This window comes from Amblyomma americanum, chromosome 5 (genome assembly GCF_052857255.1).
Source record: "Amblyomma americanum isolate KBUSLIRL-KWMA chromosome 5, ASM5285725v1, whole genome shotgun sequence".
Taxonomy (NCBI): Eukaryota; Metazoa; Arthropoda; class Arachnida; order Ixodida; family Ixodidae; genus Amblyomma; species Amblyomma americanum.
This window is the reverse complement of record NC_135501.1, coordinates 209,836,685-209,960,201: the sequence shown is the minus strand read 5'-3', so window position 1 is coordinate 209,960,201 and position 123,517 is coordinate 209,836,685. Positions and strand designations below refer to the sequence as shown.

Sequence of the window (123,517 nt, the reverse complement as noted above, 5' to 3'; positions counted from 1 at the left end):
CGCGTCCCGCAATTGCGCGCGAGAAGCGGGTCACTTGTGCCGTCTTATGCGCTTCGATTAGCTCAGCGAGCGTGTTTAAAGGGTTCAGCCTTATCCATCGATCGATCGATCGATCGATCCATCCACCCATCCATCCATCCATCCATCCATCCATCCATCCATCCATCCATCCATCCATCCATCCATCCATCCATCCATCCATCCATCCATCCATCCATCCATCCATCCATCCATCTATCCATAAATTCTTAAAAATATTAGGTTCAATATAGCAAAAAAATAAGTGTAGGATCACCATCTCTGCCTTGGCAGACACAATGTGCCGCAAAACCCCTTTAATTATCAAGGAAATTAATAAAAACCCAATATTTAAATTTTAAATTATCGTAGCTGAGCGGTTAGTCCCAAATGGTAGGTTGACGCCGTGAACAATACAATGTCATATCAGTTTTTGAAACGAAGAAATACTCAATTTCTAAAGCCTTGCAGCACGAACAAATCCGACGCTGTTAAGAGCGTCAGCTCTTACTCATCACGTTTTGAGATTTCGTGGGCTCTGCTACGATGGATGGATGGATGGATGGATACGGCTGAACCCTTTACATCGGGCGGTGGCTCAAGCCACCTAGCCATGTCTTGTGAAATTTTACTCCTGTCTTGCTTTTAGCCATCAATCAGATAACCTTCGCTTGGTTACTTCTAACCTCTTAAAATCCACTTTCCCTTCACTATCCCTAAACCCCAATGCCTTGGGTAAGTCAGCCCCGCTGCCTTCCACTGTAGGGTGAAGCCCTTTACAGAAAAGTATCAAGTGTTCAGCCGTTTCCTCCTCCTCTCCGCACGCAATGCACAAAGTGTCTATCTCCTGGTACCTGACTCTATACTTCTTAGTCCGCAAAACTCCAGTCCTGGCCTCAAACAACAAAGAACTTCCCCTACAATTATCATAGATATTTTCTTTGACAATTTCCTGTTTAAAGGTCCGGTATGTTTCTAGTGCCGATTTCGTCAGCATCCCTGTTTTCCACAAAGCTCTCTCTGTTCCTTTAACCTTTTTCTTAACCGATAATTGCTGATTTGCCCCCTTACTGCTGTCCAGATATTTGCTTGTCAATTTTATAGTTCGCTTTCTCCATTTCGTGTCAACATTCTTTATATACAGGTATCTGAAAACTTTCCTAGCCCACCGCTTTTCCTCCATCCTTCTCAATCGTTCCTCAAATGCTATCTTACTGCTAGCCTCTCTGCTCTCGAAAGACGCCCATCCCATATCACCCTGTACCCCCTGATTTGGTGTATTGCCATGTGCTCCCAAAGCTAACCTCCCTACTCCCCGTTGCCTAATTTCCAGCCTTGCTTGAACATCTGGCCTCATACACAGGACCGCATTCCCGAAGGTCAGGCTAGGGACCATCACCCCTTTCCAGATCCCTCTTACCACCTCATACCTATTGTAATTCCACAGTGCCCTATTTTTCATGACAGCTGCATTCCTACTACCACCCTTGCTCACAGCGCCATCTGTGGCAGCAACTACTCATCACGTTTCGAGATTTCGTGGTCTCCACCACCCTGTGATCACAGCGCCGTCTGTGGCTGCAACTAGAAAACAGCGCATCTGGCATTAAAACTTGTAGCGTGATCTACAATAGCATTGTAGAAACAACCACCTGCCACGTGCCAATGATGACGTCACGGACTAATATGATGGATAGGTGGAACCATGTGAGTGTGGCATCAGGGGACGAAATGGCGGCATAGCTTCAGTTTCTCTAATCCAAGATAGCGGCCATTAAATTTAGTTGTGCCCTCTCAGCCCTTTCTCCACCCTCTCACCCAATAATGTCCTGAAACAGGTAAGAAAAGTGTCCCGTTACGGGACCGCTATGCATGTATACATTCTTTCAGCTATATATACTCCGACAACAACGGGCACCCATTAGGAGACAGTTGTATACCGAGTTTGGTAGGCATATAAAACCCTATGGGTTGTGGTATAGAAACAAAACCACAATTAAATAATAGGTAAACGTTCTATAGATGTAATTACTAATTGAAGCGTTACCATATCGTACCGCAAGCCGAATTCTAAGCCCACCTTGACCCCCCAAACGAAGCAAATTCAGTTTGGGACGGATATTGGGGGGTGCAGCTAGTGATGCAAAACTATCGGAGAATTTACTATCTATAGTATCGATAGTTTTTTGAACCTATCGATAGTGTAGAAAACTATCGATAGTATTATCGATATTACATCGATAGAGTAAAAAAATATCGATAGTGCTACTATCGATAGACTACTCATAGTACCATCGATAGTACTATGGATAGTGAGGCTATTAATAGCGCGACCGTCGACAGTAAGATTATCAGGGAACTTGCGCTGAAGTTTGCGGTGTCGATTGCAGCGCCATAACACACTGCCTAGCGAAAAGAGCAAGCAGTTTTGGATAGTACTCCTAGTACTTTTCCGCGCCACCTTCAGGCGCTTATTGTCGTGAGCCTCCGCGCTCTGTCGAAGGCGCACGTGCCGTGCGTCAGCTATCTGGGCTACGCCGAGAGAAGCTAGGCAATGAATGCTGTCAGCCAAACGCGGGTATCTAATCGCGCAGAATGTGTTCTCGCGTTTGCAGCGGCCCAAGCGGCTGACAAAAGTAGTTTTGAGTCACCGAATGGAACAATTGCCGTGCCACGTGGGCAGCCCAGGTTCCCTTATACACTATGGATAGTAACACTATCGATATTCTGCATTCGTTGCCCAGCGATATTGCCGAAACATTTGCGATACCTTGTTGGTTTCACGGTTTTATGAGGCTTAATGCCCGAGACTCAGGCTATGAGGGCTGCGTTCTGCAGTTCTCCGAATGATTTCGACCAGCTGCGGTTCTTTAATGTGCAACGAAGAATGCAACAAGACGACGCAAGAAGAACGAACGTAAATTGCTGTGGCCTCAGGATAGCATGACACATGCACTGTGCAAGCCTAGTGCATTCTTCTTCTACACGCTGAGCTATATACAAGCTAACCAATCTCAAAGACAACTGCCCGGGTTGTGAAAGCTTGCTAGAGTTAAAATAAAATGACTACCACTTGAAATTGAGACGCAAAAGCGGTACAATTCAGCTTAAAAGGTTGCTGGGACCGTTCGAAAGTATTATCGATAGTGCTATCGATATTACTATCGATAGTAGTATCGTACTATCGATACTATACTATGGCTACCACTATCGACAGTTTTTTTTTCCATCGATATTTCGATAGTGACACAATTATCGATAGTATCGGTAGTCTTGCATCACTAGGTGCAACTCGACAATGGGTAGACGTGCATCGTAATTTCTCTGATAGATGGCGCTAGTATGCGATCGCTCCGCTAGGCGGCGTGCGTGCTCGCGTAGCCTTTGTTGTTCAAGTTGTACCTGCAAGGATTGGAGACCAAGCTAGAGGGGAGCGGACTAGGCTTCAACCTATCTTTTTTCAAGCAAGGGGAATTGATTAAACAGACATTGCCGGGACTAATATACGCGGACGATATAGTGATAATGGCTGACAACAAGGAAGACCTGCAGAAGTTGTTAGACATATGCAGTACAGAGGGAGATAAATTAGGCTTCGAGTATAGTAAGGAAAAATCTGCAGTCATGATATTTAATGAAGAGGGCGGCGAGCATAGAATACAGGAGTTCGTGCTAAAAGTAGTGAATGAGTACAAGTATCTTGGGGTGTGGATAAATAAGTGTTGAGTATCTGACAGAGCATGAAAAATATGTAATGAATAAAGCTAGTAGGAATGCAGCTGTCATGAAAAATAGGGCACTGTGGAATTACAATAGGTATGAGGTGGTAAGAGGGATCTCGAAAGGGGGGATGGTCCCTAGCCTGACCTTCGGTAATGCGGTCCTGTGTATGAGGCCAGATGTTCAAGCAAGGCTGGAAATTAGGCAACGGGGAGGAGGGAGGTTAGCTTTGGGAGCACATGGCAATATACCAAATCAGGGGGTACAGGGTGATATGGGATGGGCATCGTTCGAGAGTAGAGAGACTAGCAGTGAGATAGCATTTGAGGAGCGATTGAGAAAGATGGAGGAAAAGCGGTGGGCTAGGAAAGTTTTCAGATACCTGTATATAAAGAGTGTTGACACGAAATGGAGAAAGCGAACTAGAAAACTGACAAGCAAATAGCTGGACAGCAGTAAGGGGGCAAATCAGCAATTATCGGTTAAGAAAAAGGTTAAAGAAACAGAGAGAGCTTTGCGGAAAACAAGGATGCTGACGAAATCTGCACTGGGAACATACCGGACCTTTAAACAGGAAATTGTCAAAGAAAATATCTATGATAATTGTAGGGGAAGCTCTTTGTTGTTTGAGGCCAGGACTGGAGTTTTGCGGACTAAGACGTATAGAGTCAGGTACCAGGAGATAGACACTTTGTGCATTGCGTGCGGAGAGGAGGAGGAAACGGCTGAACACTTGATACTTTCCTGTAAAGGGCTTCACCCTACAGTGGAAAGCAGCGGGGCTGACTTGCCCAGGGCATTGGGGTTTAGGGATAGTGAGGGGAAAGTGGACTTTAAGAGGTTAGAGGTAACCAGGCGAAGGTTATCTGATTGGTGGCTGAAAGCAAGACAGGAGTAAAATTTCACAAGACATGGCTAGGTGGCTTGAGCCACCGCCCGATGTAAAGGGTTCAGCCGTATCCATCCATCCATCCATCCATCCGAGCACGAGATAGACACGTTGTGCGTTGTGTGCGGAGAGGAGGAGGAAACGGCTGAACACTTGATTCTTTTCTGTAAAGGGCTTCACCCTACAGTGGAAAGCAGCGGGGCTGATTTTTCAAAGGCTTTGGGGTTTAAGGACAGTGAGGGGAAAGTAGATTTTAAGCGGGTAGAAGTAACCAAGCGAAGGTTGTCTGATTGGTGGCTAAAATCAAGAGAAGAGTAAAACTTCATAAGTCATGGCTAGGTGGCTTGGGCCACCGCCCGATTTAAAGGATTCAGCCGTATCCATCCATCCATCCATCCATCCGTCCGTCCATCCGAGAATGGTGGCAATCCACCCCGTTTCAAAGGGTGTTACATTCCGTTTATCGAGACGAGCGGTGCGTTGCTCGCTTTCTTCGTCTAGTAAACCAAACAGCTAACGCTCGTTACTTCAACGTCTTCCAGACGACGGCGGCCTTTTCCCCGCACGCTACCAAAACTGAGCGCACGAGGAGCGCCGGAAGTTTGACGTAAGCGAATCGTCCGCTGGTGACGTGTCGTAATGAACGCGGCGCCCGATTCGATACGCGTGCGCTAACATTCCTCGCTAGAGAACCTCGGCGCTCAGCTTAAACCGCGGCCGGCGTCATCGACTGCTTCGTCGCTCGGATTAAGGAAAATTATAGTCATCGTCTGCTAGGGGAGCGTCGATTCTGAGAGCCCTGATGGGCGCATCTGCAGGCCTTTTTTTTGTGTGTGTCTGTGCGCGCCACTTCTTGTATGGCTGCCCCGACGGGCTCCTTTTTCTTGCGTCATCAAGAATTCATTTACTCACTGGGCTGATCTTGTTTTCTGATAACCGGTGCGCATCAGTAACCACAAAAAGAAAAGCTTTGTCAGCGTGGCGAGGAGAGCTTGCGCGGCAGTGGCTGTGTGCTATCGGGCAGTTGCTCTTGCGGCTGTGTTAGCGTGTGCTAGCTTCAGTTTCCCAACAGAGCGCAGTCGTCTGCATTTCAGGTGCTTGTCTTGGAGGTGCGCGTGTGACAAGGCTATTGCAGTGCCAATGTTTCAAATCAATTGAATGTGTGGAAGGGCCGCCTAGGATTAAAACGTCAGGCCGCATTGCGGGAATGGCCGCGCCAACGCAACTCCAATACTCCACTGAAGAGGAGGTGGACATTGTGATTGCTTGTGTCAGCGCGCAAATTTACGCGTAGCTGGCATCCAGACTGTATGCTGCACAACATCCTGGTCGTCGTGCGCCGACTCGTCCCACGTTCGTATCGATATTCAATCGCATTAAGTCTACTGGATTAGTTCATGTTCACAAGAGGAAGAGACCGGGAAGTGCAATGGACGATTCTGGCATTGATGTCCTCCAGCAAGTTTCTGTCAGGATAGAAGCAAGTGTCAGGGAAATCGCCAACGCGTGCGGAGCCAGCCCGGCATCAGTTTGGAGGTCACCATCGAGACACAGCTACCACCCATATCATGTGTGTCTTCACCAGTAACTGACACCGAATTACATTCAGAAACGGCTCGGTTTTTGCAACTGGTGCCCAATTAAATGTGATGAAGACCCGGAATTCCTGCACAAAGTTGTTTGGACAGACGAGGCCTAATTTTGCAGGGACTCCAATGTCAACTTGCACAATGCGCATTAATGGTGCGACAAGAGCCCACACTGTTGGCTACGCCAGCACAAGCACCAAGTAAGATGGGCAGCAAATGTTTGGTGTGGCATTTATGACGGCCGTATTGTCGGCCCTTACTTCATCGACGGAAGCCTAACTGGGGAAAAATGCCAGACTGCGTCTTTAAAGGCGCCGTCTCTGATTTTGTCTCAGCGCTACCACTGGACGGGTTGAAAAAAAAAAGTGGTTTCAGGATGACAGAGCCCCACCACATTTTTTTCATTCCGCGGTGCAATTCCTGGACAGCACCTTTCCCAACCAATGGATTGGGCGGGCGGGAACAAGAGTGTGGCCTCCAAGATCGTCTGATTTGTCACCGCTGGATACATTACTCTGTGGATACGTTAAGAACGAAGTTTTTAATACGTATAGCCAGCGAAGCTCGAAGACCTGAAGGAGCGTTTCGAGATATCGATTGAAAAGATTCTCAGAGAGATGCTCATTTCTGCCGTGAATTTCATCAAATACCGCATTATACTGTGCATCGTAATGGACAGCAAGCATTTTGAATACGTGACGTGAAAACGGCTTCTTTTCATCCCATATACTAGTTCTTTCCTGGAGTGTCCAAGTCGGGCCGCAACCGACTACATCCATGAAAGGTACAAATTTCATTCATTCCTGTTTGTTATACAGCTATAAAGTGCTAGACGTCTGCGGACAAGGTTTCCTAATTAAGTACTAGCACTTCTTACAGCACGGGACGTGTTTGATCCAGCACACGGCAACCGTATTGAGCCAGCCGGTACGGAACACCTTAGTGCTAAAATTGCAATGTTTTCAGGTAGAATCTTTTCATCTACGAAGTCATTCTCATTTATTGCAGCAGTCAAGCCGATACCGCATAAAAGAAATAGACGCTTCGCAGAAATAATACAATGCATGTCGATATACCGCCACTGTTTAACGCTAAACAGAAATTTGCACAATGCCAGAGAAGAGTACCTTTATCCCTTTCACGAGGCTAGTGACGAAAATAAAAAAGATTAAGGAAAACAACTCTTTCCGGAGTTAACCAGACAGGCAGTGCGCCAGGTGTGCTTATGAGTGAGTGTTCCCGAAAGCGACGGCCGCGTAACAGACGATGACTATAATTTTCCTTACTCCGAGCGACGAAGCAGTCGATGACGCCGGCCGCGGTCTAAGCTGGGGCGCCGAAGTTCTCTAGCGAGGAATGTTAGAACCCGCGTATCGAATCGGGCGCTGCATTCACTACGACACGTCACCAGCGGACGTTTCGCTTTTGCCCTACTTCCGGCGCTCCTCCTGCGCTCAGTTTCGGTCGCGTGCGGGAAAAAGCGTCGAATTTCTTCGCGCTGCAGGGCTCTAGAAATTGAGTTTTTGTTCGTTTCAAAAACTTACATGACATTGTCTTGTTCACGGCATCACACTCCCAATTGGAAGTAGCCACCCAGCTACGATAATTAAAAAGTTATCTAGTGGGTGTTTGTTAATTACCTGGACAATTAAAGGGGGTTTGCAGTATTTTATGTGCGCCGGGACAGAGAGTGTCATCCTAGACCTATTTTTTTGCTAGATTGAGCCCAATATTTTCAGGAATTTTGAAAGTGTTCGCTGAAACACCCGGTACAGGAGGCTATGGCTGAACTAAACGTGGGATTGTGACTGCGTTTAGCGTACGTAAGCGTGCATACGGTTATGGTACGCAGACAGCATCGATTTGTGCTCTTTTCTAACCTTGTCTGTGTACGCCGGAAGCGGTGACGTGGTGGCCGGGAAGTGTGTGGAAAGCGAAGTACAGCAGCAGCAGCAGCAGCCCGGCGACCGAATCCGCTTCGCTGGCCGGATATTTGGACAAGCTTGAACGCCCCCGGCGCCGTAAAAGCATTGTCCGCGTAACCAGTTGTCCAAGTAGCAGAGCGAATTACACGGCATACCTGGAAGTTGGCTGCCGCTGGAGGATCCCAGAGGGCGGCTAGCGCGCCTACTACTGCGCCTGCACACACACGCTCAAACGCAAGGTGGCGTCTAAAGCTGCGCCAACTTCGCATTACCGTCTGTCAGTTTTGAAGGCGGAAGCCTTTATATGCGCATGACTCGCCCGCGGGGATGTTCGCAAAGCGTCACGCTACAGCTGTCAGTCAAACTGATGACGTCATCAGTGGTGTAGTACGTCGTAGATTATATATATATCCGAAATGAAGACGTTGGTTTCCGGGGTATGTAGCTTATAAGAAGAGGGCACAGCGAAAAGCACTTTATTACTACCGTTTCGGCCGGGGTCCGGCCTTCGCCAGAGTGATATAATATATATATATATATATATATATATATATATATATATATATATATATATATATATATATATATATATATATATATATATATATATATATATATATATATATACGCAGACAAGGCAAATGAAGTGAGGGGCTCGTTTGACAAACATATTAAGGAAGCCAAGAGTCACCGAAATCAAGGTGCCTAGGGGAATGGTTCTTTTTTTTAATATCTAGTGCCAATCAATTAGTTTTTTAAAAGAAAATTACTTATAAAGCAGCAGAAAAAACAACCATGCCGCCTGTGGGATCCGAACCCACGACCTCCGAATATCGCGTCCTTACCAACTGAGCTACGGCGACGGCTGTCCAGTCTGCCGCTTTCGTGGGTATTTATGTTTTGCGTGTAAGCGAACCTTGAAAGTGTTCACCAGCGCCACCCTCGTCCATAGCGGCGGACGTAGCACGTCCTGTATTACCGCGAGTGTGACGTGGAACGTCATCTAACGGCGAGGGCGGAAACTGTGCGAGAGCCCTCTTATGCTACCTATGGCATCAAGACTGCCAGAACCGAGACCCTCGTTAAGCAATTAGCAGATAAGGTAAAAGTAATGAGGGACTCGTTTTTGACAAACTTATGAATTGAGCCAACAGTCACCGAAACCAAGGTGCATAGGAGAATGTTTGTTTTTTATTGCGTAGTGCTAGTCAGTGGGATATTAATATCCCACTAATCCATATATATATATATATATATATATATATATATATATATATATATATATATATATATATATATATATATATATATATATATATATATATATATATATATATATATATATATATTGTAAGGCTGGACACGGGCTTTAGAATCTTCAGAGGCTGGCGCTCAACGAAGAAGACGACGAGAAGCGCCGAACATTGCGAAGCTCGAGCGCCGAACACTCCGAAGCTCGAGCGCCGAACGCTCGGTCGCTCGTGCGTGCTCTGGACTGAATGCGGTCTCTGTTCTGTGCCTGGACGGTTCGGCTGGTTGTTCGTGACGCTGTGCTTATTACTGTGCTGTGTATGCTGTATTAGTAGTGTGCTGTGTTCTTATTACAATATATACATATATATATATATATATATATATATATATATATATATATATATATATATATATATACAAAGCACATAAGCCTGGGCAGGCAGCCAACCACCCGATGGGCAGGTGAGCAGCCTACCACAAAACTGGCTTCAGACAAACACACCACGGCCAAATGCGGGGTATGTCCACTATATGTTAGCCCACTAAAACAAAAATGTGTAGCAGGGTTACGGGTGTGGACAGATTACGCACGGAAGCAGCAGAAATTTTCAAGAATATCTATCGCAAGTGCGGCACATCTTCGGTGAAATTTGACACTTTAATAAGTTTCTATTTTCCCCCCGAAGCCTTACCTGCTGCAGTTCCCACGAGTTGGCGCTGAAGTCTTTGGTGTGCCGACGAGTCCTGGCGCTCTCACTGCGGTTCTCGTGATTGGAACAGACCTTGAGGAACATAAACCAGGAACACACAACATACCAGCCGAAAGCAGAGGCAGCGACACATCACTGACGAAAGAGCAATAACGCAACCTCCTTGATGGACTCGTGTTGCAGCTGCCGCCTATACACGTATATCAGCAGCAGTTGGCTTCTTGGGCGGTCATTTCGGGTGGTGCCCTGACTGTGGAGACACGTTGACAGCGCACAGAAAAGAGGTCCGCTGCACACCTCTGACGGCCATGATTTGCCTCAGTTCCGGAGGCCAGCCTCGCACAAGGCTAATTCTTCAACAGCGGGATTGCTATATATCCCACGAGTGTGGTTCGAGCTCATGCTGTTTAGGTTCCCATTATAACTAGTTCTGTTAATGTTGGGTGCGGTTAGGCGTCTCGTGACGTCATGGAGCACCGATGTACAAAGAGGCAGCACTCCTAAACAGCAGCAGCCTCGCCACATGTATACGCTGAATCGGAGAGACGATGAGCGTTCCGCTGCAGCCGCAGGGAACAGCCAATAACCGCGCTGCGCGGCAACACGTGACACGTACAGTAAACCTCGTTGCCTGATCTGCGTCTCATATAGTACATGCGCCACACAGACCTCGGATGGTATACCAAAACGTATACGTTACGTTGATCGGCTCTGTGGCGCGGTGCCCCCGGCAAAGACACCCCGGCGTCCTCTGCAAAGCGACAGGTCATCATGAATTCGTGTGAATGGTGCAAAATGAGTGCTTAACTGTCACACAATTTACCTCGCATTTTGCGCTTAACTCCACGCGAGCGGATTGCCGTGCCTCCGATGCGCACCAAGCACGAATCGATCCCTTTATGTGGCAGAATTGCCGTTAATAAATTCCTGAATGAGATATTCCTTTCTCGCAAGAAATCAAATAAATATTCTTCGATTTACACATGCATGCTGCAGAAGATCATGCTGATCAAGTGCTCACTGAATTGTGTATTCTGCTGTTCCTTGCACACTATCACCGATGCTCTTAGCTGCCGGGAACGCCGCAGCGGTGGCTAAGTGTTATAGTATGGTGCTCGGCTGCTGACGCGAAAGACGCGGGTTCGATCCCGGCCGCGCCAGTTGCATTTCGCTCCAAGTAAAATGCTAGAGACCGGTGTGCTGTGCGATTTTACTGCGGTCAAAATAATCCGGAACCCTCAACTGTGGCGTCTCTCTTAGCCTGAGTCGCTTTGGGACCTTGAACCCCATGAACATGCATCAACTGCCGGGAGCTGCCGCTCGACTGCTTTGGAAAGCCTGTAAAGGGTACTTTTTGAGTTACGGAGATACGATCATATGGAGTCACAGCCGCAGTGCGCCAATCATGCATGTGCTCAGAGTATACGCTCAGGTAGGTTGGGGCATTGCATGGCCTGGACCGTGCGTGGGCTGTACACGTTGTTTCGCACTTTGAGGGAACACAGGAGGAGGTCGTTCTTCGGAATACCAGTGCGTCCAACGTCGCAGACGGCGCGGAGCACCACTTCCACGCCCCTCTGTGCCTGCGCCATTTTGTTTCGGACATCCTTCCATGTTCCCTCTAAGCATGTACCTGTACGCAGACATGGGCACCCTCACGCGGGCAAGCCCAATTGTGAGGGTGAGGAAGGATTGGCGCCGAAAAATACATGTGGGCGGTAAATAAAAAAAAAGGCGCTGGCATGTCTCAGAGTCAGTGCCTGGGCATAGCCCGAACACGAATGGACGACGACGGCGGGAAACAGCCAAACAAGCACCAAAGTCTAAAGGCGGCCCATTCACCCCGCGAGACGAGACGATCCAACGAAACTAAGAGAAGCAGAGAGAAATCTTCAACAAGCGACGTTAGGCGACACTGTAACAACAAAGTTGAAACCTATGTACTGATCCCCGTATATATACCGGGGGAAAGCCTCCCAACCGAAGACACAAAATGTAGGACAGCGCTTCCACGAAGCAGTGGTCGCTGCAGACGAACTGAATTGTTTTGCGATACAAGTGCGGCCAGCTATGTTCTTTCGTCGGATACCAGGAGCGACGAGGCAACCAAAAATGAATGACTCAATTTGGAAGCGGTCCGCAACCCTCAAGCAAGCTGCGCTGACCCTCCCCCATCTCCCCTTCGACGAGCAGCGTTGTGAACCGACCACAATTAAGGCATGACGCCGTACTGCGTGTCCGAACCTCCTCCTCACATGGGGTGCTGTGGTAGTTGTCCAGACTCATCGAATGGCCCGATTAATTGTGGCAGTGCCTACTTTTCCGGCAGGCAGGAATGCCTCAAGTTCCGCTCCTTTGTTTGAGGGCGCGTGAGAGTTTTTCGGTGCTTTCACGGTTCCGATTCTACCGGCACGATAGTTCACTTTAGCGCCGGAAGTGTCAGCTCTTACCAGTGGTCGGCCACGGAATGAACGTACATGTAGTCCTTGTGCTATTTCTTGCGGCCGTTCTTGGCTGCTGAGAGCTTCGGAGTGTTAAGCTGAGAAAAATTCACACGGCTTGGCACGTCCTCAAGCGGACACAATGAACAATAGTTTGCGCCTGGTGCGACTCAGTAACATCTGAGCATATCTGCCATAAAGAAAACTAACCCGAATGTTAAAAGTGCTGATTGTGAGTGCGAGTGGGAGGGAGGATCGACGATGTGAGGGTGAGGGCGAGGGAGGGCCAGGAAAATTTACAAAATGAGGATGAGGGAGGGCCAATGTTGAAGGTGAGGCAGAAAAAGCAAAAGTGAGGGTATTTGCCCACCGCTACCTGACATCATCGTCATCAGCCTCACTACGCCCACCGCAGGACAGAGGCCTCTCCCATGGCTCTCCAATTAACCGTGTCCTTCGCTAGCTGTGGCCATCGTATCATAGCAAACTTCTTAATCTCACCCGACCGCCTAACTTTCTGCCGTCCCCTGCTATGCTTGCCTTGTCTTGGAATCCACTCCGTTACCCTCAAGCACCAGCGGTTATCTTGCCTTCGCATTACATGCCCTGCCCAAGCCCACTTCTTCCTCTTGAATTCGACTAGATGAGATAATCCCGCGTTTGTTCCCTCAGCCATTCTGCCCGCTTCCGGTCTGTCGACGTTACAGCTACCACTTTTCTTTCCATAGCTCGCTGTGCTGTCCTTAAGCTGAACCCTTTTCGTTAGCCTCCGCGTTTACGCCTCTACCTGCACGTCTCTTTTCTCTCCTTTTTCACTTCTTCTATCACTCCCGCTCAAGACGCAGCTCAGGTGTACCCAGAGTGAGACACCGCGCCTTTCGTTACCACACAACCTCCCCTACCTATACTATACGCCATCATGACAGGGTGTTTATCAGACGGAAAAATCGATATAGCAAGCCTGTTCAAGTCGATTTTCGTGCTGCCTAAGGCAGGAAAGGGCAGTCACAAGATAAATTATTAGGGTAACAATTTCAATGCCTTGACTTGATTAGCACAGTGGAATATTGAGAAGTTGGTTTTCTTTACTGTGTCGTGATTGGCTAGCGGAGCAGCACACTAGGTCTGGCAGTTGCTGCATCTATTGTAGTAGTCTTAATTCACTGCTCGAACTTGACGCTTGTTTTTCTCTGACGCTTACCGGAGACGAGTATGTAGATAATGGCAGCCATGACGGCCACGATGGAGACGACCAGGGCAACTACGCAGATGGCGATGGCACGCCGGCTGCCTTCGGGGTAGACACCTTGCTGGGGTGCCCTGCATGGTCACGGTAGCTTGTACAACCTCACGTCGCCGGCACTATGATGACAGACTACGCACACACCATAAGGGCCGCTGTGACGTTAGTGAAAGCCATCCGCTGGCTTCATTGCGCTGACAGTCCGGCCGAACCAGCATCATTCATAGCATTATATCCTGTTGCAGTATGATGTGCATGCAGTCTTTGCAGCCGCACTGAAAGGTTTCAAGGCAGGTATGCGATTTTCGTCACTTTACTGCTCAGCCACGGAGTTGACTGCGGGCTTTCGGCACCAGAACCAACTGGCCACACAGTTGACACGAGGTGAGCCGAGCACCCCACGAATCAGGGTTTGTAATGCGGTGACTGTATGGATAATGGTCGTTCAGAGAGACAGGGGAAGGTTGGCATAATGTTCTGGGCAGTTGGGACATGGGGTCGTGGCGCGCTGCCACAGGTATGCCCTATCCGGTATGCAATAGAGGATTTTAAGCTGAACTTTGCTGAGGAGACGTTGGGATGAGGCGGAAAGTTGGGCCTTTGAAAATCTTTTATTTCTCTCACTGCATGAGAGGGCACACAACGGAGCTTGGAGGCCCATTCTGCCCGCACTTTCGGTAGAAAGCACAGTGATGGAATAATTTTATCGAAGATTGTCTTAAGTGGATGTGCTTATTTGTTCGTGATCAGAGGATCACCTGTGTAAACTTTCGCGGGCGCGCTCCTCTGTCATGTCGAGGTTGGTCACAACGCGGAAAGGACGGCCCGAACGCGAGAACCGGACTCGCGCAGCGCTATCAACTCGATGTGACCGTCAACTAATCCCCAATCCGAGCACGATCTAATCCCGGACAGTGTTTGGGAAAGTCCGCTATTCGTGAAGGTAAGGTGAAAAACTAGCTGAGCCTGTGGCTTGGATAACTGCTCAGGAACCGGAGTACACGGTGTATTCGCAGCATCTCGCTGATATGGCTAGAATTTCTGGAGCGTAATGGCGACCGGTGCCATATCCGGTTTCAGAATGGATAAAATTCTGCGCACCAATTTTTCTCCGCAGCGGGTATACTCAAGGGGTGGGGTTCAGGGGACTCTTCGGAATGGTCATTACATTTGCGCTATATGCACTATGCCGTAGAAAGGTGCCGGAGCGAAGGGGAAAAAATGAAAATGAAAATTGGTTTTTGAGGAAAAGAAATGACGTAGTAGCTGTCTCCCATCTCGGTGGTGGTGGTGGTGGTGGTAGTGGTTTTAATAAAAATAATAGTAAAAAGGAAGGAAAAGATTTTTGCTAGCCCCGGCATCTGCCATCGATACTGAAGCACCTGAGCTGGGGCAGCGGAAATAAAGGATAGCAGGCAGAATGGAGAAATGAAATGAAAGAGGTGTCCCGCAGATCAGCGATCTCGGCCTGCATTCGCCGAATGGTGCTGGACGACCTCGCTCTGGATGGCGTTCGTCTCCGTGATCGTGAGCGTGAGCGGCCTGCCCTGCGTTGCTCATTGTCACTGCCGAACACAGGCCTTCGCTCGTTCACGGTGTCTGTAGCCTCCATGGGGAGACCCCGCAACGCCGCGAAGCCTTAGGCCCAGCGCCCGAAAGAGCAGAGAGCTAAAAAACACGTCCGCTCGCTTCGAGCGCCCGCCGAAGACTCGGTGGACGCCCGAACCACATCGTGAGGAAAGGGAGAAGGTGGGAGTGAAAGAGGAGAGAAAGAGAGAGAGGTAGGTGCCGTAGTGGAGGGCTCCGGAATGATTTCGACCACCTGGAGATCTCTAATGTGCACTGACATCGCATAACGCATGGGCGCCTTTTGGCGTTTCGCCTTCATCGGAACGCGGCAGCGATATGTAGCGGGTCTTCTGACTCCCAGTCTCTCTTTTTGAGCATTGAAAGGTTTTTCACCACTACAACCCCCGCGGCCGAATTCGAAGCCGGGAACTCCGGCTCATTAGCCGAGCGCCCTTGCCACTGCGGAGTACCTGGTGGTGGTGGTGTAGAACATTTATTTGTACTATTTACTAAAAAGGTATTGCTTGGAACGGGCGTCAAGGACCCGGCCCTCACAATCACTAGGAGTGATCCCTAGTCCGGGACCCCCGTGGTTTCCGCGGCGGCCTGGGCTCTTGTCAGTCCAGGGCTCGTTGGTCCTGGAGAGTTGAGCAGCCAAGCAGGGCAGCCTTCCAGTCCTCTCGGGTTGGGGTGGGAAAGCAGGATTGGCACGGCATGCCCACACCACGTGTCCGCAAACACACTGTGGACACTCGCTAAGCACTGCCGGGCACAGTACCGTGTTGGTGTAGAGGCGAAGAAGCTAGCGCTTCTTGAGGCCTTTACAGGGGAGGGGGCATCGGCCGTGAGAAGTTTGGTACAAGAGAGAGATCTCCCGAAAAGTAGTCGCCGGATTGAAATCAGGAGCCGGATCAGGCAGCGAGAGAGACGACGCCCGGCGGTTAAGCGCGCGGACGGTAGCACCTTGTTCACCTCTGTCCCCGCATGAGCTGGGGCCCAGATGATGGTGCGCCGGGTTGGGAAACCCGAGCACTGACGTCTACGTGGTTGGCAACAAAGAATCAATAAAGTTTTTTCTCTCTCTTCGCTCGCAGCCGGCCGGTGTCCACCGAGCAGTGGGGCACTCTCCTCAGAAAGTATTTCACAGCCCATTTAATCAACGTGAGCAGTACGAGCGGCGGCACAACATGGAAACACATGGCATAAATAAAGTGCACAGAGAATGAGAATTCTGCCTAGCGCAAAAGAACTAGGCTTCCAACGGGAGAAGGCAAAACGCAGCCGGTTCCGTCCCGAACCACTTAGGAAGAATGGCTCAAGGAAAAAATGGCTGGGGTTCAACGTGGCTTCAACCTAGTTACACGAGCGAAAGCTCTGTTAAGCATGGCCTCCACAGTCTCAAAGCAAATGTCAGGGTTCATAGTCATATGATCACATGGTCACACTGCCATAGCTTGGGACATATCATCACGCAGTTGTGCTCGGTTTGACCTAGTGAGGCATTGAAGGTCAATGTCTCATCTGCAACGAAATCGGAAGTGGTACCCCGAGTAGTAGAGCTCTCGCTCTAGAACTGGTGTCCTTGGGGAAAGAGAGCCAATTGCTGTGGGGTCACGTGACGACTTTACAGCGACGAACAAGAGGTTGTTTCGATTAATGAAAACTAATGCGGCTGAAAAAAATGGCATATTTATTTATTTATTTATTTATTTATTTATTTATTTATTTATTTATTTATTTATTTATTTATTTATTTATTTATTTATTTATTTATAGACACTGCAATCAGTACACGGTGATTTTAGTAGGGTGGTACAAGCGGGATTTAAAACATGGAATGTACAGAAAAAAAATGCACTGATCAGCGCTGGTTATATACAACAGAATGCACAATAAATACACAAGGCAGAGGTTGGCTCAACGACAACAATAAATAAGTTCAGTTATCACGAACAAGGTTACAGCAAAGAAGCAAACTAGCAAATAATACAAGAAATTGCATAATTCTAAAGTTGATAAAAACGCAGTCAATGTTGGTGCAGAGACGACATTGTTTCTAAGCTGGTTCCAGTCAACTGTTGTACGGGGGGAAGAATGAATACTTGAAAGAGTTGTTACGCGAGGAGGGTTCAAGTTACATTATGCCTTTGGCGAGTAGCCTATCCGGAAGAGAAAGATATGATCTTAGTTATGTCAGTCTTATAATGGCCACTAATTAATTGGTATAAAAATTTCAGTCGTGAGTAACGATTTCTTTGCGCCAAGGGAGAAACATTCGCCTTCTTTAAAAGATCTGTAACAGAAGTTCCGGTAAATACGTTAAAAATGAAATGCGCAGCTCTTCTCTCTACCTTTTCTAGTTCCAGAATATTTTTTTTTTTTGTAGAAGGGTTCCAAATGACAACGTAGTCTAAAATAGGTAATGCAACTGATTTATAAGCCAGGAGACGTACAGAAGGAGTCATGAGGAAAAGTTTACCTTTAGCGTTTGCAATTTAATATGAGTACTCCAGTTAAGATCCTTTCAGATCCACAGCCCTAAGTACTCACAGCTGCTTACTTCAGAAAGCAAGGTATTATTAATACTCTAGGAAAAAAGCAAATTTTTATGCATTCTTATTCTTATGCATTATTCTCATGAAAACAGTTTTTTCAACATTGATGACCATCTGCCAGTCACGACACCAAGAAACAACATTTTGAAGCGCAGTGTTCAATAACAATTGGTCCGATATGTTGTTAATTTCAGAGTACAGAACACAGTCGTCGGCAAAAAGTCAACTGGAATATCTTGCACAATATCATTAATATATAACAAGAACAAAAGCGGCCCTAGCACGGATCCCTCCCGAATCCATCGTTAGTGATTCGAGCAAAGTGTCATGAAAAGAAAGAAATTGTTTTCTGCGGGTTAGATACGCTGCGATCCATTCTGTTAACTGATTATTTCGGAAAACTTTATGTAATTTATGAAGTAGCTTTTTATGAGAAACTTTGTCAAAAGCCTTCGAGAAATCCATGAATATTGCGTCAATCTGTGCACCTTTATTGAATCATGTTGCAAAATCATGGATTGTTTCAACCAGCTGAGTGCAGGTCGAAAATCCTTTTCTAAAACCGTGGTGATATTTGGTTTGAAAATTTCTTTCATCAAGAAATTACACCATTTGATTATGTATAACGTGCTCGAGTAATTTGCTGGTCGTTGATGTGTGCGGTATTGAGCGATAGTTGTTAACGGAGTCTCTCTTTCCACTTTAGTGTAGAGGTTTGATCCAGGCCCTAACACAACTGATTATTGGGTTCACCGTCGCGTAATGATTTTCTAACTAAAACATGCCAACACTTGAAAACCCACTCTGGCTATCTTTGGATGTATTTTGGATGTTGTCGGGCCCCTGGGATTTCTCTATAGCGTGTTGAAAACATCTTGTTCTGAAATTGTGAGGTCCTCCATACATCAAAAGAAGGTAGGGCACCATCATCTTTAGTAAAAACAGGTTTAAAGTGGTCATTAAAAGCATTGAATATTACTTCCGAATCAGTTGCCTGGTCCCCGTCTATTTCTAAGGTATCGCAGTCTAAGCGTTTAGGTGAAATAGTACTCTAGAATTTTTCTGGTGATGCCATAATAAAATTGGGTAGGAATTCCCCGTAGTAGCGTTTTTTGTCTATGGCTGCTTGATTCTTGATTTTAGAGGACAAATCTGAAATTATAGATGCGATGTAACTTTCCTTTCTCTTTTCAAGTGTTTTAGTCGCCTCTGTAATTTCATTGTCTCTCTGGGAATCTACTGGTTCTTACTTTTTGGTTTCTTGAGAATGCTGGGCACAAAACGCACACAACTGTTCACGGTTTATTTAAAATGGTGCCAGAGAATATGTACGTTATCAGTATCTATTGGCGAAGTCATCAAAATGAAAGGAAAGGATATCTATGATTGACACGTCATCTGCTTTAGCAAAATTAAGAAACTTATAAGTCTTGCGGATTTCTTTTGTAGGGCCACAACACATATTAAGCAGCACAGCACGGTGGTCAGAATTTCCGGGAACTACTTCACAGTGTACTTTAGCAGCAATACTGCCGCTAACAAAGAAAAGATCTAGGACCGATTTGGAGGTACCCTGAGTCCTTTTCTGCTCTTCAACTACTTGCGAAAGATCAAAATCGAAGACGATGTTCAGGAGAATATCGGCTGAGGCATCACTATAGATTCACTGTGCGACATAGTGGACCAGTTCACATTGCGCAAATTACAAAGTTCCCGTGAATACTCTAGAACGTTTGTGGCAGACGTATACGAAGTCTGTACATCGCTCCCAACACTATCGAAAATTATCATAATAAGTTTCACAAAAATATATTCTAAGTGAGGTAAATCTGACATTTTTAGCAAATTTAGGCATGTCTTGAAAACATTACACAAACCATCGCTTTTTGTCCCGCCATCTTTTCCAAACAAACTGAATCCAGGTGGGACAAATCCGCTGTCATAAACTGCTTCAGTCGACCGCGTTACGGTGAGAATAGCGATATGCACTAAATAAAGTCCGTGCTGTGGGTAGCTATGTTCACAGAAAGGCATGCTTCTCAGTTTTTCGCATTAATGCTAGAAGCCTTGGGAACAAGTTTGACGGTGTTGATATGCTTCTTGACTCTGTGCGCTTTAGTTCCAGTGCGTTGCCGTTTACTGCAAAAGGTTCAACTCTAATGATTTTATTCCTGAACGTGAACAGCCACCGAAGAGGTTGTTGTTTTGCATTCTATTTTGTTGATGACTTGTTCTACAGCGAGTAGAAAGAGTGCAGCACGGTGAACGTTTATTGTGAATCATTTGTGGCTGAATGCAACGGTCTGCTTCTTGCTCTGCTGTACCGCCCTCCTGCTCGTAGCGGGAATAATTTTTTGCATATTGTGGAAAACATCCTAGATCACAGCCTGTTGAAAGAGACGGTGTTACTCAATGGTGACTTGAGTACTGATATTCAGCGGTGACTTTAATATTGATATTTCTCTTGGAAATGGTGACAAACAAATTTACTCGATGTCATTCGATGTTATACAGTAGTAAATGTATGGTAGCTGGGATGTCGTCATCAGTTGAATGCCTAGCTAACAAATTTCAATCGCAGTTCGAAGGTCCACCTGCGCGTTGTGGCGATAGTCCCGTAGGCCGAGGTGAGGCATACAGTAGACGATTTGATTTGTGCCCACTATATTCTTGTGCCGAACAAGCCCAGCCGAGATGATAGGCGTCATATCCGCACTAAGAGTAACTGCGCATGTGGAGCGGAGGACATCCGTACAAAGCCTGTAAAATGTGCAGCTAAAGTAATATATTTCACCCCTTCCGGATATCTGCAACCTGGTCTTATTGGCTGGCGAATTTCCTGTATTCATGAAAACTGCAAGTGTGGCTGCTATAGGCATAAGGGTAATGCGTTAGATCGCCTCAATAATTTCACACCAATCTCAGTCCTTCCCCCCCCCCCCCCCCCCCTTTTTTTTTCTTCAACTTCCCGGACGTATTGCAAATGAAAGACTAATTGTACACCTGACAAAAAACAAAGCAATAGTGTCACAACGATTCGGCTTTCAGAAACAAAAGTCTATATACTGAACCGGCGCTTTTGTATGCGAAAGACGATATAATTCAGAACATTGAAAAGCAGATTTATGCACTTGAGAGGATTTTTTGGACTTCATGAATGCTTTTGACTCAGTCAGTGACAATATTTTGCTCAGAAAGTTATCCTGGTATGGCATAAGAGGCGTGGCGTGTGCATTAATTAAAAACTGTCTCATCCTACGAAAACTTTGTTTCAGTGCGAAAATCCAGTTCCCAGCTTCTTTATATAAACTGCGATGTTTCTCATGGGTTAGTTCTAGGTCCAGTTTTATTTCTTAGGTATAATAACGACATAATTAACATTCTAAACTTGTCGCGAATAGTGTTATATGCTCATGACACGAATGTTTTCTTTCCTGGTCATGACATCGAAGATGCATTTAACGCTGCCAATAGATGGACAGAGCACTTCAACTGCAGGTTAAATTCAAATCGACTGCAATTGAACTGTGACGAAAATAAATATGTCATAATCAGGCTCACCGGAAAGCAGGTGATGTGCAACTAGGAGTGAAAGTTCGGGGGCAGCATTGCAGAAAATGCGTCCTGCGTAAATGTTTTATTTTCACGATAGTCTTCACTGCGCAGTTCACGTAGAGTATCATCGAGCTGATTGATATTCGTGGAGCGACGGCAATGACTGGCATCTTAAAACACTATATTCCAACGAATCTAAAAAGAAATACAGATATATTACTCACTGATACCCTCTTGTCTGCACTGTTCTCTTTTCTTTCGGGGTATCACCACCAAAACTAACCTCATGTCGCGTCTTATAGACAGCAGAAAAGAGCGGTAACGTCAATGTCCAACCTTCATTTCCCTGTACACGCTAAGCCGTTCTTTGATAAGCTGGGAATACTTCACATGAACCACCTCTTGTTGCATAAATTGTCATCGAAGGCATTCCGTCCAAGACACACTGTTGACGCGCAGTCAATCAGATTGCCACAAAAAACCTCCATATAACCCTGGGCGTGACATAATTTCAATCCCAATGATTCGCACAAACTACGGAAACTGAGCTCGCACATCCAAATGTCGACACTACTGAACAAAATCTTAGTATCCTGGAAAATTTTAAAATCTCTAAATTGGCTGTGGCGTTTAGAAATTTGCTAAAAGATAATTTCTTCATTGTGTTAATGAATAACTTCCTTCTGTAGCTCAATCTCATTATATTTATTTTTAAGTTGTGATAACTTGTTGTGATGTCTTGTTGTTCTTGTGTGTTATTTAATATGTTTTCAAATAACGTATTACTTGATGTGTTGTTTGCTGCAGAGTGAACACATGCTTGGGGTGCTGCGGCCTTTGTCAGGCAGCTGTATATCTCAAAAGATAAAACATAAATAACAGAGATGAAAGGCATGGAAGCTTATACTAGTCTTGCAATTAAATAATCTGGTAAAAACGTTTAATAATACAACTTTGGTCACGGGAAAGATCAAAATCTTCTCGGTTTAGCAGTGAAGGTAGCGTGCAAGACTGATTGTTCGTCATAGGAAGCCGTAGTTGGCCGGTACGAACCGCATTTCTTTGTGTCTGGTGTGATGTGACGAACGCTTGATTTAATTGTAACTTTTTCAGGTGAACTTCATCATAAATACCAAATTTAACGAAAGCTTTAAACAGAGCATCCACCTATAATTGTGCAAGGAAAATACAGGAATAATATCATGCATAGAAAATAAGGTTAGGCAGGCTTTAACCACGATTACACCCAAAGGTCAAGCGATAGCATTTTGGCAATGGCCCAGTTTGCAGGCCGCGATCGTGCCGGGCCACTCAGTTACGGTTGGACCCCGCTTTTGGTACAAATCGGCCAAAGTAAAATTTCTTGGGCAGCCCGGGCCAAATTTGGAGGTCGCCATCGTGTCGGACACAGTCAGTAATGGTTGGGCACCGATTTTGGTCAAAATCGGCCCAGATCAATTCGTCAGTCTGTTGCTATGTTGTGCTTTTCAGGGTTAAACTAAGGTCAAAACAGGCACGGAATGATCAAGAGCGAAGAAAACTGTGGAAAAAGACGCAGGACCGGGAGCAGACACGCACAGACCGTCGCCGGACTTTCAACTGATTTATTATTGGTTCGACCACGTATTTAAAGCCACTACTTGCGCAAGCGTGCACGTACATGTCGCATTCATCGAAGTCCGGTCGTTCGTGCCTAGACTTCTCGCGGCCGATAATGGTAGTGCTGTTAAGCAAAGCTGAACGGTTTTGACGCTCCTTCACATGTTTGGCACTCCTTCACAGCGCGAACTGTTAGAAGCGTTTCTAATCCACAGAAACGAACGCGTTTGCACCAGCGACCCGTCTGTTATTCTCACTGACAAAGAGTGGCATTTGGTTTGTAATGACGTCCGGGCTTTGATGAATGGGACATGTATGCGCGCTTGCGCAAGTAGTGGCTCCAAATACGTAGTGGAACCAATAATAAATCAGTTCAAGGTCCGGCGGCAGTCTGTGTGTGTGTCTTCTCCTGGTCCTGCGTCTTTTTTTCACTGGTTTTTTTTCTTTCGAACATGTACCAACTCGCCCAGCAATTCACGCTTCTGCACGGAATGATGAGCTACTTTTGCGTTGAGCACAGCTACCGCTCAAAAAGAGGTTTTGCGGATTAAGTGTAATGCAGCACGTCAGCTGTGTAACGGAAGGCTCTCCTATGCAGCAAATGTAGCTAGTGCAAATGTGTCACACCACTTGTGCCCCAAACCATGCTGCAGTACTTCATGAGAGATAGCACCATTTCACTGAGTAGCATAGCTTTCACCTTGGTAGGGAGGATGCGTCGCCTACGTGCAATGACACCAATGGCAGATAACTTGGTTCGGACATAGTCAACATGCTCATTCCAAGTAGTGTACTTCGAGAAATGTACTCCAAGGATAATAACAGAATCCACTATCTCTAGCTGCTGAGAGCTCAAAAATAGACTCACCTGATTTGTGAACACTTTCGCTCTAGGCGCGTACAAAGTCGTTTTTGTTTCCTTAGACTTTAATTTTAAACAAATCACCGTTATCCATACTTCTAAATGAGACAGTCATTACTATACCTGATTCTAAGTTGCCTACCTGTCGTGTCACCAGCACACGAAACAAATGTAACGTAATCTGTGCAGTGTACAATTTCATTTATGTACAGTACTCACGGATTGAAATAGGACATTCGAAGCCAAGCCTTGCAGTGCCACGCAGGCATGTGGTAAACCACAGGCCGGCTCGTTGGCGGCTGGAAGGAACAATTCTGCTTTGTAGATGTTCTCCCCCTCGCGCCATACCACAATGCACCACCTTGGTTCCATGAGCATCTACGGGCGGCGCTCCATGAAGCGACGGCCACGCGCTCCGAATGTCCTATTTCAATCCGTGAGTACTGTACATCAAAAATAAGAGTGGCCCTAAAATTTTTCCTTGCGCTGCACCAGCGACAGCTGACTTCCTTTCAGATATCGCATTGTCGGTATCTACAAATGGCGTCCTGTCAGAAAGAAAAGGTTTGAAGAGGCGTCCGGTCATAATTGTGACAAGCGTTTAAGCACTGTTGGGAAAGGGCTGATGGCCACGTGTAACCGTGGCCGCATTAATGTGACCAGCGGGTCGCGAGGCCTGTGACGAGGGCAGTTATGACGTCGTTTTGTGCGAACGACGCGACATCCGCAGCAGCAGCTTACGCTGCGAATGAATGCGAAAACTGCACGGCATTGTGTCTGTTAGGCTTACGAATAAAAACAGCGCCGCCATTCGACGCATGGAGCCGGACGCCTCTGAGTGTGCGTCGAAGGCGCGTAGACACCGGAAGCACGTGGGGACAGAGGAAGAGACACTATAGAATCACTGGATAAGTTTTCAGAGCACCGCGTTCCACATCCCCGCGCTGCCGGGCTTGGACTAAATATGGCTCCCACAACAGCAAACACTATGATTTGCAAGGGCTTGGCATAGAAAGCCTCTGGGCTTCCCTCTAGGGGACATGTGCAAGATGGTGCTTACAACAACAATTGCTCCTCCGGAGTTAGCTGCGCCAACTACGCGGAAGTTGTCACTTGGCGTTGACAAGGCACCGAGAACACGGATGCAGCGCTGGGAACGCCAGTCAGCCTCCAAATCGATGAGAATCGCGGTACTCTGATCTGCTGGCGCTGGCTATGCAGCTGACACATGCCAGGCTCAAGGGTGTAAGAGAAAGCCCCACGTCTTATGAGCAACACTTCCACCCGGATGAGGCGGTTCGTGCTCGAAGAAACTGTTTGCACCGTTCCTCTGTCTGTTACACTTCAAGAAATGCGGCGCTACAAACCACACGAGACAAGAGAGGACGACGATACAGGCGCCAGGTGTCCTGTCTTGAAGTGCAACATGCGTATCCCAGCAACAAACGCTACTGTCTGCGTTCGTTGGTCGCTCGTGTTTGCGGTGCCAAACCTGAGCACGCTTCACGAAAAAACCAGCAAAGGAAAAGTTTTTAAACATGCACCCACTAGACCAGGAAAAAGTTTTAAACGTGACATTTTTCGCTATTCGACGAGCGTGGCACGAAACACAGGTTTAGAAATGAGAATTCAGGAGAAAGGAGTGCAGACAAGCCTCTCAAAAGTTTGTCGATGAAGTTTCAAGCATCTACGGCAGACTAACCCGGAGAAAAATTTAAGGATGGTCCAACTGGTCCGGGAGAAAGGGTTTCTCGCCGTGCTCACCTGACCGCCCTCAGTGGTGGTTGCACAGAGACGTCCTCTTTGTCTGCGACACTTGAGAAAGGACATCGCCAGAATCAGTGCACAGCAGCCAAAACTGTTTTTCAACAATGCGGGCTACAGATATTGTCCGCGGTCACTGCACTGGACAGCGCGAAGGGCACAGAGACATCCGGGGAGAAAAGCGCACGCTCCTTTCTGCCCCTTTGCGTTGAGCCTTAGAGCACGGAATAAATTAAACCGGGATGCACGGGCCGGAGTTAGCGGGAACAGTTTATGGATAGGAACACCCTTGCCTTTCGTTGCGCTTCCACCTGACGCAATTTATGCCGCAGCGTGAAGGGTCCTGAGGCTTGTGCACCCCAAGCAACTGGCTATGCACCGTTGCCAAGTATTGCGTTGCAGTAGCGCAAAAGCCGTGTATATTTATTTAGTTCAATATAGTTAGCTCGATAAGAGAAGCTGAGCGAGAAACTCGGAGATTTTTAACCTTTTTTTCTGGCACTGAGAAGTGACTTCAATGATGGCTGCACCTTCCCTCACTTCTTTCCACGCCCATCAAAGGGACACTGAGGGCAATTCCGCTTAATTAATGTTTTCAGTAAAAAATATTTAGTAAACGTCGGTCCGGAAGAAAAATGCGCATTTATGGCTGTCAAAAGGGAAATTAAACATTTTCCCGCTACTCGATTCAAACTGATTAAGAAACGCCTAAGCATCAAAACATCAAACCCCAGAGACCGAATAGAACTGGCAGAGCTATCAAGGTTCGTCCTAAATAATGGAGGTGGCCTAAAAGCGGCGAAGAGGAAACTACGCATAGGCAAAAATCAGGTGTATGCATTAAGAAACAAAGAGGGCAACGTCATTAACAACATGGATAAGATAGTTAATGTAGCCGAAGAGTTCTACACAAATCTAAAGATGAAAGCAGAAATTCATTATACGTCTACAATCTGTACAGTAGCGAATGTATCAGGACGTAAATGAAATAGGCAGTATCAAACAGGAATGGGACATTCCTCCAGTAGCGAAAGAGGAAGTAAAGGAAGCCTTTAATGATGATTATGGATTTTTATGGCGCAAGGGCACCTATGGCCAAAGAGCGCCATGGCACAAGGTATTTTCGATTTCTCAAGGCGGGGGTAAATAAAGCCTTGGGATCAAGCAAATGGGGAAAGCAGTTGCTGCAGATCATGCAACAGCTGATCTGCTGAAGTATGGAGGGGTGATTGTGCTAGAAAAACTAGCCACTCTGTATACGCAATGCCTTATGAACTCGAGCATACCAGAAGTTTGGAAGAACGCTACAAAATCTTAATCTATAAGAACTGAGATGTCAAAGACTTAAAAAATTACAGACCGATCAGCTTACTGTCTGTTGCCTATAAGCTATTCATGAAGGTAATCGCCAATACAGTCAGGACAATTGACCTCAGATTTCAATCAACCAAATAATCAGGCTGGCGTTCGTAAAGGATATTCGACAATAGACCATATTCACACTATCAATCAAGTGATAGAGAAATGTGCAGAATATAACCAACCCCTATATGTAGCCTTCATAGATAAAGAGAAAGCATTTGACTAAGTCGGTACCTCAGCAGTCATGCAGGCATTGCGAAGCCAGGGTGTAGAAGAGATGTAAAAGCTCTGGAAGATATCTATAACAGCTGCACAGCCACCAGAGTTCTCCACAAAGTCAGAAATAAAATTTGAATAAGAAAAGGTGTCAGGCAGGGAGCTAAGATCTCGCCAATGCTATTCACCGCCTGTTCAGAGGCATGGATTGCGAACAATTGGGGATAAGAGTTAGTGGAGAATACCTTAGTAATCTGCAATTCGCTCATGACGTTGCCTTGCAGGAGATGAACTACAAAGCATGGTCATTGAGTTAGACAGGAAGAGCAGAACGGTGGGTCTAAAAATTAATATGCAGAAAATCAGCCATGTTCGCCAGCCTCGCAAGGAACAGCAGTTCACAATTTGTAGCGAGGTGCTGGAAGTGGTGAGGGAATACCTCTACTTAGAGCAGCTAGTGACCCCAGATCCGAACCAGGAGAGCGATATAACTAGAATATAGCGAGAGCATTCTTCTATCGATATAACTAGAATAATGAGAATGGGATGGAGCGCATTTGGCAGGTTCTCTCAGATCATGAATGGCAGTTTGCCAATATCCTTCACGGGAAAAGTATATAACCACTGCATCTTACCAGTAGTCACCTATGGGGCCGAAACATAGAGGCTAACGAAAAGGGGGCAGCGCAACGAGCTGTGGAAAGAAAAGTGATAAGTATTTATGGTATATGGGGTTTAACGTCTCAAAGCGACTCGGCGTATGAGAGACGCCGTAGGGAAGGGCTCCGGAAATTTCGACCACCTGGGGTTCTTTAACATACACTGATACCCGACAGTACACAGGCCTCATAGAATTTCGCCTCTATCGAAATTCGGCCGCCGCTGCCGGGACCGAACCCGCGTTTTTCGGGTCTGCAGCCGAGCGCCATAACGACTGAGCCACCGCTGCTGCACCAAAAGTGATAAATGTAACGTTAAGAGACCGGAAGCGGGCAGAGTGGTTGAGGGAACAAACGCGGGTTAATGGCATCCTAGTCGAAATCCAGAATAAGAAATGGGGTTGGACAGGGCATATGATGCGAAGTCAAGATGACCGCTGGTCCTGAAGGTTAACAAACTGGATTCCAAGCGAAGGGAAGCGTAGCAGGGGGCGGCATATAGTTAGGTGGGCGGATGAGGTTAAGAAGTTTGCAGGGACAGGGTGGACGCAGCTGGCACAGGACAGGGTTAATTGGAGGCACATGCATGGGAGAGGCCTTTGCCCTGCAGTGGGCGTAGTCAGGCTGGTGATGATGACGATTGAGACTTGTGGCGTCTACAACCGAGACGCATCGGCGGCGAATCTTGAGGTGGGGGTTCTTTTCTGCCTTACAAAGGCTCCCTTTTCGGTGGAAGGGGTCTCTTCGTCGTTGTAATGCCGTACTCTGTCAGTGCAGGCTAACTTCAAACTGCAAACACGTACAAGCGCACAAAAACACAGACACGAAGAAGGAGTCTGGGACACCACGCTTTCTAAGCGCTCGTGGCGTCCCCCTGCTACGCTTCCCTTCGCTTGGAATCCAGTTTGTTAACCAGTCTCCTTCTTCGTGTCTTTGTGTTTTTGTGCGCTTGTGCGTGTTTGCAATGCACCAACTCGCCCAAGAGTTCGTGCTCCGTAACTTCAACTTGTCTTCAGTGTCCCTTTGAGGCTCTACCTGGATCACGTGACTGCCACAGGACAGTTCCGGCTAAGGGCATATTGCGCCAACCCTGATTCAATATCTATTTATTTATTCAGAACACCTGCAGCACCCGAAGGCGAAGGATAAGAATGCATGATGTTTTCATGAAGCCTATGTAAGCATTTGTCGCTGTGAAATGGCTGCGAGCCCAGTCTTGAGCGTAAGAATTGCATTTGTTGCCAACTAAAGATGGTGCGGCTGTTTGTTTATCGTAAACGACAAAAGTATGTACAGAATGGTCAGTTTGGAGCGAAATTCAGGCAGTGTAGGATATTTGCTTTCTTTCACCCAACGAAACGTGATACTAGCTGACGCTGTTTGCAAATTTTCCTAGATGCTGCTGCATGTACGCCTCATCACAGGTCAAAGCCCACGATACCCTGAGTGGCGTGGCGCAGAAGTTATGCGCTCACCATGAAGAAACAGAGAGCGCACTTCACTTACTCGTGACCCGGCTTCTCCACAAAGACCCTGGCCAGAGGAGTGTGGATGGTTAATGGAACAAACGAAAGTGGCGCTCAATACCCTGTACCAACCTTGAGCTGCTTCTGCTGGTGCTCCCTGAAAAATGGAAATAAAAATAAATTTAAGGGGGGGAGGGTTAATGTACCACGAGCGTGCATGTCTAAGGAATATGTAGAAGACAGGATGTGCCAAGGAAATACTTTCGGGGCTGCCATTGGGAGTATAACTGCAACGAGGACAGTTAAATGGGCCACATGGCGTCGTATGACTCGCGATTCACATGGCTATTCACGTAAATCCGGTGGGTCACCTATAGGCCATGGGATCTACGCGACCCACTTGACGGGCTCAGGACAGGTTTAGGAGAGCGAGTTGACGGGCTAGTTGGTATTGCATGGTGTAGCAACAGCGTGTTTGATAGCGTAAACTGTGAACAAGTTCTAAATTTCTAGATTGTTGATGAACGCGTAACCAACTGTCAAAAAAATAAATGAAACAGATGCAGCATCAATGTGAGGCAAAACAAGCAAAAGATAATAGCGACAAATAACGGCATTCTACGTTGCAGAAGGATATTGAGACATGAATATGATTACGCGTCATGACCACGCATACTTTGTACACACTGTATACACCTTCCAGACGTTACCTGTAGTCATTGACCTGCAGACTTGTGCCCTTCTGTAATGCAGAGTTGTAATGCCGGCTGGGCGTACACAGCACTACAGGCAAGCAGAATAGATTATTTGCAAAGCACTCACGGACAGTATCCATCTCGGAGTTTTCTTCTTCGTTAGGCTACGATTTCAATTTTTGCACTTCCGGTGTTAATAGAAAAAACTGTTCCTTTCTAAATATATCGTTTTAAGAACATAAAACCACACTAATTAGCCAGTTAATTAGGCAAAATATATTACCTGGAATATCCCTCTCCTCTTTTGCAATTCCGTCCTATTTATACACATTGAGCGAAAATCGGAACAGTACTAGAATGTTAGTATGCTACGTAATTTGGTATAGCTTGTAGCGCCAGATTGTAGCGGCCGTAGCGGCACGTATAGACCTCCTGCATGTTTGTAAACAAAGGCAAAAGGTCGGGGAGTTTTCAAGGCTTGTAGGCGCGTTTCCAGTTTCTGCGAATCATAGCAATGGTCGACGCTTCCAACTTAGTAATTTGTTGAAGTACACGAGCTCGCGTTGGCCACGTGCGGCCTATAAAGAGAAATAGTTTGCCACTGTATTGTATATATCGTTAGTAGTAAACATGTAGAAAGCGTTACTGCCGTTATTTATGTGTCACTGCACTAGTTTTGCACTCTGGACTAGGACAATAGTGAGGGGAAGCGCTGGCCTTGTTTTGTCGGAGCAGACAAGCGAGCAGACGAGCGCACCAGCCAGGCCGACTTGGTGAAAGCTGGTCGATTTGGTGAAAATTTTTGATTTCTAGAATTATTTTCTTTCCTAGCCCTGAAGTCTAATTTCGTGACGAAAAATTATAGCAAAATATTGAGTACAAATTTATAAATTACGCTTTTTAGAAGTGTGGTCGTCAAAAATTGTGAGGTAATTTCTTTGATTTCAGTGCCGCATTTCTTTGACCAAAGCGAAAGTGAAGATCACTCTCCGTAATTCGTAACGTGCAGTAAATACTGTTAGTTATTTCTTGTAAGAAACATGTAACTATGTATAAGTACTGATCATATAGAAAAAGAACTAATCGCGTCATCGTACAGAACAGGGCTTTATGTACATGCTGGCATAAAAAAACTGCGCACTATCTACTCAATTATTTGAGACCATGGGGGACTTGACGACGGTGTTAATTATCTAATTACCCAGAACTGCACCAGGTATAGCTATAAATAAAAGGAATTACTGAAACTTTTCATTGCCGCGTCCCCTCTCAATCTCGCCACGTGTCTGTTAGTAGCACGCCTGCTTCTTTCCAAACAAGCTTCGCGATCATGTACTACCACTCCGGCTCAAGGTGATAAGTACGTGTGCAGCTGAGCAAATTATCAGCATACTATCCTTAAGTTCAGGTGAATGAACGCCAGTAACTTGCATGCTATTAAGTGCATTGAGTGGCTTTACTACAGCGGCCCATGCCTGTTAGCCGGTTTCCGAATGCGGCATTTATGCGCGAGAAACCTATCCAGGCTAATTTAATATTTTTTATGCTACTACGCGGATCCAGCCTGGTCAATACATGCTGCTTCTGCAATGCACGGGCAAGCGGAACCTGTTTTGCCTACCATCAGCGCCACCGCATCTTCGTGGCGTCGCGGGGTGAAGGAGGTCCATAGAGAAAGGAGACCTTAAGCGCGAGCCGACCGGAACGCTGAAGGCGCCTTGCTGGCACGGCAGCCTATGGGGCCGCGCCACATCAGGATCCTCTGAGCGCCACAAGGTAATGTGTGGAGATACCATGCGCACGCTTTGAAAGCACACAGGACACGCTTTGAAAGCACACAAATCAAGCAAGTTTAATCACTATGTATATATGTATGGATCCTGTACAATGTGGTCAACGAAGACCGTCTATTGGGCGTTGTTTCCCCCAGCAGCAGCAGCGGCCTCCTGGCCGAGCCTGGCGAGAGCGATGTCGACGAGTGCCTCGGTCGACTGGGTGCAGGTCGGGTATCGCTGTCACCTGCGGCTGGAGTAGGCCTGGCCCATCATGACGGCGTCGCCGTACGGCATCCAGGAGGCGTTGTGGAGTCCTCCCCGGGCAGGGACCTGCACGGACGGACATTAGGAAGGAGTCGCTTGCAACGAAACTGGTGGCTCTAACTGGATTTAAAGGGGGGGGGGGGGGCGTTGAGGAGGGTTGCACTCAAGTTTAATGACTATGTATATATGTATATATATATGGGTCCTGTACAGTGGTCGACGAAGACCGTCTATTGGGCGTTGTTTCCCCCAGCGGCAGCAGCGGCCTCCTGGCCGAGCCTGGCGAGAGCGATGTCGACGAGTGCCTCAGTCGACTGGGTGCAGGTCGGGTACCGCTGGTGACAGCGGCTGCGGCTGGAGTAGGCCTGTCCCATCATGACGGCGTCGCGGTATGGCATCCAGGAGGCGTTGGAGTCCTCCCCGGGCAGGGACCTGCACGGACGGACATTAGGAAGGTGTCGCTTGCAAAGAAACTGGTGGCTCTAAGTGTACTTCCGTAACTACTGGGGGCGTTGAGGAGGGTTGGACTCACGTCATGTACTTGGCAAACGACGATCCCTTGTCGCCGGCGATGCTGGGCTGGGCGGCCACCTCACACATGACGCGGAGCACACATCGCTCTGCGTCGTAGCTGGACACGTATTCGAAGATGTTCCCCACCACGACCGGGGGAACCTCAGGGGCCGGAGTCTCCCTGCGCCTGGAAAGGGAACATGCAGCTTGATTACGGCACATGACTACCATTGTTTGTGCGAATGTATGCGCATGCTTCATACGGGCGGGGCGGTCCTTCCAACCGGAGTATAAAAAGAAAGCTGCCAAAATAGCGTTGGTCGCTCACTGTTAACTAGTTGAGCGTTCATCGTGATAATCATTAAGGAGTATATCATTCTCTACCACGCTATTTCGGTGCTCTCAGACGACCAGCTGAGTCCGGCTGCTTGAATTACGATATAAACCGTTGTAATGCGCGTTCGCAAAACGCGTGCAAGATCCGACGTTTGCTTAGTCGCTTCCTCGTGCCACCGATATTGTGGCAGGCTGCCTGCAAACAGGCCTCATCTGGGCATTTCACAATAGATGTCTGCGCCTGCTCTGCGTTGGTTGCTTCGATGCAAGCCGCAAACGAACGGACACTGCCGCAGAGGAAGAGTGAAAAAGCGCCGCCACCGACCTGCGCATCTTGACGGCGCTCCTTGTGAAGCTGTAGCCGTAGACCGGGTGCAGGAAGGACACGGAGTGGTCCCATCCCGCTGGCAGGCCGGTTTTGGCCCACGGATCCGCGGGAAGAGGTCCGGCAGCCGTGATTGGGATGACATCGGGGGACTTGAATACCACCTTCACTTTGTTCAGCACTGCAAACAGTCAGAGCCGAACAATTCATCATTCGTTAAAGCATCGTGCTAATGCGCCCAGATTACCGCTTGGATCCCGATGCTGGAAAGCCAGCTTGGGGACAGAAATGGTGGGCAGACTGATCGTTCGTCCCTCCTGACCATCTTCTGGCGCATTTATGATTACTGAGCGATAAAAGCCATTTTTTCAGACACCGTGCAATGAAATTACCTGCGGGAACTGCTGGTGGGGCAACTGGAACTGGGGCAACTGGAACTGGGGCAACTGGAACTGGGGCAACTGGGGCAACAACTGGGGCAACAACTGGGGCTACAACCGGTGCTGCTTTAAGAATCGGGGCAGCGACGACAGGAACAGCCACCTTCGACTTGGCTGCGGCTACGGCCTTGGTTCCGACTGCGGCTACGGCCTTGGTTCCGGCTGCGGCTACGGCCTTTGCTCCGGCTGAAGCCGCTGACGCCGCCACGGTGGCCTTAGCTGCGGCAGTCCCCAGGGTGCCGAGCTTGATCGCGGCAGTGTTAAGCAGGGCAGCCTTGAGGCCGATTGCGCCCAGACCAGCGAGACTGGCCCCGGTGAAGCCTCCAAAGCCGAGGCCGAGGCCGATCAGGGTGGCTCCCTTGAAGCCCACCACGATGGGCAGGGCCAGGGACAGCGGCCCGACAAGGGCTATCGGGAGGGCCAGGGGGAACGGGAGGAGGCTGCCCAGAGAGAACAGGCCGGGCAGCAGGCCCAGGAGGGTCGGGGTGGTGGCCACCGTGCTGTAGACGCTGAAGGCCAGCAGCAGGAAAACTATCCGGATATTCATGGTGGAGCTTGAGATCTGGAGGACAAAGGAGCACGTCAAGCGGCAGGCATAATAGTTTAGAGAGTACTAGCACTGGGGCATGCATCGACATCGAAATTCACTGCTATGTGAAGATGGAGACCTTCAGTTCAAAGGGTGCGCTGCAAAGCCATGGGAGATTATAAAGCAAACGAGGAAATTCTTGTTATTGCAACTGAAATTAAGGCACCGCAGGTAACCGAAACAGGGAAGATCATAGTGGCTATGCGGGGTAATGCACACGGTTTGAATATTCGAGCGTCTGTGCGTGGAATCACAAATCTGTTTTCCCGAAAATTGCGGAGCAAGCTAATTCTCGCGAAACACTTGCCGTTTAGATTAGCTCCTTATTGCAATCGGAAAATATATTGATATATTCAACGAACGCGAAGTTCTCCATGGCCAGTGATATAAAAATAAGAAATGGCGACTATGACAGAACTTTCTGCACGAGAAGCCACACACTCATCACTATAAAGCACCACTCACCGGTCTGGGCGATCCGTGCGGTTCCTGCGCTGATCGCCCTTATTTTATATGTTTATCGCCCAAGCTTCCACAGTTCAAGCCCACGAAGCCCCGCCCACACGGGTTGAGGGTGGGCGGGGCTTAATCCCCCCTGCGGTCCTGACGTTGTCCCAGCGGAATCTCCTCGGCCGAGGAGGGAAGTACATCTCTTGTCAGGAGTTCCCCGAATGCCGAAACCAGCGAACATTCCAGTGGGGGAATATTTGCTCCGCCTGCGGCTTTCGTGTGGGTGGTACTCCTCTCCTCAGCCGGAGGGCTTCCCCTGTGCTGCGCCTTACACTTGCCACTCGCTTTTTTTTTCTCTGCTATGCCACGCCGCAAACCCCTCCTGCCTGGAGAGTTATTGACAGGGCTCTAGGAGAGAACCGTGACCAGACGACACAGGCAAGTATAGCAGTGTCCCCTCATGATTTCAGCGGGAGCGACTTGCTCAGTACATACGAAAAAAAAAGCAGAAAAAATGCAAAGCCTGTGCCTGGTCTCTCTCTGGTGCCAGTGGCGCATTTTTTGTAGATTTTTTTTTATTTTGCGAATAGGGCCTATTACTTTCGCCTATCGCTTCCCATTGTCCTCGCTAATCTCTTCTTGTTCCTTTCGTTTTCTCTTGCTTCTTTTTTTTTCTGTCTCAATAAATCTGTCTCTTTCAGTTACCCCCCTCTCCTCCGCCCCCTACATCCCCTTCCCCCCCCCTCCCCTGGTCCCCAAGAGTGATGCCCAAAGGGCCAACATACGTCGGGACCAGTATCCCTCTCCCCCCCCCCCCCCTTCATAGCAACAACCACCACCACCAGTTAGGCTGGCCCCAGCTCAAGTGCTTACGATATTAGATGGCGGCATCCTTTCCTTCCTTTTTTATTGTGGGGGGGTGGCATTTCTCTTTTAATTAAAAAATATGCTATCAGAACCAAATCAACGGAGGAATGCTGAGTTAGTTTCAAACATCTGCAGAACTTCGCAATGAGGCGAACAGTCCAGTGCTGCGTGCTGGCAGCGGTTGTCCTTGCGTGGCCTTTGTGCTTCCATTTGATGCAGCGCAGAAAAAGCATCAAAGCAAGCGAAGGCGTCAATTGCCATTGCCACAGTCAATTGCCATTGCCACGAGCGGGTGGCGAAGCTCAGAAACCAAAACTACGTGGCCAGGTTATTTTTTTTTTTTTACCTATGACAGGGGCCCTCCAAACGTTGTCACACCTGCCGTTACGCCCACTTAAGAGGTGCGTGGGTTACAGCGCACCATGCAATAGGCGGGATTTTTACAGGATCGCTTGCCCTGTTGTGACACCTCGGCTCGCCCCTTTGGCAGCCTCGCGCGAAATTCCGCAAGTAGGCTTTCCCGCATAGCGAGTCGACCAAAACAAGATGGTGGTGGTCACGCTCAGAGGGTTATTAAGGTGACAGAACGAATGCCATGGGTGTGGGCATTAATTAGTTAACATGTTAAGGAAGGATAAAAAAATAAACGCTGTTCCGCGCTGCAGTTGTTAGAAGCGGGTCGTCCCCCATCTTGTTCGCAGCACGTGTGGTATGTGGGAAAGCCCACTTGCGGAAGTGCGCACGAGGTCAAGCCTAGCATGCGGTCGGTCCACGCGATAAACAACGAAGAAGAAAGAGAACAGGGCCTTTGCTGTTGTTTTCCTGGAACTTTAAACTCTATACTGTGATAATTTGCCCAAATATTGCGGTTTTGCCACAATCGAATTTACGAAAGTCAGCGCGGTATACGATCGCTGCCGAGTGTTCGGGAATTTTCGAATATTCGGAAATTCTCGAATACGAATATGAACCGAATATGAAACATATTCGATTCGTATTCAAAGTTTCGAATATTCGCACACCCCTACCTTCAGTATTTTCGTAAAAGTATCTCACAATTTTTCAATCTGCATACTCTTTGTCCGAAATTGTTGTACATGATCGGCGACGATTTCTTCCGGAGCCGTGCCGGCAACTAACTTATCCACCGGATGCGGACATTTTTGCTATTGGAATTTTTGTGAGTAACGGTCCAGCCAGTGCGTCGGTGCTGTTGCCTATCACTCTGCTCTGAACGCGGCCGCCGTAGTCGAATTGAACCCGGCAGCAATTTTCTCTTCAAGACCCGCAGCACAACTTTGTTCACTTTTGAATGAAATACACAAGAAACACAGGCCACGCCTGCGCACAGCTCTCCTTTACTTTAAGTGCATATTTTAAGTGCATAAGTGCATTTGGGGTTCCCAAAGCAACTCAAGTCTATGAAGGACGACGTATTTGAGGTGCCCCGCTTATTTTCGACCACCTAGGATTCTTTGACGTGCACTGGCATGGCACATTACGCGGGGCGCTAGCATTTCGCTTTCATCGAAATGCGGTCACCGCTGCCAGAACCGGCCTTTTTGGGGTCAGCAGCCGAGGAGCCACTGCGGCGGATGAGGCACCTGATCGTTTTTCGCGCGTCCCTAACGTTAGCAAGAACGGCAGATGCATCAGGCACGGGCACCTTGCCTCGAGATTAATTTTTTGTGTAGATTGTAAGCAGTGCATAAACTTCTCTTCCCCTCTCTATTCTCGCTGTCGCCACCCTCCTCTCCCTCATCTCCGCCCGCCACAGCTGGGGTTGCACCACTGCGTCAGGAGGAATGGAATGAATTACCAACATTGCATGCATGGACATGTTAACCCATCCGTGAGCACTGGATATGAACACCGGAAGGGAGAACTGAACTTATAGCGCACCTAATTGCCGTCTGGCCTAAACATGCCCAACAGTTCTGGACGAAAGCATCTTTAGTCGGGGAATAGTTTATGAACGCACTTTTTTCGTATATTTCAAGATTTCACTACAACGGTCAATATATCCGCAGATCTCCGTTGACGGGCTTGCATTTTTTTTTGTATTAACGTTTTTGCGATTGGTTCTCTATGGCAGATATAACTGCTCCATGCGAGCGATTGAGAATCTTGGAAAGGAATATTTTGCTACAAGAATGGAACATCAGCTTCAATGTTTACATAGCAGTACCTTACAATTTCCCAGTATTCATTATCCAAAAGAGTACGGGGGTCCTGTCAGGCTGTAATTAGTAAAATAATAGCTAAACGGTACAGTTTAAAATGTGGATTGAAGTTAAGTTCAGCAACAAAAATGAACAAAGGAAACATGTTCAAATGGGTTAGAGGGGCTGCCAGCTTCCTTTCATGGTGGATACGTAGTTCAGCTGTTCACACAGGCAGAATACATTTAGACGCAGCAGTTTTCGAGTATAAATTTAATTTAACCGGAGCCTAATAAAATTCACTCGATGTGCAAGAACTGAGGATTTGGTTTCACCCGGTAATAATGAGACTTAATTTTACAAGAAAATAAAATATGTCAGCAAGATTTTCGCTTCGCTCAGCGCCATTCCGCGCCAACTGATCCAGACTTTGCGCTCGCCCATCTTCGATTCCACGGCCGCCATCTTAAGTCTGTCAAAACCGTGTCCTGGAAAAAGTCTGTACCAAATAAACCTCTTTACGTAAGACTATGAATTTTATGTCGTATAAATAAGGCATTGCGCTTTCATGTGCAGTAAATTAACTGAATTTTTAAAAATATAACACATGGAAGAAGGTGTATGAAAATAAGCAACTTTGAAATTTTTTTAATAAAAATTTACGTTGTCCCAGTAGCCCTCACAACTATCTTTCCAAGTTTTCCGCAAGACAAAGAAGCAGCTAAAAATGTTTCAGAGATAAAAAAAAAACCTACGTCATGTCAGCAAAAAACATTCTAAATATCATAAAATTTGCTCTTTGAAGCATATTCAGCCGCCAAGTGCATTGTGACATGGTCCTAGCAAAAATCTGAATGATAGTAAGTTGCGCAGTACCGTTCAGAGGCATTAATTTTTAAAAGATTGATGGGAGCACTTTCTGCTTTAAGCGAGAAAACAGTCTTGCAAGTTGATGGTTTGGTTTATGGGGGCTTAACGTCCCAAAGCGACTCAGGCTATGAGGGACGCCGTAATGAAGGGCCTAGCTCCGGCCGCGGCCGGGATCGAACCCGCGTCTTTCGGGCCAGCAGCCGAGCGCCATAACCAGTGAGCCACCGCGGCGGCTAGTCTTGCAAGTAGAGCCAAGCCCGGCGTTGCTCACACCGAGGTCGCATAAAGCAGCGCTGCTTCGAGTGCTGTTCATTGGCCCCTTTTGAACGGACGGCCGCAGTGCGTCCTCGCCCGTCCGGTCCACAGCACCGAGAGGTGGTATGGCGAGAGCAGCCTCCTCCTTTTCTGCCTCGAGTAGCTTATCGGGCAGGGCTACGCTCGATGGTCGCACAGGCATTTCACCTCTGGCGTTCCTTTACGGTGAAGAATTGCAATCGTTTCTCTGGTCTGCACCGTCAATGGCCGGACCGAGAGCGGCGTCTGATGGCGCAGCTGTGCAACGAGGCTGCAGCAGTTCATTCAGTCTCTGTGTATGCGTGCATTTCAAGCCGGTGGCAAAGTGTGCTGCAGTGAAGAGCAAGCACGGAGCAACGCCGACGTTGAAGCAAAATTATTTTCTCGCTTAAAACGAGAACTGCTGCGATCAAAGTTCCGGAAATAAACGCCGCTGAACGGTGCTGCGCGGCTAAACCACCTTTCAGGTTTTTACTCGGACCACCTCGCTGTGCAATTAAGGGATGAATATAGTTTATTTCTTTCCTGCAAATGACTGTGCACAGTGGCCGTTCGCGCACGTGGACATCTGTGGACATTGCCTGGACATATGCGCGCCAGCGGCGCGAACTTGATTACATTTTGTATTTTGCAAGTAGTGTACAAAGCTCTCTCCCCTGTCCTTTCTCGCCATCCTCTCCCTTTCTCTTTCTCCTCCGCGGGCTGCAGCTCGAAGGCTTAAGGTATTCGACAGCAATTTCTGCGGCCGGCAACATTCTTCTCCTACACATTTTTCCTCTCTTCTTTAAATACATCACTACCAGCAGCACTATCTTGAACGATTAACAACTGGACGCCCCACTCCAGTTGTAGCCAACACAGTGCTGTGCGCGTGTGTTTTAATTCCTCCAGCATGAACTAATCACGCGCACAAAACTGGACACATCTCTTATTGTGTAAATAGTTTGTATATATTACTTCTCCCCCTGTCCTCTCTTCATGTCCCCTCACCTATATTTCATTTCATTTCTCCATTCTGCCTGCTATCCTTTATTTCCGCTGCCCCAGCTCAGGTGCTTCAGTATTGATGGCAGATGCCGGGGCTAGCAAAAATATTTTCCTTCCTTTTTATTATTATTTAATAAAACCACTACTACTACTACATTTAGATTTTTTCTTTTTTGCTGACACGCCTTACTTGTCTTGATCCCTGAAACATTTTTTTTTCGGCTTCTTTGGCTTCTGGTAAATTAAGAATAGTTGGAATGACTACTGCGAGAATATAAAATTCTCTTAAAATTTTCAAAATCTCATATTTGCGTACCTTTTCCATTGTTTTTTGTTGAAAAACAAAGAATGCAAACTCATTTCAATTCGTTGCATACAAAAGCGCAATGTGATTTATTTGCATGAAGAAGTTTCATAGCTGACGCGTAATTTTTCAATTTTTGTTACATTTTTTCCTATGCTATGTTTTGCAGCCGCTTGAAAATTTAAGGTGGTGGCCACGGCACGCAAGAAAAATATTTTTCATTAAAAACAACCTGGGATAATGCTTTTCATAGAAATGGAATGGGCATGATTTTTTTTTTTTCCAAGAAATGGAAGGTGGTCGAGTGCTAGGTATGGATAGCGATTGCGATGTTCACGAAGATACCCGCGCTAAATCGAATGGCAGACTGTTTGTTGAAGCGTTCGGATTCATTTTGATATATACACACGCCCCCGAACGGGACAAGAATTTGTCCTCCAGTAGAGGCAAACGGGCTGATAACGAAGATGATGGCCCATATGCTGGCATGCACGCCATTAATAAATGACAAGCGCATGCGGGATTTGCTTAATCATAACGGCAGACATCTGCATTCAAGCATGATTCCAATATTGGCACTGCATGATCCTTGTAACCCTCATGAAACGCTCAGTATCGCAGTCCAAAGGTTAAACAAAGAGACGAAGACCACTAAATTCATTAAGCATAAAGCAAGTGCCGATGTTTCGCTCCCTTCATTTGCTGTGGATTGGCTGACGGGATTATCTTCTCCGTATTTTGTTTATTTCCTCGCTGTTTATCATTCAGCGTTATCTTTGAAGGCTTTCCTTATATTTTGTTCAGTATGGCAGTCCGCGCGCGTTCTGTCGGGGCAGAGCATTTAATTGTCGCCCACTGTCAAGTTTTGCCAGCGTCAAGATGCTGATCAGCGTCCGTCTGACATGAGCGTCTTTCCGGGGACCTCCGAATGGCTCTTTCACCTCCCACGTCAATTTCATTCGCACCTAACATCGATGCACCCCAGACAGAACATAAGACGAGTATTCTGGTCTCCCCATGGAAGAAAAAAAAATCAATTCGTCTTTTTGTGTTCTTTACGTCCGCATCGCTTTCGGTCCGTGAAATTACGCCAGCCTTGCTAATCCCAACGACTCGGTCTGAATTTCGGAATAGCCACTCTTTCCGAAATTCAGGCCGAAGTCGAAGGGATCAGCAAGGCTGGCGTAATTTTACAGACCGAAAGCGAATAGCTACTCTTTCCGACCCGCCACGGTGACTCAATGGTTAGGGCGCTCGGCTACTGATCCGGAGTTCCTGTGTTCGAACCCGACCGCGGCGGCCGCGTTTCGATGGAGGTGAAACGCTAAAGGCGCCCGTGTGCTGTGCGATGTCAGTGCACGTTAAAGATCCCCAGGTGGTCGAAATTATTCTGGAGCCCTCCACTACGGCACCTCTTCCTTTCTTCTCTCAGTCCCTCCTTTATCCCTACCGTTACGGAGCGGTTCAGGTGTCCGCCGAGATTTGAGACAGATACTGCGCCATTTCCTTTCCCCAACAACCAATTGCCAATTTTCACTCTTTCCGCTTAGGATGAGCCAAGAGCCGTTATCGGAGACGAGTGTTATCCCCAAAAGATTAACGTTTTTAATAATAGCCAGGATGGTGATGATGTTTCCCGCTCAAAGTGCAGATAGGTTATACGCACACGACAAGCCACAAAGCCACAGGCAGAAAAGTAGCTAGCAGCAGGAGTGCTTTATTATCCCCAAAATACAAAAAATGGAGGAAAGGATGCTGACAGCCGCGGCAGTTGCCGTCCAGCACCCGAGCTGCAGCTGGCGGAACGAAAGGGACAGGGAGAGAATTGAAGGGAGGGAGGGGGGGGGGGGGGGGGGGAGCTATAGCCGGAAATCTTTACACACTATGTTTAATGTAAAAAAACATAAAGATAAGCACATAATTTAACGAGGAATCTGGCTTGGCATGGATGGTTCAATAAATTCGCAATTTTCTTACACAAGAAGGAATTTCTCCAGGTTTCTACAGTTCCAACAAGCCGCTGGGAAGCTACGACTGCAGACCCAGCAAGCCTGCAGTGACTGTGTATACCACGACATGCCCCAAGGCAACAAAGTCTGCGTGTCTTGACTGGCGCGAAGGCAACGCAGGGCCTTGACCTCCCTCACCCGGAGGGCTCCGAAGGGGGGCCGTATTCGTCGAACCATCCGAGTGGCGACGTTACTGACCCCAGGGGTTCCCTCGAGCGAGGGCGACGAACTATGCAGCCTCACAAAGCGGGCAAACCGACTTGACAGCTGCCTCCAAGAACTCGGGGTGGAAGCCTTTTTTGAGACAAGACTGGGCGTGTAAGGTGGGGAATGTGTCGAGTGGGTGAACGACCGGACAGTTTTGAATGCCCCATTAGCCACCTCCGCGCCACGTGAAATTGTCTTGCCGGTGTGTGGGGGGCCGGACAAACGCAGCGAGGTGGTCCGAGTAAAAACCTGAAAGGTGGTTTAGCCGCGCAGCACCGTTCAGCGGCGTTTATTTCCGGAACTTTGATCGCAGCAGTTCTCGTTTTAAGCGAGAAAATAATTTTGCTTCAACGTCGGCGTTGCTCCGTGCTTGCTCTTCACTGCAGCACACTTTGCCACCGGCTTGAAATGCACGCATACACAGAGACTGAATGAACTGCTGCAGCCTCGTTGCACAGCTGCGCCATCAGACGCCGCTCTCGGTCCGGCCATTGACGGTGCAGACCAGAGAAACGATTGCAATTCTTCACCGTAAAGGAACGCCAGAGGTGAAATGCCTGTGCGACCATCGAGCGTAGCCCTGCCCGATAAGCTACTCGAGGCAGAAAAGGAGGAGGCTGCTCTCGCCATACCACCTCTCGGTGCTGTGGACCGGACGGGCGAGGACGCACTGCGGCCGTCCGTTCAAAAGGGGCCAATGAACAGCACTCGAAGCAGCGCTGCTTTATGCGACCTCGGTGTGAGCAACGCCGGGCTTGGCTCTACTTGCAAGACTAGCCGCCGCGGTGGCTCACTGGTTATGGCGCTCGGCTGCTGGCCCGAAAGACGCGGGTTCGATCCCGGCCGCGGCCGGAGCTAGGCCCTTCATTACGGCGTCCCTCATAGCCTGAGTCGCTTTGGGACGTTAAGCCCCCATAAACCAAACCATCAACTTGCAAGACTGTTTTCTCGCTTAAAGCAGAAAGTGCTCCCATCAATCTTTTAAAAATTAATGCCTCTGAACGGTACTGCGCAACTTACTATCATTCAGATTTTTGCTAGGACCATGTCACAATGCACTTGGCGGCTGAATATGCTTCAAAGAGCAAATTTTCTGATATTTAGAATGTTTTTTTTTTTTTTTGCTGACACGACGTAGTTTTTTTTTTATCTCTGAAACATTTTTAGCTGTTTCTTTGCCTTGCGGACAACTTGTAAAGATAGTTGGGACGGCGACTGGGGCAACGTAAATTTTGATTTAAAAAATTTCAAAGTTGCTTATTTTTATACACCTTCTTCCTTGTGTTATATTTTTAAAAATTCAGTTAATTTACTGCACATGAAAGTGGAATGCCTCATTTATACGACAAAAATTCCATAGTCTTACGTAAAGAGGTTTATTTGGTACAGACTTTTTCCAGGACACGGTTTTGACACACTTTAGATAGGGGCCGTGGAATCGAAGATGGGCGAGCGCAAAGTCTGGATCAGTTGGAGCGGAATGGCGAAGCGGACGCTTTCGTAAACGCGCTCTTCTCTCCTCTTGTATGGGGCAACCGGTGAGTGTATTGCACTGATGTAACAAAAGGGGCGAAGTGGCACGAAAGACAAGATTTTGCCGCGCTTCATGGGCCCCTAATTCAAATGCAGGGCTTAAGCTAACCTGAACCATGTCGATCGGCCTTTAATTTCATAAAACGGGGAGGGAAGCGGCATCGCAGCGAGCGAGGAAAAATTAGAGCACAAAATTGTCACCTCTAATGTACCGTTCCATAATTGGTGCACAGGTATTGTATTTGGGACATGTCTCTATAAATGCGCCTTGCATTTCCCATAAGAGAGAGACCACGTGTTTCTTGCCGTGTATTCCGTGAACCAGCCCCGGTCGATGCATGTGCACCTCGCAGCAGCTGGTGCGAAACGCACGTACGCAACACAACAGAGGTGCGCGGCAGTGAAGAGCAGCGCGTCCGCCGCGGTTGTGGCGGGCACTGTGTTCGCGCGCCTGTCCACGAGTAATAGTTTGCAGCACGCGGGCACAGGAGTGTTGACACACACAGTGTGCGCCACCGCGCGCGTGGGATATGGTTGGACACGCGCCCGGTTAACACTGCGCGCACACACTGCACGGAAATCGCCGCAAGTACACATTAAACAATTTCTTACCCTTTAGGGTGTAAATCAGCTGTCCCCAGACGAACACCCTTTTCCGATTGTTGGGTGCTAAAAAAGGGTGCAGAGATCAGCACCCTTGAGGAAGGGTGCACTTAATGATACTTTAGGGGATGTAATGGTTGCACCCTCATTAAAGGGTACTATTTTTCCATAACACCTCTACGAATGCATGTTAGAAGGGTGCTCCACATTGATCCACCCATGAAGCAAAAGCCTTGGACTGATGCGCGCCCTCTAACTTTCATGCTGTGCACCCTTCCTGAAGGGTGCTGATCTCTGCACCCTTTTTAGCCCCCAAAAGGGTGTTCGTCTGGGGACAGCCGATTTGCACCCTTAAGGGTGAGAATTTGCTTAGTGTGCATTTACGGGCCTGATAACAACAGGCCCCCAGTGAGGCTCCGTACGAGTCGGACCCTAGTGGGGCACCGTTCTCGTCGGGGAGCGGATAGACCCTTCGCCGCGTTTATCGCAACGCACGGGCCAACAACAAACAAGACGACGACACGAGCGCTCGTGCTGTGTGCTCTGTCTTCGTCCGTCGTCTTGTTTTTTGCGCTCCTTTAACAGGGTGTTAAGTGAACAGGCTCCTTTTTTCACTATATAGTGAGAAAAGAATGAATGAATGAAGTTATACCAGCTAACTTAAAATAAAACGCAATTCTAAAATGAGCACAGAAAGTTGCTAACCTGTGCCAATTCTGGCTAAAATTTATGCGCAAATAATGAATAATGCCGCGTGCAAGTAAGCCGGTTTTAACGGCCGCGTCCCGATGCGCTGATTCGTGCGAAGCATATGTCGACCGCATGCGCTGACCTCCTGCAAGGAATGTACTACCTTGAACGCGTGTATAAATAAGCACATGTGCAGAGAAAGAGAGCAAGGAGAGGAATGGAAGGTTTATGACTGGCTTTCGAGGACACAACCTAGAAAAACAGCCACTAGAACTCATGCTTAGGGCCCGCGGGCAGCAGCCAGGGACTGTGTCGCATACTTTGATCCTCTTCTTGTCCGGCAAATTAAATTGGTCAATTGGTTTTTCACCTCCGCGGGCTGCAGCTCGGGTGCTTAAGATATTAGATTGCAATTGCCGTGGCCGGCAACATTCTTTTGCTTCGTTTTTTTATTTATTTCTAAATAAACCACTGCTACTACGGGGAGGCTTAAGTCACCTTTCATTAGCTTTCAGATTTGTCGCAGCCTCTGTTGCAACTTGTGTCTGCGTCAGTTTATTTGCAACCGTCGCCGCCATACAGGGGCTGCCAACTGCAGGAAAGGGTATCCACTATGCTGTGACGGTGCCTGAAATTTAATACGTCACTTTTTTCTGATTTTTGATTTTGATTGTTCACTAGGGTGCTGTCTAGAGATTAGGTTGCTATCAGCCCCGTGGACAGGTTGCGATGACGACACAAGACCACGTACGTGACCTCTCTTGACTAGCCATTAATTACCATCTGGCAAGGAGGGCAGGTTGCTCACAATTGGGTGGCCAGATTGTGGTGACGTCACAAGGTCATTTGACCGCTCGACCAAACAGCGAATTTCATTCCGGACATCGTTGGGGTTTTGGTGTGACAACTCTACTGCTATCGTATTAAAAACAAGGAAACTTGGCGTCCGATTTGTTTTTCTCTTTTGTAAGCATCTCTCGGAGGGCTGTTGTCTTAGACGCGATGGCTGCGACAGGCGGACGCCTGCAGGTCACGCGCAAAAGAAGAAGAAAATAAATCTGGGAGACTGCCACTGAACCTTGGCCAATCCCCCTACGTGGGTATGTGCCATGCTTACTAAGGAGAAGAAGAAGAAGACGAAGAGGAGGAAGTGGGGAAGAGGAGAAGACGAAGAAGAGGAAGAAGACTGCCGATGGACCGTCCACTCGAGGATCGCGACGCCGCGACCGGAAGGAGCGCACGTCCCCCGATTGCCGCACGTGAGCTGAATTCGACGCTCTTCCACCACCTCAACAAACGCTGCGTGCACAGAATTAGAGCAATTAAGATCGTGAGCGCAGGAGCGGCGTGACGCAAAGAAGAAAACAAGGGAGGGGGGGAGGAAATGCGAAGGAAATATTATTGATGAATATAATCATTCGTCTCAAACGTAGTTCTGTAGCTCACGGTGTCGTGTGTTGGTGGAGAGTTTTAGGAAGACTCGGTACATTTGGAACACAGCTCGGGTGGAGAAGTTACATGAGGAAAGCTAAACTTAATTTCGTGCAGTCATTATTTTCCTCGTGTTCTACTTCTCGTCGTTATTGGGGTCCGTATCCACGGTTATGTACTGACTGTGCCATGTACAGTAAACAAAAATATGTGATAATTTCAATTTTTCGTATAAATTGAAGATATCACGGATATAAAAGGGCTATTTCTGTATATATTGCTCTCTGTCCGTCAGGAGTTGCTGGGTTAGCAACAGTTTGTATAATTTTGGGCCTTGCATGGGCGCTTCTCACTGCGTTCATTTTTCGTCTGTTCTAAGTTATTGTTGATAACTTGCTGTTACTTTAATAAGGTGACATGTTCTGCAGTTACCTGTATTGCTGCGCATTTTCGTGAGCTGTGGGCGGAGTGTGAGGTCAACATAATGCCATCGGGAGTGCTCACATGACTACCATCCGCGGCCACAACTTTGGGATGAAACCCCCTCCGCTTTCGCTGGAATTCACAGTAGCGCTATCCACGTTTTTGCAAGTTTTGAAGAGACATATAGGTTCACAGGATCCTCGCAGGAGACACGCCCGAACGACCAAGCCAGTTGTCGAGAATGGCTTCGATCCTAGATAACTGACTGTTATTGGCATTTCAGAAGGTTTGACCCTGTCATCAGGCTCTAGAGTAACTCCATGTACTTGTAGACCTCATGTGCAATGTGCTGAATTAAACGACAGGAGCCCAGCTCAAACCCCGCACATCTGTTTCCAGGATGATGTGGGTGAAGAAAGGAGCACAGGTCACGAGGGGGAAAGAGTGATTTAATTAGATGAATTGACGTTCTTGCCGTGCGGCGTGATTGGATTCCGTTGTATACGTCGTCCGAAACGCAATTTATATGGACCTCGTTGTCAGCCTACCACGCTACACCACAGAGGCGGGAACGTATACATACATATGGTGCAAGGCTAATTCTCGCCTCGTGGAGTTCGTCTTCCTGAGTGCATTCAAGGTAGCATGAGCGAAGAGGCTGCATTCTTGAAAAGGTTATGCTTCCGTAGGCACGCAAGAACCTGGGATTTCGATACGTGTCTCAAAAATATTAGGACCCGAAGAACTTTTCTACGCCTGTGAGAAACGGGATGAAGGAGAGGACCATGTATGGAGTGGCCAAGCCGAGATTATTTACATTGAATACATTTGGGCAAGCATCGTCCGATGGAGAAAAAAAGCCAAGAGCGCCGAGCGCGAAGTTCTGCAGAAGTGGACAGAAACGTGCGCTCTCCTTGAGTGCACGCTTCGGCGGAGTCGAGCAGCGAACGCCGGAGAAGGCTTGCGTGTGAAGTCGTTCGGTTACTCTGAACAGGCAATCTCGAAATTGTCTCCTCATTTTGTGAGCAGTGGCTTAGCTCAGCTCGGCCAGGATATACCCAGCGAAAGGTATACATCTGGCTTGTCCTAACTTGGTTTACCTGAGAGAGCCTGTCTAGGTGTGGCTGTGATCGTTAAACTTGGTTTATCTGAGAGAGCTCGTGTATGTTTAGCTGTGCCGGTTAAGCAATTAGACACTTGCGAATAGGTATATATGTCAAGCACATGTTTATTCATTGGTTGGCTCGATAGAGACGAGGACTGATCGGTGGTCGGTTTTTACAGTCTGTCTTTGCAGGTTTCAATCTTGGACATGCAGAATGTAGACTTGAAGGTTTCTCGTTGATAGACCAGGTCAGTCGCGGTTCCCCACTGAGTAGTCTGAACGTGAGCTCCTTCGACGCCTGGGACGCGCGCTCAGCTTTTCGTGTTTCATTTGCACGCTGTCGGGTGTCCTCACGCCAAGAAATTATTTCTGGGTCGCCCGAGACAGCTTTTGGCAGCCCCCGAAGCTCCTTGTAGTCTCACCGCCCACTGCTTCGTCCATGGCGCATCTGACTAGCAAGCGCACACGTCTTCAGCTGCGCAGTCAGACGCGATGAAGGAGACTCGGCGGCCGCAGCGTTCATTGGGCGTCCAACGTCTCGCGATCAACCATGAATTGCCGCAACCTGCCAGGGTGGGCGCGCTGCCTATCCAGTGTGCGGAACGCAATCAAAGCAGCTTTCTGCAGTCGGACACCAACGCCACGTACATGAAAGTGAGATTGAGGTGTGCACTGATGCGGGGAGCCAGTTGTGTGCCTGTCCTTTCTTGAAAATGAACGGCCTCTGCAACGTTGTCAATACCAATGAACCCAATGAGCGCCGGCGGAGTAAATTGAAAACTGAAAATTGGTTTTTGAGGCAAGGCGCGGAGTGGCGGCGGAACACCTGTGGAGCGGAGTAGCTGGTTGCCATGGTTACGGCCCATGCACAGCTGTGGACTCGGACAGGCGCGGCAAAACTCGCTTCTACTAGCCTAGTGTAGCTTTCGCTACAAAATATAATTGCCGATACCTTAACGCAGCGCACAAACCAGTTCTTCAATAATTTAGCTTTGAGAACAAATTGTCCTTTGTTAATGATGGTAAACATTGGTTGCTAGTGTGTAAAAAGTGTTACGTTGTCGTCCCATCAACCGCGTGGGCAAATTTTTTGTGCGGCAGAAAAAAGTGCAATTCTAAAAACGTAAATATATCTTTTTGTTCACTATTCTACTTGTGCGTAACGGTAATGTAAATTTGTTGAAAAATCAGTGTACGAAAGTTCCTGCGCAATCATAGATTTAGGACTTCTCTTCCGGATGTCATCCTGCGTGTTATGATTTCGTTCTAAATCATCATAAAATGAAAATTACGTCATCTCTCTGCCGCGTTCCTCTGCATCTTTTTTTTTTGTAAAAAAATTTAATCCCCTTTTTCTGATCTCCCTTCAGAAATACATCCATATAATTTGGATTTTTACTGCGTTCAGTTTTGATGATTGCAGCAACGCATTCCAATTCTCAGGAACAGGTTTTGTCAATTTCGGAGAAATCAGAGGGGTACGTTCCCCCCAATGTGCTCTGCTTTTTGCAATTTTTGCGTGCCTCGCGGTGACGGCATCAGACTGCACAGTTTGTTTAGCTGATGTCATTCGGAGACGGTGAAAATAAGTGCATAGTAGAAAGACACAGGTAAGAAGATTTGTCTAAAATCACCATCGTCATCACCCGCCGCGGTGGTTCAGTGGTTAGGGCGCTCGACTACTGATCCGGAGTTCCCGGGTTCGAACCTGACCGCGGCGGCTGCGTTTTTATGGAGGAAAAACGCTAAGGCACCCGTGTGCTGTGCGATGTCAGTGCACGTTAAAGATCCCCAGGTGGTCGAAATTATTCCGGAGCCCTCCACTACGCCACCTATTCTTCCTTTCTTCTTTCACTCCCTCCTTTATCCCTTCCCTTACGGTGCGGTTCAGGTGTCCAACGATATATGAGACAGACACTGCGCCATTTCCTTCCCCAAAAACCAATTATTATTATTATTATTATTATTATTATTATTATTATTATTATTATTATTATTATTATTATTATTATTATTATCATCGTCATCAGTCTGCCTACGCCCACTGCAGGGCAAAGGCCTCTCCCATGTCTCTCCAATTATCCCTGTCCTTTGTCAGCTGTGCCCACCCTATGCCTGCAAACTTCCTAATCTAATCCGCCCACCTGACTTTCTGCCGCCCCCTGCTAACGCTTGCCTTCTATTGGAATCCACTCCGTTACTCTTAAAGGCCAGCGGTTATATCTTGCCTTCGCATTACACGCCCTGCCCAACAAGCACATATTTCTCCCTCTTGAATTCGACTGGGATGTCATCAACCACCGTTTGCTCCCCCTTCCTCTCTCCTCCCATTGCACGTGCCCATCATTTTTCTTTCCGCATATAGCTCGCTGCGCTGGCCTTGAACCCATTTCGTTAGTCCCTGCCCCGTAGGCGAGTACCGGCACAAGGGTTCAAAAGCAAACGCGCCGACGAGAGAAACAGTGCTCGAGCCGGGAATTGGGTCGTGAGCGGGGTGACCACTGAGGCGCGGTCGTGCAGGGAGGCCTCTTGTGGTAAATGAAATCTGTAGAAATTATTAGACAATTTAAAGATTATCAAATCAATGACAGTGTCCATGTATGCGAAGCGGTACGCAAAGAGGATCCCTGTTCTCGCCATATACGCTTGCGGAAAGAAGTCCTCCTCTCCCCCTCCGAAACTTGCTCATTAATTCCTCTTTCTATCACATGCGCGCACATACACATTGTTGGTTTATACGCATGCACACCCATCCCACTAACGTGTGGCCAACTTTGCGATACGGGCGGATGAGCACCTTCCTTTCTCCTCCCGGAGACGACGAGTGCAAGCACAGCTGCGCATTGCTGCTCTGTCGACTTAATTAGGACCTGTTCGCGTATCTTGTTTGCGACTGAGCTTTTCCAGGTCACGTTGGGCACACAATCCAACGTCGGAGTGACTTGAAAAGCTCGACGTAGAGAAGCAGTCTCGCTGAAAGGAAGCAAGATGGCCAAGCGCAATCGAACCATGTTGTCCTCTGCTGGGTCGGCAGCTCTCGGCGCCTCTGAGGAACGTTCGTTCAGTGGGGGCCTTGTACGAGCACCTCACAGTAGACGAGTTGCATCGCAGGAACTCTCTCTTACTAACCGAGGCCCCTACTTAGCGTCAGCAATTAATGTGGACGCTGATGTGTGATGAAGCAGTGTGTGATGCAACATGCGCGTCTGCTAAAGGGTGCGCCAGGGGACCTCCACGGGACCTCCTCTCGAACGCTACCGTTTCATACTCTTGAGGTTAATAAGTGTCCCCCTTGTTTTTTGTCGCCCCGAGTTCATGAATTCTCTGTTGCGTGCATAATTCAATCAGTAATTCCGCGTGTAGAAACGTAAAATTGTTCCCAAATTGTTGAAACGCTGAAAACGCAAGAACCACCCGGTTTGTTCTGTTTGGAGTGAATACAGCGCAATACAGCATTTATTTTGTTGTGCGCAGTGTGGCCGCGTGCGCGATTAGTAGCTGCAGAATGCTACGTCCTCGACTATTGCGCGCAAGCGGCGGAAACTTATCTTTTCTAAAAAGTGTACGTATGGCTGCTGTCCCCTGCTGCTGACATTAAAAATACCTGACGGTTGCTGTCTTCAGTGCCCCTTTTAAAGCACAAGCCGGCAGCGATACAGCGGCCAGCCTTAATCGTATAACCGATTCTGAATAGCTATCAGACAAAAGCTCAACCGGGCGCTAGGAATCAGCACCATGCTAAAATTATTGACCAGTCGTGGGCAGTTTACAGGCCTTGGAATATTTGTGCCAGTCAGTACTACCAGCTTTGAAATTACGTCTGCATGGCGACTTAAAATGAAGCTCTCTTGTAGGTACTAATAATTAGGTACCCTAACAACTTCGTCATTAATGCGCCGTGGCTATTGTTTGTATGTCCTCCTCAAGTAAGCTGTCTCCGAATTTGTCCAGACGCTTAGGGAGTTAGGGTTAGGAAACATGATCTCTCGCTGCGCACCCACCTGTTGTGGAATGTGCTATGCGGAGGATCTGTAGATGCTTCGGAAGCGTAAAGCATCGCACTCCAATATGTGTGAGTTGGTTCGGCCGTTGCGAGTGCTGTCAAGTAGCGGCGTGTGAACAGTATTTTTCAAAACCGAATCGAATACCAATAGTGTTTCTTTGCTACCGAATTGAGTGATGTAGCAAGAAATCGTATTGATTACGAATCGAATATTTTTAATAATGTTTGCAAATGTACCGATTATTCTCGAGACACGATTAATCGTGCAAAGCAGAGAAGGGTTATAGCAGCGGTGCTGCGGTTCGGCTACATCTGTCAAAGGACGCCATACTGAGAGGGAGCGCAACGCGAAGTGAAGATCTTTGTAGTCGTCGCGTGCTGCACTTGTAGGCAAAATTACTTCTTGCTACCGATGATGACCACCGGGAATAAACTGGCGGCACATCTCAGTAGATGCGCCATGCCAGATCCATGCTGCTGTGTGCCCGATTTCGGAGGCCATGTATGAGCATGGAGCGCGTCACGGCACTGACCTTCCCCGAGCAGAGCGGCAGCATTTTGTGAGAAGTCGCAGTGCTTTCTTAAATAGCCGCCGACGAAAGCCTTATGCGTGCCTCATTCGCGCCAGTTATTCTAAATGTACTCGAAACTTAAGTGCACATTTGATTTGTACCGAATAAGTGTGACCATGCACTACTTGATTCGTTCGATTCGCCACCCGAAAATTAAAATATTCGCGCACCCCGGCTAGTATGTGCTTAAATTTACTTTAGTGGCTGTTGGATGCACCGAATATGCATGTTTGTTTGTTTTACCCCCACTCTATAAAGCACTCGCACTGAGGGCCAATTTTTAGAGCTCCTGACGAGGAGTCTGTAGGCAATAACACACAGACCGTACATTAATATCTTCGAAAGCGCTTTTTACACGTGCCTCTATAGCTCCGATTCTGTGATACACCGGATAGTTTTCTTTAGCCAGGCCTTTGTAAGATATTGTCACGACATGGTAGAACCCCAAGGAGGGCTTAAAGATAAAAACGGTTTACTGGTCGCTCCTAGACCCAGTCGTCATCTTTGGCGTCTTTTTCTATGCAGCATTTCCAACATTTCAATACAATTCAATTTTGTTCCCACGAATTTCTTATGTCTTACGTTAGAGGAACCCTGAAGCCCATGCTATAAAATTCGTGAAATGTACCTTTATAACTGCCTCAAACTTTTTTCGACGATGAAACGTTTCGTTCCTCTGTCAGCGATAAACAATTTCCTCTCGGCGACTTTGCCTCTTCCGTCGTCACTCCTGCTGGCCCACGCGTCGCCGCCATCGCTACGAGGCAGAGACGACGGACAAGACACGCAGCAAAGCGCTTACTATCGAGTGAATTTTATTCGGAAAAGACATCTCTTAAATATCGCTGCACTGCAAGTCAAGCGGTCACACATCACGTGGAAACGGTCAACCAGCAAACCTGTCAGTAAGCGTGAATTCCTTAACATGCAGAGTCAAGGTGGTACTGTATGCTGACGCATGAGTCTCCTCCTTTGCCTATGTGATACGCTTCTGCGAGCTCTCGGGGCGCTTCGACTCGGTGCCTGAGCAGCGCCCTATCAAGGAGGGGCGAACATCTTGGCATGGATGGCAATGCTCGGCTAAGTTTCTGAAAGGCTGACTTGAGTGGCAACGGGTATGCCGCACGGGCGCGGTAGGATTTTCTGCAGGACGAGAGCCTTTAAGCTGTCGATTTAATAAGTGTGCGAAAACTTTTATTCCCGCTGCCGGTGTTGCATCCGCTCTTGAGGGTGTTTAATTCCTGTCTTCATTCTCTCTATTCAAATCCCACTGCCTATCGTAGCCGGTTTGCGTGAGTATCCGTGTGTCAGCAAAGCGTGCTTCAAAATTGCGCAGTCTGCTGTGCCGCGAAGAATGTTCGAATAACGACAATGCTCTTTGCAGGGTCACCCAGCAGCGGCTCAGGCGAGTAAGTACATTTTTTCAAAGGATATCTCGTAGCTCTTGACAAACATCTCCTACGACCGGAGCTAGCTGTACCTGCTTTCTCCGACCATGAAAGCTTAACAGCTCGCCCAAACCTCAGCTTTGCCCGCACGGTTAGGTCTGTGATTTCGGCGGTTGTGGAGAGCGCACAAGTTTTAGCGAATGCAAATGGCCATCGAGTGCAGTTTCGGCAAGAGTGGCTCGAAACTGACTATTGCTTACATCGCAAGACGCGCATACAATGAGCAGGAAGCGTCGGTGTGACCCGATGTCAACAGCCCGGCTGTCGAGCGTTTCCCAGGCGGTCTATCGCACCTGCGCTTCCCGCAGATTGTCGCGTTACGTAAACAAGCACGGGTACAACCGGTAAAAGAGAGAGGGAGACTATACAATAAGACTAAAGCGCAGACTGCGTTTTATGTCACGCAAACGAGTACCTGCACGCAACGACGTAAACAAGAGTATGAGTGCAGTCATCATCGACGCACTCCAGGGGAAATTTCCTGCTCACGGTGTAAATGTTCAGTGGTGTACTATATTATATGCAAGCACTCGCTTAGACAGCGCACGAGCTATCTGCCCAACAACGAGCAGGAAAAAGCGGATATCGAAATCAAGAGCCACAGGAGCGCCTCGACACTTCGGGATGATTCCCAGCGCCTCTCGGAGCAGGGTTTTTCGTTTTGCGGAAGGGGTGTGTGTACCTCACTGCGGGGGTATCATTGAGGGTGTCATATAACCGCTTTTTGTGTATACAGTGCAGTAAGCGAAAGTTGTAAATCTGCTTATGTTTTAGCAGACTATGTTTTCTGAAAAGTGGAACGGTTGAAAAGTTTTTAGGTATCCCGTGCATGGTAGCATGGATCCTAACCAACTAGCCCAACAACAGTTATTGCTCAGGTATTTTTTACTATCCTTTAATTGCACGCAGTGCTCTTTTTTTGAAGCAAGTCAAGTTTCTCAATGTTCCCACTTGTCGTGTTTCCCGGTCTAAAAATGCAGTATGAAAGCCTTGAATAGAAAAGGTCATAATATATAGCAAGTTTAAACCAGACAACTTTTAACGGTGTAATGTTATTATAGAGGCATCTAACAGTTTTACTTACATCTGTAGTTAGCCTGGAAATAAGAGCGTTCCACGAAAAGTTTTCGTTCAATCAGACACCAAGAATTTTTTTATTACTAACGCGACTTATTTTTTTATTGGCATAATGTATATTGACAGATTGAGATATAGGTGCATTTATGGGTCTGAAGATAATACGGCTAGTTTTTGTCAGGCTTAAACTGAAGTTATTCTGTAGCCACATATGAAGTTTCCTTAGATATGAGTTTACACTTGTTTCTAACTACAACGTGGAGCAGGCACTAAAGAAAATGTTTGCGTCATCTGCGTGTATGATTAAATGTGAAGATCCTGGTATTTCGAAATACCATTAATATAAGAGATGAAAAATAGTGGCCCTAATATTGACCACCTGAGGCACTCCTTGTTTGGTATTACTGTGAGTCGAAGACGCATTATTCACCTGTACATTTTGAGTTCTATTACTTAAATAACTACGTGGCAAATCTAATGCAATACCACGGATGCCATAAGTTACTGGTTTTTGGAACAAAACTTCATGCTGAACGCAGTTGAAGGCTTTACGAAAGTCTAGGAGAAGTCCAAGTGTATATTTTCGGTGTTCTATATATTAAATAATTTTCTCCTTTACTGTTAATAAAGCTTGGTCTGTAGACTTGTTTTTCATAAATCCGTATTGGGAACTTCAATAACGTTATATTTTTCTAAAAAGCCTACTAATCTACTATTAAGGATGCCTTAAAAAAACCTTAGAGAAAATTGGTTAAACAGATATACGCCGATAATTAGATATTTAATTTTTATCGCCACCTTTGTATACCTACCGGAGTGACTGGAGCTATTTTTAACACATTTGGAAATATTCCGGTCACCAACGTGACATTAATGATATAGCTCAGTACTTTGCCGCGGTGGCTCAGTGGTTACGGCGCTCGGCTGCTGACCCGATAGACGCGGGTTCGATCCCGGCCACGGCAGTCGAACTACGACGGAGGCGAAATTCCAGAGACCCGTGTACTGTGCGATGTTAGTGCACGTTAAAAAGCCCAAGTGGCCGAAATTTCCGGAGCCCTCCACTACGGCGTCCCTCATAGCCTGAGTCGCTTTGGGACATTAAACCCTCATAAACCACAAACATATACTGACACATACTTGAATGGTGGTGCCTTTATGTCATCATGCCCCGCAGATACATTATCCTTTATGTTCATAATTAATTTAGCAATCTCATGGGCAGTGGCTAGCATGAACGTTATGGAATTAGACAAAGGAGTAATCAAGTTACTGCACTGGGCCCTAGAGAGTGGTGGGATTATAGCTTAGTTGCCAACTTCCTCAAAATATTCATTCATGGCGTCAGGTCCTTGAGTTTACTGTCTGGTGTCGTAATTTCAATTGTATCCCTATTTCTTTCTTCGTTATTTTTCCTTTTCACCACAGCGCCAGGCATCATACTTTCGTTTAAGTACTCTCCTTGTTTAAGCGACCATTGCTTTCTCCATTTCAACACAAAGATTCCCGTTTCTCTTCGAATTGCTTACTCCAAGACTATATCAGGAACTACAGTAAAGCCGACTTCACTTCAATTAACGGAGACATTTCGTTGACTGCAGCGATAACCATGGTTTACCGTTACATTGAAAAGACTGCTGAACAAAAAAGCGGCCTTTTCGCTCAGCAAAACCAGCGAACAATCCGGATCGTTGGCATGCTTATCGCGAAGTCCTGAATTATTATAGCATTGCTGCCAAAGAAGCCGAGCGCGTTTTCTTCTTCAGAAAACTCTACCATCACTTCTTGGCAAATAATACTTCAAAGGTCTGGAGCATTGTGAAACCTTCATCGAAACCTGTCCTATCACTTGTTGATTCAAATAATCAACCCATGACCGATGAAGACTGTTTTCTGCTTTAAATGCTGCATTTGCCAACGCATTCACTTATTCCTCTTTGACTGGTAAACCACCTATGCGTAATCGCGAATTTTTCCCTGTCGATCCCATTCTCATCGACTCTGTCGACATTATGCATTTAATTCGCAAACTTTCTCATGCTCTGGTAGCCACGAAATCATTTGCAGGTCTCTGAAAACACCGTAGTTTTGTCATCTGTACTTTTATCGCACGTTTTCACGCCGTCAATCCAGTGTTCCATTTTGCCCCTTGAATGGAAGGTGGGGAAGGTGGTCCCTGCATACAAATTAGGCAATGCACAATCACCACTTAATTACAGACCGATCTCGTTCCCTGTAAACTTTAGAGCACGTCGTCTACTCAAATCTTGTCTCCTAGCTTTCTCGAATCTTGCTCCGCTCAACATGGTTTTCGCAAGTACTGCTCTTTGTGAAACCCAACTTGTTTATTTTACTCGTGACATAGCTTCATCCCTTGACTGCTATTCACTCACTGACTGCATTTTTCTTGATTTCGCCAAAATATCTGATAAGGCTCCTCATCGTCTACTATTACTAAAAAACAGCACATTAAATATTGATCCCGGAATATTAAAATTGATTGAATGCTTTCTATGTAATCGTTATCAGCCCGTAACAGCGAATGCGAGTGCCTCGCCACCTTGTTTAATAATATCTGGTGTCCCTCAGGGCTCTTTGTTAGGTTCCTTATGATTTCTAATCTCTGTAATGATATTCCTGCATGCGTTAACTCCTCTATTAAACTGTTTGCAGGTGACTGAGTTCTTTATCGTAGAAAAACTAAGCAAGGTGACAGTGTTGCTTTGCATTCCGACCTAGATAATATATCTGTCTGGTGCAGCATGGCTAATGACCCTAAGCATCAGCAAAGTTAATTGAGCACCTGACTACATCACGCCGTTCAATCTCTACTGAAATATCAGACTACAAAATTAATAGCGGTCCTTTAGAGCATGTCAAGTAATATAACAATCTAGGACTTCACATAACCAGCAACTTATCTTCGAATACTCACATTAATTACATCATTAACAATGCAAAGCGAACTCTTGGCTACTTACATCGCAATTCTTCCTAATCTCTGTTACAGCCTAAACTAATGTCATATCAGTCTCTTGTGCGTCGAAAGCTTGAATGTGTCTGAGTAATTTGGGACCGAGCTCAACACACCCTTATGAATGCCATCGAAGGCACTCAGAACAGATCGGCTCGCTTTACAGTCTCTAATTAATATTCCTGTACACCTAGTGTTTCGCTCATCAAATATAACCCTAATTTACCTGACTTACAAACCCAAGGAAAAAGTTCACGTTTATGCCTCTTTCATAAAATTTTATTTCATAGTCAATCCCTAAAAAGTGAACGTATAGTTCAACCCTCATACTTATCATTCCGTGCTATCGAACTAATGTGCTTTATGATCCCTTTTTTACTTGGACAAAGTGGAACCGCCTTCCACCACCCATTGAAGAAGTCTTATTGGTCAGCTCAGCTGTTATTAACCATTCTTTGTAAATGCTTATCATATTCATCCTCTTGAGCGTGTTTCATGTTTCGCCATACGAGTTGTTTTTTTATTCTTTTGTCTGCTACCTTTGTTTTCTTCGCACTTTGTTTTGAATTGTACAAATTGTTAAACCTGACGCTCACCCTCTCTGTATAATGCCCACGGGCCCTGAGGGCAATGTAATAAGCAAATGAATAAATGTAGAGTCGTGAGCAAGGCGAAATGGACCAAAGTTCCAGCATTCATTTATTGATTACTCCGTAGCTACATGTGACAAGCGCAGCTTTTTTCCTGGTTTTCAATCTTTCTCCTCTTGGCGTGTAATACCCAAAAGCGGTTCTCAAATTTAGAGGAGAAATAACCACTAAATTCGCAATTTTATGCAAAAAGTTGGTTTCCTTTTGTACTGCTCACTACGGTAGGGTTTAACTGCAGCACCTGTGTTTTGTTGTCTGTAACTCATAGTAATAAATAGTATTGTTGCGGACCTTGCTTCTTTTGCGGGCCACATAGAGCTGATGCGCAGTAGAACTGTGCGAATATCGGGACCTTCTGTTTGACTGCACCGGTCTATGTTCGATTCGGCTTCGGAGGAGACTCCCGAACCTAAGACGTCATTCCGAACTTGAGTCCGCTCAGAACCACTCCCGTGGCGCAAATAAAGAAAGCGGCAAAAGATAACATTTATTCGAAGCCGTGACACGATGTGGTAAAATAAACGATAAAAGTGTAAAGTAGCTTTCAAGTGTATTAATTGGTTTCTTTATTTTTCCTCTGTTTTTCTGAGGGAGCTCTGACACGCTAATTTCTTTTCTGTGTGCACATGAGAGCTCCAGAATAATTTGTAGGGGCGGGTTTTGAAGCCGCGACCTCGTTACTGGTAGCAAATACAATTCACTGAGCCACCGAGGAGGGAGCCCTCAAAAAAAAAAAAAAAAGGTTTACAAGTGTTTACTCTCAAAAGCCATATCTGCCGTATTTTACGTAAACTTAAGACTCTTTAACATAAGACTGTTTTACGTAAACATAAGACTCCCAATCACGCCTTTACGGTTTTCTATCCGACCGCAACGGACCATCGTCGCCGACCACGCCAGTTTCGCTGTTCTTGTCGCCGTTGCTGCGCTTGATGAATGTCGAACTGCGTACTTGCACTGTCATATAGTAAAGACTACAAAGCATTCACTTTTACTGCAAGACTGCTCGAACACACAATGCTTCGCTTTTCATAATGTGTCTCGAATGGGAATATGACTACAATTGAAGCCCCCCGTGTTATTTGGTATATATATATATTTTTCACGACCGGTAGAAAAACGTCGTTCAGCGCTCAAGTTTACGAATAATATTGACAGGGCACTTGCAATAATTGGAATATTTTGGGCGCTTGGAATATCTGCACATCCCCGATTTCACTTTCCTGCTCATCGATCTCGATTTATATTCTGGTTTCGCGGTATACTATTCTGAAACAACGCTATTAACACAGATTGATTAATGAATTTTGTCGGCATTTTCGCGATATTATCCGTAAAGGCGGTCTTCCCAAGTCATGTGTCGAGCGAAAAACAAACCGCTTGTCTGCATGGGAGTGAATGTCACGGCTTTGAAAGCGAGGAGGGTCATGCCCCCATCTGCCTCCCAAAAGAGAACTGAGTATGAAGCTCATTCATTCACTCTTTGTTTGTCCGTCCGCTAAGTAGAAATCAGTGCGGGCGTCGGAATTAGTTGCGCTAACTTGCTGCTCATCAGTCGCCCTTCGCGTCGCTGCCTTTGTCGCTTCGACGGCTCACAAGATAGCGCTGAGTATTGGTGGCCGCACGCGACGAACTCATTGTCGTGGACAGACGCTGCTCAGTGCGAACGTTGTTCGCTTATTGTTTTCGCCGGCTCAAGTGCTTCTAATTACGATGGCAGCAGGCAGCGAAACTTTTTCCCTTCCATATTGCACTTCATTTTGAAATAGACCAGGGCAAGGAACCCATGAGTGGAATGTCAGTCCTGGCTCTCTTTCCTTCACGAAAAGACCCCCCCCCCCCTTTTCAAAGAAAAATGAAGAAAGGGAATGGTATGAGGGTAGGGATCCCGGAACAGGGGGGACAAGGCCCCCCCCCAAACTTTTTTTTCAGAGGGCAGCCCCCCCCCCTCCAGTCTCTAAGTGCTTGCATTTGGATCAGATTTCTGACAATTGAAACACTTCAGTTCTAGGACTCTCTTAATACAAATCACAGCGGGGCTGCTTTACTTGGATTCGTAGCCAGATGTATAGCATTTCGTATATGAGTAACCTAAACAAGTCATGTCCCAACAGAAGTGGACTGTCAAAAGTTCCAGAGTCCCTGTGTGAGGGCGCTGACATCTGCACAAGGCTCAAGTAAACTAAAGAAGGCGGTATTCGCAGCCGCAGGCTGACACACCGACGACAGGCTACTCGAGACATGAGAGGGGGGTTGACTCTAACTCCAAGCCTGTCTGTCTAGTCGCGAGCTGAGCGCGCATCCCCCGTCTTCTGGTCGACGCTGCTAAACCCCGGGAATTCGCCCTTCGTCTGCTGGCTCCGCTGCCCAGCCGAAAGTGACGCCCGCTCCGTGAATGGTCCTTAATCTCACGTGGACACGGTAGGAGCTTGTAGCAGGGGCTCCCCCGTTGATGTCGGAGATTAGCCCGGGACGCCCATTGAAAAGTCTTTTCCCCCTTCCCAAACCCTGGACAAGAATGTGGACACGTGAATACACAGCGACGCATTCCTCAGTTGTTTTCTGCCTTTTTTTTTTTGGAGGGGGGGGGGGGGAGGGGTGTAGAGATTAGAGGTGGCTTTTGACAGGCGTTTGTGAAAATTCGACACACGCGGCATCCTCTCCCCAGAGAGAGGAAGGAGGAGTAAAAGATGGGGCAGCAGCCGTGCGCCTACGGGATGGCCTCCCGAACGGCGGCGGGGCACAACGCTCGCAGGAGGAATGGACATCAGGGCAGCACGTGCACTGCGAACGTACAAGCGGTCAGAAGTGCACCGGCGATCACGTGATGCAGTAGTGCTGGCTGAATAAAAAAGAAGAAAAGAGCGAAGGAAGAGAATGTTGCCGGCCGCAGAAATAATACCTTAAGCCCCCGAGCTGCAGCCCGCGGAGGAGAAAGAGAAAGGGAGAGGATGGCGAGAAAGGACAGGGGAGAGGCTTTGTACACTACTTGCGAGATACGCAGTACTCAAGTTCGCGCCGCTGGCGCGCATATGTCCAGGCAATGTCCACAGAGAAGTGTGCGCTAACGGCCACTGTGCACAGTCATTTGCAGAAAATGAACTGCATAATGGCACAAGCGGCCGGGGTGGGGCGCCCGGCCCCGTGCCGTCCGAGGTAGCGCCCACGGAGCGATCATGTCACTAGCTGGCGAAGAGTCGAGCCCGCCTGCTCGATGCACGCACAGAGGCTCACGGGTGCGCGCACTGCATGCAGTGCATGATTTCGCTTCTACAATGACCTCCGTCCCATTGCGTGCTTGTCTCCCTCGCTCTTCCGCTCCGTTGCTCCGATGGGTGTGGGTGGGCAGTAAGGAAGATGCAAAGCGGCTGGAGAAGTTGTTGCCGGCCACCGGAGCTGCGGTAGGCGGAAATAAAAGAGATGAGAAGAACACAAAAGGTTAATAAATTCGAGACTTTGTTATTATTTATTTAACGCTCATTTACATAACAAGTTTTATATTTTTATTTTTCAATGTTTAAAGGTTTGGTTTGGTTTATGGGGGTTTAACGTCCCAAAGCGACTCAGGCTATGAGAGACGCCGTAGTGAAGGGCTCCGGAAATTTCGACCACATGGGGTTCTTTAACGTGCACTGACATCGCACAGTACACAGGCCTCTAGAATTTCGCCTCCATCGAAATTCGACCGCCGCGGCCGGGATCGAACCCGCGTCTTTCGGGCCGGCAGCCGAGCGCCGTAACCGCTCAGCCACCGCGGCGGCTCAATGTTTAAAGGTTGATGCAAACTGTGACGTTGTGGTGACGGCACTCTATCAGTCAGGAAGACAACGAAAAGGCTTCCAAAGCAAACAGTTTAATGGGCTGACTCGCGCCCACTAAGAACTCAGTCAGCGGCTTAAACAGTTTCTTTTGGAAGCCTCTTCGTTGTCTTCCTGACTGCTGGAGGAGCGTGAGACGGAGGAGAGCGCATGAAAAAGTCCCTGGAAACGGCTTGGCAGATTTCTCGCGCGGTAAGTGTTGGTTCTCTGCTGCGTGTAGAAGTGTATTATTTGGCTCACATCTTCGTGACGACAGTGTGTGGTGACTCAGCGAGTTTATGCACTCTTTTCAGAAGGAGCCCCTTCAAATGCAGCTCAAGCGTCGTCCAAGTTTTCTGCCTCAACACATCGCAAAAATCAAAACTGCATGCACTGAAACTTCGAATTAGGGATTACCGCAATCGTCGGTCATTTTTTTGTTGTTTTTTGCTCGGTCGCACTACGCATAAGCTTCGAGCATAACAACGGGCAAGCATCCCTTTCAGTTTGCCAAATAGTAACCTTTGAATTGGAGAGTTCTGTTCTATCTCGCGGAGAAGTTCTGCGTGGGCATTTTTATTTCTGTTCTCCTTAAGGTGTTCAACGCCCCAAAGCGACTTCAGGTATGAGGTACGCCGCAGTGGAAGGGCCTCGGTAATTTCGGCCATCCGGCACTTTCTTGTATCGAGCAGAAGTTGCGGGCGATGGATGAATGTGCACACGCTTTGCATGACGCTGCCGTCGTTCCGAAACCGCAGAACGTTCGGCTACATCCCCGCTCGTGGCAACCTGGTGTTGGTCTGCCTGGCCCCCTTCCTGGTGCTCAGCGCTGCCGCCGCGCTCACTTTCTACTTGAGAGGTACACCAAGTGTTGCGCATATTACGCACGGTGCCTACAATAACCGAGCGACGGGAGTTGTTTCTCAGCCGTGGAGCGAAGCACCGGCCCGCGAGTTGTATATGCCCTCCGAGACGCTTTGTTCTTTAGGGCTTCCGCAAGGGCGAATGAGAAGCAAACCCCGTTGCCTGCTCGTTACATTTCGTGTGAGCCCTGCATGCAGTGGGATGCTTACGACAGCCTCGAACGTCGACATCTCTGTAGGCGGTAGCAGAAGTATCGCCCAGAACCTTCATAACTTCCAGAATATACTGCCTAAAAGCAGACCCGTGGCCCGGGAACTTTTGAAGCACCCGGTCCATCAGTGGTGCCCGTGTTGGGTCAAAGGAGTGCAGACACTGAATTTATGGTTGCGTGTTTTCCTCTTTGTAAGGATGCGTAGCACGTATGCATACACATATCATCGCGTGGTGTTCGCCTATAAATAAGCCGCTAAATAATTTATAATCGAATTTCTTCTTTCACCTCTTGTATCAACAGCCGAGAGATGGCTATGACGTCAAAGGTCCCTGTAGGTCACACGAGGCATGAGAAAGCCGTTTAGGCTTCCTTTATAGCCGTATGGCTGCGCTTGAGTGGATGGCGATGCTCCATTATTACAAATTTACTCCATCTTAGGGGATTCCCCCAAACATTTGACCAAGAAACTGCCATATAACTGCTGCTTGGTTTTCATTCACAACAACGATAACGCCAGCCTACCTCAAGGTACGGATTCTCAATTATTGCAGCAGCAGCGATTATATTGCAGCTTTCCGTGATGCGTCATGGGACCTATACTGACCTTTGACGTCATGGTCATCGGTCGGCTGTTGAAACCGAAACCACTTAGCCATCGTAGCCGAATACAAGGCGGTGGTACATGTATACATTACACATTATTGCAAAGAATAAAACATGCATGTGACCAAAATTTCGTTTCGGCACTCCTTTAATCCTGTTATTTAGAACTGGTACTGTCAGGCTTGGGAATTAAACGCGAACACGCGTATGCCGTACTTTCCAACCTGTCATGACTAATTACTTCGGCAGACCTTTAACCCAGACGTGTGAACCAGGCCAGTCGCATATTGCAGCTGAAAGTACAACGGCAAAATATTTTCTTTTGTCCGGCCTAGCTGTGCATGCGTGTTCCTGGCATTGCGATGGAGGAGTGATGTCAGCGGAAGGCGTAGCTCGAGCAGCGTTCTCGCACTAATCGGACAGCGAACAAGTTGCGTGCGCAGGTTGAAGACGCCCCTGTTAGTGAACAGGGGCAGCCTTCTTCAACAGCGCTCACTCTGCGTCCTTCCGAATCTCGCAGAGTGTGAGAGCTCTCGCCGCGACTGCACGGCGTATTATTGTGTAAGCAGAGGTTGCGATGGACTGGCTACCTTTATTCCAAGTCGACATACTTGCAACTCCACCGGATGAATATCACGCATTTACCGTATTTTTTACGCGATAGCGTTTACAGCTCGTTCGGTCGAAAAGCCGTCAGAAATAAACGGGGGCTGCGTATAAAAAAAAAATCGTATCATGGTAATTCGTGGTTATTGTGATTGATGGTCGACTGGTGTGTGATAGGCGATGACGAGTTAAAAAAATCATTGTAATCGATTCATTAATTAAATAAGTTTAATAAAATGAAAAAGGGGGTTCAAGGATGTCAAGATGATCAGAATGAAAAGCCAATGGTTGATCATACTAATTAAGAAATATAGTGTAATTAATCAATCTATTACTTAAAACAATTGAAAAAAAATGAAAATGCGTTCAAAGATGTGAAACTGCTAAGAATGAAAAGCCTAACTTACTACGCTATTGTGTCATACCCTTAAGGCTGCTTCTGCTACTGCTGTCAGGAAGAATGAAAAGGAAAGTGCACGGGCCTGCCCACTGGCTCAGGCTGAGCCACAACCGCTGCCACGTGCTGAAAGGCGGAGCCTCTTTAATTTTATGTTCCCCGCGGCTCAGGCCTTTCTGGGAGACGTATGAACGCGCTGGTTTTTAATTACGAGGACATACGACGCCGACTGCGGCATGTGCACGTTTAGAGAACCGCTCATAAAATTATTGCCGGAAAAAGTAGTATATGCGATCAAATGCATCAAAGCTTGCGTTCTGATTTTCACTAATCCTCTTCACCTGCCCGTAGTGATGCAATGTGTTCTTCGGTTCATTCCCAGCGCGCACAGGTACGGACCTAAAGGAAAAGTAATCACATGGCGTCTCATCTGAGCTTTTCTTGCATTCTCAGAGGCAGACTCTTGCTTGAGTAACATATACGTCGCGCGATATTTTCGTGTTGTTTTGATCGTTTTCCGTCTGGTATGCGTTCCACTTCTCTCTCTCCATGTTGCTTTGTATGACGTCATCCTGAAGCTAAGCCTCAACCCAGCATGTCAGGTAAGTGGGGCACGTAAGACTACTTACGTGCTTTGAAAGTAGTAGTAGTGGGCTTATTAAATAATAATAAAGGAAGCAAAATATTTTTGCTAGCCCCGGCATCTGCTATCGCTACTGAAGCACATGAACTGGTGCAGCGTAAATAAAGGATAGCAGGCAGAATGGAGAAATGAAGTGAAAGAGGTGAAGGTACAGGGAGAGAGGATAGGGGAGAAGTAACATACAGAGACTTACGTTTTTGTGCCGGATTTTAAAAAATTGCTGGGCTCAAAATTTTGGCCTAATCGAGAGCAAATACCGCTAAAAAGGTAGAATATTATTGCCTAAGTTGCTCGAGATCTAAATAAACATCAGTACTTGACTGTATTTGGTGGAATTAGCAAGAAACTGTTCTCGGCTACGAGTACAGTTTTTCCAGACGCGAGCCAAGCAGCCGGTCTCACAGGCTGCGCCTTCTGCCGGACGGCGAGGCATACGGCGCGCTACTCGCGTCCGCAAAGCCGAGACATCGTTTGCCTCGCCGTCCGGCAGATGACGCAGCCTGTGAGACCGATTGCTTGGCTCGCGTCTGGAAAAACTGTACTCGTAGCCGAGAACAGTTTCTCGCAAATTCCACCAAATACAGGTAAATATCGATGTTTATTTAGATCTCAACCAACTTAGGCAATAATATTCTAGCTTGTAAGCGGTGTTTGCTCTCGATTAGGCCAGTATTTGGCGTACAGGAATTTTTTAATAATCCGACACATAAAAAAGTCCCTGTACACAAATTATTTACACAAAAAGCGCGGTTTTTAATTTTTATTCCTTTATCTATATTTAAATGTTTTATCTTCCTTTCTAATGACACATATATTCAGTAGCATTGGGTCGTAACGCAACGCAGATACTAGCTTCGCCCCTGTTCTCGAAGAAGCAGTGAAGCCTCGGCTGGCAGTTTGAAAGTATATGGGGCTCAATCTCCCGCAGCTTGGGAAGAAGTATCTTCTACCACGGTGACGACACATCTGGGACCACTGCTTCGCTGCCGACAGAGTGCTTGTTTTTTAACGAAGACCCGCTGTTGCGAAACCGTTCGAGTACCGAGAGCGCAGCCGACACACTGAGGACGCGCATTTCGTTCGTTGAGTGACATTTATCGGGCTGTTTAGCTATGTTTAGTTATCCGACGGGCTTAAGGTGAGTGGCAGTCACTGAAAACTGGGTTAGGTTTGGTTTAGCATATGTTGTTTAATGTGCCAAAGCGACTCAGGCATGACAGACGTCGTAGTGTATGGAGCGGATAATTTCGACCACCTGGGGTTATTTAACGTCCACTACACATTGGCCAGTGTACACGTGTATCTAGCATATTTCACCTCTAATGAAGTGCGACCGCCGCGGCCGGGATCGAACCCGCGTCGTCTCTCGAGTCAGCAACTGAGCCACCGCGACGGCATGCGTTTCAGGCTCATTGAGAGCAGTTTGTGGTATATTCATTCCTTCCTTCCAGCGCAGCGCCCTTATTTCGAGAGCATATATCTATAAGCGGCAGTGGATGCGTGTTTCCTGCCGAGATAATTCGGTTCGTCGGCGCCATGTTGTTCGCCACGCGCGTCGTCGGATATCACTGGACAGTTACCGGGTGTTGCGCACGATGACCACTGCGGCGAAGGCGCTGCTACTTCTTACCACAGGTTGCGCGGTGCACAGTTCATCATGGCGGCCATTTTGAAAGTTCCCCATAGTGGAGAAAAGAAAGACGTCTTTTGATAATCGAGAAAGATGCAAGATAGCGATACGCGCTCTGAGTGCGAGAAGCTGTAGCACGATTGGGAAATTTCCACTGAATTTCGTCTCATCATCATCAGGCCTCTCCCATGTCTCTCCAATTAACCCTCTCCTTTGCCAGCTGCATCCACCCTTCCTCCCTCTCGGCTATTAACGTCCGTCCTTGCTCGCGCTGCACCTTTCCGCACTCTTCTGATACAAGATGCACTCTTTGGCCCACAGGTGCCGGAAGCCGTTTTCTAAAGCGGCTTGCCGGCGCAGTAGCGCACATTTTGTAGCAGCCGCATCTATTGCAAGGATTAAAAAAGCAGACGCAGCACGGCAGACGCTCCCTGCGACACGAGGCCCTTGACACTGTTGCGCTAAAACCGAATGTTTATTTTCAGCCGCTCAGATGATCTCCAGCGCTGCCGTGAGAGGTGAGATATACTTTGCTGTCACAAACGGTGCCACCACATACTGACCCGACCAAAGCGAGAACACCGGGCGTTAAACGGGAGGCGAAGCACCAAACCTTTGAATGGCGTGTTTTGAAGCGAACGCTTCACTACGCTATAGTAGAGCCGATTTCGCCGTGCGTGGCCGGTTGACCTTCAAGTGAGCCACAGGTCAATTGTAGCTATAGGCCTTACCATATGTGGTCCACCATGGTGTCGCACCACTCGACTTTGACCCTTGACCTTTCGATTCGCCGGTAGAGGACGGTAGAATAGGCCGTACCGTTCATTGGGTGACCAACCTCTCTCGATCAACCACTAATTTCACTGCTACCTTGACAGGGTGGCAGGGTGGGCGCGCTGCCTATCCAGTGTGCGCACCGCACTCAACGTTGCAGACGCCAAGCTGCTTCTACTTGCCCGATACACCACAGCTTTCGCTCTCTAACCAGGTTCAGCAGTAGTTAAACCGCCGGTAATTTTTTTTTTTTTTGAAGCCAAAGAATTCGGCTAAGCGCGAGTGCTCGCCCTCTACGGTGGCCTGGAAAGGAGCTCTACTCGCAGTCATTGTCTTTCAGCGGGGGCCATAATCCGTTCCCATCAGCCCATTCTCTAATCCCGCCTCTTCCCCTACTCCCCCGGATGTGGTGTCTCGACCCCTCTTGTTTCCCATTTTCCGCCTGCGAGCGGGACAAACTTACTTTCGTCCCTCAGGACCACTGCACTCGTTTCACCATTGAATTAAGCTTGCTATGCCTAGCGATGCAGGCCTACTATTTTTCATTCTCTTTGTTGGCATGTATGCCTCGCGTGAACATGAGGAATGCGCCCGTGGAGACGATGAGCTGCGCGCAGCTGCACGTGTATACTATACACGCAGCAACTGCGCGCTCGTTCGGCATGAAATGCAAGCTCCGGTATATATCGAACAGCGATTTATCTTCTGCGCCGGTTGTATTTTACGCAGTGCGATAATTCCAACAAGTGCCGATGAGCGCGAGGGCCAGCCTGCGGAATGCTTCATATATCCAGTATTTAATTTGTGTACACTGCGTGGGACCGGCGTTTCTCGTTCATTGTATCTACTTTCTCTGATGTGTCCAATACTTGACTTACATACCAGAGGTATGTTCTGCGCCCATTGGCAGTAATTGAAATAGCTTCATTTGTTGTCCACCAGTGGCGCCGACGACTGCTGCCGGGCAGCATTGGTCGGCAGCAGAGTGCGTGGGTCGCATTAGCGCTTCCGGCTCGGTGTACGTATACGTGCGTCCTGAGTAAGATGTAACAGTCATGGATTTCAGATCTATGCTGACAAAACTATGTTCGATGACCGCCTGCATTCGTTAAATCTTGTCAACTCGCTTTCCACAGTGGCCGACATCGCACGTACGAAGACGTATACGATTGGCGAAGCCCGAGTTGAAGGTGACCACATGAACGGAACCGTTCGCGTCATCATCTTCAACTCTGCCTTCGCCAGTCTAAGAATTGCGCGCCTCTTGCGTATGATGACGTCCCAGCCAGCCCAATCCTAAGCACTGCCCACTCGTACCGCTGGTGAGGGCTAAGCGCGAACATGTGAAATGTAGTCGCTCGTTTCGCTTATTTGTATAACACGAATAAGGTGTATGTTTACAAGAGCAACTAGTCAGTTCGTCGTCCCATCGGCGTGAATTCAGGTTTCGCTCGGCCTCCGACGCCGGTGCCGGCTGGTGGGTCAGCAACGGCGTGTCCACCGATCAGCCCACCTGCCGCCGACGCCGGCCGCCTGGTCGGTCTCGGGCGCCGCCGTTCGTATGTCCTGTAATGTCCCACAGTATTCACTGACATCGCTTCTAAGCTCATACGTCATTAACTATCGCTCTATCTATGGGTCCCGATCGTGAGAAAGAGCGTTTAAGGGCTCTTTGCAGCTGAATTGAAATATATTTTAAGCGGTTCGCTGAGCCCAGTATTCGGCCGTGAGGAAGTCAATAACAAACTTTTTAAAACCTGAAAGTTTGGTGTTTCAACCCCTTTAAAGAAACACGGTGTTTATCGTTGTTTTATTTTTTTTTACACATTCTGCTACAGTGAGGCAGCCACAGAGTGACTGGCGTTTATTCGTGAACGGCCCTACCCAGCTTCAATGGCTCATCGACCTGTCGAGGAATTGAACCGTTTCCTAACTAAACGGTCAACAGTACACTGGCGTGCAAAATACGATTGCACCGCAGGCATGCTGGAACTGTATACTTCATGTTTTCTGCAAAGTTTCTTTTCATCTAGACGGATGACCACTTATCGCTTTTTCACGTGCAAAGTAAAAGTTGTCACCTTGCTCTTAGCTTGGAGCGTATACGCACGCATGTCACCCTCTCTGCATGTAAAGTGTGCTCTAATTGTGAATTTTTGCTTTCATTGTGTTCAAATACGCAGTATCCACATCGCCTACGAAGACGCAAAGTAAGCAGCGCTTCGTGCATAAACTAGTAGCACCCTAAAGCGAGACACTTTGATAAAAAAAAAAACTCGATGATCGCCTGTGTGTGCGCGAAGCTTAAAATCTGAGGTGTCCAACACAATTTACGCGTTCCACAACTCAGGCCACGTGAAAGCCATTATCCGGCCAACACTAGAGCAGAGTATGCACGCATAATGTAGAGGCCCGCATAATTAAGCTGAACATAACAGATGGTGGCAGAAATGTAATTTTTATGCCACTAATGAATGCATTCGGTGCCACGTGCCAGTATAGGCTAAATGTTCGCACACATGTCCTTATCCCGCGGTTAACTAGTAACAACTATTTTTGATCGCATTCGATGACGGCGCCCATGGAACATTTGAAACGGCCGGAATCGCTAGCCTGACAATTATCCTGTCCAGCAAGCGCATAGTGATCATAAATCAATGCGCGCGAGTTTTGTTCGTGACGCAATAGGCGCGGTTTTGCGTTAGAAATCCCCCGAACTGATCTGCATGGCTCCATTCTCAGGTGCTTCTTGCATAGATAAAGATCAGAAATGTTTTATTCTTAACCCATGGTTTCGCACTTGATGCTTTATAAAGAAAGGACACCAGACGTCAGCGCATGAGTTGAGTGAAAAGTTCGTAAATTAAACGAAGTGCATACTTCAGAAGTTATCTGAATATCGTACGCAAAATTATTGCAGAATAAAATAGACAAGAAAAAAAGACCAATACAATAAGTACAAGTTGACATACGGTTTTTTGTTATTCTATTGTGAGTTTAAGTATTCGAAGTGCTTGAAGTGCTTGTGTGTATCAACGCTATATGCAAGAGAACAAGCTATCATTTTTTTTTTAAATGCGAAGCAGCGCCAAGCTTTGCACATCAAAAACAAACGTGCAACAGGTGCGCGCTATCATTTCGCCACAAGCCACCACCAAAATCAATGCCGAGGTATTTAACCGTGCACGCGTACGTATTCGATAGGAGTGCACCTGCAGGATGGGCAGTCTTCATGATGAAGAAACTATAGAACGATCGTGGCTCCATATCCTCCAGGGGGTTTTTGAAGCATGTAATTGTTAGCTTGTTTTGATTAGCGGTAAGATTGTATAGTTGGAGAATCAGTGCATAGCTTTGTGCACTGAATGTTGCAGATATTCAGCATTAGAAAACAAACATGTTTTATAATGTAGACAATATCATCCGCGTACGGATCCTTTTGGGATTACTAATACGAAATCGCTGGCAAATATATTGAAGAGAAGAGGAGATAAAATTGATCCTTGAGGGACACCGATGCCAAGGAATAACTCGCTGCTGCTGCTATACTCAGTGCCTATAACAGCTACCTGTGACATATATTTATGGGCAAACTGTATCAGAGGCTTTGGATACGTCGAGGAACAATGCATAGCTAAAGATATTGTGTCTAAATTCAGAATACAAATCATCTGCACACTTGTGCCCCGGCCTTGCACGAATCCAAATTGTCTGTCAGACAGAACTGAAACATTTGAGTGAAAGAAGTCATAACCACCAGTAATTTTTTTCTCTTTAATCTGAGGCAGCTACCGGGCCAGTATTTGCCCGGCACTGCAGCGGAGGCGGATGCAAGGAGGAGAGAGGCAAGAAGTTGCACTGTAAAGCAATGATGAACATGCAGTGCCGAAGGTGTTGTCTACCGGATGCCCCTTTCTTGTGGTGGCTACCACGTTTGACGGACGGGTCGTTATTTAAACATCCGCCTTATGGAACACAACAAATCTTGGGGCAGCGGTACGGGAACAAATCTACCTATTTATTGTCGCCAACGAGATCATACACGTGACCCTTTGTTCCATGAAACGTCAGTCATCTTCCCACTTAGCGATAAGGGAGATTACCATATTGGTAAGTGCATTGTTTTTCGTGTGTCATTATCACTTGACAGCTGCGAAATGCAATTTTGTAGACGGCGCCTTTTCGAAGGTCTTGATCAGTTTTGAGAGGTTCGGTTCTTCTCACTTTGTCTCGGCAGAAAGCGTATAAATGTATGCAAGTCTGTTTAGTTGAAAGTCAGCGCTCGGTTTGACTGCATGGTTTCTGTTTTGTTCTCGTGTTCCGCGTTTCTAGCTCTCTGTCCTTTTGAGAACTCTTAGGCACCGCTTCGGACAATCACGCGTTTCCTAGTACTGTGACACTGTTTTTTTTTTATTTGCAGGAAGTGCCTCAGGTTTAGAGTGTTTTTAAAGATGCAGCTAGCGCCACTCGAATTAACACGTGAAATGCCGGACAAGAATTCCATGCGCTTCCTCGAACCTTCACTCGCCAATCCCGTGCACTGGGCATTCGAACCGAGGTCCAACAATCCAATTCTGCGATGCACTTAGTGACCTGTCAAAGCTAACAACCGATTACGAGGTTTTGTCGATAAGAAGTCCATTTGGTATAGGCCGCCTGGAGGGGACGTAGAAACTTTTTGTTCGTTTCTTCACTCCTATTTGGGTTGGATTAATGACAATACCTACGATTTTCTTCTCGGCGGCGATATAAACATGAATCACTTGATCCCGTCAAGCAATCGGGATGACCTTTCTAACTTATTAACAGCTCACGCATGCACAAATGCTATAACGACTCCAACCTGCTCTCAGCTGAACACGTCGACGTTGATTGACGTCTTTATCACACACTCAAAAAAAACACACCGCTTTGTTCCGGTACCTCAGCTGTACACGTGAGTGATCACTTGCCAATTTGTTTAGTTCTCAGATGCGGTTCGCTCCCGTCAAAAAACTCAGATACCCGTGTAACCAGATTTAGAGATATAAATGATAGAACGACTGAACTATTTTGTAACTGCCTGTCTAAAATTGATTGGCATGAGGTCTTTCCTTCTAAAGATGCTGAAGAGGCGTATGAACTGTTCATAGAAAAACTTAAAACGTGCTATACAACAGTTGCTTTTCATATGTGACGAAAACGCCACCGCGATTAGCGCGCAAGCCTTGGGTAATTACACTCGAATGTCTCAGGGGCTATTCGTGAAAAAAACGCTCTCTTTGAGCGCTTCCTTAAGACTAGGAATTCGGAAGACCTAACAAAAAAAAACAATAAAAACAAAACGAACAAGCTTTTGCGTAGAAGCAAGACGCATTACTTTGAAAAGCTGTTCAACAATGATACAGCCAAGCGATCTGACCTCGTGTGGAAGCGTTTGAACCCTGTTTTAAATCGCCACTCAGACCATAGTGACTGTCCAACTCAGTTGAGTGTCGACGACAAAACCTTTATTGGTGACGAACTCGCAGAAGCATTTAATATTTTTTTTGTGTCTGTGGCGTGCAGTAAGCATGACCCCAATTGCATGAGGTATCTGAAGAACAGAATACCCGAAAGTGCATTTTGTTACCGGTGACTGTGTCTGAAATGAAAGAAGTGTTCTTGTCCCTGAAAACAAGTAGGTGCGTCGATGTTGATGACTTGCAGATTAAACCGATTAAGCATGCCATTGATATTTTAGCGCCCCTGTTGGAACATGTCATCAACGTTTCCTTTTCGACAGGGCATTTTCCGTGTCGCTTACAAATGGCAAGTGTCTGTCATTTTTAAAGGAGAAGGCAAAAGCCACATGTGCAATTACAGACCGATATCAATCCTACCAGTTTTCTCAAAGGGCATTGAAAAGTTGATGCACAAAAGGATAAAGAGTTTTCTCGCTAAGCACAACATATTAACGCCTCTGCAATTTGGGTTTACAAGGCACCGTTCAACTGAGACCGCGTTACTAACACAAAAGGAAATCATTTTAGACTCTATTGAGCGAGAACCCTATGTGCTGGGTATTTTCGTGGAATTCTCGAAGGTCTTTGATCTAATTAACTATACCACTCATTTAGCTACACTAGAACACTACCGTTTTCGAGGCGTATTTCTGATGCTTTTGCAAAGTTACACCAGCAAGTACAAGTGGATAGTTACACTTCAAATTTTACAGGTCTCCGGAGATGTGTTCCTCAAGGCAGCATTCTCGGCCCATTATTATTTAACATTTACATAAATGACCTAGTAAACATTAGTGCTCATACTAGATTTACTGTATATGCCGATGACACGAGTCTTCTTTCCTGGACCTAGCTTGACCGAACTCAAATATACATCAAACGATGTACTTGCGCTTTTAACGAACTGGAGCGTGGTAAACTCTCTACTTATAAATGTTTCGATAACGAAAGCAGTTCTATTCTGCCCGAAAAACAAACTGCGAACGTAACCTTCAATCTAAGCCTTGCTGGATTCAACGTTTAAATGGTGTCAGTTGTAAGAAGTCTCGGAGTTCTTTTCCAAGAAAACATGTCGTGGGACGCTCACATTCAAACGACTTGCTCCAAAATATCTCGTAGCGTCGGAATAATATATCGCGCTTGCGTTTTTTTTTTTGCCACAAAACATAAAATTATTGCTTTATCATTGCCTGTTTTTCTCCACACTAAGATATTGCTACTTATATAGTGTGCAGTACTACCACTGCTACGAACATCACCAAAATACATAAGTTGCAAAGGAGAGTTGTGCGTATCATTTCTAATGCTGCTTACGACACACACACTGGGCCAATTTTTCAGAAACTAGGTCTAGTTACACTTCCTAATCTTTACAATTCACTGCTTGCCTCATGCTATCAAACCTCGATGAAGAAAAATGACCCTTATCTCAAGGAACTTGCGGCTCTGAAATTACGTCACACTGTCTATGACACAAGGAACTCGGAACAGTGGTAGCCACCGTTCACGGGAACAAATTACGGTCGCCAGATGCTACCCTACACTTTGCCGACTGCGTTAAATTCTGATTTCCTTGCAAATTTCTAACGTGCCTTGTGCAATGTTCTGTCTTTCTCATGTATAATATTGCTTTTTCTTGAGCCTATAGACTCCTAGTTTGCATAAGTAAACTCACTTGTTAGCTACATTTTTCCGCGCCTGTTGTTTTTTGCTTGTTTTTTTCCTACTTGCACTGTTATTGCCTTGACATTTTTCTTTGTTAATACAGTGTGCAAAAAACGAGCACGAATTTGTCCTAAGTATTTGTAGTGTAAACCCTTGTCTCCATATATCGTTTCTTTTTCGTGCTTGAAGTGTAATTGTACTCGCTATGAGTTTAATTTTTTCTGACATGTGTATTTTGCTTCATTTTCTTTTAATTTGCATACACCTTTTTATGTCAGCACTGCGTCGCTGTAATCTGCGCGGTTTGCGGGCCTTGTCAAGCCTTTTTTAAGGCTTTTTGCTTGCCCCCCCCCCCCCCCCCCAACAGAAAATAAAGTTGACTTTGATTCCGCTCACTCACAGTTGGTAAAAAGCAATGTCATTCAGTCTACTTTGCCTCGAACAAGTCACGTGAGCCCAAGCTGCAGGAAAGCTTTCCAAACCAGGCGCGCACAATGAGGACAACTTCTCTATCAGTCTGTTGCAGAAAAAATGCTTAAAAGTACTAAGCGTGAAAAAAAGTGGTCCGTCAGCTGAAGTGCACAAACAAAACAAAAAGGTACCTGCTCTTGCATACATGCACCAAGTTTCCCATAACCTTAAGAAAACTGGGAAGAAAGCAGTGGTCCACGTTGCCTTTTCTGCCCCTCAGCGCCAATCTCAACTCTGTCGAAAGGTGAACGAAAAAGCAAAGGATAAAGAAACACCGTTTCCTTAGCGTGGCACATAAAACCCTTAGTGGCATGCGCGGAAGGGGTTGTCTATATTTTATGCCGTTATCTTGCGGCAAAGCATGCATCAGCCAAACAGCCGATGTATCAATGAAATGCTAGTGGAGCATAGAAACGATATATCGGCGACATCCCCCAGGAACCCGCCGGTTCACTGTCGAAATTGTGGTCCCATAAAGCCGTGCTGCCCGAAGTTCGAAGAGGTCAGAGTTTTTAAAAAGTGCCGGAAAAAAAAAACTGACAAGCGAAATAGAGGCAAGATTTTGAGGCTCAAGGGTGTAAGCGCACCCTCGGATAAAGAGATTTCCCTTCTCTCCGGTTCTGTTTGACTCCGGCTTTGTTTTTACTTTCTTTTGCATTCCTTATTTCACCGCCCACTTTTTTTATCTTTCTAGCCTTCACGACTTTGTCAATTGTCTATATATTTTGGCATTATTTTTATACTTTAATGCAGCTCATCTTTCCCATTTAGCCATGTTAATTCTGGGCTTCACCTTCGTTATCCACGTGCGTTTTTCTACTTTCATGTGCCCGAACATCCTATTTACATTTTCCTGCCTTCGTGCCATTCCTTGTATTCACCATGTTTTAACTGTTCGTGGGTTTTTTGGTTCCGTGTTCTTGTTCGGTTTCAACATGCCGATCCTGTTCTTAGGAAAGAATTTTGGTAAAAACTGGCTGTTGTGAAGAAGCGTTTGCTATGCTGTTTGTCAGCCTGTTCTGGTTCCCTCTCCCTGTTGGTTTTTAATGATAATCCAGTGTAGGATCCCGGAAGCATGTTTCATCTTTTGTTGTTTTGACAGTGCTTCCAAATGTCAGGCTGGGTACGTGTACTGCTTTCCGAAGTTGCGCCTCGTAGCTATCTATTGCATGTTCTTGTAGCTGGACTTGTCTAACAAATTTCTTTTAATCAAGAGACTTTTTTTCTACTTTGAAATTTGAAAGTTGTCAGTTGTGTTAGAAATATGCCTGAAGTAACGAATACTGAAAATAAACCAACTTCTAACGGAAAATTAATAACTGCAGTCACGTCTAATCGCCGACAAGTACAAAGAGAGGGCATGTTCCGTCTCCGTAGCTCCCTGTCCTCGCCAGAAAAAGTTGTAACTTTGTGTGTGTAGGGGGGGGCACTATACACTCGCATTAGCACCACGAGTAGAATTTTACCCACCTTGCCGCATACAGCTTTCGCTCTGATTAGGAGCAGCTTTCGCGTGGTTTAGGAGGCAGTGGTGACCGCCTCTTTGCAGGCCGAGCAGCTGCGCCCCCGGTGTGGTGCGTGTTCGAGCGAGAGGTCGCGGGGGACTACAGCCCCGCAGACTTGCCGCGCCATCTGTGCGCCGCCTTTGTGTACGCCTATGCGACGCTTGTGCGGCCGGGGCGACTGGAGCCCACGACAGGCTACCGGGGTGAGCGGCAGCGTGCATATGCTGCTTACGTGTGGGCACGCCTCAGTTTGGCGCGCGCGAGTGGCGCCACCTGGTTAACAGCGGTGGCGAAAGGCGGACGCTGCTGTCTGGTTCAGTTTGCGGTGAGCGAGGCGAGCGGTGAGGTGTTTCGTCCGAAGGCGAAAACAAACTTGGATAATTATGGGTGCTCGACCTGTTTAGCAATGTCATAACAGCTATAAAAACACTGCAGTCAAGGTACCGAAATATACTATAACGCTTTCCTTGGACATCGCGCATGCTCGCTCATGCACAGAGGGTATGCTGGAAATGAGTGCACTGTGGAATTAAATTCATGAGTGAACTGGGAAAGGGTTTACACCGACTGGGGTGTTTTGAACGTGCCATCATTGGTAGGAGTTTTATGTCTTTATGTAAAGGGAAGGAATGCGCTCAGTCAGTCGCAGGATATGGTCTACGGTGCAGTTCTTGGAGCTAACATCTGAAGTTTAGGTCTTCGTTTGTTATGCTCATCTGTGGTTCAGCGTGTCAATTTTGTTTCTAGTTTTTTTTTCGTGCGTGTGTGTATGCTGTGTGAGCGACGTCGTACTTCTGACAGTGCTTATGTCGTTTTTCACATTGTTTCACCTAAGCTTTTGTCTATTTATTTTAATCATTTTATTTCCTACAGTGGTTTAAAGTTTTGTATCCTTATTTGTTGCATTTCTGAGATCTCAAATCCTGTTCTGTACGAGTAAAAAGAAAAATAGAATGGTTCAAATTTTCCTATATATATATATATATATATATATATATATATATATATATATATATATATATATATATATATATATATATATATATATATATATATATATATATATATATATATATATATATATATATATATATATATATATATATCTTGAATTTTACGACATCGCTGAACCCTTAATTTCTGGAATCAATCATTTGATTTTAATGGGGTTTATCGTCCCAATGCAACTCAGACTATAAGGGGCGCCATAGTAGGAGGTTCGAGATAATTTCAACCACTTGGGGTTCTTTAACGTGCACTGACCTCGCGCAGTACGCGGGCCTCTAGAACTTTGCCTTCATCGAAATGCTGCCGCCGCAACCAGGATCGAACCCGAGTCATTTGGGTCAGCACCTGAGCACCATAACCACTGAGCCACCGCGGCGGCCTTTCTAGAGTTAAGTATTTACCAAAAGAGAAATACGACCAAAATAATTCATGTAATTGGTGCCTTCACGATATCCTTGAAATGAATGTCATCTAACTGTGGAAGATACTTAGCAAGAAACCCATCGCCTTTTATGTGCTTAGAGCTAGCTATGCTTCTCTGAGGGGAATACACAAAGTAAAGCAGGGACGATGCTGCAGGATGTAGAGCATTATAATCTGATATGTGTAGTAAGTGCGTTTTTCGCAATTCTAGCCGACCATTCGCATAATGGATGTCACAGTGGATGTAAATTACATAGCTCATTTCATTATCTGAGTCAATCGGAGACTTGTTTCTCAAACTGTAAAGGTACTTAATTAATCTCAAGAAGCTCAACTGCGCTGCCAAATATTGCAGTGCCGTCGGGAATGCAACACAATCATGGTTGCTCGGAATCGGTGATCAGCCCAACCTGAAAGCAATTGAAACTAAATGTAGTAGCGGTGGCGTCAAGGCTTTCAACGCGTTGAAACCCGCAGAGAAGCAGGCATCGCGGTCAGTGCGCGTGTGCTGTGCGGCCGGGCTGACGCGAACGCACCGGCATGGAGGAAGGCGCAGGGCCACCACGGCCAGTCTCGAGGAGAGCGCTCGCTCTCCCCTCGAGAGACCGGCCGTGACTGAGCGTCCGGTTAACGCCGCGAGTGCCATGAGGCGGCGCTGGCGATGTGGTCGCTGCTGCCGCCACCATACCAGCGCACGGAGCCCATATTCATTAAACGCCTTCCAACCATTTACGTCGCAAGAACTAAAGCAAAAAGCAACGACGTTTGCTAAGCGTCTGAGGCTCGCCCATGGCAGCTCCGCTACACGCTCGCGACAGCCGCTCTATGTATATACCCACACGACCACGTGGCTATGACGTGACTTGTAATGCAAACTTAATGTTTTGCGCTAACCTTGATGTTAAATCTCTTTTTGTACTTTCTTGCTTATTATTGAAAAAAAAGACTACATCGTTGTTCTAAAACTGTCTCCCCTTCAATGATGCCCCTTAGGTGACCCAGGTATTCTGTAAACAATATATCACGCCTCCTTTCCTAATCACGCCATGTGATAGCGGGTGGCCTGGACAGCCGAGGAATACCCCCGAATCGTGTATGAAAGAATTTATTTCATTTATTTGATAGCCGACAAGTACAAAGAGAGGGCATGTTCCGCCTCTGTAGCTCCCTGTCCTTGCCTGAAAAAGTTGTAACTGTAACATATTTTGTAATATTTTTACCCAAAAAAGCCTATTTTTGAAAATTTTTGAGACTTCGTTGAAACACCTCTTATAAGACACCTCACATAGGACTATACAACATTAAGAAAGCAAGGCGATCAATGGCAATTTAACAATACATGCTACTCAGCACATGGCATAGTATTTGATTGGGCAGTATGCATTTCTTACATCACTCACACTCACAAAAAAGAACGATGCGGGAAAAGTGCATTTGTATTTTCAGTCACTCAAGATGAAAGAGAGGAAAAAAAATTTTAATTAAGGCAGGATGAAGAAGAGAGCATGCATCTGACTTTTTTCTTAAATGGGAAAATAGACTTGCATTGATGATGACTTGCATTATTAGACGCATTACTGTATGGTGTTGATCATGGAGGGATATGCGTTACATAAAATTACTATTTGGTTGTCTATATTCTGAGTGCCGTAGTTTTTGCGTGACTTGGACAAAAGAATAGATATAGTGGGCAGGTCATAAGTAACGTTTCTGTTTAAATATTTGGCGGAGAAGGATGTATAGTCGCTCTTAACCTTTAGAAAATGAATACAACCACAGAAAAACTGCAAAGCTGAGGATACAGTAGCACGCTAACTGTACCGTGCAGGGACGCTTTAGTAATGGCTACAGTTCGCAGTAACGTCGTCAATGCCCCGATCTGAAGCGAGGAAAGACGGTCTGAATCTGTTTTGTTACATGTGCCCCCAGTACATAAAATGGGAGTGAGCTATAGGAGAAAATACAGCTGTTTTCTTACAGGCAGTGATAAAAGATATTTAAACCGGTGTAGCAAACCAACAGACCTAGATACCTTGAGACGAACCTGATCCATGTGATCCGTCCATGTTAAATCAGATTTGAAACAGGCTCCTGTAGGAAACGGCAAGAATTTGTTGGCAATGGATTGACATTATAAATCTTTAGTTGCACATCATGATGCAAGGGCTTATTTTGCGGGCGGAAAATAATATAGTGGTGTTTAATTTATAGTCAAATCAACTGTGGCCGCCGCGATGGCTCAGTGGTCATGGCGCTCGGCTGCTGACCCGAAAGACGTGGGTTCGATGCCGGCCGCGGCGGTCGGATTTCTATGGAGGCGAAATTCTAGAGGCCCGTGTGCTGTGCGATGTCGGTGCACGCTAAAGAACACCAGGTGGTAGAAATTTCCGGAGCCCTTCACCACGGCGTCCCTCATAGCCTGAGTCGCCTCGGGACGTTAAACTCCCATAAACCAAATCAAATTAATTTTGTTCTTATTCAATCAGATCTGCAAATGGCTCAGCAAAAGACCAGCACGTTGTTCAAGTGAGGCTATAGATCTGGACTAGAAAAGAAAACTTTGATGTCTTCGGCGTAAAGGTTAACATCGGGGGGATGTTAACTGTATCATTTATGTATAAAATGAATAACAAATTATATATCCTTGTGTCGCACCATACTTAATTGTTCCTATATTTGACTGCAATTGATTCTGTCTTGTGTTCTCTGTCTGCCAGATAAATGTTTACAAGCTTATATGCTATTCCTCTGATGCCATGCATTACAAATTGTTCCATCAGAATTTCATGCTTAATAGAATCGAAGGCTTTTCGAAAATCAAGGAAGATACCTCGTGTATATAGTTCTTGTTAAAAGTTTTCCAGAATACGTTTCTTGATGTGAAGCAGTTCTATCTCCGTTCATTTTCCAGCTTGAAACCCATATTGTTGTTTACATATTGTATTTTGTAAATGCAAAAATTGTTGAACCCAGTATATATTATGCGTTCAGGAATTTTAGAAAAGAGTCGTAAAGCAGAAATAGGTCTGTAATTATTAAAGTCGTTTTTGCCTCTTCTGAATATTAATGTTACGCGAGCGACTTTCATTTTATCAGAGAATACGCTAGTTTTCAGAATGAAGTTAAAAATATATTCATAAGAGGACCGACCACAAAAGGAAGTACGACCTTGAAAAGGCGCACACTAACATCATCATTTCCTAGCGAGCACGTATTGTTAATCGCGCTCACAACTTCTTCCTCCGATGTAGGTAAAACAGTGAATTGGTATACAGGTAGAAAGAGCGGGTGGAGGGACACGCGTTGACGCTTACCGCGTCATTTGTGGCGTTAAGACAATGTTCGTTGAACTTGTTTGGAAGGCGCATGCCGGTAAAAAATTTTCTATTCATGCAAAACTTTGTCGGAATGCGTGGTTTGCCACCTTTTAGTTGCTGTTAGCTGGTTCCCACAGTAATTTTTTACGTCTGTGCATAACTTGTTGCATACGTCTGTGCATAAAATTTGTTAATATAATAACCTAATTTTGCATTTTTGATATTCGTATTTAATTTGTTGGGGAATTTTTAAACTCCGTCGAACGAGTCGGGTCTCTTGTAGTTAAGAAATGAGCGAACTGCCAGTTTTTCCTGTTTATACATCTGTGTAAAACTGGAGTAATCCACTCTTTTCTTGCCCTCCTGTGCTTCTTTAGAGGCACGCGTGAGTGTTGTATCACTTTCTCTAGGAAAATCCCTTTAGCTTTACATGGGTTTGTTTCACTGTATATATATGTTATCCCAAACTGCTTCTGGCACTAGTGAAAGGAACTCAGCCATGTTGTTTTCATTTATCATTCGTCGGATGTATTTAGTTTTATCCTTTTTTTTTCTCCAAGGAAAAGAAGGCAAAAAAGGATGGTGATCACTTACACTTGTTAAAATTACTCCGGATGTTGTCTTATTTGGAGGTAGATTAGTGAAGCACAGGTCTATTAGCGTTTCTCACTGTTGACCGGTTTTTCTTGTCTACAACCTTTTCACACCTATATATGATAGCATCAACTCGAGGAGCTGCATATGACTAGCAGTATTTCTTGACAAATCAATATTCATGTCACCGAATATTATGGCATGTTGTCTAGTCCGGTTAGCATATCGAAGGAAGGACTCTACGTAAGTAAAAAATCATCCGCTAATCCGCTAGATGGTAGGCATATGAGAAGTATAACAGTGCGCATGATGCGCCTCATCAACTCTCTAGTAATCATCACAAAATATGGTGTATTCCGGAAGACTCTCCGCCACTACGTTTGATGCCTCTAAATACAAAGATATTGTCATAGCACGTTAAATGTGTAACATCGCTGTTTGATGTATACCAGATTTTTGTCAATCCAGTAATGTTGAGGTGACATTTTATGAACCCCAGATCAGCCTCAATTTCTTCAGTCTTATTTATGAAGCTCTGTGTGTTTAAATGGTACAAGGAAATAGATTTATATGTAGCTGTTTCCATTTAGGAAGGTACTCAGAGAATCGCTCAGCATAATACAAAGGTTAAAATAACAGCAACAAAAACATGAAAACAATAGGAGCCAACTTATTCAAGCAATCTGCTCAAGGTGTTGTTCAGAGGCAATCCTTATTGCCAGGTTCTTTCCTCACAAAGATCTTTCCATCCGAAGACCACGTAAAGCGATAGCTTTGGCAAGCCATAAGAGCTTTCTGTTCGGCGCCGTCCGGTTGTCACAAAGGAAATATCTTCATCATATTCCTTCACATCTTTGTGCTTCTCAAGTTATGATCTTTGAGAAAATCTTATGAGAATGATAGGCACTTTGTTCGTGTGCGCCGGCAGGCGAACTGTCCACATCACATTCATTCAGCTGGGGCAGCTCGAGTTCTTGTGCAAGACGATTGATTTCAAGAAAGCTTTCTTTTTCGGTGAAGGGTATGCCATGAATTTCCATGTTGTAACGTCTGCTGTACTGCTGCAAGTCATTTAGTTCTTTAGTTAACCTCACTAGTTCTTTTTTGTCATGGCCTGCCTCTAAGATATCATCTCTCTTGAAAAGACTCTCAATCTGCCCTTCGTGTCTGTCACAAGTGTCTACATCTTCATACTTATCTGACACATGCTGCGCGAACTTTTCAACGTTATTAATGGTTTTCTTTAGGTTCGACAAGTCTTCTACGTTACTAGCAAGAGTAGCCAGGATCTTACTAATCTCAGCAAGTTGCTTACTGATAGTTGCAGGCAGGTCGCTGTTACGTTGCCCTTTGCGCCAAACAGACGTGCGACGTGTCGGACACTTCAAACTTCCCTTCGCTTGATCCTTTTTTGTTTCCAACACGCGTTCACTTATGCCAGAACATTTGCCTGAGTGGTAAAAGTGAGAGCATTCAACACGTTTCGTAGTTTCTCACCGTCTGAAGGTTGTTCACAACGCGAAAGGCAAGTGTCGATTGCCATGGTATATAGCATTCAAAGCAATAAGGGCAGCATCGGCAGCAGCAGAAGTGGCAGTATGTACAAGTTAGATTTAAATCATAAATCATAACCCCCTCATGTAAAGCCCTCAAGGGCCCTTGAGGTATCTATAATAAAAAAAAACCCCTGCGTATTGACAAGGGATGAGCTGCTGCGTGCACTGCTGCCCGACGAGTAGGCTTGCAAAACCGCCTTGCCAGAATATTGTTAGACTGCGGACACCCCACGGGTAGAATGCCACGAAATTCACACCGCGCGTAATGAGTGTCCAGTCTGTAGCGTCGCCGTCCTCATCACCGCGTCCATCATCATCAGCCAGACTACGCCCAGCGCAGAGCAAATACCTCTTCTAGTCCTGCGCTAGCGTTCTGACTAATCTCTTCTTAACATATCTGTTTCTCTACTGATGATGATGAAGTGGTTTCAATAAATAAATAATAATAAAAAGTAAGGAAAAGATTTTTGCTAGCCCCGGTATCTGCCATCGATACCGAAGCACCTGAGCTGCAGCGGAAAGAAGGGATAGCAGGCAGAATGGAGAAATGAAATGAAAGAGGTGAGGGGACAGGAAGACAGGATAGGGGGAGAGGTAAAAACTATTTACAAAATAATAAATATGTACAGGTTGCGCGTGATTAGCTCATGATGAATCAATAAAAACACCCTTGCACTACATTGGTTAATGCGGCGAGTTGGGCGTGTTGGTACATATTTTCCAGAAAAGCAGCGCTAAAAAGACGTGGACAAAGACGAGATGACGGGCGCCCGTCCTTGTCGTCTCGTCTTTGTCCACGTATTTTTAGGGCTGCTTTTCTGGAAGATTTGCACTACATTGCCCCGACTGGACTTTTCTCATCTTGGAGCGCACGTGGTTACCTGCCAGACACAAGTAGAGCGGCATCGTCTGGACACTGTGGGCATTGGCCGGCATTATACTATTGGGTTGATCCGATGACCAGTCACTGCATGCTAACACAAAAGATAGAACAAAAACTTCGTAAACAAATGGCAAGCACTTTGTTGCCCACCCACACCATTGCACCGATTCGCGTTGGAACTGCCGACATTCCTTCGTTAATGCATTGCGCATTCACTAAGTGATTAGCCGGATGGCGGTCAACTTGGAGTTGTTCTTATAAGCATGTAACCGAGTAAAATATCTGTTCACTGCTTGCAAGTGCTCCAAGCGGCGGGCGCACATGCATTCAGGATCGTCATGCGCAGTAAGATGCGTCTGCGAAATCCACCAATCGGACCGCTGCCGCCACCACAGCCCAGTGGCAATACGGCTGCGCCCAGAAGGGTGAATACGGTATCAGAGGCCATCGGATGCCTGCAGCGTGCACACATTCTCTCAACCACCTTTTGTGCACAGTACATAACTCATCAACTGTGCTGTTCCACGCAGACGCGATCCGGAAGCTCAAGTCCGTCGCCGTGGAGCCGCAGCGCGACGTCTACCTCGGCGTGGCCGGACCCCGAACGGCGGCCGCTGTGGCTTCGGAGAGCGCTTCGTCGCCCCGCTACCGCACCCAGCTGTGCGCAGACGTCGAGGACGTCATGGAGGAGGAGGCTCTTGAGGGCGTGCTCTTCCACTGGCCCTCTCCATACCGCGACTCCCTGCGCAGCGCGGTCATCGCTCGACAGTTCGTCGGCGTAAGTTCACTCATACTGCATCCCAGCAGTTCCTCGCAGCACTACCAAAGCTGCGACGAGTGCACAGGCGACGTTTCGGCGCTGCATAGTGTAGTATACCAGCATAAAGTACGCATGCGCCAAACGTTTAACGTATGTCGCGTTACTTACGCAATTTCCCGAGTTTAGCGGGCTCGAGTACTTCCGTAGTTCCAAAATGGCGGCCCTCATCGAAGCAGGACCGCTCGCCTCGGACTGAATTCGCCGATGTTACTGCCGCTCTCAGCACGATCACTGGCCGTAAATTTGCTTTCGCTTCGTCCCATTTCGCCTATAAAAAAAAACAACATGTGAGCGACAAATTCGCTTTATTTTTTATTTAGAGTGACGATTCTCCCACTTCTAGTCCTAAGAGGAGGGTCGGTTTGTTGACAAAAATGGTTCCCATTGTAACAACCAGAAAGAGCCACTGGACTGAGGTTGTCGTTGCGTCTCCGTTTGCATATGCGGAACTAAAATACGAATGTGACAAATGGCGTAACATCCCACAAAATGTTTGCGTTTAGCATACGTAAGCGTGCATACCCGTATGTTACGTAGACAGCGTCGATTTGGGTTCTTTTTTAACCATATCTGTGTAAGCCGCGAGCAGAAGGCGATTCGCGGAAGAACACACATAACGCGCTGCCCTGATTGGCTGATGAGGTCTCTGCCTTCCAAAGCGCTGCAAGGAACATATGAAACAGAGAAGACACGGCGCTGCTAACAATGTGTTCTTGCTGCTGTTTTTGCTGTTGACGATACTTGAAACAGGAGTGGCTCCCAGGTCGCTTCCTGCTCTCAGAACACTTGGCGAGCTGTGCTATGCGTCGGACCCTTGTTGCCTTGATGACTCTCTCCGGTGAATGAGGAGGATTTTGTTCCTCACTATCTAAGCCGAAGACCACATCCATGTCTCGCTGCGTGGCTCATAACTGCTGTGCTTGCGGAGCGTAATGTGATTTAGGGGCTTCGATCCGAAAAACCTTTGATATTTTAATGGCGCTATTCAAAGAGTGTGCCGTTGACAAGCAGCACCTGGAATCGCATACGAACACCGTCATTTCGCGCAACCTGCCACATTTTTCCAATGGTGAAATCGACAAGGCTGTTCCCCGCACGTGGCGAAACAGGGAGTGCGCACCATGCTTTTGCAAAAATGCACGGAGAAAATTGACAATGGTCGGCCTTGCTTGTGATCGGGCAACGTACGACAGCCGATCATTTGGGGAAACCAAAGGTATACAGAACGCAGCAGCCGATAGACAGCAAGACTGAGACTGAGAGATTAGCTGGGATGACCTGCGCTGGCGGAAAACATGGTTAACTGGAGATCACTGGGAGAGGGCCATTGTCCAGTAATTCGCACAGCGGGTGATGACGGCTCGACGCCACTGGGCCCACATCCCATCTTCGATTCCTGGAGGCACAAAGATTGCTCACCCATTGGTCGAGGCTGCCACGAAAAGTGCAGCAGTGGCGCCGCACTGTCTTCGTCCGTGCGATGAGAACTCTGGAGGGGGTGCAGGTTCGAGGCCACGTGCAGGCTCATTTGCGTGACTATGCCTTTTATTTGCCAGGGCCGAGCTTCAAGAGATTGCGCGGACCGACCTAAAGACTTGGTGCCCCCTCCTTTCTCTCTTTTTTTCCTCCGTGGTTGAAGAGCCTGAAAGACACCGCAGTTTCGTAAACTATACTTTTCTGAACACAACTCAAAACGCTACCAAAGACATCTAAGTCGCCGATACGCTGCGAGCGATTGTTCCAGAACTGGCGTACCTTCGAGACTGTAGTGCACTGCAGGAAATGGATATGAAAATTGGTTTTTAGGAAAAGAAGTAGACGGAAATAACTGCACCACTTCTCGGTGACCGCCTCAACCGCGCCCTAAGGGAAGAAAGGAGAAGAAAGAGGTGTCCTAGTCAGAGGCTGAAGCCCCGTCTGCAGCGTCAGAGGCCATGCAACAGGAAATAGGGTCGCCGAATAAAATGCGTTTCGCTGTCGACCGTAAATCTTGAAAGGCAGCGACGCTTTGCGATGCGGTTGAGTGGCGCATCCGCTTCCGTTGCCAGTCGATGAGCGCGTAAGGGATAAATAACTCGTGAGGTCGAAGTTATCACATGCGCCAGAACAAAACGCAGTAAATAGAAAAGCGCGGCACCTATGCCGAAACGAAGCCTACATATGTAGGGAAAAAGCACGTTCGACAAGAGTCTTTTAGCCTACCAGAGACGTACAAGCCTCCTGCGCACGCGCAATGGCATGGGCGGGGCCACTGCGCGTGCGCAGGAGTCGCCTGGGTATACATCTACGCTAGTACGTCTCCGGTCGTTTAAATGCTCCGACAAGCTATATACGAGACCGCGGTGTCTTCGCAGGCTATGGAGACCTGCCTCGGCGCCTTTAACAAGAAGATGGCTCTAGTTGCACCCCAGGACGAAGGAGAGAGGAACCAGTTCTTCCCCTTCCTTGTCGGCGACAAGTAAGTGTGCACGTAACGACGCCTTTTGACGTCACAAACCGCCAGTACGGTGCAACGAATGATGGGAAAACGGCCACTTGGCGGCTGCTGATAAGCCGCGATGTATCCCTCCTTGCAAAAATGCTTGCAGACTTTCAATGGAATGTTAGTGGAATCCAATTGAAGGTGAACTAGCTGGATACTAACATTTTATGAATGGAAGATTGAGCATGGAACAGTTGTCTTGCTGCTACCTCTGCAGAAAGATTGCGCAAGCAGCCTTACGTCTTCCTTGCAAGGAACGATCAATTCACACCCACAAAGTTCTTACACTACGCACCGCCTGTGAAGACCGTCTTGCTGGGAGGTTCGTAGAGGTTTTTCATTGCTTGTAGAGGTTAGCACACTGTCACGTGAGTACGAAGTACTCAGTGCTACCGGGAACAGTGTGAAAACACGAATGCACATAGTAGAGAACTAAAAGCAGGACGGCGCCGCCGACAGCTGGCAGCCCGGACCATACGGGGTCTCCACCGTCTGTTGACCTCTGGGAAATGGCCACAGGGAACAGTCGTGTCTCGAACCGGGGTTTTACAATTGGTGTGATGACAGAGCTCTTCCAAACCATCGAGAACCGCGTGACCATGAGAGGAGTAGCCATGACTCTTCGGACCATGTGCTTCTTCAAGGCATGGAGCAAGAGAACCCAGGAAGGCCAGACAGTTTTGAAGCTTATATTGTGCTAAACAAAAATTGTGCCGACGATTAGGCAATCTGATGCGAGCTACGTGCGTCGTGTCGTGTCTAATTCCTCCTCCTTCCAGCTCCTGTCGTGTCTAATTCGCGCAGCACTAATCTTTTCTGCAAAGAACCAACTAGCCCGCAAGAACGTTCTACTTCGTGCGTAGCAGTGGCAATTCCAGGAGGGGGGGTGGGGGGTGGGGGTGTTACATGAGAGCCGGAGGCTGTTATAAAAACGTTCTTACTATAGTATACATAATTTTTGCATTTTAAATGAACTTGTATGAGCAATTGATCATGGCAGCGTCGCTTAGAAGGCCGTTCCGGTCTGCAGCTGTGCGGGGAAAAAGGGAATGGCGATAGTGAGTGGATGGGCAACGCGAATCATGGTGCGGGGGGGGGGGGGGGGGGGGGATATAAGTCGCGGTGCCTGTTTAAGATTTAACGCAATAAAAGTTGGCTGCAAGCGCGACGACAGTGTAATAATGGCGATTAACAGGATGCTGTTTTTAAGTTGTAAACGCTGTAACAATACGATGCATGAATCAACCTGGCAGCGCTATTTCGAACGGACTGAAAAGAATTAATAAGATAACCTTAATGAGGATTCCAAACTGGTGATACGAATTCTAGTTCTGACCTGACGAACACGTTTCAGGCTGGTCAAAATTAAAATTTGAATCATAAGAGGGTAGCGCAAAGGCTAGTATATAGCTTAACATGTTGAGGAACGTGATGGCGTTTTAAGAATCTTAATGATCTACTGGCTGACGATATCGTGTTAGTGACACGAAAACGCCAAGAAAGATCAAGAGAAAGTGTTATGCCTAAATACTTGTAGAACTAAACTGATTCTATGGACAAGTCAGAGATTACGTATGAACGAATAAGAGGAAGGATAAAGGGTTACACTTATGTGGGTTAAGTTGGCCATGCCATTGGTTACACCATTTCTGGACAGCATTAAGATCAATCTGAAGTGATGCTTGATTAGTGTGGTTAGTAACTGCGCGATAATATACGCAGTTGTCAGGAAACATGCGTATATTAAGGTGACATGTGACGACAAGTCCTTAACGTATATTAGAGTGGGCCGAGTACAGATCCCTGAGGAACGCCTGACGTTACCGGCAGGGAGCTAGAGTTAATGTTAACAGAAACAAACGGGAAGCGATTAGATAAGAACACTTCAATCCATTTCAAAATATAGGGTGCAGGTTTAATCGGTAAAGATTTGTCAGCAAGCGTTTATATGGGCGTAAGCATCACCGCGGCGGGATATGAAAGACTGGCAAAATAGAAATGGGGCGATAATAAGATATATCGTTTCGGTCACCCTCTTTATGTACTACTGTCACTTTGGCGGATTGCATACTGCGATGAAAAGTTCCCTCTGAGATAAAGATGTAGAAAACGTAAGCTAACCAAGGGGAAATTATATCCAGAACAAACTTAACGGGCCTTATCTGAATTTCAGATGCGTCGAAAGATTTGCTGTTTAAGGACATAAATTCAGCTACCACTTCATTATGGGAGCCTGGATTCAAGAAAACAGTGTGCTTAACGGCGCTTAGCCCCGGTGGCTCAGTGGTTAGGGCAACCGGCTACTGATCTGGTGTACCGGGTTGGAACACGACCGCAAGGGTGCGTTTCGGTGAAGGCGAAACGCAAAAAGTACATGTGTGCTGTGCGATGCCAGTGCACGTTAAAGATCCCCAGGTGGTCGAAATTATTCCGGAGCCCTCCACTACGGCACCTCTTCCTTCCTTTATTCTTTCACTCCCTCCTTTATCCCTTCCCTTACGGCGCGGTTCAGGTGTCCGCCGAGATGCGAGGCAGATACTGCGCCACTTTCTTTCCCCAAAAAAACCAATTTTCAATTTTCATTTCCTTTTACATCCTTCACTGAACGTAACAGCACTATGAGCCCTTCACAAATACGGCTTTCCAAAAAACAGGTCAACTGAATTGGCTCTCCTACCCCAAAAAGAATTCATGTTGCGTAACCGTAGCGTCGGGCCGAACCAAACCAGGCAGCAGCAGTCGGGGCAAGTGCCCGGCGTTTATTCAACGGCTTGCATTTTTGTAGCCAAGGAGGAGGAGCAAAGAGAGGGGTCTTCGGCGCGAACGAAAGGTGGGCGATAGGAGGCACACGTGACCCTGACGGCGCAGTTCGCCAAAGTTTTTAGATACGTTGACGATTTCTTGATTTTGTATTGACAGTGACCATGACTCCTTTGAATCCAAGGCCCTTAACATTCTAACTATGCTCAGACAAAGTTTTAAACCGCTTGTCCTAACTTTTGAACTGCCCTCTAATGACAAGCTAAGATTCCTTGACATTAGCATCATCTTTCACCCTGGTAATACCTGCTGGGCTTATGAACCCCGCAATAGCAAGCCTCTCCTGCCCTTCAAATCGGCCAACTCTAAACTGGTAAAAAGAACGATAGTGAACCTGTGCTTTCAAAATGCCCTCCGAAAATCCTGTCCGCATTTGATGTATATAAGTTTGCAACAACAGTGCAGTAGGCTATCGCATGCTGGCTATCCTGGTCTTCTTCAGATTTCAGTAGCGGAAAGTTTGCTCAGAAAGCTGAACACTGAGCTGCAACCTGGTGCGTATGTTCCCTTGAAGAGACAGAGAAAAAGAATGTCCGTTATTCCATACTTGCATACCATCTCTCACAATCTTAAGCGCATTGCTAATCGTATCGATGTGTCAGTTGTTTTTTCTGCCCCTGAAAAGCTAAACAGCCTATGCAAGGTTAACAAATGTGCTCGTCCTGTGTCCCATCAATGCGCGAAGAAGCATCAAATTCCATTTGTTGAATGCAAGGTTGGGGTAGTGTACCAGATTCCACTCTCTTGTGGGCGCCAATATGTAGGTCAAACTGGTCGCTGCCTCAACGACCGCCTCCGTGAGCAAAATCGCAATGTACGCAACAAAAACGAAAATGACGGAGAGCTAGTCAAACATTGCAACGCATGTGTAAAGTGCAGGCCGTTACTAGACAAGTATTTTTTAGTAGGAAAAAGTAAGGACAAGCGCACTCGTGAGATTATAGAAGCAGAAAAGATAGCTAGATTAGGAAGTTCTTGTGTTAGCACTCCTTCAGTATAACTATCGAAAAAAGAACTGGCCTACCTACGTTCACACTGAGTTTTGCGCATGCATTGTGATGACACGGCAATAAGTGCATATATAAATTGATGTGTTTTTTTCCCAATAAAGTTGTTGGAAGTCAGCGCTGTGTGTGTCTACTCGTCTTGGTCCCTTGTCCTGTTTGCGCTATTGCCACGAAATATGAACCAACAAGCCCGAATTTCCACGTTGCTCAAACCTAAGTTTTTATTGCTGTGAATTATTTCATTTCTTCAACACTAATCGCTCAAGAAATGGGAGCCCACATGCTACCGAATATTCCTCTCCGCATCAATGGCACTGACCGCCCGGGAATTTCTTCTTCGTTCATACATGACCAGCTGTGGGGTAGTGAGGATCGATGGCGGTTTTGCGTAAAATGCAAATATGCAGCGTGCAAAAATTCCAACTCGGGCCCCCTTTATTCTGACACTTAGGCTGTCCTACAACGTGGTCTTCTGGACGCACAACCTGCACAGGGGACTCGGAACTCTGGCGCATTGCACCGTCAACGTGCCAGACATTGTAGGTACCATTTCTTCTCCTGTCGACCCCATTTATAGCGTGTTTTTTATTCTTATTATATGCTGTATTTTTAGCAGTCTTTGTACCCAGGCACAACAGTCGGGAAAGGAAAGCAGTCTGAAGCTGCTTCAGTTGTAAGACTCCTTTGATAAACATCTGTGCAGGAAGAAAAAAAAACGTGATGGCTAGAGAGTGAAATTCATACAGTCGCATATATCGAACTGGAAGTGGATCGCGGAACAGTTAGATATATAAAAAGCGCAAGATTATCTGTAAAGCAGGAGCAAGAGTACGAGCTCGTGACGCGCTTCTTGCGTGCCGCACGCCGAAGTGCTCTCTCTTTACAGCCTTGCTAGGCCTAGCTAACCCGCTAGTCATCGAAGCCGCTGTGGATGGTTTTTCTTTTTTTGAACTTTCTATAGACCGCAGGGTGCCTGGTCGTGTTACCAAATACAGCAGTCGCTCATTGCAGTTATAACATTAGCACAGTTTGTTAAAGCAACGCCTTCGACATCGAAGCAAGCGAAGCACGTGGGCCGCCGCTATGGGCTCCGTGCGTTGGTATGGTGGCGCCAGCATTCATGGATAGATAGATACGGCTGAACCCTTTAAATCGGGCAGTGGCTCAAGCCACCTAGCCATGACTTATGAAATTTTCCTCTTCTCTTGAGTTCAGCCACCAATCAGATAACCTTCTCTTGGTTACTTCTACCCGCTTAATAATAATAATTGGTTTTTGGGGGGGGAAAGGAAATGACGCAGTATCTGTCTCATATATCGTTGGACACCTGAACCGCGCCGTAAGGGAAGGGTAAATGAGGGAGTGAAAGAAGAAAGGAAGAGAGAGGTGCCGTAGTGGAGGGCTCCGGAATAATTTCGACCACCTGGGGATCTTTAACGTGCACTGACATCGCACAGCACACGGGCGCCTTAGCGTTTTTCCTCCATAAAAACGCAGCCGCCGCGGTCGGGTTCGAACCCGGGTACTCCGGATCAGTAGTCGAGCGCCCTAACCACTGAGCCACCGCGGCGGGGCAATAAATCTACTTTCCCTTCACTGTCCTTAAACCCCAATGCCTTGGATAAATCAGCCCCGCTGCTTTCCACTGTAGGGTGAAGCCCTTTACAGAGGAGGAGGAGGAAAAACATTTATTCAGAGCATAAAAACTGGGTGGGTTCAGTACGAGAACCCATTGGTCGCCATCATAATCCGGCCCCTCTCAACCAGCGATTTCTGGTCGAGGGGGCTGTGGCTATGAAGGGTTGCCTCCCAGCGCTCATAAGTCGGATTGGGATTGCTGTCCAAGTCTGGGCTTTCTTGACATTCCCAAACCGCGTGAAAGAGTGTGCCGACTGCTCCACAGAAGGGGCAGGACAAATCGTAGGTGTCTGGGTACCATTTACTCATTAGGTAAGGATTGGGCAGAGTATTAGTTTGTAGTCGCCTGATTATGTGCTCTTCATATTTACTTAGGGTTTTGTGAGGAAGAAGATATTTCCTTCTTGTGATCTTATAGTACTCCGTAATTTCTGCGTAGCTTAGTAAGGGTGAGGGGTTGTCAACTGTGTCAGAGAGAGGCTGCGTGCCAGATGCTCGGAGGAGGAGAGCTCGAGCAGCTGTGTTGGCCGCCTCATTGCCCGTCGTTGAGAGGTGTTCTGGCGTCCGGAAAATCTGGATGTTGGATGGATTAGACCTTTCCAGACTTTCCCAACACGGAGCGCCAACGCGGCCTCTGAGGTAATTGCGTACCGCTGCTTGTTAGTGGGATATAACCGTTGCCTCGCCGTTCTTTGATATCGCTAGTGCGATAGCTGCTTCTTCAGCCGATGTGGTATCCACCGCTTGGATAAGACTGCTTGCAATGATATCCCCCCGGGGCGAAACTGCTGCAATTGCCGCGACTCGGTTAACGGGTCCAGCCGCATCGACGTTGATCGTGTCTTTGTTTTCATCCCAGCGCTTCGAGAGGTGTTTAGCTCTGGCTAGTCTCCGTCCTCTGTTGTATTCCTCATCCATGCGTTTTGGTATGGGGCGAGTCGTGATGTGTGATCTCATCTGCATGGGCATGTCGATCTTGTCAGCGACTTCCCGGGGTGGACTGATTCTCAGCTTCTGTAATATTTTCCTGCCAGGCTTAGATGTTGAGAGCCTGACAATTTGATTTACACGGTGGGCCTCTATTAGTTCCTAGATGGTGTTATGGATCCCCAGCTGTAGTAAGCGCTTAGTCGATGTGCATAAAGGGAGTCTCAGCGCCGTCTTAACTGCCTTTCGAATAATAACATCTAGTTGGTCTTTCTCATTTTTGCTAAGCCGTAAGTACGGGGTGGCGTACGTTAGTTTAGAGAGAATGAAAGCCGGAACTAATCTTAGGGCGTCCTTCTCTCTTAGCCCATTTCTTTTCTTGATTACCCGGCGTAGCATTCTAGATACTTGCTCGGAATAGGCTTGGAGCTGTCTGATTGTAGTGGTGTTAGTGTTACCGCTGGGTGTGATGGCTCCCAGGATGTTGATCTCTTTCTTGATCGGAATGCTCATACCCTGGACCGTAATGGCGACAGAGGGAGTGGACGGCAAAAGCCCCATATTCTGCTTCTTGCCACGGTCGATCAGGAGTAACTCTGATTTCTCGGGCGAGCACGTTAACCCATGCCTCGCCGCATGCTGGCACACGACATTCGCTGCTTCCTGAAGCCGGTCTTGAATTTTCCCTTCATTACCTCTGCAACACCAGATCGTAATGTCGTCGGCGTATATAGCGTGCTCAATGCCTTGGATGCGGTCTAGCTTCTCTGGTAGCCCACGCATGGCCAGGTTGAAGAGAAGCGGAGACAAGACCGCCCCAGAAAAGTATAAAGAAAAGTACCAAGTGTTCAGCCGTTTCCTCCTCCTCTCCGTACGCAACGCACAACGTGTCTATCTCGTGGTACCTGACTCTATATGTCTTAGTCCGCAAAACTCCAGTCCTGGCCTCAAACAACAAAGAGTTTCCCCTACAATTATCATAGATATTTTCTTTGGCAATTTCCTGCTTAAAAATCCTGTATGTTCCCAGTGTTGATATCGTCAGCATTCCTGTTTTCCACAGAGCCTTTAACCTTTTTCTTAACCGATAATTGCTGATTTGCCCCCTACTGCTGTCCAGATATTTGCTTGTCAATTTTCTAGTTCGCTTTCTCCTTTTGGTGTCAACATTCTTTATATACAGGTATCTGAAAACTTTCCTAGCCCACTGCTTTTCCCACATTTTTCTCAATCGCTTCTCAAATGCTATCTTACTGCTAGCTTCTCTGCTCTCGAACGACGCCCATCCCATATTACCCTGTGCCCCCTGATTTGGTGTATTGCCATGTGCTCCCAACGCTAGCCCTCCTACTCCCCGTTATTTAATTTCTAACCTTGCTTGAACATCTGGTCTCATGCACAGGACCGCATTACCGAAAGTCAGGCTAGGGACCATCACCCCTTTCCAGATCCCTCTTACCACTTCATACCTATTGTAATTCCACATAGCGCCGAGCTCGTTTCTGGCTTCAAAAATGTCCCGTGACGATTTTTTCTTTCCTCCATTCCCCTACCTCCATGCTCCACGTGAACGTTGATGCAGACCATGATGCAGGCTAACTTCCTGTCTAAAGATGGCGGTGCTGATCTACTAGGCGAATGAGCGCGTCGTGCTTTTTTCGGGCGTCGGATTGTAGCCGGAGATTGGATAGGCACCGTCCTTCAAATGCGAGTCATTCCTTCAAGTTCATTGGTCCGCAGACTAGTGGCTAACTGAGCAGTCTTAGTGGACGTGCGATTCCTAGCTCGTATGGTTGAGAGCTTTGCTACAGCAGCGGATGCTGTAGTAGGTCTCTTTACATGGTCTGTTTATAATCTGACCATGCCGGCTCTTAGCGCCTTGATTTTTATGGATCACTGTCAGTGAAGGTTCGTTCTTCGGGCTCCACAGCAGGTGCCCCACCGTCCGAGACGGTATAACAGACGATATCAGGCAGCACTTGGCAGGAGGAAGGCAAACTGAAGCTTTATACAGGAATTTACATATTTACAACAGAATAAACAGCGATCTTAATTACATGGAACTGGCTGAGGAAAAATCTTCCCTTTTTGGCATCGCCGAAGGTGCAAGGGATCTAAATCTAGCTCAGAACAATTTTCCATGCTCCGCGGCCCGGTTTCAATAACCTAGGAGCCTGGCCCAAACCTTGCATCACCCAACCACAACAAACCAACACGTGGTTGGCTTAAACTGCATGGCACGCCTTCTAGTTTCGTCAAGGTTCAAAACCCTCTCCCTAAAATACACAGCGGGATTCCGGTACTCCGGAGACGGTAAACACGGTATACACTAAAGGTGTCTAAAAGGACGGATCCATGGTCCCCGCAAAGCCGTGGGCATCCACCGATCCCGTATACGCTGTCGTGGGGTTCCTCGCCGGGCGTCAAGACGGCTGCAGCGTAACGGCATAGAAACCTGTTTTTCTGTTGCTGTACCACCTGCATCAACTCTTTCGTGCACATTCTTTTTTACCTCTGCAGTCTCAGAACAAACACACCTAACGATGCCGGCATGTTGCCAACTGATTTTAGTCTGTTCAGGATTAACGCTCGCTGCGGTCTTTAGCTTTCTCGCTGTCGCCGAGGGCCACGTACGGCAGACAGCAGGTTTAACGGCACGCATGTGCTTTTTCTGTTGCTGTGTACAGTAGCCGTAGCACCTTTCGCGCATATTAATTTTGTGTTTACAGTCTTTCGTGTTCTTGTTCATGTTTACGGGACCATCTGGACGAGCACGTTCGAGGAGTGTGTACGTATGCAGTTTAGCATCAGCATATAATAAAAGAATAATGGCACATGTCTTTAGCGTCGTCTTCGGAGAGCGGGCCCGTTGCGCAATAAAGCGCTATACCGTCTGGTATGCAAGTAGACTGATCAATAGGCGCTGCCAGCAGTCTGATTTACGCGCAAAAATATTGCAGCCAAAAATGCGCGAACTGTTGAAAACACGTTTTTAATTATCGTTATTTCAAAGTTTAGGAACAATTACAGTATAACTGTCCATGCTTTAGTTAGATTTTTATGCCGCGAAGCGGCGTGAGCAGTAGACAATATTGGCATGTAGACGGCTTCCCAGAACACAGCCGGTCTCGAGCGGAGCGCGAGCGCGCCGCCGCCGCTACTGGAGCCCGGCCGTGCCTAGACATCACACTATAGACGTCCTGCCGGACGTCTAGAGAAATGGAACGCACCCTTGGACTGCTAGATGGGCTAGGGAGCCCCGCTTATAAGCAAACCCCTTGGGCTGTATGCTTTTTACGGGGGCTGTAAAGCGCCATCTCGTCCGAAACACGCAGTGGCAACTCTCGCAAGTGGCATTATTTGTCGCTTTGTTTGCGTCCGCATAAATATCACTGCCTAATAAAAAACCGTATTAACAGAATGCCGATTCTTTGTGAGCGCTTTCTGCAGGACCCAAGTCGTTAACCTCTTTGAACCTCCCGCGTTTTCTGGCGTCCTACGGCGCGTACTCGCTAAGCCTAGCAGCTCTGTAAACAGGGAAGCAATCTGAAAATTTTGCGCCTTTTATCACCAAAGTTTTGCGGTGCGGGCATCTTCAGAAAAAGCGAAACCTTCGTCTGCCTTTGCTGCCGTGAACGCAAGGCGCAGAGTAGCGGAGTGAAGTGAGAGGACCCGCTTCACTTCACTTCACTTCACTTTATTACCTTAAAGACCCCACTTTGGGGGTGTTACATAAGGGGTACGGGCGCCGCCATCTTACAGTGAACTAACTTTTACGCGGGATATTGAAGGGGATAATTGAATTCAATATATCGTTAAAAACACGGAGTTGCGCGATGCACGCGCAAAGAAAGAGAACTACAGAACGGCTTGCTTTGTGCCTCGTGTCATGGTCCCCTGTTATTCTGCATGCCGACACAACAGATATAGTCAATAATTATCTGGGTTTGACGTATCTCCGGACGCGGCTGTATCGTACAACAAAAGCGGATTTCAGAGTAGGTTGTTGACGTTTTTCGTTTCTTCTCGTGGCCTCTTATTTGTTCTTCAATTGCAACCTGGCAAAAAAAAATTACTGCTAAACGTGTGTATGGAGTTAAAGTCACGCCTCCTTATGACGGAGCTGTCTAGATCTAATCAAGCATTGGATGCGAAAGAAGCATAGCAGCCTTCGAAGCGCCTTTAGGAACACGTGTACTTGATGTCCAAAAGCCGCGCTGTCTTCTGAGCAGGTGGCGCTGCAAGAAGTCATGAAGAAGGGTGCACCGGAGCTGCACAAGCAAGCCTTGGTCACGGTGTCCCTACGGGCGCTCCGATTTCGGCTGCTCGTCACCGCAGGCCCCGACAAGCTGAGCAGCGCCGATCCGGACAAGACGGAGGCGCTTCCGTACACCAGTGTCAGTATATCGCTTCGCTGCACGCGCGAACAAGCGGCAGTTGTGTGCAGTGGCTGTGTCTGTGCTCTTCACGATCGGGAGGAGGAATGCATGAAAATGGCCTCGTCAGAAGGAGCGCATGTCCCACCGGGGCGGGGCGTTATTGGCGATCTTCGATGACAAGGAGTCGTTACAAGCTACAAAGCAGCGCCTCTCCTCGCGCCGCTCCTTTCTGCGTAGTTGGCAGAAAAGTTGAAGACTACGGTGTCCGTGGTCGCTCCCTTCAACTTCTTCGCGCTTACTTAAACAGGCGCCAACAGGTCGTTTCAGTCGATAATCACAAGTCTCGTTCCCTTTTGATTCAATGTGGTGTCCCGCAAGGTAGCCTTCTCGGTCCGTTCCTCTTTAATGTCTGTGCTAACAACACCGCATCCGTAGCCCGTAATATAGGTTTTATTCAGTACGCCGATGGCACAAGTTTTTTCCTTAGTGCCTCCTCTGCCGACGAACTAACCAATAGAGAAAATTTGGTTCTTTCTGCTCTCTACAAATGGCCCAAAGCTAATAGTTTAGTTGTTAACTCTAGCAAGACCAAAGCTGTCTTTTTGGGCCGGCCTTAGGCTGGATGTTATTTTAAACAATACCGGTCCTGCAGCAAGAAAATAACAGTATCAAAATTGTGGACAAGTTTAAATCGCTCAACATTGTTTTCGGCTCTTGCATGAGATATGGCCTGACCATATAATGCATATCGAAAGCACGCTTACTATATCTGTAAGCTTCCTCTCGAGACTTGGGAACGAATTTACCCTAAAGCACAAGGTTCTTACTTACCACGCTATATTTCAACCGTACATAAACTACTATCACCTTGTTTGGGGTACAACATCCAGAATAGATCTAAACATCACACTTGGCCTCCGAAAGAAGGCAGTTAGATTGATCGCTGGTGCGGGTTACACTGCCCACACGGAAACTTTACTTCCTCAATACAGGATTCATTGTCTGCATGCCACGTTTGAGTATCGCTTGTCGCATGGTCTTAGATTTTCACCACAATGCTCATTCGACTTCCTGAAAAATCTTGCGGTGCTTAAGGCAGATGCGAAACGCTTTCACACCACAAGCAAACAAATATGAGACGTTCCTCGAAAGAGGACATTATACAGCAAACAGAGCCTTCGTTTCGTTTTACCATACACACTAAATCATCATAGCATAAACAAGCCAAACATTTTTACCGTGCCCATTAAGGACTTGAAGTTATATTTCATCAGTACCGCACATTCTTTCTGTTCTTTGCCTCGGTACGTGAGCATTGTCATGAGTACTAACTATTTTTGTTTAGGTTCAGCCTCGTTGCCTGCATACTGCTTGTCGATCGCTGACCGTTATTTACTGTCTTCATTTAATTTGTTTGTTTCATTAGCGCAAGTATTTCTTGTTTTCCATACCACATAATTTAATCCCCTATATTTGCGTTCGCCTTGACTGTTCTGCTGCTCTGCCTTTACCGGGCCTCGAACATCCCTCATGCTTTTCGCCCGAGGCCCATTTCCTTCATGTCTTCAGTTCAGTTAAATTCCGAGGGTGTATTTTATTGTACAGATGGCCACTGTCTGACTGGCGCCAGCCAATCACGGACGAATGGTAAGTGCGGACAGGCTTTCGTCCAGCGTGCGATGTTCGTCTCGCCAAACAGGTCTGCCGAGAGATTGCCCCGAACCACAGCCAATGGCGCTGGACAATGAGCAGGCAAGACGGCTGCGTTCACGGCACCTACCAAAACATGTGGATGTCTTCGTTGCACGATGCAAGCGACGTTTACTTCGTAAGCATTCCTGCTACCCAGGTTGTCGTTCTATGTATTTGACAGTCGCTGGTGCCTGATCACTTCTTCTGATCATGTATAGTCCCAACTCAGTATTAATCCTGTCTCGCTAAGGTATACTGTGCAGGATTTGAAATTGCAAGAACCAATTTTATTACCAAATCTCGATTAAGTATACAAGTTCTAGGAATTCAATTTAATTTCATTTTATTACCTTAAAGGCCCCAGGGTTGGGGCGTTACATAAGGAGTGGGAAGTATTGGGTTACACTGTTGTGACAGTACATATTTTTTTTTGCACTTGCAATGAAGTTCTACAAGCAGGGGATTGCAGCAATATCGCTTGGAAGGCCGTTCCAGTCTCTAGCTGTTCGGGGAAAAAACGAATTGGAAAAAGCGACAGTGCGCGGGAGCGGACAGACGACACGTAGCGGATGACTAATGAGGGTGATATGCGTCCGCCGTCCGGGCTCTTTCGGTGAGGGTACGAATTGTTCCTCGACAGATCCAACGAACTGGGATGACGCAACAGCACACAAATAGCAAGTAGCTCAACACTACCGGGGAAAATCGCACAATTTATCCCCAACCTCACCCGCCACTCAACACGGAACAAGCACACGTCCTTCGCAAACTACCTCGCCGCACTAGAACTTCGGCCTTACTTTCAAGGCCCAGTTAGCAATTCACGCAGAAGAGGTTGCCATCGCCCTGACAGCCTCCGACTCCTCCTCCAAATACATAATCACCGACTCGCGAGGGGCTTGTCGAAAAGTCGAGCAAGGGTGGGCTACTCCCCTGGCTTATCACATCTATCAAAATTGTAGTAGAGACTCGGATCCTGCGCACCGATCCCTCGTTTGGGCTCCAGGTCACCAAGGCCTCCGCGGAAACGAAGCAGCCGACGCCGCCGCCCGCGCGCTCTCCCTCCGGTCATTTCCCACGGGACCCAACGCTGACCAGAACTCCGATTTCAACCCGGCATACACTTTTAAGGAAATATGCGATTATTACAAATCCACGCACCAAACTCTTCCCACCCCGTGCAAGGGGCTGGGGAAGGCCAACGAGCGGGTACTCCTGCGCCTGCTCACTAACACGATGCTGTGCCCGGCAACTCTAAAGCATTTCAATGCTCAATTCGACGGGCGGTGCTCACACAGTGGGGAGGTGTCTAACACCTACCACATGGTGTAGGCCTGCCAGCAGAGCCCATCCCTACCCCATATCCCAAACCCCACCCGAGAGGACTGGGAGGCGACCCTGTCCGACTGCTGCACCCTCCAGGCCCAAAGGGCGGTTGCCGCGCCCGGGCTGCGGCAACCGCCAATGGGGTGCCTGACTAGGCATCCCACCTAGTGGTTGTAAAGGCGTGACCCTTCAGGTCACGAACCCCAACACCTTTCGCTATCATTAATAAATGTTTTCACCACCCCCCGGAATCCCTCCTCCCCTGCCGACCTGAGCCCTTCCCCGCTGCTTGCTCCGACATCTGCGCCCAGCGATAGAAACGGGTCCCGCTCGGGGACTCAACAAATCAGAGGAGAGCCATCTTCGGCGTCTCTAACCACCTGTCTTTCAACGATCCGGCCAAGCGTAACGCCGTATAGATCTGGAATTTTCCTCGACACAACGCAAATTTTGCGGACAAAAAGCAGGCATGTACCACATGACAGGGGCCCGCCAGGCCGTTGACAGCAGGAAGGGAGAAAGGAGCGGGTTCTGGTAAAATTCGGCCACTTGTAATTGAATGCTGTGACCCCGCATGCTACCCCATTGCATTTCGCAGGGTTTTTTCTGGTGGGTTGAGAAGATAGTCGTTTTGTCTGGTTCACCAGATCGATGGCGTCATAAAAAGGGCGTTCGATCGTGGAAAATTGGAGGGGGAGGGGGCCAGAGAGAGCTCTTGTCGTGTTCCCGTCGGAAACCAAACAGTCAAGCGTATACCTTCCTGTTTCCGTTAAGCGTCCCTCTAATAGCGCTGTGCGTTTGCTATAATTTCCCGAATAACGAGCCAAATTTTGCTCGCAAATTTAATAACGCGTTAAATGAAATCAAAACCAACAATCCTAGTTCCGGCATTTTTGTCTCCGGCGACTTCAGTTTTTCTAGCACTGACTCGCAGAATATAAGGGTGCATCCACAGCCGCAATTTCAGAAACAGCGTTTGTATTGCACGTGTACACCCATGCCTTAAAAACTTAACATTTTTCGTATTAGGCGCGTCTGACGGTACTCATACCGATAGTTTCAAACTTAACGGATCCAGTGAAACTGCAACACATCTCTCGAACCTAGTCCTATATAAGTTGGACCCGTCTCTTTTGCACCACATTCTCGCACCCCGAGAATTCTTCCAGAATATCGGGTTAAACCAACACCCTCTAAATACTTTCTTCAGGCCTCTCCAGGCCCTCCTTTCCACACGCGCTACGTCACGCCAAGTGTCCGGTCAGGCTGCTCACCAAGCGCGGCTCCGCTCCGCTCGGTTGTCTCCCTCGATGTGCTCGCGCTTGCCCGGGCAAGCACAGACACGAACGCAGTCTTGCAGTGAGCGTCTAGCTGCTGCTTGAGTCTTTCAGCCTGGCGTTGGGTGCATTTCCGTTCGCTCCTCGCACGGCTGTGTCTGTTTCGTGTGGCCGTTTCTTGTGTGGCGTGCGTACCTGTGCTAGCGCACGAATGGGAAACTGATTGCCTGCCGTGTAGCGAGTGCAACTTCGTGAAACATGGGCCGGTGCTGTGTTCCCGGGTGCCGCGGGAACTACCAGAATGGTCCCAAAGTACGTGTTTATTGCTTCCCAAGAGACGAAGTACGAAGAAAAGCCTGGTTGCGAGCCATTCCACGGAAGGATTTCACACCTACAGAGCATTCGAGGGTAAGACTCTGAAATATTGCTTAATAGGCGCTGGTAATTATCTTAGTTGTGAGCTGTCGCTCCCGGAAAGGCATGCTGTCTTTGTAGGCAATGATATCACTTCTTACACTTATGTATGAATTGTCCAGGAAGCATTTAGTTCTGTGGATGTGCATAAGGCTTGTGTAAAAGCTGTGTAAATATGTAAAAGCTGTTCACTATTCAGACTCTTTTTACTTAGTGTTTTAGGCAATGGAGAGTCATGGCGAATGGCCTTGCTTCATTTTCTCGTGCAGGTGTGTGAACTGCACTTCCACGCAGGCGACTTCATTACGACGTTGTCACACCAAGATGAACTGACAGGGAAAATAATAGAGGTGAAGCGTGACAGGCTACAGTTGAAGATTGATGCTGCGCCTTCTGTTTTTCCAAACTGCCCAAAATACTTGTCCTCAACGCCTGGACGGAGTGAATCGCCAGAGACGAAAAAAGCAAGAAGGGAAAACGCTGCTTTGCAGGAGGCTATGAGGAAGTCACTTCAGTCTAATGAGCTTGAACAGAAAAGAAACAAAGTTTCATCTTACGAGGAGTTCAAATCTAAGTTGCCTGGAATCTGCAACACGAAATTCTGGACCGTTTCTGTCGATGAGCAGTGCGTTAGGTTCCTTCTCATCGAGAATGATCCTTCACCTAATGTGAAATGCGCCTTGGTAGTTCTCCCTGATCTGTCACTTTCTGTTTTCTTGAATGGAGTGAAGCTTCTGTCGCTTCCTTCAGGCAGGATTCTGCCAGCTCAAGTATGCGACACCTCCAGCCTGTCCTTGCTGCTAGAAGAACTCGAGATAGGCTTGCATAATATACCTGAGGTGACGAAAGAGTCGAAACATACTAAAGTATTGCAGTTTGTCGGTTCACTGCTTGCAGACCTCATTGAGGACAGTGATACGACGAAAGAACAGTCTTCTTTGCTGAAATTTCTGGTTGAGCAGATAGAGCTTCTCCTCGCGAAACAGCATGTGTATAGCGCAGAGCTGCTGGTATTCGCCAGTATTTTGAATTCAATTTCTCCTCACGCATATCACTTCACAAGAGCTGCATCAAGAATCATTCTGCCCCATCCTTCCACACTGCGCCGTGTTTGCTCAAATTACAAAGCTGACCCTCTTGTGGAGCAAAATCAACCGCACTGTCTCTCCTACATCCGAGAACGAGTCAAATCAATGAAAGACCACGAGAAGACAGTGACCCTGATGATCGATGAGATCCACATAAAACCATACTTCGACTACAAAGGGGGCACAATAGTAGGATCGTCGGTTCATTCAACGGAACCAGCAACAACAGCCCATGTGTTCATGGTACAATCACTCCTTTCTGCAAACAAGGACGTCATTCACATATTACCTGTGAGCAAACTGAGCGCAGAAATTTTGCACGAGCATGCTAAGAACATAATCATTAATGTTGAGAAAATGGGGCTCAAAATTATCGCTGTGATAACGGACAACAATGCTCTGAACCGCAAGATGATGTCGTTATTTGCTACAAGTCCTCAGGTGAGCATTGTCTATCCCCATCCAGCCGATAACGCTCGCCCTCTTTTCTACGTGGTCGATCCTGTGCATCTCTTGAAGTGCATTAGGAACAATTGGATTAACCAGAAAAACCCTGGAACATGCCTCTATTTCCCTGAAATGGACTTGAGTGGAGCAATGCCCGAAGGGCCTCCTCGTATGAAAGCTGCTTCTTTCGCAGCTGTGCGGCAGCTTTATTCTTCAGAGAAGACGTCGCTTGTGAAGGCTGCTTACAGACTGAACGCAAAAGCCGTGAATCCAACCTCAATGGAGCGGCAAAATGTAAAGCTCGCTCTCGACGTCATTAATCAGTTTGTTTCAAATGCCCTCAGGACACATGGTTCCGCGTTCAAGATTCCTCAAGCTGAGTCGACTGCTCTTTTCATTGACGTTATCCTCACATGGTGGCAAATAGTCAATGTTAAGACCCCTTGCAAAGGCCAGAGGCTAAGGGACAGCATGCAAGACCCTGTAAGGTCTGTTGATGACACACAGTTAGCTTTCCTGAGCGGCGTTGTGGACTGGTTGGACGCTTGGGCAAGAATAAACATCACCAGTGGCTCGCTGACGAAAGAGACTCACAGTGCTTTGCGACTGACATGCTATTCTCTGGTAGAACTCTCGCGCTACTGCTTAGAAGAACTTCACTTCAAGTACGTACTGCTGGGCAAATTTCAGACGGATGCGCTAGAAGACCGGTTCGGCCGTTACCGCCAGCTGGCAGGATCACAGTACCACATTTCCGTGCGTCAGCTCTACGAATGTGAGAAGAAGCTTCGTCTTCAAAAACTTTTGACATTTCCACGCGAGGAAACAGAGTTTGAAGACGTAAGTGAGGATCTTGTCCCATGCAACTTTTCTGTGGCTGTCAGCGACGACGATATTACACACGCCCACTCTGACATGGATGCTATTGTCTACATTGCAGGATACGCTGCTCATGCTGCTTTAAAGAAGCTTTCATGTTCTGCTTGCTTCAGCACATTGGTGATTGAAAATCGAGAGATCGAAGCGGAAAATACTGCCATGATAGCTAACCTGTCGAGAGGAGGGCTGAAGTTTCCCCAGCCATGCACAGTTCACATGGTACTGATGACTAAACTAGTTGCAGAGAAGTTGTCTTTTGGAGCAACCGCGGAAGATTTTCTCTCCTGTAGAAATCAACGTGGTGTCGTGATTTCACAGACGATTTCCCTCCTGGACGAACACGACATTGAGACATGTGAAAATGGCCACACTGCACAAACTCTCCTGCGCTTGGTAGTACGCGTTGCAACCAACGTTGTTCTAAACAACTTTTGCAAACTAAGAAATGATGCCATACAAGACAATGCGCAGCAGAAGGCCGCAGCCCGGAAAGCAGCAACGCTTAAGAAGAAGTAAGTTTTATTCCCAAGCAATAAAAATGCTTTGCGCACACTTCATTGCTGGTGTCTCGTCGTTTTTTATTGTAAGGGTCAGATTAGCTGTACAAATACTCAACAGCGCAACATTATTGTGAGTGTCATTATTGCTGTGTGTGAAAGCTTTAAGCAAAACACAATACAGAATAAAACTAACACAATGCGCAGTAGACGGTGTTTTTTTTTTCAATGTTCACGAACTTCTACTTTAACAACTAGATATACGCATGTGCGGTCTGTGCGGATGGATTTTACCGCACGGCAGACATCATGTACGTGATAGAACCTAATAATTAGATGATTAATTGAAATTAACTAATCAATTTTTTATTATAATGACCAATAATGCGAAATTGGCGGCCGTATGCTAAATTGTTTATTATAAAAAACTGTATTAGCAGCTCGAACTTTCTTGACAATAAGGTGTTCTGCAATAAAAAAAATATATAAAGCAGATAAAATGATAGCCTAAGGCGCGCACAAACTAGCGAATTTCTTTTCTGCAGCAACGACAAAAATGAAAATGAAGGAATCACTTATAAGGCAGCTACGTACGGCAGTACCCGAATAGTGCAGACGGGCGCGGCGCGCTGAAATCGCGGAGCGCGGGGCCTGCACGGTCCCTTGGCGTGACGTCACGCGGCCGGTGGAGAGGCCTTAGCATTGAGAGGGTGTTGGTTAAACACTCTTTTCGGTTTCTACCTTAGAATGCTTCTTCCACGCGTATACTTTGAAAAATGCTTCTTCAAACAAATGTATAACACTACTCACGCGCGCAACCTGTACACATTTATTATTGGATAAAAAAGTTTTTGTGTATATCACCTGTACCCCCTATCCTCTCTTCCTGTCCTCTCGCCCCTTTAATTTCATTTCTCCATTCTGCCTGCTATCCTTTATTTCCGCTGTCCCAACTCAGGTGCTTCAGTATCGATGGCAGATACCGGGGCTAGCAAAAACATTTTGCTTCATTTTTATTGTTTAATAAACCACTTACTACTAGTGCTGCAAATGTATACAAGTAGTTTACGACTGCGCAAAGCTGACGACACCGCACAGAAACTAATTGATGAGTTGCACAATCTAGAGTAATTTCCTTTGGTCTTCGTTGATTGTATCATAGTTGTTGTTATTTATTTATAGCGAGTCATGCAAAATACAAAGCAGTTATTGGACTCACAGCCTTGAAGTTCAAGCTACAGCACGTCGGCTAACAGAAATTATACACCACAAGTAGCCCGTGCCATATTGAGCACAATTAATGAAATGAATGACAACCAAAATATCATTGTTGTAATACATTTCTTTCTAGCAACCAAATGATTGAAAAATGCACAAAGTATTACATTAAGTGGAAAACAAATGTAAATGTCTGATTTGGTACATTTATTGTAAAACTAGTCATTGAGAAATAGTGAGCAAAAAACTGAATATTTTATGTTCCCCAACAAGCAACCGACAGCTAATAGTCAATTATCTTCGCCGAAAGAATCATAAAATAATGTGTTATGGAAACTCGCTGAAAACCACAACTTTTGCACGAATTTGAATAAAAAACAAAAATAGTGCCCGATATTTATCTCCATTATTGGGCTCAGCATAACTCGCTTGCTTTAATGGAACTTTTTCATTGCATCTTTTTTTTTCAGACAAACTGTACAACAGGAGTGGCTCTCTTTGATATGGCTTACGACGACTACCAAGGCGTCTGCGGAAAAAAGCACCCATTGACTACAATGATCGCTCGGGGATTGAACATATCGAACGTCGTTCATTAGGCGTGTAGAGGTGCTGTAAAATAGGATTGCGGCAATAAACTGATCAGACACTCACTGAATTGAGGTAAAAGAGCATCCTCCTGAGAAAAAAAAAAGCGTGCGCAAAAGGCGCACATGGAACATTCACTGGGTAGAATCAATTCTGTTTAAGTGAATCTATATATGTTGTATCTGCCTTTCTTTTATTGTCAGTGTTTTGGCATCAGAACGCCCGTTGCCGCACAGAAAGTGGCCGGCTTGTGAAGCCTCGGTTGGGAGAAGGCAAAGTGGAGAGGCGTGTATTCTCTTTCAGGGGAGAGAGCGAGTGGAAGAAGGGGAGGGGGTGCGAGAGAGCGACTTCGGGGATTGAGGGCTGTGGTGGGGTTAGTGTGTCACACTGTCGCTGATGGATTGAACTTGGAGGGGGTACGGCGTATCACACGGTGACTGAAGGACCAGATTACGCCGTCCACTCGCACAGCCTGAACCCGTCATCGGCAGCAGATGCTCTGTCCGGGAGAGAGAGAGAGAGAGGGGGGGGGGGGGGTAGCACTAATGCTAACGCATACTATGACGGGTCATTCGCATTTCTTTTTTACAGCCGGAGGGATACCATCGAGGATAACCCTCACTCAGTGTAATCAGTCACTTCGTGAGAAGAATGTAGAGAGAAAAGGGGGTGTGAAAACACTTGCATCTATGTACACGTTGCTCGCATAACCATTAACCAGAACACCCAGAGCAAGCACCAAGCTTAGATCCCCATGGCAACCCGCGTCAAGCCAACCGGCCACATGGCGCAGTGGTTACGGCTGCTGACCCGAAAGACGCGGGCTCGATCCCGGCCGCGGCGGTCGAGTTTCGATGGAGGCGAAATGCTAGAGGAGGACGAGGAGGAAAAACTTTATTTATATTTGATATTAAAATGTGTTATCAGCGGTCGCGGGCTGTCTTCTTCATCTTCCGATGAGTTATTGCAGCCCGTCTTAACAGGGTTGGGGCCCCTGGTCCAGGGCTCCACTGAGGTATGCAGCCAGGTAGGCTCTCCGCACCAATCCGCGCTGGACGGCCGGGTCCTCGCTGGAGAGCATCCCCTCCCACTGTTCCGCACTCGGGTTTTTGCTTATTGCAGCTAGATTGCGAAATGCTAGATGCCCGTATATATGTGCAATGTCAGTGCACGTTAAAGAACCCCGGGTGGTCCAAATGTCCGGAGCCCTTCACTACGGCGTCCCTCAGCCTGAGTCGCTTTGGGACCTTAAGCCGGCCCCTATAAACAGCACCAAACATAGCGTGCGTGCATTTATGCATGTGTTTATAATGCGACCCACATTTGGGGAGGGAAGCGAATGTTGTCACTGATGGCTACATAACTTTAATGTCTCTATGATTATTGCAATCAGTTGCTGTTCTTGGGAAAAAAAGCATAACAGTTATTGCACAAAAGGTTGAGTTTGGCTGGTAGCTATGGATTCATAATAAAACAGCGCAAAAGACGACGGACCAGAGAAAGGAGAACACAGGACAAGCGCTGACTCGAAACTAAAGGTTTTATTCTTTGAGCTTTCATATATATATATATATATATATATATATATATATATATATATATATATATATATATATATATATATATATATATATATATATATATATATATATATATATATATATATGGGAGCACACAATTCATGGAACCAAAAACACAGAAAAACGTCACGCAAAACTGCCCACATCTCAAGCACTATCTGGAAAAAGTTGGTTTGCTTATGCAGTTCTGTTGGTCTTATACGATATGGTAAGCCTCTGCCACTCCGCGTGGTAGAGCTCAGACAGATGTGGCCAGCCATTCAGAGAAAGGAGGAGGCCAAGAAAAGGGAAGGCTGATGTGGCGTCGCGCACAGAGATGAGTTTGTGGACTGCTGCGCAGGCGGTGCCTGAACAAGCGCCTACTACAGGAACACAGGAATAGTTTACAGAATGGAATTGACCGCTCTCATCTGGTGAAGCATATTTAAGGCTGTCTAGTGATAAAAAAGAAAAAGCGCAATGCATCGTTTCATGACACACGTGTATTGCATACGCCCACAAAGGTCAGACAACACGGCCGTGCGCTTCTGCCTTCGTGCGGCTGCCTGCACTTCCTCGACTCGTACCCCAGTGCTATTTGTCAGCAGCCAACCTCGCAGCGCATAGACGGGCATCGTCGAGGCTGCCGCTGTGGCGTCTCCGCCGTTCGGGTGCAGCTTAATTCTGCCCCAGAGGAATGGAGAAGGCAGAAATGTTGGTTTCCACCTGCGGCTGACTCGGCCGCTGCTCGTTCGCCTTCGCCGCTCGCCACCTCGACGATCCTGTTCTGTCCTTTTGCCTGCACGGGGCTCCTTTGCTTTTCCATTCCACGCTACCTGCAGTCCATTCCCTCTTTTCTCTTCTAAGAAAGCACCGGCGGAACGACGGCGACATCCGGCCTATTCGCTCTGCCGTGCTGAACGCAAGTGCAGACTTGAAACGCGTGCATTAATGGCGGCTCCAAGTGACGACAGTATACAGTGTGCGTACACGTATAGCCGGTCGACCACCCTGCAGCGCTGCATCTTCCGAGCCTTCGATCAACTACGGGAGCGTGTATTGCGTGGGAATAGGATCTGCTTTGCACGGTCAGCGCAGTTGATTAAGCTTACAAGGCGCCTCTTTCTCTACACTGGATGGATGGTTCCGATAGACGGGCGTCGTTTGAGCGACTGTTAGGTAAGAAACCACATTTTTTTTACATTAAGAGTTCGACGAAAACTCGTCTGGTCGGGGTGAATCGTAAAACGTGACATTGAAGACGCCGACCACAACAAAGAAAAGAACACACAAAAGACGTTTCGGCTCCCGTACGGGAGCCTTGTTCAGAGTAAAAAAAACGAGAAGCGGGTGCGCGAGGTTATGTATGCTTGAAAAGGGGGCGCAGAGAGCGTGCGTAAGCAGTTGTCAGTGCTATCGCCGAACACTGCATATCGAAACAGCACATTATCGACTGGGACAAGGCACAAGTTCTTGTGGCAGAAAAGAAGAAATTCCCTCGCCTTCACCTGGAATCTTTGATTATACAAACGACCTGTCACACCTTGAACCGAAGCTGCGGCAATCTGACAACTGCTTACGCACGCTCTCTCCGCCCCCTTTTCGAGCATACATGAGCTCGCGCACCCGCTTCTCGTTTTTTTACTGTGAACAAGGCTCCCGTATGGGAGCCGAAACGTCTTTTGTGTGTTCTTTTCCTTGTTGTGGTCGGCGTCTTCAATGTTACGTTTCACATTTTTTTTTTTAGAGCGGCAGCTCTACTCAACGCAAAAGTCGCTCAATTTTCCGTGCCTGATTTGACCTTCGCCTGACCTTGAGAAGCATAGTATGGAAACAACTTGACTGACGGATTGATCTTGACCGATTTGGACCGAAAGCGATGTACATCCATAATTGATCGTGCCCGACATAATGGCGACCTACAAATTTTGCCAGGGCCATTGCCAAAATGCTATCGTGCGACATTCAGGTATAAATGACCGTGGTTAAATCGTGCCTAACCTTTTCCATTTCTTTCCATCGAAGGCCGCTGTTCAGCATACTATGTAAAAATAGAAGGGTGTTATCGTGACCCCTGTAGCTGAACATAAGGCGCAGCTGGAGTGCACTGCATCGAAAGATGATGGAGTTTCACTTGGAATGACGCTCTTTAACAAAACACGTTGTGGGGCTAGTTGGTGAATCATGGTTTTTTTGAAGTTCGTTCAGCACTACATAAACGACAACGACGCAGAAAGAAGTACACGGATCGTAGGGCACTGTGGTATTACTTCAAATTCGATGGCCGATTTCTTAGCGAAATAAGCCATCAATGGGCCTGTTGCACATGTCGTTCCGAACCTCACCCTCCTGACCACGTCCCGTTATGAACGTTACCAAGTACACCATTACCCGAGCCGTGAGCCCATCGTTGGCACAGCGGATTTCGAACATTTGAAATTCCCATGGAACATACGTTCCTGCACATCAAGACAATGTGAGGATTCCATGACGCAGATGCGCTGCAGGATTCCTCGCCTTAATCTATATTTATGCCGTTCTGGCTCCACGCCGTCGAATCTATGTGCGTCATGCGGGGACGTTGAAACGATAGATCATTCCATCCTCTCCTGCCGGCGGTTTGCACGGCAGAGAATTCAGTTTTTGCAAAATCCTCTCGCTCAGTTATGGCTGCCGTTTACTCTTCCCGTCCTCCTCTCCTTCTGCGCAGCCGTCAAAGGGCATGCCATTAGGCGGGTGTGTCAGCTTCTTCACAAGTATATCATTGAAACCGGGAGATTTTTGTGTTAACTTCTCGATGCCTTTACTTTCCTCTCAAAATTATTTTATTTCTGAGTAATCCTTTAAAATTTAGTTATTCTACTCACACCGCTTTGTTTCCTCGATTTTCATTCCGATTTCCTCAAGCTCTCTCAAAATTCGTGATTTTCTTTGTCTCTCAGACCCGCCGCGGTGGCTCAGTGGTTAGGGTGCTCGACTACTGATCCGGAGTTCCCGGGTTCGAACCCGACCGCGGCGGCTGTGTTTTTATGGAGGAAAAACGCTAAGGCGCCCGTGTGCTGTGCGATGTCAGTGCACGTTAAAGATCCCCAGGTGGTCGAAATTATTCCGGAGCCCTCCACTACGGCACCCATTTCTTCCTTTCTTCTTTCCCTCCCTCCCTTATCCCTTCCCTAACGGCGCGGTTCAGGTGTCCAACGATATATGAGACAGATACTGCGCCATTTCCTTTCCCCAAAAACCAATTATTATTATTATTATTATTATTTGTCTCTCAGAGTCCTCTCAATTTGTGAGCCACTTGAGATAAACCTGGAGGAGATTTTTCCTGTTTGGATCTGCACCAAACCCTGGCCAATCTTCAACCGTGGGTATGTGCCATCGTATCGGAGGCAACAACAACAACAACACGGGACGGGCGCTAGCACCACATCAGTCTACCTGCGAGGCAGCAAATACAGATTAATAAATAGACGACATAGGATGCAATCTCGCTTTCCCTAATCTACCGGAAATTTCCCACCCGCATGCGCTCTTGTCCTTCATTTTGTATAAATGTAGAATGTGTCTGCTTCATTACAGATAGTTGGAGTCAGCGCCCGTCCCGTGTGCTTTTTGTGTCGCTGTCGTTTATGTAGCGCTGAAAAACTCCAAGAATGAGCCTCTTTGCGACGTATGTTCTGTTTTATGCTGGTTCCGAGTTTGGTCATTCACTATTGTAAGGTTTCCTCGGTTTTCGGACTGCATATGCCGACGAGTTTATAGCCTGAAAGGCGTCCTTCTGACACGAAACTCTTCTTCGAGGAAAGACTTGGACCAGTATCTTTCGCTACACAGGCAATGCTTTATGACAAAAATGAATGCATCAAAAAATGCTCTACCAGCGCCGTTTTATCGAGAAGGTTGATAGCCAAGCATAGGACATACCTGTGTTTCTAAGTTCGTTTGTCATGCACTCCTAGAGGTTGTTTTCTTTCTTTATTATTACATGTGTTTGTCCGACTTTCAAAGTGACGCATAATATTTATATGCTTATTGCCGGTCTCTCTATCGCGGTAGTGATGCCTGCCTTAATTTGTCGAAGCAGTTTCGGAAATTTTTACTGCCTGAAATATTACGTACACGACAGCGTATTTAGCTCGTTCGGTCGAAAAGCCGTCGACGTAGTCGGCACCGCGTGTCGGAAATAATCAGTAAAAAAAAAAAACTTATCATGCCAACCGTTTGCCACAGAATGTTCCGGATGGTGCCATACGAGCGTTTCGTGCAGCATAAGCTTACTAGTTGAGTTAGAGCCTATCTCTCTCTACAGACGTCCTTTTCACCAGTGTTGTTCTTTCCCTGTTTTTCCTGCACATCATCATTATCATCATCAGCCTTACTACACCCACTGCAGGGCAAAGGCCTCTCCCATGTCTCTCCAATTAACCTATCCTTTGCCATCTGCATCCACCCATTGCCTGCAAACTTCATCTCATCCGCCCACCTAACTTTCTGCCACCCCCTGCTACGCTTGCCTTCTCTTGGAATCCACTCCGTTACCCTTAACTACCAGCGGTTATGTGGCCTTCGCATTACATGCCCTGCCCAAGCCCATTTCTTTCTCTTGATTTCGACTAGGATGTCTTTAACCTGCGTTTGTTCCCTTTGTTTTCCTGTACATCTTAATCTTAATTGGGTCGCTATTTCATTTTGTTTTATCCTTACCGCTTGTTGGAGCTGATGTTGATTGATCTGTGACTGCTGCATAGCGAGCTGCGTTTGCTCCAGGCTATTACGCACCTGCAAGCTTTCCTCTCTGAATTCACCCTTCATCTGTGTGACCATGTCCTTAATTTCAGCTTTGAGGCCATTTTTTCGCTTTAGGACAACAACAACAACAACCCGTGGTCCGTTGAGTGGCATGCGCTCGTGACCAGGCCGCCGTGCGCTCGAGTCAAGAATGAGAACGAAAACTGCTGTTTCTGCAGCACCGCTTTTTCGAACAACTCACGGGTAAGCGGCGATGTCCCCTTGCAGCATCAGTGGGCGGACGCGAAGTGTTTCTTACGTGTGTTCATCCTACAGTGACTGGATGGCCCCGGCAAAAATTTGTGCTCGGCTGCAACAGACTGACCCTCACATGCCGGCCATGCGGTCGCACGAGGCTTATTTAACTGTTACCTTGAAGGGCGGCGCAGTGCTGTGACGATGAGAGGCAGGAAAAGCGTCAGGAAACGAAAGCGAGTCCATAGTTCTTTTAATCGCAATCATAGCCGGCAGGGCTATAAAGGGGCATCAGTGGGAGGGGCCTTTGCATGGTCTAACTTCTCACGGCGGCGGTTGGGTCAGTGCCGCAGGGCCACACTGATCATCACAAGCCTGCAGCTACGACCGAGCATCGACCAGGACGGCAAATTTGCGTGCACAGAGGTTGCAAGTGTCGCGAATCCGGACGCCCCGGGATGCCTGGTGCGGACGGCGCCGTAGTCGAGGCTCGGAGGGAGCGTTCGCGAACGCTTCTGCGGATTGCGTCGGTCATTCACTCGCTCCTGCTTCTGCCACCGGTCGCCGTTTACTCATGCGCCGCGATTTGCGACATCTGGAACAGCGTGATCAGTGACCAGGTGAGTTCGGTTTAATGCCTCGAAGCGACGCCGCAACGGAAGACTCCAGATTAACCTATGCCGCCTGCAGTTCTTTAAAAGTGCTCAGACATCGCACAGCACACGGAAGTTTTTGCATTTCGCCTCCATCAAAATGCGGTCAACTCGGACGGATTTGATTGATCCCGCGACGTTGCGATCAGCATCTGAACGCCGATGCCATTGGGTCACCGCGACGGGCGAGTCGTGATGACTTTTGCTGCTATACACGCTGGTTCGATCCCGGCCGCGGCGGTCGAACTTCGATGGAGGCGAAATTCTAGAGGCCCGTGTGCTGTGCGATGTCAGTGCACGTTAAAGAACCCCAGGTGGTCAAAATTTCCGGAGCCCTTCACTACGGCGTCTCTCATAGCCTGAGTCGCTTTGGGACGTTAAACCCCTATAAACCAAACCAAACATCCTGTGCCGCGAGTCGTGCCGGTCAGTCCGCTGCCATATTAGGGTGCACACCTCACGTAGCTTAGCCTTTCGAGCGGCCTTTCGCCGGGGCCGAACCTGTATGTGCCAATACAAGCATGGTGCAATGGCAAAACCCAGGAGTTTTGCCCCTCGTTTTTTTTGAGCATGCTACGAGCCAGAGGTGACGGCATTGATCATACCGTAATCTGCACGTCACTAGTGGGATTAGGAGTGTCAGTCTGATAGTTGCTGGTGATGAGAGCTTGAAAAGTGTGGAGGGTGGGGTGCAGATCAGGAAAGATGCGGCGGTTTTTTCCTGTTGCTCTGTACTAGTCGGTTATATGTCGCGTCCACTGACATTCGACTTGGCCAGGGGATCATGGAAGCCGGGATGTTAATTTCACGATTTATTTAATGAAAGAACTCGTTCTATGACTAACACGGTGTATGCCTTTGTGGCCAAATATCGTTTGACTCCCCTCTGTAAACAACGCAGGTGTCGGTACGCCACTTCAAACCGTCTATTTCCGAGAGCCTACACAGTGACTAGAGAAGAGTTCAGAGCAGCACTTCCATTCCATACGACGCACGTGGTCTTCGAGGCAGTATGCATTTCTCCACAAGATGCGCAGTGACCTTGAACTTAACGGAGCTGCGAAGGCAAGTATTAGTGGAGGCACAGAGGAAAAAGTGTCCGAAATGTCCTTGTTGTGCAGGCTGGGCGGCGGCACGAATATTTCTTCATAGGCAGGTGGCGTGGAGATAAGTAATGCTGTAGTCAGGGGAACGGCTTCGTCGAGAGCTGTTCAACCATTGCAGTTGTGAAACTCCTCACAACTAAAAACTTGACACTCAGATAGCAGACTGTCCGGCCACCTGCGGCTTTGGAATGAACTTCCCAATGCTTCTCATAGGACAGTTATGGTAGAAAATAGTTTCCTGGCCAGGTTAGAGGCAGCGGTTCCGTCTTCTCACCCAGGAACTTCGTGTATTGATCCAGAATTCCGTAACTGCTAGAGTTAATCTGACTTGTATGAGATCTTGGCTGTGCTGCCTCCTTTTATTTGCTTCCTCCGTGACTACAGCAGCCGAAACGCCGGTTAATGGCAAACTGCTGTGTGGACGTTTTGCAGTGCCGCGCGGTTTTAGTCGTTTTTTGTAAGATGATGTGTGTCTGTCTGCAGCCTCTGGTCGGCTGCTGCACTCTGCCAGTCGACCAGTACCGCGTGCTGCGTGGCACGTACAGGAAGATGAGCCTGCTGAAGCTGAAGAGGGAAGCACTGCTTGTTCCCCTGAAGCGGTGCAGGCTGACCGTCAACGACTCAGCCGCCGTCTTGCCGCAGCGTGGTCTCGCCAACCACGAAGTGCTCTCCCTTACGATGCCTCCGGACTCGTTCAAGGTACCGCGATGCTTTGGAGATGGTCGAAATACTATCGATAGACCACAATATAGATTCGGGAAGTGAAATCAAACAATTGTAAACCATGCAGGCCCTCTATCGGTCAATTTTCGCTTTAAAGGTCATGGGGAGAATTTCACTTCGTTAACGGCGGTCGCCTTCGCACCGCAGGTGTACGAACGGGCGCGTGGCAGCGGCTACGTCGTGTGCAAGGAGCTCCGCGACAGGGCCAAGGTGCGCTGCCTGACGGCGGCGCTGTCCGTCGGCACCCTGGCGGCGGCCTACTGCACCGTCAGGGTGGTCCTCTGGAGCGTGCGCGCAGCCGCCCACCCCCCTCCCCGGTCACTGCCATAGGAGGCTAGGAGAGCGGCCGCTGTCGAACGCTTATATCCATGGAGACAGGTTGGTATCACACGGCCTTGCGTTCTGGTCTGCCGAGAAGCCAGAATAGTTGAACGGCGAGGAACAACTTTCAAAAACGCGACATTGATGATGATGATTTGATGTCGGTGGCCATCTTGGTCGATGAGCGCCGGGGCTAACATTCGTGGTCTGCACGAGGTGGTGGTGGGGTGCCATCCAAGCATTTTAGCCTGAGTGTTGATCCTCCCGAATGTGAAGTCAAAATCAAAAGTCAAGGTGGAGGAAAGCCTACGCCTGACAGGTTCGTGACATGAAGCAAGCGAACTGAAAAAAAGAAGGTAGGGTTTTAACGCAGTTATACCGAGTAGGATGTGCGAAGCATAACAAGCAACACCGCCTCAGAGGCAACCGCATGCAAGGTCAAGGGTCAAGGGTCAAAGGTTGAGACTTCGCGCATGCCCCGCATTTCTTAGCTCTGCTAGTGAAGTTTATTCCTGCTCAAACGGTTAGTTTTGTGGGAGAAGTCAGTTTCAAAGGCATGGTGAACGAGGGCAAAGGACCCAGAGCAGGAGCTGCACTGCAGCTACCATAGTCCTCCATAGAGTCAGCTAGAAAATTCCAATAAAGATCACGCAGGGAGACTATTCACAGGAGGTATTCAGACACCTTGATTGGGAACGAATGGGGATAAGACTTGATTTAAAATAATATCTGCGATTCACTAATGGCATTGCCTTGCTTAGTCACTCAAGGCATGAACTAGACAGAGAAAGCATGCAGAACGGTGGGTCTAAAAATTGATACGCAGAAAACTATAAAGTAATCTTCGGCAGCCTTGGAAAGTAACAGGAGAACGATTGGCAGCGAGGTTTAAGGGAATATACCTCTACTTAGGGCAGGTAGGGAGCCCAGATACGAACCAGAAGAGCGAAATAACTAGAAATAATGGGGTGGAGAGCATTTGGCATTTACTCTCAGATTATGAATGGCAGTCTACCAATATATCCCTCAAGAGCAAAACACATGACAGCTGTATCTTACCGGTACTCACCTATGGAGCACAAACGTTGAAGCTGTCGTGAAGGGTTCGGCTTGACAACACAGCGAGCTGTGGCAAGGAAAATGATAGGTGTGATCTTAAGAGACAGGAAGACAGAGTGGGTTAGGGAACGAACGCAGGTTAATGACACCCTAGTCGAAATAAAGATGATGAAATGGGCCTAATTGGGCAGGGCATGTAGTGCGAAGGCAAGCATAGCAGGGGACAGCAGGAAGTTAGGCGGGAATAATTAAGATGGCCGCGGCGGGTGCAGGACAGGGTTAACTGGGGAAATATGGGAGAGGCCTTTGTCCTGCAGTGGGCATATTCAGGCTGATGATGATGATTGTGGCGAGAAATAGGGGTGACCGAATGCCTTGGAGTTATAGTGGCGCTAGCAGAACAAGGTAGACTTGGTGCTACCCAAGCAAGCGTACACGACCTGCGAAAAATCGAGCAAAGGGCACAAAACACAACAGAAAAGATTTAAAATTGAAAGCCTCACAGGTGGAGTGAAAGAGAGAAGATTGGCTAAAAAAATGAAGGTGTAGATGTAGTCGTGGTTTATCGAAGGCACGGAAAGGATGTTGCCGGCCACGGCAATTGCTTATATCTTAAAGGGGCTCTGAAAGGGGCTCTAATGAAGTTGTGGTATGCCTGTGATGTTAAACCACCCCGCTTCAAGAAAATTGCCCAGCAAGAATTTTTGTAGCGATAGCTACATACGGTAGCATTTCGAGCCTTCAGCATGGCTGCGCCGCCACGCTGTCACGTGGTTGGTCACGTGACCAAGTTCCACTCGGCCAGCTGTAGCTATCGCGTCACTCCAGGTTTAACCAAAGCTAAACCATCGCCAATTTTTTTTATATGCTTTGTGGAATCTGGGGAAATGCGTAATTCACACACATGGAAAGACATCAGCGCCTTCAGCATCAGGCCATCAGGCTCATGTCATTTATTTCATTCCAAACACACTCTTTACCAGTTTATCATAGCACGCATACTTCCACTTCAACAATTATTCACTGTGAATTTATACATCATTATATACAAGCTAATTAATCATCACACTCATATTGATGTCTTTATTGATGAGCTTATAAATACTAATCCTACTAGGTTTCAACAGTGTAATCATCTTCTTTTGCCTAAAGTGAGGACTAATTATAGAAAATTTACTACAATATTTGCCGGCATATCCTGTTGGAATATTTATCATGTGAAATTAAAGCGTCGTTTACTGTTCACACATTCTTCAACGCATTAACGAGTATTTAATTCATTTTCTGTGCAGTTCACTTGCCTAAACAGTAGTAACCCTTGTTTAAAAGTTTCATTTTCTTTGCATTGTGCTTCAGAGTTGTTACTGTATATACTTATTGTTCCGTTTTTTACACCTAATATTATTTCCGTCACTTTTTTGTAGGTTGTATATTTATGCTAACTACTTGATACACTGCCTTCCATTGTTTGCGATTTTACCCCGCTTTCTTTGCTCTAGGAGGTCCCCCCCCTCCCCCACAGTTCTGTACTATGGGACCTCCTTCTGTACTGATTTTATTGTCATCACTATTACTGTGAGCGTTACTCAATAAACATGAAAATTGCGTTATGTGTAGTCAAAACCTGAATTTCAGCGTATTCGCGCGCCTTTCTGTCTCCTCTCTTCACTTTGTACACGCTTGAAGGTCGGCGCTCCTCTGACGGCGTGTAGAAGTGTGCGTATTATTTGGCTCAGGCGTTCGTGACAACACAATTGAGAGAGTTGATGTGCTCTCCTCCGAAGGTGTTTCAGAGCCCCTTTAAGCGCCGCAGTGCGGCCGGCCGAAATGAAGGGTACAGAGAGAGGACTGCGAAGGATGGCACCGGAGTCGAGCTCCAAGACTTTAAAGAGATGTCCGGCTGCTTGAGTTTGGGGAGTGAACTCCGCACTTCCGCTACGCGACTGTAAACAGGGCTCCCATAAGAATCACTGGTACTCATGGAGGAAGAAGAACGTACCAGTAACCCCAGCTATCCGAGCAGACGCTTTTCGCACGGAGCAGCAGGATTATTTGGCCCGTAGTCATGGCGACGGCGTCTGCTCGGCCGAGAGGTTTTCCGCAGTAGCCGCTGCCCCGAACTACTTGGGCTTGGCGTATGCTCGATAGTTGCTATAGCAGTGTAGACGCTAGTCGCTTTCGGCTTCCTGGTTAGTCGGTTTGGCCTCACTTCCGGCTTCAACAAAGGTGGCACTCATCTGGTCCTTGTGATAGCAGTTCGTACATCTTTCTCTTTTGCACCGTAGGTCTTCGGTGGAGCACGTTTTCCCTGCCTGATTCCCGAGAGCCAAAACTGCTACATCACCGCGATCGTATTCTCAACGATTGCCACGCTGTCTACAAAAGTCGTCTTTGAAGAAAAAAAACAATCTCGCCAATTGTAATTCTTCACAGACGTCCTTTGTGCAACGCGGCGTGGGCTGCTATATGGCATTCGACTGCTGCGCATCAGGTTGCGGGATCGAATTCCGGCCACACTTGGATGGAGGCGAAGTCAAGAAGAAAAAAAAAAACACCTGCGTGCCAGCATATTTGTGGCTTTCAGTGCACCACAGTCATGGGAATAGAATGTTTTGAAGACAACTCATTTAATGTTATTCTGTGGAGAGAATAGTTCAAGATAGGCAGCGAGCTCTTTGGAAATTTTAAAGGGACCGACCACTGACCAAAACGTGTCATGTTCCGCCATATTTTATAATGGCGGAAATGAAAACATCGCGCACCTTAGTGTAATAATTCAGCACAGCAGTATCAGAGAAATGAGAATTTATTTATTTATTTATTTGTTTATTTATTTATTTATTTATTTATTTATTTATTTATTTATTTATTTATTTATTTATTTATTACCTCAAACACCACGGATATGGGGAATTACATGAGGGATGGGCATGACAGACTACAAGATGATGGCCTCAATCTTTTTCTTGAATTTGGTGTGGTTGGTAAGGTGTATGGCTTCCGGCGGCAGATCGTTCCAGTCCCGAGACGATTTGACAAAAAAAGATCGGAAATGAGATGCAGTTCCTGCAGGAGGAGGGTACACGGTCTTGCAGTGGTGAATGCGGCTGGACAGACGATGTGGTGCTGATATGATCGATGCTCCTAAAGATGAATAATAAAACTTATGGAACAAGCATAATCGAGATACTTTTCTTGTTTCAAGACTAGACAAAGAGGCTCTAGATTTTAGAGAAGACACACTAGTGTAGTATGAATAATCACAGTAAATAAAGCGGATAGCGCGATTTTGTATTTGTTCAAGCGTTAGTGAGAGGTTTGACTGATGAGTGTCCCATACTGCTGAAGCGAATTCTAGTTTAGGTCGGCCGAAAGTTGGGTAAGCTAATAATTTGATGGAAGGGGTAGCAAAACGAAGATTGCGACGTAGGAAGCCAAGGGTGCGGTTAGCGTCAATAGCGATGTTCGTTATATGTGAAGACCATGTTATGGTATGACTTAAAGTTTGGTTTATGGTTTATGGGGGTTTAACGTCCCAAAAAGACTCGGGCTATGATGGACGCCGCAGTGAAGGGCTCCGGAAATTTTTACCACCTGGGGTTCTTTAACGTGCACTGACATCGTACAGTACACGGGCCTCTAGAATTTCGCCTTCATAGAAATTCCGCCGCCGCGGCCGGTATCGAACCCGCGTCTTTCGGGTCAGCAGCCGAGCGCTGTAACTACTGAGCCACCGCGGCGGGTCTGAGTTAAAGTAATGCCTAAATACTTACAGGTAATAACAGAACACACTTGAGAACCAAAACGAACATATTTAGAGGGAATTCGGGATTGCGTGCGATGGAAAGAAATCATACATGTTTTAGCAATATTAAGGGACATTAACCAATGCTTGCACCAAATTTCAATTCGGGTTAAATCTTGTTGAAGGGTGTCGGCGTCAGTGCTTGCAGAAATCTGGCGGTAAATTACGCAATCATCTGCAAATAGCCGGATGTTAGAGGTAACGTTGGAAGGAAGATTGTTAATGTAAATGAGAAAAAGCAAGGGCCCGAGCACTGTGCCTTGAGGAACACCTGAAGTAACCGGAGAACGAGGGGACGACGATTTGTTAGCATAGATGAATTGCTCTCTGTTAGTCAAAAAATTTTGAAGCCAGTTCATCACTAAATGATTAAGGTTTAGA

At 47.1% G+C, this 123,517-nt stretch overlaps 4 protein-coding genes across 4 annotated transcripts; 2 read left to right on the top strand and 2 right to left on the bottom strand.

The window, feature by feature from the left end:
* Positions 1-10,605: 10,605 nt before the first annotated feature.
* Positions 10,606-30,254, bottom strand: LOC144133683 (uncharacterized). The gene is made up of 6 exons (XM_077666833.1): positions 30,219-30,254; positions 29,529-29,553; positions 29,437-29,463; positions 25,694-25,744; positions 13,748-13,866; positions 10,606-10,856 (listed from the first exon to the last, which is right to left on the bottom strand). The coding sequence occupies exons 1-6, from the start codon at positions 30,229-30,231 to the stop codon at positions 10,606-10,608; spliced, it is 486 nt and encodes a 161-aa protein (XP_077522959.1). The 5' UTR covers positions 30,232-30,254.
* Positions 30,255-31,968: 1,714 nt separating this feature from the next.
* Positions 31,969-86,519, bottom strand: LOC144135545 (uncharacterized). The gene is made up of 6 exons (XM_077668186.1): positions 86,354-86,519; positions 33,697-34,306; positions 33,305-33,485; positions 32,663-32,830; positions 32,342-32,562; positions 31,969-32,196 (listed from the first exon to the last, which is right to left on the bottom strand). The coding sequence occupies exons 1-5, from the start codon at positions 86,411-86,413 to the stop codon at positions 32,361-32,363; spliced, it is 1,221 nt and encodes a 406-aa protein (XP_077524312.1). The 5' UTR covers positions 86,414-86,519; the 3' UTR covers positions 31,969-32,196; positions 32,342-32,360.
* Positions 46,504-109,021, top strand: LOC144135546 (uncharacterized). The gene is made up of 13 exons (XM_077668187.1): positions 46,504-46,568; positions 54,228-54,252; positions 63,548-63,648; positions 66,052-66,075; positions 68,232-68,264; positions 70,704-70,730; positions 77,689-77,847; positions 85,956-86,203; positions 88,600-88,703; positions 93,006-93,093; positions 99,352-99,516; positions 101,198-101,326; positions 108,807-109,021. The coding sequence occupies exons 4-13, from the start codon at positions 66,069-66,071 to the stop codon at positions 108,933-108,935; spliced, it is 1,089 nt and encodes a 362-aa protein (XP_077524313.1). The 5' UTR covers positions 46,504-46,568; positions 54,228-54,252; positions 63,548-63,648; positions 66,052-66,068; the 3' UTR covers positions 108,936-109,021.
* A 6,707-nt stretch (positions 109,022-115,728) lies between these two features.
* Positions 115,729-122,135, top strand: LOC144135544 (uncharacterized). Its single transcript, XM_077668185.1, has 4 exons — positions 115,729-116,089; positions 117,712-117,927; positions 118,099-118,329; positions 121,617-122,135. Exons 1-3 carry the CDS (start codon positions 115,928-115,930, stop codon positions 118,279-118,281), a joined length of 561 nt encoding a protein of 186 aa, XP_077524311.1. The 5' UTR covers positions 115,729-115,927; the 3' UTR covers positions 118,282-118,329; positions 121,617-122,135.
* The last annotated feature ends 1,382 nt before the right edge of the window (positions 122,136-123,517 follow it).

What these genes read in the sequence shown, in the direction of transcription:
- LOC144133683 (XM_077666833.1), bottom strand. An exon ending in CCACCACTGAGGGCGGTCAG is followed by an intron (nt 13,867 to 25,693) that starts GTGAGCACGGCG and finishes GTGACCATGCAG; the next exon opens with GGCACCCCAGCAAGGTGTCT. An exon ending in TATCTACATACTCGTCTCCG is followed by an intron (nt 10,857 to 13,747) that starts GTAAGCGTCAGA and finishes GTCGCTTTGCAG; the next exon opens with AGGACGCCGGGGTGTCTTTG.
- LOC144135546 (XM_077668187.1), top strand. An exon ending in GCCCACGACAGGCTACCGGG is followed by an intron (nt 77,848 to 85,955) that starts GTGAGCGGCAGC and finishes TGTTCCACGCAG; the next exon opens with ACGCGATCCGGAAGCTCAAG. An exon ending in CCGTCAACGTGCCAGACATT is followed by an intron (nt 93,094 to 99,351) that starts GTAGGTACCATT and finishes TCTTCTGAGCAG; the next exon opens with GTGGCGCTGCAAGAAGTCAT.
- LOC144135545 (XM_077668186.1), bottom strand. Translation starts at nt 86,413, where the DNA reads ATGAGGGCCGCCATTTTGGAACTACGGAAGTACTCGAGCCCGCTAAAC. An exon ending in CGCTAAACTCGGGAAATTGC is followed by an intron (nt 34,307 to 86,353) that starts GTAAGTAACGCG and finishes TTTGTCCTCCAG; the next exon opens with ATCTCAAGCTCCACCATGAA. An exon ending in CCCACCAGCAGTTCCCGCAG is followed by an intron (nt 33,486 to 33,696) that starts GTAATTTCATTG and finishes GACTGTTTGCAG; the next exon opens with TGCTGAACAAAGTGAAGGTG.
- LOC144135544 (XM_077668185.1), top strand. Translation starts at nt 115,928, where the DNA reads ATGCCTGGTGCGGACGGCGCCGTAGTCGAGGCTCGGAGGGAGCGTTCG. An exon ending in ACAGCGTGATCAGTGACCAG is followed by an intron (nt 116,090 to 117,711) that starts GTGAGTTCGGTT and finishes GTCTGTCTGCAG; the next exon opens with CCTCTGGTCGGCTGCTGCAC. An exon ending in TGCCTCCGGACTCGTTCAAG is followed by an intron (nt 117,928 to 118,098) that starts GTACCGCGATGC and finishes TTCGCACCGCAG; the next exon opens with GTGTACGAACGGGCGCGTGG.